Raw genomic sequence first — 144,179 nt, forward strand, 5'->3', positions numbered from 1 at the left:
TGAAGAATAATCTCTGACTTCGGATTTCAAAATCTGAATAACCTCTTAGGTTATTGTGGTTTAGAATATTTGTTTCATAAGAAATGCATTGTTCTAAATCAGAATGAGAGAAAATTTCAGCATGTTACAATTTCTTATTCAAAACTAATTACAATTTTCAGCTGACTCTGAATGGTGAGATTAGTAGAGGTAAGAATCTAGTATCACGGAATCATGGAATCACAGAATCATAGAATGTTTTGGGCTGGAAGGGATCTTAAAGCTCATACAGTTCCAGCCCACCACCATGGGCAGGGACACCTTCCACTAGACCAGGTTGCTCCAAGTCCCATCCAACCTGGCCTTGAACACTTCCAGGGATGAGGCAGCCACAGCTTCTCTAGACAACCTGTGCCAATGTCTCATCACTCTCACAAGAAAGAGCATCTTCCTAATATCTAATCTTAATCTACCCTGTCTTAATTTAAAGCCATTATCCCTTGTCTTATCCCTACATGCCCTTGTAATAAGTCCTTCTATTTTTCTTGTAGGTCTTTTTTTGTTGCCCTTGATGTCCTTGACCATATTTAATTTTATCAGAACTTTAGGTTTCCTAACTTTGATCCCTGAATGCTGGGATAATTTCTCTGTATTCCTCCCCAGCTACACATCCCTGGTTCCACCCTCTGTAGACTTGTATTTCAAGACCTGTGTTTCAGTACAAAACCTGTGTTTGAAGGCCTGTATTTCAAGCTGAAAGGTTGTTATCTTGCTTGATATTAATAGAACTCATAAGAGGAAATATTCTGAACTTTCACTGAGCTCTGTGGATACAATTCACTACAGAAGTGGAAAGTGCTATTAGAAAGAAAAACAGTGATTTCAGGTTCTGAGCCAAAATGAGCCAGGATATGGAAAGAGCCTGATCCAAAGCACTCTGGAGTCAATCAAAGTCTTTCCGTTGCTTGCTGTGGAACTTGATTCAAACTGTGAATTTCTCGTGGTGACATCTGTGTGTCCTTCATTGATGGATGCGGTGAAACAGCACTGGAGACGATCACAGATAAATGCCATTGCTTCAAAATGACAATTTCCTGGCTTTGTGTAGCATTTCTTCAGCTTTTCATGCCATTCTTTGAATGTCATCATTCATCTGTTTCCCATGGCTCTTTTCTGTTTCCTACTTTGATTTATTTCTCTTTCCCTTTTTTCTTTTTTTTTTTTTCATAAGATAAAGTAATAACATATACAATCAGATGTAAAACATTATTTGAACTATGATCAGTCAGACTTTATACTGTTATACTTTGTAGTGTTTTGTTTCTTTGCAACTATTGGTATTGCCTTTTTCATTCTGTACAATACAACACAGGTAAGAAGGATGGAAATGAAATACAGTATTGCACTTGTGACAACCTGAAGAATAACACCCTCCTTCCTTTCCCATGAGGTTAAATTATGAGTCAGATCTTTCCCTGCCACTCATCCATATGTAAATTCTGCAGCTATCTTACATTAGGAATATGCAGGGAAAATGAAAGTGCGGTTGTCTCCTTACTTTTCACCTCATAGGAAAACACTTTAATAGGATTTTGTCCCATTGCTTTGGGAGCAAGGGAGAGTTAGGTCCAGCTGGAGCCTACCAAACACGAGCAATATTGCACAAAATCAATCTGCGTAAAGCTTGCATGAGTACTATCGAGCCTGACTACTGGTCCTCAGTGCATGTATTGTTCTGAAGTATAATTGTCCAGCTCATAGCCAGCCCAAAGGGACTAAGGAAGAATGTAGTACACACCTGGAAAACAGTAAGCTGCCAATATGTCCCTGGAACATTATCCTCGCTTTAATCTACACAATGGGAGAGCAGGAACAATTCGGGTTTTTTGCAGTGTGGATGTGTAGATTTAGAAAGGATCTCTAGATTCCGGAAACACCATGGTATGGTACACTTTTGAGAGGTGATTTCACTCAGCTAAATCAGTAAGACAAAGAGAGTAGAGATTTAGTCTGTTGACTTCCCAAGTAAGTCTAGCTTGGCAAACAGCACTAACTGCTATTTCTTTACCTTCATAAAAAGCTTTCCTTAAACACTGCAGCTGATAACTGCAAAGACATCAAGTCTTGCCTCCAACGAGAGAACTATTCTGTTCGGTTTTAAATCTAGACAAAGTGGCACAGCTGGTGTGCCAAACCGTCCCACTATTCAGTTACCAAAAAGAGAGCAAGGTTATTGAGTGTGTCTACACCAGAACTTACTTTCTGGACAAATAAACTTGGCTGCTATTGCAGATTTGGCATAGGTCTTTGAAACAAGGCTTTCACTTACCAGTGTTTTCACCTAAATAGCCTTTTCTCAGAGTTGCTTTGTCTCTCGAGCTCTCTTCACTCCCAAGCTTTCATTGTAACTATTTCAAAGCCAGATATTTTTCCCCCTTATGATCTTTTCTCAAAGCCATTGTAAAACTGAACCCATTGCACAAGGTGTCTGTCTTTTCATTTTTGGTGTTTTTATTGTGAGCTGTTATAAGGGCAAGGAAAGGCTTCTTCTATTTATTAAACAAGACTTTACCTCTTTTGTTCACAAACAGCCACTTAATAACGATACAAATACCTACAACCCTGTAGTCATGTGAAGCAGCTGCTGGGACAGACTCAGACTGTTTCCTGCATATACTATATTAAGTATTTGCTACCAGGGAGTGAGGTTTTGGGAACCTTCTTATATTATAAATGCCCTAGGGGCCATAATGTCTTGCCCAAGTGTACAAACACATCTGAACTTTTCTGAAGGCTTGGCACAGGTGTTACTTGAATGGTTATTGGTAACACAAGGTCCCAGCATAGATTTAGAGTTCTTTGATAGCAGAGCTCGGAGATGTTTCAGGAGGTCCCAGTCCATCACCAGAACACACTTCCTATGAAATATTTGTTCAATCTATTATTAAAACCTCTAATACTGGGAAACCCCCAAATCCTTACCTTGTTCTGGGGCTTCACTAACTTAGCCATTAGTATATCTTTGTTTTTAGCTTCATTTTCCTATTTTTCAGGCCACTGTTTACCCATCCACTACAGACAGAACATGCCTCAGCCATCCAACATTTTGCTTCGATGAAAACAAAGCAGCTCAAGCATTGCAGGACACCATGCTACAGCGGGAAAAGGCAATAGTAAAAAAAAAAAAACACAAAACCCTGTCAGGAGAATTTTGGGATAATCTTTGATTTAGGCATAGAAATGATCTATTTTCAAGTGATTCCATGACTCCTAGTTCATCACTCAATAAATTGCAATTTAGGTTTCCAAGGGCTGAATGCCTGCAGATGCAAGCAATTGGCTGGTGGGGTGACCAGTTTTCAGTGGAAACCCAACACCTATCAGGCTGTTACAAGTACTGTTCAAACTGAAGAGAGCTGAAGAAATCCCTTGCTTTTGTCATACAGCCAACATAGTCCCCCTCCTGTGCAGCTGGGATTACAGGCTACAGCCCACCCAACAGCTGTGAGCTGAGACATCCTCTTGAGACATCTTCTCATTTGCTTAACTCAGCTTCTGGGTGGGACAGTTGCAATAACCTTCCTAAATGCCATATATACTTCTACAGCATTGTGAACTACTAATTGGAGAATCCCCAAAACATTCAAGTGACTGAAAAACAAACTACCTGTATTTTCATTCTCTTCCCCAGTACAGTTTCACTTGGAGTTGAAAGGGACTGAGAGTATAAAATAAAAAAAAGAACAGATGTTTCATCTCAGGTCTAGCCACTCCAGAAATAATATTATTGGTGATGGCCTTCAGATTCAGGAGATTCACTTTAAAAAAGAAAAAAAAAAAAAACCACAAAAAGTGAACCTAAATTGTAAGTGTGAGCCTTGAATTTAGCCAAACTACATTAGCAAAGATAAAACTTCCCAATACTGGCATATCAAACTGCTCAGAAATGGATAAATACTTACTTTAAGCAAGTCTTAGAAAGTTACATCATATGAAAAATTATTATTTAGCACATTTTTGAATAAGAAAAGATCAAAGCACTCATCCTTCATTGGGATTTTTGAATGTAACACACCCATCTATTTTTAAACTGATGAATAGCTCTAAAAACAAAGATCAGTCAGAATAAATAAACCAAAGGGGACTGCAGACTACTTATAAATATTCAAAGTGAAGATATATGGCTTCTGGCATCAGCATTCTGTGGTTATCCTGGAAGAGAGACTCGGGAACTAGAAGAGAATGGAAAGAAAGAAAATTACCCAAAAAATTATCTAAAATGATACTGAGTTAAACTGAGAATGCCCTGATATGGATCTCTTTATATATGGTCTACAACTGGATATATGAAATTGTGAACTGTTAGCTGTGAAAAACACACCTGTGCACCTGATGGGTATAAACAACAATAAACAGAAAAGTGGCAAAGCTGGCCCCATGTGTTCTAGGAAAGCTTAGGCAAGTCTGCTGCACAGAGAGCTCAGCTGTCTGTTTCTAATCAGAGTTCAGAACAGAAGACACAAAAGTTCAACTATTTGCCATTTTTACTCTTAGTCAAATTCACATTGCATTTCTATGTATGGCTGTATCAAGTTCATTGTTTCCACTTTCTTCAGTATCAGGTGCTTCCCTCAGGAATTCAACTGCTAAAACACAGAATGTGCAACACTCATTTCCCAAAAGGGTTTCTAGACTCTTATTATTATTTTTTCTTTCTTTCTTTCTTACTTTCCCTCTTTCTCCACAGAAATAACACTTAAAAACAATGAGTGTATCCTGCCAGCTCAGAAACCAGAATGGGAACCAACTTCTGTAGCAAACAGTCAGGAACAGAACCCTTATAACCCTCTAACCATTCCCAGAAAAGCAAACACACAAAACAGAAATAAAGTTAGGCAAGAACTTTAAGCAACTAAAAGTTACTACTCTCAGACTGCAACTTTACAGTGACTTCAGCGATTCTCCTGATAGCCTGCTAATTGAGCATGTGGAAAAGTATTCCACAAGCTCCAGTGTTAGTTCTTGGGAAGGAAAGAACCAAGTCACTTTTAGAGGTGAGGCCTGTACCAGCCTTCAGACGGTCTGGCTTGCGTCATACGAAACCAACCCCATGCTTCTTCAACACCGATGGACTGAAACAGTAAGCAGCTCATCTCAACCTTCTTAGACACCAAACCTAGAGACAAGTCTAAATCTTGTGATTTAGTTGTGAGGTAAGCCCCCTCTGGAGGTAACTGTTCCTTTCCATTACATGTGAGACTTTGCTGTTTAGCTATCTAATTTGTAGACATCCAGTTTGTGCGAAATAAAAATCTGCAAGAGTCAGAATGAGGAATTCAGCTTTGGGTTCCTAACTTCAGCTTTGTGAAAGGCATGAAGAATAACTTTGCAGAGCAATAGAAATGAAGCACACTAAGTGTACATATGGGAATTTGTATATATGTACGTAAAAGGAAGAGAAGGAGAAACATTTTGAAGGAATAGGGCTGCCTTGTAAATCTCCATTTCTTTTAGACACATCTTCACTGTTGTTACCTCTATCCCAGTCCCCACACACTGAAATGGCTAAGGTGGTACACAGACATATTTTATTGGAAAGACATCAGGCTCTGTCAGCAGGGCCAGCACAGTCTGAGATCTGTAAGTCCAGTTTCTTATGAGATGCAGCAGTTCCCAACCTTGTCTCCTAAGGGGTTTGAACCCCTCAACAATGGCATGTTTGGCTGAGAAGCAGTGCGTCTGGCTCCTGTCAGCTTCCTAACAGCATGCTTAACCTTTAACTTAGGCAGGAAAAATACTGACTGGCACAACACCCTTGAAAGGGTGCCAGTCCCTGATTTTAGTCCACCTTTTGCCAAGGCCAAATTCTTCTCAGTTTCCAGACTCAGTTTTATCCCCTGTGGTTGAAAAGCATTTCCCATGGACACCCCTGGAACTGCTCCATCATTCTTCAACTTTTAATAAATGTTAAGATATGAGATTATAAAATTACAGCGTTGCAGGTTTCATTCTTGAACTTGCCCTGTATGAAGTGCTCTCTCTTCCCTGACCCTGGCTGGAGTGCTGAATGAAGGCAACCCCATTTGTGCTCAGCCAGGTAGGAAAGCTGCTGCCAATGAGGGAAAGCATTCTGCCAGCAGTTCTAGCTTGAGTACATTTGTAAAGAGGGTGCAAAGTAACACTAATATGAACTTTTCTACACAGGTAGTTTATCAAACACAGTAAGTCTTTTACACAGGTATTCTATGAAATAAAGTATAGTTTTTCACAGAAGCATGTTATACTTGCTTAATTTGCATTTGGTGGGGTTTTTTATAATTTCACTTGTATTTGCATGGTTGTGCCTTTTTTAATTGCACTGCTCTGTGTTTCCCTTTTTTATTAAATACAGTGTCCTCTTGTACTCTACTGGATGCCTCTTTCCTAGCTCTTTGAGCTTTTCTCCTTGCCCCCACTATGAATTTGCCAAGCTCTGCCAAGTTTTCAGCTGACATAACATTGCTCGTATCCAGGAAGCTACTGAGCTCCTACTGCTTTCCTGCTCCTGGTTAACTATGGATTAAACACACAGTCTCTCTTCAGCTGCTTCCGAGGCCTCACTGTTTTTCTAGCTGGGACCACATTTTTCAAAAGTGACAATATAGGAGCATGCTTCTGGGAGAGAGGGGTTATTGGTAAACGTCAATGCTCTTGATCACTGCTTGCTTGACAGTCCATATGGAAAAAGCCTGGGTCTCATTATCTCTGCACATAAAAGAAACATAGTCACTTAAAATCATATCCAAAGTAAATGGCAATAGTCATTGGTGATCTATCTGAAAACACACTAGAGCAATTCAGATGCTATAAATCCTCTTGTATCATCTGTGGCTATAAACAGTGCTGGTTACAGGCAGTACAGATACAAAACATGGAAAGAGCCACAGCTAAAGCACTACTGCTCAGAGTAATTGCAGATTACTAAATCTGATTGCTTCCTTGTCCCTTACCCTTGTCCCTGATTGCTACCCTTGTCCCTTCAGCCTCTTAGGTTGCTTCAGAAAGCTGATCCTAAAGTGTTATCACACACCAGAACATCTCCATCCTGCATCTTGGAGAAGATATTTCTGTTGAACTGAGTAACTTTCTTTCCTCAAAAAAATGTGGTTAAGAGTCTTTGTTATCTTTCTGATGCTGCTCCATATGTGGAGACAAGAAGAATCGGGAAAGGTGCCTGGGCTTCTCTCACACATTTGGTAGGTGGATCAATTCTCCAACACTCTGCCTGCAGGACATGTGCAGTTCAGTGTTTGTTGCTACTTTTCCCACATGTTCTTCCTCAGTTGTTGCAATGAGTAGCTGTTGTTCTGACATAGAAATTAGTCACGATACTGAAAGATCAGTTATGAACTAATACCACCAGTCTCTGATGCCGAAGTGTGGATTGGCATTATCTTCTGGAAATTCCACTGTCATCAGTACATCTTGTGCAAAAACTCCTAGAAATTGTGTTGAGATCAGAGGCAAATAAGGGTGGAGAGATTTACAAAGTGCCCTCTGAATACCTTTGACCGCTTGTAAAGTCTTGAACGACAGTGATGTTCACAAGCCTCCAGGACTGTCTAGTGTTTCAACCCTGAAAGATTATCAGCTTAGCTCAAGGTCTTCCCTTTCATTCTTCTCTTAGTCAAGAACTAAAAGCACAGTAAAACCTGAACATAGCATTTTTATTTTTTTTTCCCAGATGGATACAGCTTTCCATTCTAATAAAAATTAGCATTTCTCCTTCTGTTTAAGAAGAAATAGACTATCCTGTTTAGCCAATGGTAGGTTCTTTGTGGCTACCTGGCATCTCGAGCGTGTATTTCAGGACTGACTTGGCCCAAAGGAAAAAAGCTGCATGTAAAATATCATACAAACAAAAGAACAAAAAAAGAAACACCTGTTGGATTTATTATTTATTTAGAAACTCTACTTTTGGATCTTGTGCTGAATCTCAGGTTTGGTTTTGGTATGGCTTGTGGGTTTTTTTAAATTAATGAATGAAATATTGCAGATATGGATGCTTACAATCCAAAAGCCAATAGATGGACATAAAGACTGCAGAACTTCCTTTCTCTTTATAATTTAGGCCTTTACACTTCTCATGATTTCTGGGAAGCTGACTCATAAATGGGATGCTTGCTCATCATATGGGGAGTTCTTTCTTTGTTGCACAGAATAGAGGCTGCGGAAATCTACTGCAGGGAAATCTCAGCCTTTGCAAGTCTTCATGCCAGCTGTGGTTCCTTCACAGGGTGCACAGTTCATCTATAGATTGAACTGCAAAATAGCCTTGCTGGTACAGATTTTCAGAGATGGTATTCTGGCTGTAAGAAGCTACTTAATAGTTAAAAACTTGAATTTATTTCTTTCTATTGGAAAATGCATAAATTCATGACTCTAGCAACGCAGAGCAGAAAGAAAAATGAAGAATTTGGGACTTTGTTTTTGAATGAGCAAATGAAATTAGGCTGGAAAGCCTAATTGAATTCTCACTGAGTTATTTTTGTGTACCATCAAAGTGTCTTTAACCTTAAAGGCTTATCATATCAAGGCAGGCACTGAACTTTTCAGACGAAACACATTCTCATACCTGATTACTAAGCACATAAGTCTTTTTAGAGAAATTGTTAGCAGCAATGTTCATTGAACTGTTGCTATTAAGAAGAACATTCTCTGTTTCACTCATAGAGTTTACTAAAGTTTAACAAGATCTGTTTCCTTCAATCTCTTACTACCTTTTTTCTGCTATTCCTTTTGAATCTTGTCTCATATTTTATGTTAATCCAAAGTCATAATGTTCAGTGGTAGCTTGCCACACATTCAAATTAGTCACCACAAGATTTATTTACCAAAGAAAGAAAAACCGTTAGCAGCAAAGAGCACTCTGGATGCTATGGCAAAAAGCAAGTCACAAGGCCAGGCTAAACCTAACATAAAAAGTAGAGGCCATCTTGCCTGAATTAGAATTAATTTTGAATTCTTCCTGTTGCCATGACACCACACATGAAAAGAAATAAGCCAGGCATTGTGCAGCATTCAAGAGCTTGTTGGAATTTTGAGTTTTGTTTCTTATGTTCAAAATAACAAGAAAATTCCATTTTAGTGAAACAAAAGTCAGTAGTAACTGACAGAGAGACCTTTCCTTCTGTAGAGTGGGAGAGAGATGGATGCCAGGTATCTTCTGGAATGTTGCTTGTTAATGGAAATAACAATGAATCAGAGATGCTTCTACTCCTGGCAAATCAAGTGATTATCACATTTCCTAATCTTTGTGGACTACCCTCATTTAATATTCCTCCATGGCCGCCCCCTCCCAGCTGCTTCAGGGGCAGCAATTAGCCGGAGCTCAGCACACAGCCCACACATCCATCACACAAACCTTATGTTGAGTCTTCAGGAGCTCTTCAGAGATGCTAGGAGCAGGTGAGTTCTTCAGGGTGGAAATACCTATTTTACACTAAGGACATACAAGAGAGAGTAATGGAAATCTTCTTAGACCTCTTGTTCTGACTACCTTTATGGTTTTAAAGAGATTGTGATATTTTCCTGTAAACAGAAAGGTTTTCCTTCCCCCACCAACATGTGGAGTGCTCCCTGTAACCAGAAGCTTTTACAGTTTGCAGTGTTTCACATGTGGTTGTTGAATACTCACAAAAATAAAGTGCCATAAGGGCCAACATTAATTGTTTTATTGGCAAATCCCACTCGATTCAGCCTCCCAGCTGAGACCAATAACTGCTGGTTGAAGCAAGACATCAGAAACACCACAGTCATCTCTGTAGGGCTGCTGGAGATATGACTGATATTTGGAGATGATTATCTATGAGCAGAGACAATCATGAACGTTTCTACTGAGTGCTTCATGGTGCTGAGAGCTGCAGCAAAGGGGCAGGCAGGCAGGCAGCTCCCAGCTGCCTTGCTGGCACTGAAGAGCCAACTAGAGCTTCTCTGCAAACTTCATATTCAAGTTGGAATAAGAAAAGTCAGAGTCCACCCAGCCAAAAGAAGTGTTATAACCTTCTAGAGCTGTGCTGACAGGCTATACATTTGAGGTTGCAATCAAGAAGTTTAAAGACTGTAAGTACTGACTGTCCTGAAGGGTCATTAAGGTATCCTGTGATTTAAAGCAGATGTTGCTGGAACCTCAGACATTTCTCAGTTCCCTTTTCCTTGCAGCCACAGCCTCTGGCCAGACCCTGTGGCTCAGAAGGGGTTTTCTGAGGCACAATGGTAAAAGCCATCAAAACAAAATGGTTGAACCCCACAGAACTTGGAGTTTCAAGGGACCCCTGGGTTTTCTCTAAAAGGGCCAAGGATACTGCTTGCAGGTACTGTAACTTTTCGTGTTCAGTTTGTTTCCACATACAAATGGCAGAGAAAATGCCTGGGTTAGTTGCCTCAGTTTTACTGCAAAGGAAAAGCTGACTCAGCTTTCACATAAGGCTTTCACATTTTAACCGTTACAACACCCCTTCTGCCTCTGTTACCAAGTCTTACTTGTAAAGAGATGCCAGTATTTGGCTGCAGAACCTGCAATGCTGCACTTTCTAAGATCATAAGTGAAAAGATAAAAATTGCTGGTAAAGGTGATGGCAGTAACCAGATTTACATTCCTGTCTCACTGCAAAGGTAGAGCTGCTCTTTTCTAGCACCTCTCCCTTCTGCTGCTCTGGGTATCTCTGCTCTTAGTTTCGTACTGTGGGAAGCAGGGAGACAGCTCCTGTAGGCTTGCATCTTCCGCGGGCCATTCTTCAACACACAATGCTGCTCTGCACCCAGAACCATACCCTCCTCCTAGGAAGACAGAAGAGTTGCAAGCAGCACTGATAGGCTGGAGGCATCCTACACTGAGAAGTTCCTCAGTCTGTAGCTGCCTGACCAATGCTGAAGGCTGGGGCAATATGCTGAATGCAATGCAGTGTGTATGGTGGGAGCGAATTATTAGCAGTCTGGTAAGACACACTGTGCACCATTTTGCATAAGATAATTGCAAAGTCCTGGACAGGAAAAATTGATCCAGCTGAAACACATGCTCCAAACACATCCCTAACAGGCTGCAACTGGCATGAACCAGAAGTTTCCCAGGAGTCCCTGGAAGTTTGGCGAGGACATGGTGGCAGCCAGAATGGCACATTATATTTTCTTTAAAAGTTAGTTTATGTTAGTGTTGGCAGGATCCTGAAACGTAACTCTAGGCCACAAAAACCACAAGAAACTAACTTTTCACTTAGCTTTAGTCAGATACGCTTGGAGGGGGGAAAGGAAGACACATGAACATTGGAACATATATAAACAGAGTGAGGTAAAGGCAGAGGGACTCACAGCAACCCCCATCAGCTTGCCTCCCCTGCCAAACATCTTGACTTTGGTTAGAGTTATTGTTTGGACAGTTGCATTGTTCCTGCTGAACATCTGTATTGAGGAACATAGATACAACAGCAGGCGTGGGTAGGAAGGGAGAAAGAATAATTTGGCTCAGTTACAACATCCGTCAATTATAAAATATCAAGAAGATGCAATGTTATTAGCCAATACTTAAACTGTTTTGAGCCAACTGATGTGTAGTGTTCCCTTTCTCTCAGTGTGGTTAGTCAGTGCTCTCTGAACATGGCATTTTGAAAGAGACTTCTGGTTTGCACCTCTCATTTTACATTTGCAGATTGAGGCATCTCTATGTGTATATCAATTTTCTGGAGGTTCAAATACTTTGGCTTTTTCACTTTCAGAAAAGATTCACATACTCTCAGAGAACAGAAGCAATAATATGTTAATTTTCAGAGACTAGAACAGCCCCAGCAGAGTGTGCAGGCCCATCATAACATCGTTATTTTTAGCCATGATATCATTACAATTAACTCTGTGAAGGTTTGGAAGCACAGACTTTAAAAGCTTGAGATAGAAACCTTGTTAAAAGGGATTTCTCCAAGCAAGCCAGCGCTTGCTGCCCGCGATGGCGTTCCGAGGCTGCACCCTGCTGGCTCACAGCACCACCGCTCCCTGCAAGGGCTTAAAATACACTCTCCACCACCTTTTCTAGTACACCAAGAAAAGTTTATCCATATTACATCCCGGGCATCCCTCACTTTACCTATACCCATCATAGAACTCACATGCAGCTTCAAAGAGTACACTATTAATTACTGAGGCATGAAAATAAAGAAAGGAATGCTGCATTCTGCTCATCTGCCAAGACAGTTTTTAAATGAAATCTTGCACAATCCCATGCATTTCTCCTGTGGTTAATCCCACAAAATGACAGTGCCATTCTGAAAATATAATGAAACCTCAGGATTTTGAGGCAGCTCAAGCATTTCTGCCACCCACCAAAATCCAAAACATCATCTCAATGGAGTAAAGAGAAAAAAAACGTGTTTGTTTGTAATCATTCTCAAGAATAAATCACAGCAGTGTAGATCTCAAGAACGGCTGAGCCTGCAGACTTTAATTTAGACTGGTATGAGCAGGTCAGGCCTACAGAACCCGCTATATTAGTGCATAATGTTCACTCTCTTTTAATCTTACAGAGCTTTCTACTCTTATAGGTCCACACTGAAATCAGTCTCTTGTATTCTGTCACACAAAACAGATCATGTCAATTGAAGTGAATCACTGGCAGCGAAAACCCTGTCAGAAACCCACAGCTCTCTGTCACAGTGAGCTCTTACGCAGAAAGATGAGCTCATTGCTCACCTAAAATGCAAAACCAAACTCACTAGAAAGTAATGGAAAGACTAATCGATTTTAATGGGCCCTGAGCATCCAATTAATAGCATATGTGGAGTCCCACTTTACTCAATGTATAGACATTTGTTTTTACTTTTCCAGCTCCAGCTACCTGGAGAAAAAAAGGCAGTGTTTTGAATGAGGAAGTGATTTAGCTCTTTTCTTAATACACTTTATTCCATGTAAAGCTACAAAAAATATCCCAGAACCTTCATACATCTATTTAATACGGACAATCAGCATAGATCAGATTTCCTGCTCTATAAAATTGCATAGTAGAATTTCTTCTCCCTGTAGCCATATATAACCTACACTGACTAGAATCCACATTTGACCTTTAAGGACACGCTGTGCATAAAAACAAAGTACTACATATCAGCAAGACACACATATTTACATTCAGATTTTAGAAAATGGCATTGTGGACATTAGAATTTACTCCCAGGGGCTCTCTCCCTTGAGAGCTAGGTTTAAATTTAGAGTTTATGCACTGATTGTGGTATTCATTTGGGGTTTTTTTATTAAAAAAAAAAGAAAAAAGTGACCAAGGAACACCAGGAATAAATTACCTGTTAGCACATATAGCTTGACATTGTTCTCCCCTGTGCACAAACACCACAAAAGAACTGGACTATCCAGTCTCTGAAGTGCTCTTCCATTGCTTGCATGAGTTGGTTTGTATGATTTACAGCATCTAAACAGTTTGTATATGTGCCACATATGCATTCAGTTATAGTCATCATACACACATTACACACATTTATCTGGAAACACTGTATGGGAGCAGAGTAACGTGGTTCTAATTTATAACAAGTTCTGCTCTGGTATCTGAAAGCAGTACTTACAGTAGGCACTCTATGACTGTGTCATTCGGTTTTAGTCATGTAAAAGTTTTATGCCTGGACAAAGACAGCTGCATAGACTTCTTCTGTCATCAAAGTGGGTGGGGAAAATAAACACCAGAGAAGCATCTTGAGACACTGAGAAAGCTAAGCTGTCTAAACAGCTATCTCAGTAAGCATCATATGGTAAGCAAAATGTCCCATAGACCCAGGATATGTGTCTTTGCACTGACTACCAGTCAGCCAGACACCTGAATGTTATGACGAACCTCATAATGACATGGGGTCGGATTCAAGGCTGAATCTGGGTTCCCAGAGTGCAGTCTGCAAATGCTTCCTTGTACAAAACAGCCTTTTCATTTTCAGAATCAGCAAAAGTTCCATCAGTGTCTTTATATCCTGCATAAATACACTTGTTATAGATACACTGCTTAACAGGCAAGTAGCCACAGCACAAAATCTCTTACGAGAAACATCCTAGATGATCTCCAACAGACACCACAACTGCAGTGGATGCATTGTGCTTGCAGGTTGGCAGTAGCAATCTTTAGCACTACACCCATACCTGTGTGTGTACCTGATTCAATTTCTACAGCCACATCTCTATTAGTACCATTTTAACTAGCAGAATGCTAGAACTAGCACAGTGTTTTTTGTGCTGTGGGATTCAATTGTCTCAATGGATCTGTTCTTAGAGGACAGTTAAATGGCATGATTTTGACCTGAACTCTCCCATCCAGAGCCCATACATAGTTCAGGAGTTATTCTGGGGCTCGGGTCCCTCCTAGCCGAACTTATTATGATAAATGTGGGTTACCTCTGGTAACTAGATGATCACGGACACTATTTACCAGAACATTTGCCATTTAAGTTTAAAGTTTGCCATTTAAAAATTCAACTTAAATGTTTTAATTTTATACAGTTGAGGCCCTGAAGTTTGTTACTCAGAGTTTCTGCAGTGCTTGATTCTGTAATCAGAATTACAGACTGGTGCTGCAGAAACCCACTCACGCAGCTGAAGGCACTGGTAAGAAAATCCTTCTCTGGCAAGGTACTCTGAACCTAGAAGAAACATCCAGGAGCTCAACATTATTAAACTAATAATTGCAATTGACTGAGAAATGATCCTTTTCTCTAAAAGAAAACTGCAAAGCAAAACATACCTAATTGGAAGCAATAGACTATGGGAGCAGAGGAAGAAAGCAGAAAGATTGCTTTGTTAATAACTTTTCCTAGCATAGGTCAAACCCCTTGTGGCATTTATAGACTATTTTCTGCCGAATTAATTGAACAAAATGTCTCAACTGATCTTTCCCTACGGAGAAAAAATCATTATGCTCCATATAAGCAAAAGAAGGAATGACTGAGCAGCAGCTATTATATGGCCCTGATTTTTCTTAAATTGCCAAGTATAAAGCACATAGAGGCATAATACCATCTTTGAAGAAATTGTGCCTGTGCTTTTTTTACGGGTACAGGCAATTATCCTAACAAGTGAAAAAACTCTGGGAGCTGAAGGAATCCTCAGATGCAGTTCAGGCAAAATGCAAAGAACGAATTAATGGAGTCAAGAACATGAGAGCCAATTCCCACTGCCAAAGAGTTAAGTATGCTCTCTTGGTCAGGAGACTGGGCTTTGTTTTTAAAAGCTGTGCTTCCACAAGACCAGACAAAAGGGAATACAAGCTGCTCACAGCCACTTCCACCAGGCTTAAACCTGTGATGCAAGAATATACACCCATCTCAGAGTGATCCCCGAAGCAGCACATCCACCCAGCTGGAGTGTGTATCAGTGGACTGTAACAGGAGTTGGACCAAAGACCCAGCTGTGGCTCAAATTAGCTCTGAAGGTACTCAGATTCACTCTTTTGGCTAAGCTGGAAGATGATGAATCGGAAACCACAGTGATGCTCAGAGGGGGGCAGGAAGTCTCTAGTTGACAGGCTGTGCTTGCTCTGAAGGACTGAGAGGCAGACAAGCACAGAGTCCTATCATAACAAAAGCACTTTTCTTTAGTGAACATAAAACACTGAAATATCACTATGAAGAATCACAGGAGACACATTCATTTAAAATATCTATTGAAATTACAAATTAAACTCTTCAATATGATTCAAAGTACAAAACACAACATTAAAAGTCATTCAACAGTTCTTTTATACATCACAGTGTTAGTGGCACAAAATGTACTTACATTTCAAATACATCAACAGAACTAGTTTTACACTGGTCAGATACATTATCTATACATATGCATGACTCCTTCATGCTTATACCTATACAAGTTTAAAATACATCCATGATAAAATGAACAAGAAAGGTTCAGTTATGTACCACACACCTGTACCTAATGTTCCTGGAATCCTTTATAAGAGATACACAAATCAAAGCAATAATGGAGACCACAGGGCCATAAACACAAACAGCATGCCTTACTTAGTATAAGTGCATTAGCAATTAAGCGCTGATGCAGGCTTTTTTGATGTCTTTAATATCACTGTCATCAACAACTGTATTCTAACTGTTTTCCTCAGGATTTTAGATTATGTGAAATGTACAAACTTTGGTTTTAAAAAAAACAACCCTGCATAAAGCTTTATGCATGCTCTACCTCACTGGGATGAAAACAGCCTGTATTAAATATATTAATTCCTACACAGTAAAAGGCCTACAGATGAAATGCACAAAACTTCATTTTTATTTTCCTGCCCATAACAATTTTAAATCAAAAGCACTTCATCTTTTTCTGATCTATGAATATTTTATCACGTCAGCTCCATAAACAAGAGAGCTTTTCACTACTTCTGATTGTGTTTCCTGCATGTCAGAAGATCAACAGTATGATGAAAGTTGATCCAGTCAGCTCTTATTTGGGATTTTGCCTAATTCATAAGCCAGAGTATTTGAGGAAAGATCACGCTGCTTGGTATGTGGGGGAAAGCATCCTAAACTCTTGGCATGCTGAAGTCAGTAGTAGGAGGTTTCAGGATGAATGCCAACATGAATAAAATTGAAATATTAACATAAAACTGCTGTAAGAATTTATATATAAACTTTCATCACAGAATCTTGAAGAGACTCAAAAACCAATGAATTTGCCCTCACAGCCTTCCTGTGAGATAAGCAAACACTGGCCCATCAATTTAAAAGATGGTTAAACTGAGGTAAAAGGAGATAAGTGACTTGTCCAATATCACATGGGCAAAACTCAATGCTACGGCTGCTGAAGTTTGTGCAGGCTGCGCTACTGATCTCTCTCAGGTCTGACTTCAGCCCAGCTAATGAAAGGCAACTCTGGAGCCTGGACTCCACACTTGCGCACCAGATATGACACTGCTTCACCCCAACAGAACATGCAAACGATGTACTGTTACAAACTCCATTAAAAACAACATTTAAGAAATGCAAAAAACCTAAATAACAGTTTAACCATAAAACTGCAACAGAATCATGCAGTGAATCTTATTTTTCCAGTGAAAATCTAAAAAGCCAAAGCTGATGCAACAGAATTTCATGTGAAAAGCAGCAGAGACATATATTTGCTTTTCCATGGCAGGGGTTTAAATGTCAGAGTTTAAGTATTTACAGTTCAGTTTCAGGGTATTAAATGCCACACTATCAACATAAGCTGCAACATAAAACCACCCTGAACTCAATACATCATCACCAGAAGTTGCTACTTTGGAAACAAATCAGCATTACAAAAGTAACATAACAAAATAAAATCCCCGAGAAGAATACAGATGGAATGACATTTAGCAAACCTGAAATTATTAGGTATTTGGTACATATATGTAGGCATATAGTCTATCCCAACAGCCAGGGTGTGAAACAAGTGATATGTCATAAAAATCTCCAGTAGCAATTCAAGTATGTTAAGCTCAGAGACAGAGATATACTGACAGAATTACATAGTTTTCTGATTATATATGTTACCTGTGAGCACTGATTATAAACTGTTATTTAAAAAGTCTGTATTTATAAAGGCCTTTTTTTTTTCTTCTTTTTTAAATCTAGAAATGCATTAATTTTGACATTGATTATTAACTGGCCACACAGTACCATGGAAAACTCAAGTTTTGCTGTATTGCTATATAAAGGCTGTCTCTAAGAAAGGCAAAGAGAAAATAAACCTCATACCAGGACACTCCAGTACAGCTAACAGGCCACTGTGCCTCTGCGGTTTACTATCATCCCAGTAGTAGAAGCAGTCATTAGAACCACTGCCACATACAGGCAAATCCCTCGGTGCTCCCAATTAGAAAACCAACAACCCATGAAATTTTTATGTCCTGTTGTCTATTTTGTTTTTCTCCAGTTAAACAGAATTACAGGGCCAAGGCTGAAAGGCCATAGTTGAAGCTTACCTGCAGGAAGCTGTCCTTCGCAGAAGGGTTTCCATTGTTTCTGCACATTGACGCTATGACTCAGGACAACCCAGGTGCTCGGCTTAGGGTATCTCTGGAGCATGTACTGAGGTGCTGCCAGAGTCAGATAACCACTTTACTGCCCACTGACCTCAGCAGTGCGTCACACACTCCTTTGGGGCTGCCAAACAGAGATAGAATGCACTACCCAGACCTCCTACACATATTTTGAGCAACTGAGCAATTTTTAATAACAAAGATAGCTAAAATCCTAAAAACATCCTGATAACAGAAGGTCTGAACTGTGCATTGCCATGAACAATCTGAAGATATCACAAGGAGTTCAGACTTGCTGGAAACCAGCTATCCTTTTTCTTCAGTCATTAAAATCAAGCCAAAGGAGTAATCTGCAGATAACCTTCAGCTCCTGGAGCTAAAATCTGTGGTTAGATACAGTCTGAATTTGGATACTATTAAACTTGCCAGAAGGGGGAGGAGAAGAAATTCTAGAGTAGCTTTATAAAAAGACAGTGGCCCTTTCCAAAACTGTACCCTGCAGTCTTTTTATTTAACGGACAGACAGTACAAAACAGAAGATAATAAAGAAAGGAGTCATTTCCTTAAGATGTGAAAACATATTCCCAGCCTGTGGCAGCAGCCATCAGCAGTTGCATTTAAGGGCCTTAATATATTTTCAGTGCAAATTTATCGTGGCTATTTATCCATCTCAGTACATCAATAATGCACAGAAATAAATAATGATGAAAAATACACAGTCAAACTTCAGTCCATGAGCCATTCAGAAGAATGTTTTCCTTCAGTACTACACACAGACATACACATTCAGGTGCTTCATATTTCATGGCAAGAAGTTATTAGTCAAATCCTTGTAGGCTTTTGAAATCAGACAAAAATGGTTTTCAACAAAATATTTCTAAAGAGAAACAATGATGATTAATATGATGCTGACTAGCACACTTTACCACCCTGGAAACACAGCACTGAGAATGCTGCAAAACTATCAAATCAAGTGATTACTTTTCAAATAAAAACTGTTTCATCACAGTACTGTTATTAACGGCACACACCATACATCATACAATGTTAACTCTGAAAACGGGCTAAATAGTTTAAAGGGAAAAGTACAACTCCCACAAACATCCCAGGCATTTTTATTATTAACTACAGGGACAACCCTGCTACATTTTTATACTTAAAAAGAAAGGTTCATTGATAAGCCAAGAGTCTAAATAGTAAAGTTAGTCCTGTATTTTTTTAATAATTACCCTAAAGACAGAAGCAAGCTATCTTGAACTTCCAAAATATTTCAATAGCACAGCTATTTACACATTTGGTTTAAATAGGATTATATATATATCTCTCTCTATATAAAAAGATTAAGATACCTGGATTAGAAGTTATGTAGCCCTATAAGTGTAGCAGAACCCTAAACAACAGCAAAAAATAACAGTTCAGAAAAACGCTAGTGGTCCAGCGGTAATCAATACCATCAATGCATTTTTAAAAGAACTGTGATTAGACAGTAGGTTTGTGTCACCACTCAACCTTACTGCTTCATCAATTCATTTTTAAAATGTAGCTTTCAATCTAACAAATTTCTTATAAGACTTCATAAAATTTCTGGAAGGCAACAGGACCAACCTTGTCCTTCTAACCCTCCCCAAATTTGAAGAAAGGCATAGGATGGCCTATATGCACCTTACTGATTTTGTTATACTTGAAAAAATAGGTACTAAAAAGGACATTGTCATGGCTTTAACAAAAACAGATGTGTAGTAAACATAGTAAAAGTCACAATAAGTTGACTGATTTACATGATCGGCAACTTAAATATATACAGGAATAAGACACCAAATTCGGAAGCGAACAGATATGCAGAAAGTTAGATTTGTATGCATTTTCAGCTTGTTTTGCTGATACCATTCAGTACATTTCCCAGTCCACCACAGGGCAGCAGAAACTTTTTGCATTATTTTTAGCATTATTACCTCTTAATTTCAGATAACTACCCAGGTCCATGGTCTCCCTTTAGCACCAATTTTGCCTTCCATTATCCTCCTTGTCTATTATTGATTGATCTATGCAACAGTAGTAACAACAGTTCCTGGAACCAAGACTATGTGTCAATGAAAAGCAGAATGGGGCAAGTAAGGCTACAGAAATATAAGTGCAAGAGGGAAACATCAACAGCAACAATAAGATCAAAACACATGTTGTGATGAGTCCAGTCTTCTCAGTCTAGGTAGGTAGAGGGTCATCATCTCCTTTATTACATTTGCACTTGCAGCACAGAACAAATGGTGTAGCAAGGAGAAGGAAAGGGGAGGCCACCAAAAGTAGAAGACCAAATCCTGCAAAAATTCCTACCACCTGCAAGAGAAAGGAATAGCACTGTGTTAGGGATAGCAGTTGTCTAAATTCTGTTGACATCATGTCAGCATTAGTGCTCTTCAAAAAGATCTGAGCAAATGCCATTGACCTTACCAGAGCCAGGACTTTGCCCCAGTTGTACACTAGTCAGCTCCTGTGATCAGTAACCATGAATGATATCAGAGAGTGAACGGTCATGTTTCTTTGCTTCAGTCAGAACCATGCTGCACAACTCAGTCCCATCACACAAAGTGATGCAGATGGTTATTTGCCTTTTTGAGTTTTGCTATATCTCAAACAACTAATGAAGCAACCAACAAGATACTTTCTTCTTGATCAAACCTAAATATTAAATATCAGGATCAAGACTACAAGTGAATTTGAGACTCTCATTTCAAGGTGTTCCCTTTTTTACTGGTGAAAGCTCCAAAGGTTTTCATGCTGTTCACAGAGATCCGTGAGTACTCTCACAAGTTTCCCACCAGCAGGAAAACAAGCTTGGGAATCTCAGCCACCAGTTACAAACTCTATAGGACTCTGCATATGCAATGGCTTTTTGCAGTCAGACCTGAGCTCATCCAGCTGCTTCAGAGGATATGACCTAACTCTATCTAAAAGCACCTTTTTTCACTGACATTCATTGATCACCCATTTCCCAGCACAGGCATAGGACCACAGACCCATCCACCCTGTCAGTGCCAAACTCTATTAGTTTCCACAGTGTTTAAATTTGGGAAATTATTTTAAAAAAATAAGGTTGAGGTTCATTGCCTGAGGAAGTTTCCCATATGTCACAGGCAACTGTAACAGTAATGCTGCAACAGTATGCCCACAAATTGTTTGAAAAAATAATTTAGATTTATTCACATGAGAATGCCTGTGAATAATTTGGAATAAAGAAGGCAGGGGGGGAATGCTAATCTGCCAGCAAAACCTCACAAGAGAAGGCAAAATGAAGAGTGCAGTACTCATTAAGAATTCTTCCAGCCAGGGCTAGATATGCTGCTTCAATTAACTGGCAAATATTTAATTAGCTATGGTATAGATGGAATGATTTACTAGTATTTTTGTCGGCCACGGACAATTTCTTGTTCTGATTACTTTCTATTTCTTTTTTCAATTCCACTATTCAGGGACTTTCGGACAAGGGCTTGAAAGGAAAGGCCGGTTGCGGGAGATGGCGCTGTGGGACAGCAGTCACTGCTACCTCCTCCTAGCCAAATTCTTTCGATCTTGGCTTTTTGCTGTCCAGGGATAAGGAGCTCAAACTTCCTTGCCCTAAAAGTGTTTTTTCTTGCCAAGAGCAATTTCTTTTTCAGCTTCAGAGGTGTGCACGTTTCCTCGTGCATTCTTTTTATCAGAGGCGCTGACAATCTGATGCAACTTCCATTTTAATCTCTGCATTTACTTACTGCAGGCATAAATCAGAGCTAAATTCTCATCTCCTTTGCAAGCTGTGAGCTGCAACTACTGCCATACTGCTTTTTGGAGACAGCATGCTCTTGCCTAACTCTTTGCAGCCTGGGCTAAGAGTGCACTGGTCAGACAGAGCCAAGCTGGAAGTTAGCAATCAAGTGGACCAAACTGACTACTGGTAATTTTTGAGATACCTATTTACACCTTCCTTCCAGCCTCAATACAACATCAAAGAATTAATTAAGTTTCATTTTATTTGTGTTTATTTATTTAGTTAGTTGGGGGGGGTGGGGGGTGCATTTTTTTATTTCTTTTTTAAACAAAACTGCTTGCTGAGTATTACTTACTCATGTTCTACTTGGTTTTGTTGCTTCTGAAGAAGTTGCTGCCCTACTCAGCATCAAGCCATCCCCTCTGGCCAAAACAAATATTTTTTTTAAATCCACAAACAACAAACCAAATACTCACTTCAGTTTACCTTGGATAAATACTCAAAAGAGACTTAACATAAGGAAACAATTGCAAAGTTGATTTAGTTTTAGTGGATTTAGCAGAATTACATCCTGATTGGTAAATTGTCACTTTCTTTCTTAACAATGACCAAAACATCAAGCATACTGTCTATCAAACATATCTGCACCAAATTCTGTAGCTAAGAACAAATTCCAAGTATCAGATTAATCACCTCATATTACAGATATATCAAGAAAGCTTATGTATCCATAGACTTTCTAAGATACCATTGAGTAAGCCAAGCAAAACCCAGTCCATTGCTCAGCGCCAAGGGGCATATGCAGAGGGAGAGGAATGAAATCCTCCACCTTTTATTTCTGTTTAGCTGCCTGTCCAGGCTTGGAGTTTATTCTCTAGACTTGGTGTATACAGTCAAATGGAAAGAAATCTGTACTTCAAGCAAAGCACTTCATCTCAAGCTAAGGTAGTGTTTTACTAGCATACAGTTAATTTAGGAAGAGACGACTCAGATACCCAGATGTTCCTGTATCTCTGAAATGACTACGAAGGCACTAGATTGGACCAAGTCACACACTAGCATTTACATTATATGCATAGAAAGTAATGCAGAGAGCTTTTTCATTACTAGCATTCATGCTGGGTCCAGCAAAACTGGATCCAGACAACAAGAAGTATCCCCATACTCTTTGTCAGCTTGAATCTGTGTTTGCAACTACTGATAAACTCAGAGGGTTACCTTCTATCCAACTTACATGAATGGGTCAACTGGAGTACATAACAAGATACCTAGCATACTTGGGCTAATTCATTTCCAGTTCTGGATCTGAAGCTAAAGATCCCTTCCATGATGAGCTTCCTGTTAATAATATGGATGGTGTCAACCTAGTTCATCCTCCAGGTTTACTGAGAACATATCTGGATTGGCACTTAACTAGCTCTGCAAACATACCCCTTCTAGTTCTCAGTGGCTTTCTGTCAAGGACTGTCCTCTCTGGGATAGCTAACCTCTCTAAGCTATTGCCCTCTAGAGCTGCTATGAAAATCAGTTACCATTTGGCACAAGAAATTTATCCTAAGGTATTAAAATGAGTACGGCAAAGGAAGGCACTATGACAGTAATAGACCTGTAAAGAGCTTTTAAAGATCTGAGCTTTACCTGCGTTCTGTGCCAAATAACTGATGCCCTGGAGTGGCCCAGCTTGTTTCGACAAGGTCCTTTGTCATAATGTATAAGGAGAAAATCATCCTACAAAATATTAAATGAAAAAGTAGGCAATAAACAGAAGTACAAACTCTTCTTCAAGTTATAAAGTACTATTTCCTGAGAACTTATAACCAGGAATTCCACAGGAAGATAAAAGCTCAGTAAAGTGGATATGGTCAAGTCCAACCTTTCCAAAGGGCTTTGTTTACAGTTAAAGTGTCTTCACAAAAAGGTTTATTTAGCAAATGTTATATATCTATAATGAATTCTTCTCTCAAAGACTCTCAAGCTGCGTATTTAAATGCTAGCATGGAGTTTAGCAAGAGGATCCAAGAAGATAAGCTGACAACTGCATATATCTTGAACACACACAGAAAGAACAAAGGAAAAGGAATACTTGTATCACAGACTGCCCAAAGTTGGTTCCTTTTACTAGCTGAAGAAGAAAAGGATAATATAGAATTTTGATAAATGATGTCCCTATCTGACCTTTTACAAACCAGACAAGATAGCAGGCCTAGTACCAACAGAACACCGTTTTTTAACTGAGCACATAAGAAGACTGAGACTTAAGGACCGTAAAGCATTCAAATGGGACAACCACTGAATCTGAATAGCTTTCGGGAGTCTAAAACATTTCCTTTGCTATTGTTAACAATGTTATAAAATAAAACAGATGGCACGGAAACAGATGTTGCATATTATATATACTCTGATCCTTGGGCATGATAACAGGCTGATTTTTAAAATAACATAAACATATGACAGCAGCAGGTTATAGACTGACAAATTCCTAATGCTAGGAGAACACTGTATTCTTTTTCATATGTCAGATCTATTTCTTGTCTCACAGAATACAATGAACAGTAAACAAATCTGACTGCTAGTCTCCTGCATGGTGACGCACCAAATCTAGAGTTTGTCTGTTAAACTTCCACAGACTAAGAACATTGTTATAATCATCCGGTAACTCCTTCAAGGAGGGGGACACTGGAAAGTCAGTATTAAGTGAAGTATTATAAAGCAAAAAAACAAACAAACAAACAAAAAAGACCTCTCCCATGTGTTAGTTTCATTGTAAAGATTTCAAACAGAATATTTTCATAAAATTTTACTTCTTCATAATTATTTACTGACTCACATAGGCAAAATGCTGAAATCACACAGGTCAGACAAGTAAAACAGAGCATAGAAATCCTATCAGATTACCAGAATCAGCTCTGGTTGGCTGCCAGTTGGGCAGAAGCTACTGAACTACTATTTAATTGATTAACAAGATAGCTGGATGGAAAAGCAATGAAGCTTCTGAGAACCAGAGTGCATGGCATGTACTCACATCAAGAGATTCCAGGCAGTACCAGCAAAAAGCATGTTTGCAGTTCTTACACATCATTTGGGCACAGCCTTCATCTCGTTCAATGTAAACTTTACACTTTGGACAGCGTTTGATTGGGGCATCATCTTCTTCCATTTTAAAAACTGAACTGTGGGACGGAATGAGGAATTAGTAAAATGTGTGGCTGTGTCAGTTTAGGAAGAACCATACTAAGAAGGTAAGCCTACTTTTTCACTTAAAAAAAAATAATACTAGAGATCCAGGTATTGAATTCACTTTCACTAATCAGATATTTTAGCTATACTCCATTTTTCAAACATATCTCAATGAAAAAAAAAATGTTTAATGACTACAGTGCCTATGTAAGATTCAGGACATTTTCTTTACCACATAAGTTGCCAACCATAAGTTGCCAACTGTTTTTGTTATCTATTGATAGTAATAGATATTAGATAGTTTTCTCCTGTTCACACCTAAATGCTTTGTATGTCTAGATCATTTTCCTCCCTTCTTCCTCAGAAGAGGAAGCAATCCCTGAATGACACAAGAAGCCCAGACCACATTCCTTCAGACTGGGGCACCAGGGATAGATTGCTTGCCTCCTTAAGGATCCTCCTTAGGAATTTCCCTCCATATGGGGAACCATGAGGTTTGGAGAGCATCCTGTTCTTTCAGAGTTGATCTCTTCATCTCTAGCACTATCCTAACCAGCCACTGGTCATGAGTTAGGGTAAGCACCACTTCTCATCTTGCATGACTGCAAAACCACAGGATGTTCTTTTATACAGTGGGCACAATGCAGAGGAATGTGGAAACACTGGAAGAACATTTATTTCCCTTGAGTATCTTTCTACCATATGCAGATTTTTGCACACTAACAACCAAATTGTACTTTAACAAATGACACTTCCAGCAGCTACTGCCAGTGGGAGATACAAGAATGACTGATGGGGAAGCAACAATTTGCTGAAAACAGGACTGACCCTTGATCAATTGCTTTGCCCAGTGGCAGGATAAAAGGATACACACTTGTTGGTTACACTACAAGCAACCGTATTACAGAAAAATGCTTTGAAACCTTAAACTGTATATGAAACTCAAAACACACAGTAGCTAATGGCACAATATGCTCTAAAATAATGGTAGAATAGACTTCAATGGAGTAAAAAATGAAGCATGAAATAAAACCTAAAAGCAACCAAAACACTAAGGAAAATAGATAAAGTTTTTTACCTTGCCATGAAGTCTAGTAAGCTGCAGTTCTGATCAAGCACACACAAAAAGCATGTGCAAAAATTACTACATTTGACCAAGAACACATCATGACATCATCATAGTTAGTCATCTGTTACAGCAAAGCATGAAAGAAGAAGGCAAGTTATGAATAGGTAGGTCCAAGGCTGCAGACATTATGTGGTCCACATGCACGATGACCTTTCTTATTCACTGGCTTCAGTATGCCACTGGAAATGGCTTGAAACGGGTCTTAAAATCGTTAGCCAAATATGCAGCAGTTAGGATGACTGACAAGGTATCAAAAAAAATAATAAATAAATCACTGTCTGGCATGATGTTACCAACCTTCATGCTGTCCAGAATAGCAGCAGCAATATTTTCTCTGAAGGGAAGCTCATGAGCTACCTGGAAGTTGTATTTTTTCCACTGGGGTGAACAGGCAAAGGCTAAAGTAACTACTTGGTGCTTTGCTGGGATTGGTGGCAAGGAGTGAGGCTGTCAGCTACCCAGTTTTGGAATACAGCATTAAAAGAATAGGAATGACTAAGTGAAGGAAAGCTGCTTTAACACAAAGTATCAGGGAAATGCCTCTTCGCTATTCACATTCTGGTTTGTTCAAAGATGGAGTGTTTAATTTCTAAATAATTGATCTTTTGCAATACTTCACCTTGTTTCTCCCGGAAGAAAAGAGATTGGCATGTTCTCTTGACAGCCTTGACCTGGATGCCAATTAGATCTGCAAGCAGAGCAGAACTCAATGTCGCAGGCTTTGCACTGGACCAGCTGGGGGTCCTGTGGGCTTGATTCCTGGAGCTGGCAAACTGCCTGGCAAGTAGAGGATGGACACCAAGTCCGACACGGATCCAAAAGCACTTCTGCAAAGGTACACAAAAGACCAAATTCAATGGTGGTTACAAGACCGGCCTTCTGTAACAATATATTCCAGCTGAGGTTGACTGGCAGGGCACTTGAAGACACACATTTTCAAAAGAAGCCCTTAAATTTATGCTACCCATTGAAGACATAAATCTGGCCTACTTTGCAAACAGGCACCAAACTCAAGTGGGTTTCCCAAGTTTGAATTGCCCCCTTTCATTAACTGAACTAAACTTGCTCTGAGAATGAGATGTTGCATTTTTCTCCAGTTGTATTTCAAGTTAAATAGAGCATATACTATGCAGGTATAACCCATCAGAAAGTGTTTTTACAGTGCCTTGCCTATTACGACTCTATTTCAAGTTGGCCTCTGCCCTAATGTAACCATATGATTAACAATAGCAAAAGACTGTTACAATTTCAGCCCTTTCTTGGAGGCTACTTTCCGGCAAGTCATTGCATGTTTCAAAGCCCGCTGATGTCAATAAAAGCTTCCCAATGATTTCAGTGGTTTCTAGGCTGGGTGTTGCCCTCAGCAAACCTTACTGTAAGTTCTCAACAGCCACACAGTTCCACATCTCCATAGGGACACAGTCAGCTTATATCCTCATAAAAATTAACAAGGTTCATTTTATACACACAGACGTGCTTAGCAATTCTGCACCAGGTGGCATCACAGGATATAATGGTGGCTCCATAGAAGGGGTCAGTCTACTTCCCCAGCCCCTGGAGTACTGGTAGTCAAATAGCAAAACTAGAAAAAGTCATTCCTCCTCCTATAGAGCAACATAATACATAGACATTTTCTTTCCTTAGTTCATTTCCAGAATGCTGCAGTTCTGGGAATCATCCAGTCAAGAACAGAATCAATTTTAGGGTTTTTTTTGTTGTGGTTGTGGTTTTTTTTCACTGTTTTGGTGGTGGTGGTTTGTTTTGTGATGACAAATGATTAACGCATAATGCTACTTAATGCGCATGGGCACAGCTAGATTCTGATTTATGGGATCGTTCTGGAGTGATACAACTCCCACAGCCTTGCAGTGGGTAGTGTTACATGCGTTACCTCTTTCAAACTGCAGCTTCTTATACCTTTGCATGATTTCTGATGCAACCATGCACTCAATCTGTTGAAGGAAAAGACAAATTTCGAATTAGGAACAGCAATAATCTAAGGCATTTTCAACAAACAGAGACAAAATATGTGACATTTAGAGGGCATTAAAAATGTCTGTTGGCAACAATGGCAGCTGTAACACTTGCAGTATGAGCATACCTCATTTTCTTGCAGATGACCTCGCTTTGGGCAGGCAGCATCAGGGCAACTGATTGCTGTTTCTAGACCTTCTTTGATCAAAAGCTCCACATACTGTTTTAGGCACTGTAAGAAAGTCAAAGACTGAGTTGACAGTCCTACCAAGAATAAACCAGTCACTATTTTAACCACTTTCATTTGAAATGGGAATTCTTTGAAAATACAAATACTACTGTCCCCCTTTCACAGCTATGGGCCATGCTCACAGCTTTTGCCACAGTTATGCCTTTAAATAGCAAACAGCAAGTTCATTTCCACATCAAATAACTCTTCCTCCATTTAAGACACGCAGCAAGCTAAAAAATAACAGTAATGGGGAAAAGGATAAATCAAACAAGGAGCTAGGAGGGGAAAAAATAATAAAACACCACCACGATAAAATTAGATTAACCACACTCAAAAAATCTTTATGTGACTGGAAACCACAACACAGCTTAGTAAGCAGTAACTATCCATAGACAGACATCTGTCAAGCATAACAGAAAGCAAAAAGGAGTGGTGCATCTTGCCTTCTATTTCTAGAAGATAACTATCTGAACTTCATGGTTAAAGACGTATCTTTTCCATAGGAAAGAAAAATGTGAGAATTAGGACTTCCAGAGAACTACAGTTTCCATGGGGACTGAATAATAAATATTGGTAATACTAACACTTTTCTCCCCTAGCAACCACAGGAATTTACTCAAGTCATAACTGCAAATGTAGCATCTAACAGTAGTGCACTGCAGGTCCATCAACAAAATGGAGAATAAAGGTGGAAATTTTAGACTAAGTGCAAATTAATACCAAACCTCATTATTCTTATAGAGCAACCACCCCCTTCCACATCCACATTTCCCACATCATGGTGAGAGCTGATGCATAAGTGTCTGTTGGGGAAGCAAAGATGAGGAGACCAGCCTGATGCTACATAGAAAGAGCAATTGAGCATTTGCTTTCCAGCAGATGGGTCACCCTGTAGCACTGTTACCTTGCCTGTCAGTTCAGCTAACTGTGACAAACTGGAGACAACTACAGAAAGTAAGCCCCTAACTCTCTGTTACCAGATATGTGAATAAAGTGTGACGCTAGACCAACAGCAGAGTGATTTGAAGATACAAAACCAGCTCAGGATACAGCTGGGTGGGAGGTGAGAAGGATTACACACTCTGCACCAAGCTGGCAAACCAGGAACTTCAATTACCATTTTCAAACAGAACTTGCAAAAGGTATGCAGCTGCTGACTCACCGTCATAGAATCATAGAATAGTTAGGGTTGGAAAGGACCTAAGATCTTCAGCCTGAGTAGGCAAAGAGCTACATTAACCTTGCCAAGTGCAGCGTGCCTGACTGCAGGTCAGAGCACAAAGCCGCTTCTTCCTTCCAACCACACCATCGAACAGGCACATCAATGAGCACATCTCCAGCCCAACCCTTTGCATGTGGCTTGTGGCTGTAAGGTCCAGACTTTCAGTCTGCTCATTCAGCCTCTTCTCTTTCTGTTCTGCCTCTTGGATGTCTATTCTTCTCCTTTCAGAGCCCCTATTACCTGTATTAATGCTTTATTCTAGATTTTTACCTTTTGCAGCTACCTGTACTTATGTTTTATTCTAGATTTTTACCTTTTGCAGCTTGACTGCAGCAAAAACTTCACTTCCTACCCACACGTTTTCTGGTCCTCTAGTATACAGCTTTTCTGGTGGCAACATGCCACCACCTTAAAGGCACAACAAATCATGTCTGTCGGAGTCCCCTTCCCTGTGTCTCCTATTCAACTGAGACAGCAGACCTATTTTTTATTTTTTTTTTTAGGAAAACAGATATCTGATAATGGATATCTTAAAAAGCATTACCTGTGTGAAAAATCCACGTGACAGATAACAGTCTTCCTTTTTATCAGTAGGGATTCAATGAAGAGAACTGTTCACTTAGATTTTTGACTTGCAGGTTTCCAAGGGTCATTTATAGCTCTGCAGGGCAGGCAGTAGAGCAATTCAAGAGGACCACTAGCAGCAGCAACTACAGCAGACTAAGCTCTGCAAGAACCAGAGCCTAGGTCTCATGCCTTGGCAAACTGTGATTTCAGATGCAGAGAGGCATTAGTGTTGCTATAATGACAGTATTGGCTTTCCCTTTTCCCCTCCATTTGCAGACGCCAAGTGTGGATTAAAAGGAAAACGCATACATTTTTAATGCCAGCACTTAGCACTTACAGAAAGTACTTTTCAAGCTGAATGAGCTTTGTCATCATTAATCATTAACGTGGTAAATTCTCCTTTTCAACCTGTTTGCGACCAGACCACTTCCGGAACCTATTTGACTTGTTTCCCTTTCCTCACATCTTCCAAGGAATGACAAAGTTAATCCCTGCTATAAGCACTATCTAAGGCCTTCCCCATCCCCATATGTGGCACTGGCCCCTACTTCCTCAAAACCAGCATGGCCAAAGTGAACTTCTTATGTTACACCTTCTGGGAACGCAGATGCTATCTCAAGGGCAAGAATTATTACTCTAAATTAGGCAGAGGAAAAAAACATCCTGTCCACTTAAGACTCTCACTCCAGAGAATTCTTGGGTGAAGAAGGAGCAACCCAAAGTGGTTGAGGGAGAACCTGAAGCACAGGGTACCTGTGGCTTCTCTCGGGAGCAGACACAAAATGTGCCACTTGTGCCAGTAAATTTTAAACTGGCTACAGTACTGTAAATGCACCAGCATGCAAGTAAAAATATAGTAGGATCAGGTACTCAGTTATACACTATGAAAAATTCATTTCAAAACAGCTACAAAAAGATGACAAACGAATTGTTGCTTATTTTCTATGCAGCTTATAGTTGATCCCATCCTAGAAGAAAATATCTTTATACCCCTTCCATTAAGGAAATAAAGCAGTATACAGGATGAACAAAAAATGTGAGACTGTAAGACACTCCAAACAACTTTCAAAATGAACTGTGTGACATGGGTTTTTTTCAGAGAAAACAGGAGCTGAAATTAGGTACCTAAGGTCTGAAGTAGGAATAAGGTCACAAGATAATTGACCCTTTATAAAACCATTATGCTGGGGAGCATATTTAGACTTCCTTTAAAGGACCTGTGTCAACAGAAAGTTGCTTTTATTTGAAGCAATACTTTTGCTAAATTCCACTTCTTCCTTTCTTAAAAAACACCTACATAACCTCACTGTATTTCAGTAACTAAATAAGTAAATGATATTTAAATTAAGTCACACTTGGATATACTCTAAACCTGTCAAAAACTGATGGTGGTTATTCTGTACATTTCCACTTCTGTGTTTAGTCTGACATGATGAAACCAGGGTAAGAATTTAGCAGTGCACAAAAAAAGTAACTCTTTGGTGAATGAAGTAGTTCATAAGAGGAAGAAGCATTTCCTTTGCACTCAGTTTTATACTTCATTTCTGTACTCTAACAATCTTCACTTGGAACAGTGAAGACCTGTCTAAAGGGATGGAGCATCTCTCCTCTGGGGAAAGGCTAAGAGAGTTTGGACTGTTCAGCCTGGAGAAGAGAACACTCCAGGAAGACCTTATTGTGGCCTTTCAGTTCTAAAAGAGCTTTATAAGAAAGATGTCATTTTATAACAACTGTTAGGCAATTACTCTGGTTTATGTTGCAGCTGCAATAAGTGAACAGGTAATGGCAGTAGTTTCAGCATACCAAATGACTGAAGGTAGCAGAAGAACAATTATCATATGATGAAACCCTAGGACTACCAAAATTGTTTGGTTCCTTAACTATACAGATCTATACACCAACATCAATTTTACAACTTCATATATTTTTAAATTAAAAGGATATGGCAACATACCATCGTATATGAAGGTTATACAGGGAATCCCATAAAAACTGCCATATAGCTTATAATTTTCTGTAGACAAAGGAAAGCAAAGCACTGCACAATATATGTTACATATAAGCTATATTAAGACTATACAAACTATATTTTAAACTTAATATAAGATTACATAAACTGCAATTCAAAATGTAACACAAGCTCAAACTACTGCTACGATCAGCCTGAAGAGACTGGTTAGCTCCTCTGAGCATTACACCTGTATTTTTCCCTGCATATGCACACTGTGTGCATGCCTGCCCTGTTCTCCTCCAGCACATCACTATTGTCTTTTCTGGTGTCTGGATGACTTTTTCTTTCACCTTGTAATCCAAGAATCCTCCTGTCCTTTGCTATCCCCATGACAAAGCTCAGGAGTACATCCACTTTGAGAAGTTTTGGCCCAGATCAACTGAGATCCCAACTCAGCAGCAGTTTTACTATCAGCTACCTATATACATTGGGAACATCCAAGTTTTTTTTTGCTATGGCCTCATAGATAGATGGCTAATAAAGGAATGATTTCCTTTCTGAAGCTGCCAACCATAGCCTAATACTTAAAGCTCTGCAAGATGTGTTGTACTTCAAACCTCTGTACACCAAGGATTGTGCCACACAGAAAGGTATATTCAATGACCATTGATGATGGGCTGTTGCTTTAGAGCTGCACATCATTTTGCATATCACTATAAAAATCAAAATACCCTGTGAAAATCAAAATAGTTATTTTTTCATAACTTCCAAACTATAACTCATAATGTTACTCTGCCACATTCACAGTATCACAGTATGTTGGAGATTGGAAGGGACCTCAAAAGATCATCTAGTCCAATCCCCCTGCCGGAACAGGAACACCTAGATAAGGTTACACAGGAACGTGTCCAGGCGTGTTTTGAATGTCTCCAGAGAGAGACATTCAAATCTGCATAGGCCACAGAAAAATCTCAATATAAACAATTAAAATGACTGGCTTTTAATTTTCTGTTAGGACAATTTGACCAACAATTATGCCTATTTCTGATGATGGTGCTTTGACTTATTTCTCCTGACACCCAAAACCAAATAAAAACCATCATAATTCATACAAAGGAATTTGACTTTCATTGTTTCCACATGAGGCAGTATTTATCTACCATCTACTTTGACAGAAAAATGTGTTCACTTGGTGCTTAAGGTAATTTTACAATACAGAATGCCCATAATTAAAAACACTTGAAGATATTTTTAATCAACATCTCCCTTTTTTAACTATAAGAGTATAACTTTTTGAAAAGTTACAACAAATTTACTTTTAAGACCATGTTATTGCCATTATTGCAGGAGACAAGGAATGGCTTTTCAAGATATCATCTTTTATTTGAGAGTTAGGAAGGCAAAAAATAGTCCTCTATTATTTTCTTAACTGCTTCTAGGTGGATTTTGTCAAAATGCAGATTTCTGACTGCACTAGTACTGCAGATGCTAGTGCCAAGTCATATGGGAAATTTTATAAATAAGTCAATGGGTTTGGAAAGGCCAAAAAAGCATGACAGGACTGCAGAGCCAAGAATATCATCACCATATCGTTTGATTTCTTCCTTAAAAATTAAAGTGTATTTTAGTGCTGGCACTAGGCCATAGCCATTCCAAAACAGAATGTGCACTACACACAAAATCATCACATGCTGGTATTGGTGAAACATTTAAAAAAAACCCAAACACCTACTGATAAAATTGAAAAGGAAAAAAAGAAATAAAAGGAAAGGAATCTGACATTTACCAAGTTCTGAAAAGAAAAGGAATGATTATTTTTTTTGCAAAGCATTTGGTAAAGGTGAATGTTATATGTAGATTGACAAATATTGACCAGATAAATAACCCTTCACCTCGGACTGACAGTCACTAAGAGATTTGCACCATACTTCAGGAACACAAGGAAAGGCTGACGTGCTTTTTCAACACGAAAGATTGTTCTTCTTAACATTTTTGAACCCCAAAATCTGATTCTAAAATTAATGAGCCTAAGTCTCAATGCATAGAGGGAAAATGGAAAACAATACTGGGAAGAAAGCTCAAACTGAGTAAGATGTTGCCAAGTATGAGGACTATTAACATGTAGACTAAATTGCTGGTCTTATAAATTCTGCATCATCTGCAAACCAGATTAGAAAAACTTCCAAAAATATATATATAGATATATATACACATGTATTTTTCTAAACTTGAATTCATCACATGAAGTGTCAGGAAACGCTGGTTGTTCTTTTATGATTCATACTACAAATGACATAAGGGTAGATGAACGTAAAGATTCCTTTTGGCCTCATATTCTAGGAAATAATATGAAAAATATGAAAGGCTATTGAGTGAAAACTTATTTAACAGTGTTTTGTAGCTATGCTTTGGCAGTTCGGTCTGTTTGTAGGTTTTGTGCTAAAAGGATAACAAGTCAAAACTCAAAAATGATGTGATGTTACCTAGGTAAGAACAACTACTGCAACTAATTTTAATTGAATTTTTTAGTATTTTCATGTTCTGCAGGTATTTTTCACTACAGGACTTAAAAATGAATATTGAGAAAGTAGTACCTTTCTTGCCCTAAGACAGCGTAATACCAAGGTTATTCTACTGCTCTGTGCTAAATCCACTATGCTAATTCTGCAGGCAGTCTGGTGAACAGGTAATTCTACTGATGGAGACATCGTCTGCATTCTTTCAGGTAAAGTGATGTAACGCCCATTTTTAGATCCAGATTAGAACAGTACATAGTGATGTAATATGCAATTCTCACTAGGGCAGAGGGAGAGAATGTGTGTGAGATCAAATGCATCCACTGCAAAAAAAAAAAAATGGAGATATTAATTTGGGTGTTGATGTCTCAGGTGGAAGTTAATACTCTGGGACTTACAGATCCCTTCCCTTTTGTACAAACAGCAAATTCACTCTGGATTAGAGAGCTTTTCACTGACAAAAGCAATATAACACTTCGTAGAAAGACTTTCCATTTTAGGCAAAGCTTAACAAGAGAAAAAACCCTAATATAAGCAGCCTACAGCTGGAGTCTTCTTTGAAGAGGAGGGAAGAATGACAGCAGAATTTGAGCCTGAATCTTCTCTATTCCTGAAAAGCACAGATTCCTGTAGACATATATTGTATGCTTTTTTCTTTTTTGTTTGTGTTTTTTTGTTTTTTTGGGGTTTTTTTTATATTTTGGAGGATATACGTAAAAGCAACAGGGATGCTCATCTAGCAATTACAGAATGGATCAGATTGGAAGCAACTTTAAAGACGACCCAGTTTGAACACTCCTGCCATGGGCAGGGATACCTTCCACTAGATCAGGTTGCTCTAAGCCCCGTCCAGCCTGGCCTTGAACACTGCCAGGGATGGGGCAGCCACAGCTTCTGTCGGCAACCTATGCCAGTGCCTCGCCACCCTCACAGAAAAAAAAACTTCCTGGTACCTAATCTAAATCTAACCCCTTTCAGTTTAAAGCCTTTCTCTCTCGTCTTATCCCTACATGCCCTTGTAAATTGTCTCTCCTCCATCCTTCTTGTAGGTTCCATTTAGGCACTGGAAGGCTGTTCTAAGGTTTCCCCAAAGCCTTCTCTTTGACGGGCTCAACATCCTCAGCTCTCTCAGTTTATCATCACAGGAGAGATGATTCAGACCTCTGATCGTCTTCATGGACCTCCTCTGGACTTGCTCCAACAGATACACATCATTCTTACATTGGAGACCACAGAGCTGAATACAATAACCAAGGTGAGGTGCCCTGCTGTGTTGCTACTCCAACAATATCAGTGTGGTCGAAGTCACCCATGAAGATCTGGGCTTGTGAGCATGAGGTTGCTTCTGTCTATAGAGGGCCTCATGCACTCAGTCTTCCCAGTTGGGTGGCCTGTACCAGACTCCTACTATAAGGTCAGCTGTCTCTGCTCTTCCTTTAATCCTGACTCCATAATCTCTCAGTCAGCTCCTCATCCAGCCCCAGGCAGAGCACCATGCAATTGAGTTGGGTATTGACATAGAGGCTGTCACCCCCTCCTCTCCTCTGCCTGCTCTTCCTGTAGAGTCTGTTTCCTTTCACTCTGACACTCCAGTCATAGAAGCCATCCCACATTTAATCTGTGTTTCATAGAAAAAACAAAACTACTTTCATCCAACTTTGTGGTATGCTTAGAGCAAGCAAGAAAAGAAAAAAAAAAAAGGTAGGGTCCTTGGAGACCTTTTAAGGTTCCTTCAAACTTACTACATGGCCTTTTTGTGTAAAGTAGTAGATTTAATCCTGCCTCAAATATATTCTTATTTAATCACAGGCTTAACTTTGAAATAATATTGCACTGCTGCTACAGCATGCACAATTCTCCACATCAGATCTACAATCTGTTTTTTTAGTATCACCCTAATCTTAATTTGGTTAACAAGTGATTTACTGGAAAATACCTATGCACTTAGTCACAGAGATCAGTCTGAGGCATATACATGACCATGGGAGTGATTTTTACTTTTTCTTTGCTATTACATATCATCATCATCATCATGGCTTGACTTCGTGAACGAAGATTTGGGAAGGGCTTTACCCACGCTTACTAGAAGCATGCTGATGACTAAAAAGGCCAATGCAAGATAGGCAAATCCGGCTGCAAAAAGCACAGCAAAAGGTCTCCTTTGGTGATATAAGCGGGGCACAATTCTTTCTACATTGTCTTTTCTCCTTGAGACTAGTTCTGCATGAATTATCAAAGGAGTCAATGGCATTGTGTATGGTGGACCAGTGATGGTAGTCAATATGGCCAAGGCTAAGGTATTGTTTCAGGGAGTCCTTATACATCGTCTTTGGGGCACTTCTCTTGCGGCTACCGGTGGCAAGTTCACCGTAAAACACGATCTTGGGGAGGCAGTGATCCTTCATCCTAGAGACATGCCCTGCCCAGCGCAGCTGCAATTTCAGCAATATGGCCTCGATACAGGTGTTCCCTGCCTGTTTAAGGGCAGTAACATTTGACACAGTCAGTCCAATTGATGTTTAGAATTGTACAGAGGCAGCGCTGATGAAAGCATTCCAGGAGTCGCAGGTGGTGACGGTAGATGACCCATGATTCAGACCCATATAAAAGAGTAGACAGTACAATGGCTCTACAGACACCGATCCTGTACTATTCTTCAGGTGTTTATTGCACCAGACTCTTTTATGGAGTTTTCCCGAAGTCTCTATATGCCTTTGGTATTCTGTTGTCTATCTCTTTGTTGATCATGGCATCTGAGGAAATGATGCTTCCCAGATAGCTGAACTGCTAAACTGACTTGCCAATGATAACGTAGGGATGGTGATAATCTTCTTGCGGTGCAGGTTGGTAGAGAACTACTGTCTTCCTCAAGCAGATTTCCAGCCCAAAAACCTCAGCCGCCTCCACAAAGCAAGATGTTAAACACTGCAGAGCTGCTTCTGTGTGGGCAACAATGGCGGCATCATCAGCAAAAAGCAGTTCACAGACAATATGATTTAGGGTCTTAGTGTGGGCCTTCAGTCGCCTTAGATTGAATAGGCTACCATCAGTACGATATCAAATATAAATGCCGTTTTGTTTGTCAGGGTCTGCTGTAGCCCTTTGGAGCATCATGCTGAAGAAGACTGTGAATAGAGTTGGTGCGAGAACGCAACCTTGTTTCACATCACTGGTTATTGGGAAGGGCTCAGAGAGTGCATTGCCATATCTGACTTGGCCTTGCTGATCCTCATGTAACAGAATAATCATTTTGAGGAAATTGGGGGGGACAACCTAATTGTTCCAAGATCAGCCACAGGCCTTTTCTGCTCACGGTGTCAAAAGCTTTGGTTAGGTCAACAAAAGTTACATAGAGCCCCTTACTCTCTTCTCTTTTCTTGCAGTTGTCTGAGAACAAATACCATTTACCATTACATATACTGTCAACTACCCTGACCAAATACAAGAGCACAAACTAAATTCAACCTCACAAACCACCCAGAGCTCAGGCAGCTGTACATTAGATGTTTAAGTTTTGTGATACTACTTTGAACTTTAATAGATCATTTCCACTTTTACAGGCATTTTCTCAGACACATTAATCTACTTTCAAAGAAATCTTCATTACCAACATCCCAATTTTTATTAACCCTGCAGCTGATTCATCATTCTTAATAATAAATCACAGGAAGAACACTGAACATGTCACTTATCTTGACATATAATACTTCAAATCTACAAATGTGAAAGCATCAATAGGAACGTTTGCCCTTTGTATCCTTTGTTTTGTTGTAGAGGCAAAAATTATACTGCACAAGCATACAAAACCTTGATTCCAAGGCAAGCACCTGCAAGGCACTCCAGAGCTCTGCAATAGGGAAATATCCATCTAGTGACCAAATTTGGCCTTGTGTGCTATGAAGGTACACTCCAAGAGAGGGAGATGGGACAGGATCAGAGATAGATAACATGGCAGGTGATAAACATTTTCCCCAAAGTGGCAAGTCATTTGAAAACAGCTCTGTTGGCAGGCTTCCTGCCTCTACCTGCCCAGCACTCTGCCTCTTTTCAAAGATTCATTTTTGCTCAAAAATGCCAAGGGTAAATGCTTTTTCCTCCCCTCTGTGCTGTCAGTTTTTAAAAACTGAACCAGCTCTTCTATAGCCCTTCTACAGCATCTATTGTCAGACTAAATCTAGTAACATCACCTCCCTTTAGATGATGATGAAAGAGTGTCTTGGCTGGGTAAGATAAACACTTCCATGTCTCAGGATAAAGCATCTGAGTGTCCTACGCACTGGTCTTGTCCAGAAGCACTTGTGCTCCCATCAGCTGGTGGAATTTGAGGATGGGAAATGGCCAGCAGCTTGCCAGGAGCAGGGATTCACTCTTTGCAAAATGCCACTGCGGTTAGTGCAGAGACATCTGCTGATTTATCCCGTGGACAGCACCACACAGGTTTTGCTGCTTTGCTCAATCCCCACCCAACTACTTTTGACAAATATCACAGCAGTCTCTGATACACACTTCTTAACTAATGCAAACAACTCACAGACTAAGTTACCTTAAGGTCCTTTTCAACTCAATCATTCTATGATATGATTCTCTGACATGATATTCACATTAGGGATGACATGCCACACCACTTCTGAGTGCAGCCTCCAAGCCTTCTGCGTTGGAGTAATTGTGCCAATTTGAGTATAGAGAAGTGTCAGCATCAGGCCGTCAGTCAACAAATGATGAATGTGAGGGCAAGAAAAAAAAATTTATGTATAAGCAAGGATGCAGAAAGAGGAGCCCTGATGGCTTCTTCAGTTTGAAAAATATTAGAACATGGTGAATACCCTTTGAGACACAGCAATCAATGGCTGTGGAAATTCAAGCAGGACCAAGCAAAAGGAACTAAATGAAACTGAAAAAACATGAGTGTGTTTCCAGTTGAATGTCTTAATAGATAAGGGGAAAGCAATGAAGACATTATGTCTATCCTTTAAAATAGTGGGTTGTTGGTTTTTTTTTTGTGGGACTTTATAGGCACAAGTGTGCACTGTAAAATATATAGAAGATGAAAAATTTTTCTTCAGAGAAATCTTTCACATCCGTAGATAGAAGGAAATGGCCAAATGAGACAATGATAATATCTTGCAGTTAGTGCATACCTTCATCTTAGAACAGATCTTTCAAGTGGATGTACATGTAAACATGTTTTCATGTTGGATTTTTACCCCTCCATTAGCTTGCATAAGCTGTTCATTCTCACTTATTCAGGGCTGCTATTGGTAGAAATACACAGAATAAACTTTAGAGAAAGAAATTTGTTTTCAAATGCCAACATATGCAGGATGCAACTCAAATATTCAGGAGGGATAAAACAACAACAAAAATCAGTCTTCCCTTATATGGCTGTTTGAGAAACATTTATTCTATTTCAGAACAGAATTAATATTTGAGTGGGAGGACAATGCACCTGCACACAAAGAACCTTTCATTTTCAAATACAAAACATTATGCAAACAAAAAATGAACTAGTTTTCCCAACACCCAAATGAAAACGGGTAAATGTTAATCTCATTTAGTAACATCCCAGGAGAGGGAAGAGCTGAAGGCTCTGGATCAAGTTTAGATTTCACTTGGGGTTCTGCAGTTCCCAACTGTACATTAATTACTCTGTAAATAAGTGAGCTTATGATTTAAGCAGGGACTTTTGTCATCACAGCACCCACAAGACAAGCCAGAGCCCAGTTAACCATATGTTGTGCGATAATAACTTCACTAACCATGAAGCCCCTACCACACATCACATGTCAAGATTAGCATCAGTTCTCTGCTAAGGTTCCTTACTAGGAAGGTGTCCCTGCCCATGGCAGGGGGGGTGGAACTAGATGACCTTAGGGTCCTTTCCAACCCTAACTGTTCTATGATTCTAAGTGGCAAGTGGTATGCTTTGCCAGCAGCTGGTGGGAAACAGAAAAACACTACAGCTACTAAGAAGTACCTAGAGCTCTAAAAAAATCCCACAAGCCATTAGATTTCCCCCTCCCTGCTGTTCCAAAGCAAGCAGAGCATCTCCTCTCAGAGATGGGGGACAGCCTCTCCTAAGCTTGATGCTATCCTGCTGAGGCAGGTTCTCCCTGGTAAGCAGGGACAAACCAAGTGGGATAGAGAACGCAGCCAAGCCCACCTGCTCCAATCCATGTTGCTTTTGGTGTCTGCTTTGCCCAAGGGCAAGGAGAAACTGCCATTGTCTCTGTCTTATTTGGAGTGAGGGATAACATTAAGTAAATCATACTTTTTCCTGTGATTCAGCTCAGAGGCCAACAAAGCTCTGTGTTTCCAGTCAAGCATGACAACAGGGGAGAAAAAATAATAAATAAAAAAAAAAGATGCGTGCTGCCAGTTACAGGCAGGATATTTTCCTTGCTGATCACAGGGTCTTCCTTTCAGGTCTCCAGCCTATGAGGAAGCTCAGCTAGAGGAATGACTAGAATAGACACATATGAAAAATCGTTATTAACCAGGATTGCTGTATTTGCCTAAAGGGGGCTACTGAGAGCAGGAGAGTCTATCACCATCCTACTGTTATGCTACTTGAGAGAGAATACACTTAGAGAACTAAATCACAGTTCTACCAAACTCAGAGGGACAACGAGATGTCCAGGGAAGATTAACCAGCTGTCTCAAGGGCTTAATGTAGAGCTTGGGGGTAAGAATCAGAGTATAACTATCTACTAAACAGATACAGAATTGGCATAGCAGTATTAGTTTCAAACACCACAAAGCTGATCTACATGTCCACAGCTGGCCAACAACAAATCACAAGCAGCAGAAGGTAGGTTAGTTTGGTTATCTTCTTTCTGATTGTAGAACCTCTCCCTCGCTCATTTCTAAATAGTCTTTTCTTCAATTGGTAACAAGGGGGTTGCAGATTAGAAATCAAAATAATTTTTTCCAATTAAAGACAAGTTCTTTCTCAGGCTTCATACTTCTAAATATTTGCTTGCCTGGACTGCCCTACTTGACTGATTTTAAATTTGAGAAAGGTAAGCAACAAAGCATCCAGTACCAGAATGATCAGCACCACATAACATCCTGAAAAGAACTGAACAACCTAATGTGAAGAGAAGCTTAGCCTGTCTTCAGTAAATGTGGCATTAGAATCATAGAATAGTTAGGGTTGGAAAGGCCCTTAAGATCATCTAGTTCCAACCCCCCTGCCGTGGGCAGGGACACCTCACACTAAACCACGCTACCCAAGGCTCTGTCCAACCTGGCCTTGAACACCACCAGGGATGGAGCACTGTACTGCAACACATTATTTGACACTTCTATGCATCTATTTATATATAAATTATGTAATAGATATGTACACATATACATCTAATCCTGAATCAGAACAGATTTAACCAACTATGTGGTTGATTTCCACACAAGAACATAAATCTGTTCTAATTTTAGTACATATAAAACTGGTAACACATCAAGAAAACATCCTGTCCCTTAAGACACATGAGCATTTCATTGTAGAATGCAAAGTGGTCAGAATTTCAGGCAGAAATTAGACTAGAATTGCTCTCTCCCCATCTCCTTCCCTCACCCCCCCCAAAAAAAAGCAAAGACATAATAACTGGAAAATTGAAATGACTGAAATAACTGAAAAATTTTGGTGCTTTAATTATTGCAAAACAAACAAAAAGGAAAAGTGATGCTCTGTTTCACTTTCCTTTTCTTCTGGAGGAGATAAAAGTTTCATAACAAAAGCTTTTTGAAGAAAACACAAAATCAACTACTTCTGGTAAGGCAAGCAACTGATAAGTGATGATCTTGAAATGTAGGGTTACTAGCTATGTACTGTGTGCTATTTAAGTAGGGAAAAGTGAATTAATAAAAGCAAGACCTTTAAGCATTTTGGTCCAAAATTTGTAGAGCATAGTTAAGATTTATGTTATTGCTAACAGGATTCCAGAAGAAACGAGATACTAGCTTGCTGCTTGACAATACCTGGAAAAAACAAACAAAAAGCTAGCAGCAGATAGCTTGCTTCCTTTTCTACTCCCTAGACTTTTGTTCTTCTGGTACCTCAAGCAATCCAACAACGGATACATTCCTAATGGATGAGATACACAAAACTTGAGACCTCAACAGCATTGTGTGCACATTAACGATCATAACGATAAAAATCATAATGGACTATTGTACTAATAGCCACAACTGGCAAAGTAATACGATGGGAAATTGTAGCATTTATGCCTTATCAGCAGAGGAGTGGTGGTCTGCTCTATTCAATCCATGTGCAGCTCTGCCAGAGAGCAAGAGGAAACAGTGTCCCCATTCTATCTTTCTGAATAGCAATGTTATGTTACTGAGTAAGTGTCAGGAAGAGACAATCCTTCATGAGATCTCTGCCACAGCACTTCTATGGTTATAAGCAGTGAAGACTTGCAAACAAAAATACTATAGGACTGAGAAATCTGCATGTTGACCTAAATTCTGCCTACATACCAATAGCGCTGCACTTGAAAAATATCTTTGTAATACATATTCTTTCTCAGCTTGCTGTGATTTAGGCAGAAGGGCTAGAATTAGGAGCAAGAGCTGCAGCAAAAGGTTTTCACACTTGTAATGGATGTATCCCTTTTTCTTATTTGCTCATGTCACTGCAGAAGCCATTAGTTACCTCAGATCACTTACATAAAAGCATGAAGCTGGGACAAAATTGTATATAGGTCAATCAAGAACAAAACAGAGATGGTTAAATATTTCTCCAATTATATTTCCACTTATCCTAGCATAAGGTACTGGATCTACTGTACACAGACTCCATCCAAATCTTGAGTGAAGAGCATTTTTTTTTTTCCTGTTGCTTTTTAGTAACTTTTCATTTGGCTGTTTACAAAACGCAGTTCGTATTGAGGATTGCAATGGTGATACCCAGAAACAGCAAGTTTCTGAAAATCGTGACTGAAGGAACATCAGTGCATAGTTGCCACACTCAACCACTGCCTGATTCTTTGTGGAAGTATTTTCTTACACAATTTAATAAGTAGAAGGCTGTCCACAAGGTAGAAATAGAAGCCATGGGTTTCAGTCATGCTGAATTCCTGGGCTGGAACAGATTTATAGCTATTGCCGCTTGCAGTTATCAGGACTGATTCTTACGTCTTCCCCCCCACCATCAATGAAAGCAAGAGTAATACTACTTCTTATTAATTCACAGGAAACCTCTAAGGTAAATAATTTTTTCAGGGCACTCAGATGTCACTGTAGTGAAGCCCATACAAACAGTAGACAAGAGGGCTTATAAGGATGCTGGGGAGGGACTCTTCCTCTCCACTGTTAGGGTGGTGAGGCACTGGAATGGGTTGCCCAGGGAAGTTGTGAATGCTCCATCCATGTTGGTGTTCAAGGCCAGGTTGGACAGAGCCTTGGGTGACATGGTTTAGTGTGAGGTGTTCCTATCCATGGCAAGGCGGGTTGGAATTGATGATCTTAAGGTCCTTTCCAACGCTAACTATTCTATGATCCTACGGTTCTGAGGTACGCCGATTGACTTAAACATGCCAAAGCTGAATGAATCATTCAAGACAATTAAATACAAGTGGTAAAAATGGACTGATGATTCCACCTGAATAGAATTCAACACAAACAAACAACATCACCACAGTAAATTTACTTATGTCACATACTAAGAACATGTTATTGGCAAATAATATCTATAACAGGTTATACCTTTCAAAACAGCAGTAGGAGTCAGTAAACCTATTCTACCAAGAAAAATAATGGAAGATCAGTGATGGCAGCAAACATAAGGATGAACAAAGTAGAGAAGAAAAGGCATATCTGGTAACCCAGCTTTTCTGCTGCCACTTAAATGTTACTGAAAAATAAAATTAAAATTTTCCCTGCATCCAGGCAACAGGGAGAGACAAGAAAAGCTCAGCTGTAAATAGTCAAACAGTAGAGAACAGTTTTCATGAAACCTATTATTCTGTTCTCCATGAAGCCTATTATTTTATATACTTTTGCATGCTTGAACAAACACTCCTTTCAAAGTACATAATGAAGCGATATGTACTTTTTAGTTGGACAGGCACAGTGTCTGCAACAGACTGTTTACCTGCCTGCGTGCTCGCTTTCTCTTTTCCCAAGGAACATCAACTTTAAAGTTGGTTGTGACAACTTGGAGTTTTCAGAATATTACATGTATTCGAAACTGAGCTGTTTTCATTGTTTTTTTGCCGTTTTGTAACACCCCCCATGTCTTCTGAATAATCATAAAAAAATTATCTATTATTTAAAACATTTCACAAAACTGGTGAAAAGGCTGGAAGTCATGTCCCGTGAGGAGAGGCTATGGACCTTGGGTTTGTCAGGTTTGGAGCAAAGCAGGCTGAGGGGTGACCCCTTTGCTCTACACAGCTTCCTGAAGAGGGGATGTGAAAAGGGAGGTGCTGATCTGTCTCCCTGGTATTCAGTAACAGAACACATGAGAATGGTTCGAAGCTGCTGCAGGGTAGGTTTACACTGGACATTAGGAAGCATTTCTTTACAGACAGGGTGGTCAAACACTGGAACAGGCTTCCTAGAGAGGTGGTCTATGCCCCATGCCTCACTCTTTTAGAGGCATTTGGACAATGCCCTTAACAACATGCTTTAACTTCTGGTCAGCCCTGAGGTGGCCAGGCAGTTGGACCAGATGAATGTTTTGGGTCCCCTCCCACTGAAAGGATTCTATTCTAGTCTAGTTTAAAGGGAGAAAAACCCAAAACAAACTAAATCCAAGCCACTAATAAATAAAAAAAAAAAAAAAAGAGTGTGAATAACCTTGCTGAGGAGGTAACTGTATACAGCAGTTTACTGAAGCACTGAATAATATTTTTTCCTTTTTAAACAGGAAAACTGAAAAAAGTTTACCTGCTAGCATTTGTGCCAAGTATGCAGCAACAGTATTTATTTCCACTGCAGCATCAGTACTTCAGGGTGAAACCCACTCAACAGAAATGCACATGATTTCTGCAGTTAAAAATCATGCATTGGTTTTTATGCCAAATAAAAAAAAAAACCACACCAAAAACCAAAACCAAACCAAACTCACCAGGGTACAGAAGATGCATTGGCATTGTGCTATTGTTGTCATCTGCTCCACAGGATATTCACCAAGGCAGAGCTTGCAGGACACTAATGGGTCAAGTACCAAGTCCCACGTAGGCCTATATCTTGCTGTAGTCATTGCAGAAGAGTCTGAAAAGCAGCACAAAAGTAAAGATACTCCATCATTTCCTTATATTGATATAGTCCATTTATGCCACTAGAAATCTCATTATCAGCTGATGCCTTTTGGGGAAAAAAAAAAAAACAAACTATAAACAGCAGTGGGCAGTGTCAGCACTTGCAGTAGGCTATATATCCCCTCTCTGGTAGAACATGCATATCAAAAGCAAAAATAGGAAAAAAAGCCCACACAATACACTGACAAAATATGATAGCAAGCAGGTTATAACCTCGGGTCACAGACTTTTGTCTGACATAATATATACCAAAAACTCATTCCCAATTTCAGTCATTCTTACTAGTAGTTATAATTACATTATAACTAATAGCACTGATTGCCCATCACTTAAAACACATTCCTTAGCTCCCACTACTCCAGCTACCCAGATACACTCACAAGGTCTTTCACAAACCAAGAATCTATTATGCCCTTTTTCCAGCCTGACGATATTGCAACTCACAGAGCCAGATATTTTTGTTTCCAGGAGCATGACAGATCGATCAGTTTGCTAAGTTAATTTTAGAAACAATGAACATTCTGAGTACACTCAGAGTTTTAGCCTGCATTTTTCCTCCAGCTTTGCAATATGCCAAAAGCACAACTTCGTTGTAGCAACAATCAACTGGGGCAAATATGAACACAAAGTGAGCTATAAAAAGAGGCTTTAATGCCTATATATCACCCTCCAGACAGCAATAGGATAGGATCACGCAAAGCATCTTTATCCTAGGCTTTAGGGCCCAGATAGAGTTGTCAACTGACTAACCAGAAAGAAAATAATCTCGCACAGAACAAATGTATTCCCACAAAAAGGAAAGCTAATTTACAAGTTACACTGGGTGGGGGGAGCTAAACAAAACAAGAAACCAAACGCTCCTGCAAATATTTTAAGTAGCTTATGTTATCTTAACACCATATCTACTAGTACTGTTTTGTCATTGTGACACTGACTTTCCAAGTGTGGGAAAATTCACATCCTGAGGTTACTGGGTGGACCACAAAAATTTCACTTCCCTCATTCTCAAAATCGGCCAGTTCCTTACCTTACCCACACCAGCAGTTCCACCACTGCCATCATGATCCCAGGTTTTTCAGTGGGTAGGTTGCTTTTTCTTTTTTCCTTTTTCTTTATTTCCCCTTTCATTAGCACTTGCAGGAACTGCTTATATCTAAGTCTTATTACCCCATCTTGTAACTAGATGAACTCCAGAACTACAATGAATTGATGTTTATTAGACTAGGTCTAGGCATATGTTTAAGAAAAATGTGCTCTCCCCCCTGAAATCACATGGACAGTTCAAAGGCATGTTTGTGAAGTCTAAGACTTTGATAATCTATTAATCATGGACACGATTCCAGCAACATCTCCAAATTTTCCAAAACAAAGTGAAGATTTTACACCTGCCCTCCATTCAGTTTAATTCATCAGAAGATGCCCTTTATAAGGCACCTAAAGGACACCAAAAGAGCAGAGCCTAGTCATACTTATTTCTAGTGCAGCCATCAGGGAGGAGAAAGGGAGGTTAGAAAGACTAAACATCCCATTTTCAGGGATGCTCTGTATCACTTCCTCTGAAAGCCCACCCACAAACTCCAAACTGTTTCAAAGGGAAAAGATGAAACCGCCCTGCAGAACAGTACATGAACAATGGCTTCACAGGAAGCGTGCTGGGCAGTCTTTTCTGAGACATGAGAGTCTGATATGGTGATATGAATGAAACCCCAAGATTTTTAAGGCTATTAGACTGCTGCTTTACTGTCAATTGCTACTACTTTTTCATTTAACACAAAAATAACAACAAAACCAGTTTTCTAGGTTTATCTGACTAGAGGTAGACTCATGAAGCATTTAAGAAGCAGCAATCAAACACACCTGAACTGTTTGTTTAGTTTGAGTGTCCTTTGCTTGCTCTGCCCAGTTTATTGCACATCTGTTGCTTATAGCAGCAAACACGAAACTAGAAGATAAACAATGAAGGGGGATAAATTTAAGGATGCATACATTTGGCAGACCAAAATCCTAGTGGTTTTTATGGTGAAGATGTGAATAAAGGGGAAAATAACCCCTATGCTCCAAGGCTTACACTTGTTCCCTAGGACTTTCAACAGTCTTACTGTGAGAATTACTGGCAATTCCTCTTTTGCAGTACAACTATAATGCAGGAACACCTCATTTAGAAATATTTCCCCTCTTTGTCTTCTCCTGCAAAACAAAAGTGAATCAAAGTGAAATTTCTTTCAAGCTAGCATCCAGTAGGCAGGCAGAAATTGGCTTTCCCATACAGTTAGCATGTAGTCCATGAGGAACTCAGCCATGGTTATAACAAAGTAAAACCTAAATGCAGCCTCAAATGACAGCAGAGTCATGCCTGCTCAGCCCTCCCTGCCAAACTCCTTTTAATAATGAGATCTTGCGTTCACAATGGGGCAGGAGGGTGAAGTATGTATTGTAACTAGAGGCATTAAAGCAAACATCAAGAAATTTGCCACCTAGACTTGGAAAATACATAAAGTTATCACATCCCAGTGGAAAATCTCTGCTGGATATCCCTATGAAGGAACAGAGAATAAAGCTTTCCAAAGCACAAACTAGATCTTGCTTCACAACCACCTGGTACACTACTGCAACTAAATAATAAGCTTTTGTGCTTACAGCATGATGCTTAAGAAAGCTTTTTTTAAAGCCAAACCAAAACTAAACAACAAACAAAAGAGCAGAGGAAATAAATGCACCCTCTATCAAAACCAGATTAAGACTCCTACTGTTCCATAGCTGTGGTCTTTTGTGGTTTCAGATTGTATTCTCACACTTTCCAGATACGTGCAATAATTTAGTGACAACGAAAAGTAACAGCAGGAAGTAGAAGAGGCAACTGAAAGGAGCTCTAGAACAACGTATTGAAAAAATATGTATTGGTGTGCCCTCATGCTGAAGACCACCAGTTATAGCCTACTGCAGTCAAGGTTAGTCTCAATTACATATTTTTGAAGACTGTAGTTTATATCTGGTAATCACAGTATCACAGTATCACAGTATGTTAGCGATTGGAAGGGACCTCAAAAGATCATCTAGTCCAATCCCCCTGCCGGAGCAGGAACACCTAGATAAGGTTACACAGGAACGTGTCCAGGCGGGTTTTGAATGTCTCCAGAGAAGGAGACTCCACAACCTCTCTGTGCAGCCTGTTCCAGTGTTCTGTCACCCTCACTCTTCTCAAGTTTAAGTGGAACCTCTTGTGTTCCACTTTGTACCCATTGCCCCTTGTCCTATCATTGTTTGCCACTGAGAAGAGCCTGGCTCCATCCTCGTGACACTCCCCCTTTATATATTTATATACACTAATAAGGTCACCCCTCAATCTCCTCTTCTCCAAACTATAGAGACCCAGCTCCTTCAGTCTTTCCTCATAAGGGAGATGCTCCACTCCCTTAATCATCTTAGTTGCCCTGCGCTGGACTCTCTCGAGCAGGTCCCTGTCCTTCTTAAACTGAGGGGCCCAGAACTGGTAATACTGAATTTGTAAAAAATGTAGCACATCATTTTCTAGGGCAGCATCCCAAAATGAGCTGGGAGTATGAAGCATAGAAAATTGCTTTATTAATATTTTTTTCAGAGCAGGCTTTTCATAAATAATCAGCAACTGACTAATGACTACTTAATTCTGCAACCATGCGCATGTCCACACAAAAGAAGAACCACTGCATAAATACAGAGAAGTGACTGAAGTTTTGTCACTGTACCAACACTTTAACATATTTTAAACATTATTGTTGTGTGTTCAGGAAGATGGATATGTAAAGGAAAGGGAACTTTATTTCTGCACAACAATAATTCATTAAGTGAATACAAATTGGATTTCTGAACAGTAATCCCTTACTACTTTTTGGTCCACCTACACAGATTACATTTTCAAGTGAAAACAAATGGCAGACTTGATCTCTGCTAAGTCAAGAATAGAACAATTCTTTCTTTCCAGGCATCAAGAAACTGAAGAAAACAGTGAAACAGAAATACTGGGAAAACTGTAAAAAAACTCTGAAAACAGGAAATAATGCAACTTTCTTCTACATGAGTCATTTAAGAAATCATAGAACAGCACTATTTTTCTTACTGCACTGTAGTCAAATATTTCATGGCACTGCACAGTCAAGCTACAGCTACACTGTCAGCACTTAACAGATACGTGACGAGCTATGTCAGAATAAAGTGACTAGAAAATATGGTTGAATAAAAGTCATACACAGAATGCTGGCTCTTTTTCATCCAGCAAAACTTAAAATAGAGCTTTCAACAGAATCTAGATTTCACCTTTAGATCAGGGATGAGTTTAATTTCTAAATTAAGGCTTCAGTCCCTCTTGCAGCAGACAGCAATTGAATCAGGTACACTTAAGTTATCTGCCTTACAGAGTTATCTTAATCTGAATTTACTTACATGATGGAAAACGTATCTTTCAGAAGTCAGATTTAAATAGGATTTAAAACCGATTCTCATCCCTGTTGTGCCTCTTCATCAAAATAACTTCAGTTAAAATAATCCAGGCTACTATATGATATCAAACACATCTGCTATACTACACTTTTAGTTTTGTATAATATATTTATACATATAAATAAGTGCATGTGTGTATATAACGTAATCCAGGCTACACTTCTCCCTGCATGAAGTTAAACACATCTGTCACAATATAATTTTATATATTTAATATAGAAAGTATGTTTGTATTTATTTATACATTTTTATAAATATATCAAAATATAAATCTGTAAAAGTTTTTCCAGATTTTTTACTTATGCAGAAAAAAAATGCACATTTCTGAGGTGGAGTCACCTGCAGAAAGGCCACTATACTACACGCTGGAACTGGCAGTGCCTGCCACGTATATTAAGAGAATATTTTTACTCTGGCCTAAACAATAATGAGCCTTGCTGTGTAGCCACAGCTGTAGCTCACTGCATGCTATTCAACAGCTATCTCCAAGACCCCCAGGTCAACAGGGACTAGTTTACATGATCAGGGTTGGTGGCTGAGGGTGTTCAGCAACAGTCCTGCAGTTCTGGATTATTTGCTAATGCTCTGTCAGAGTTTGAACCTGGATGCCATTTTTCTGTTCTTATGTTCTTCCAAGAATCCTTAGAAAGTTTATAAGGGTAGGGAAATATCAAAGAAGCCTGCATGAGATAACTGACCAGTTAGCAACTATATTTTGTTGGTATTATCGGTTTTATTACAAAACTGTACCACAGACTGATAAGGTCATTTAAAGTACCTCTATAAAAGAAATTAATGAATGAATTCACCCACTAGGTAGATTTTATAGTTAAAGAAGTTGGCAGGCTTAGTATCTCTTACTTATCAATCCCAGATAGGTACTAGCATCTGTCACCTACATTAACTGTTTCCAAGTCTTCATCCTCACAGAACTGCTTGGGAGGTTAAGCAGACTAACTCTCTGCTAGATATAAGGCAAACTAACACACGTAAGACTGGATTTGCATAAATGCTTAGGTATTTAAAGACGACTAACTTACAGATGAAGGCCTGCCTGCCTTCAGCTCTCAAATCCTCCCAAATACCTAACTAACTCTTAACGATCACGCATAAATCTGATGAACAACCAACTGCATGAGCCCAGCAGATCTGTCATCCTTTAAATTCCAGACAGCTCCAACCAGTAAAGCCATTTCTGTCTTCCAGCAGTATAATAGGCTGCATAACTCTTTTCAACACATAGGAAACTTCAGCTTGTACAGAAATCTGCAGAAAGTCATGTTAACACACAGCCTGTCATGAACTATTCAGACCTGGTCTTTAAGTCCTTACAGTGGTTAACCATCAAACCCAAACTCACTACCTCTGTTCTTATTTTAAGACTATTCCAGGGCCCAAGCCCAGAAGAGATAAAAGACTCTGTAGAAGCTTAGAGCACTGTCAGCAACTTCCATCTCCTGGCCAATACAGCATGAAGGAAACAGGCCCTTTCTTGAGTTGAAACAGTTATTCCAGGGACTTCAGTTCACCCCATGAATAGCCGCTATGCTTCTTTGCTTTATCTTCCTGACTAATAAAAATCCACCATGTTTTAAATATACATATCTAATATGCAAATGCACATGTATGTATAATATAAAAACATGCATAGAGATTACATTCCAAGGAAAAAAAAAAACAAACCAACAAACAGAAAAACCCTGAAAATCTACACAGTCTAGTCTCATTACAGGCCAGACCACAAAAGATTTTAATTAGAAGGATAATGGACAGCTTCTAGATCTATGAATATATATGACAATACTGCTTATCAAATACACAGGAGGAAAAGATACTACTGAGACAAAGAAGACAAATAATTCTTAAAGCTCCAACATCTAAATAATACTAAAAATAGACATGCCACAGGCTCATCTTCTTTCCACGCAGCAGTACCTCAGATGGCAAGATCCTTTCATGTATTCCCAAAAATATTGGCCAGAAAATGTGAGAGAGCCAAAGACTTTTCTGACCTTGCATCTTCCCTATGTTTGTCACCAGCTCTGGTGCCACTGTGGCTTCCTGAAGCACTGCCAAACAGCAGCAACCTGAAATAAACTGGGTGTGACTGTTATTCAGACCCCACAGGCATGGGTAAAAACATTTCAAAGGAAAATAAAAATCACTTTACTCCATATGACAGAAACTGCAGTCAGGCAGAAGGGAAAGAACTGGAAGATTCAGAGGTATGGAGATAAAAACAAAACCAAACAAAAAAACTAACCCACAAACCCACTGTAATTCAATTAAAAAAAAAAAAAAAAGGATGAGAAGACAGGTAATAGACAACATAGGAAAGACAGGGGAGAAGTGAGGAGAAAATAGGGGAAAATAGCTTCCTGGTTCTCCTCAGAAGTATATTTTTGTGCAGAATACAGTAACTCAGGTGGAATTCCAATGCATTATGCCCCAAACATTTAATATCCTCAAAAGATTATATGAACAAAAGGACAGAGATGTGGTAATATTAATGAACAATGCTTGTAATTCACACGTCTAAAAATGATTGCTATCCAGAAGATTATATGAGTCCTGGAACAGCAGAGTACCTCAGGCAAGAGAGTTGGGGAGTGCTTGCACCATTCCATTTCCCAGCACTGCAGTCCCAGATCCTCTGCACACCTCTGGGCACTGTCAACAGCCAGAGACAAGGCCTCAAGATAATCTGAAATAGCTAGACCAAGATAATAAGCATTTTAAAAGCATCCTCCTCCATGCTGAGTGGGAAAAATCCACCTGCATTATACTGGGGAAAAGCCTAGACATTGTATCACTTGGATCTGAAACCAGCATGAATGCAACACATTTTGGCATGGGGAGAATGACTGCCCATCTAATTTGCTTGTTTTAAGAGGCATGAGCCTGTTAGAACCTCACTAAAACCTCCCACAGGCTTTAATGCAATGAACCACTGCCTTTGAATACGAGGGACAAGACCAAGATACCATCTATGAATTATTGTGGCAACTGCTAAGCCAGTGAAAAAGTGTGGAAGACCACAGATTACATCATTAACAATTGAAATGTTTAAACTAAGTATTTGAGAGACAAAAAAGTCAGCTGCAGAATCTAGGAAACAAAGACTTTTTTTTCCATATTAAGAATAATGCTCTGTGCTCTATTGTTCCTCTTCTCCCCAAGTTCCAAACCAGAACCAAGACTATGACTGAAGTAGCAGTGAGATCAAGCAGATTAAAACAACCCCTTTGCATCCTAACCAAAGGAACAAGAGTTCAAGGAAAAAGAAAAATCACAAGCCTTCTCTCTCCGCTGACAGCTGAATACACTAAAAGCAGTGTAACCTTTCTGGAAAGGAGCTGTGATATGCATAACCATTTCAGCAGGTGCTGAATAGCCAGGAGACTTTCAGAGTCAAAGAACAACATCCTATTGACTTGTCTGTTTTGGTTATGAAAAGACAAAATCAGGAATGGTCAAACTCATTTTCTTGGCTGAATGTTTTCAGATTTTGCTTCTACTGCAAAAAAGCAGATGATTACTAAGTTTTCAAATTTACTGAGTATTCTGAACCTTGTAGTCACCACTTTTGTTAATAGAATTTATGCTCAAAACCACAGGTACACCAAGGGCTACACAGCTAGCATTCATTGGCCAAAGTAGGCAGCTCAGAACACAGGAAAGTCTTACTCCAAATTAACATGGCCAAGAAAATACTTTTTGCTTCCCATGTATGAGCTCCCATTATACTTGTGGGCTGGAAGTAGCTACTTTAGGGTGTGTTGACAATTCCGGCAGTTCTGCTGGCCAGACTAACTACAGTTCTCCTACTAGCTATAGGTAGTAGCCACCTGCACTTAAACTACCTTAAACTTTAGGCTGATTTCCACCTATACGTCTTGCCCTTTTGCTGATCCCAACTCCCCCACAACGAAAGTAGCCCAGGGTAAAGCAGACACATTCAACATTTGTAAAAGGTCTTAAAGTGAGGTAACATGAAGCCAACCTAAAAGAGACTGGTTTTAACCAAAGCCAGTTGTAACCTGACCACACAACTTGCAGCTGCAACAATCTCTGAAGACTATCTGGCAGTGAGAAGTCACTCATGACTGAATTATGTTCTAGCTTAAGAAAGCCACAGTAATAATAAGGGCACAGACGATGCCACTGATTAGGGTAATGTCTTATTTTACTATTTTCCAGAAACTTGCAAATCACCTATACAAAAACAACTGCTTTGCTATGCCTTTCCTCCCACCCCCTACATTTTCTTATGTTTTTTCTTTTCCCCAACTCTTTCCCCCTCCACCCCTTTCCTTGCTTCCTCCTATTCTTTCCCTCCTCTCTGCTTACAAAGAACTGATGAACTAGTGCACTCTGAACTGTTTCCACAATAGCAATAAATCACTAAGGAGAAGTTAGAAACTTCAACACAGCACAAAGTTCTTCCTTCTCCTGTCTCAGAAAAGTAAGAGCTATGTTTACACAAAGTCCAAACAAACAACACCAAGTTAGAGCTCTGTGGGTTTCTAACTGGAGGCTGGGGGGTGGGGGGGAAGGGGAGCTGAGGAGAAAAGCCTCGAAAGCTTAAAGCTAGAAATTACATTTAACACTATGCAAAATTGTGTGAATATCAGCAAGTGGAGTTGTGGCCTAGTTCTGACTAAGACACTTAGAGACACTAGCTGAGCAATTCTTTCATTTCCACCACTCAAAAGGAAATAAGAATTGTCTTTTTCCTTGCAACTATGGCAAAATGCATGCTTGATGCACTGCCCAGTGCTGTACTTCCACTGATCATTACACGTCTCAGATGAAGGAACAAAGTACATGGAACTGAAAAAAAACTACCACACTGACACCTGTATGCTGATGATGAAGCTCAGGTTTTAACAACAGCTCACATCCTACTTATAAGGCAACACACATGCAAGCACCATCCCTTCATGTGCTACACTTGAACTGCAAATCAGGTATGCTGGTAGCTGAAAAACACATTCAGAATGGGGTTAAGTCTGGTTAACTTATCCACAGTTCCCCTTGTTCCTGTAACTCAGTAACCACCACCAAATTCCAGACAGATATTTGTAAGAGACAGCATTTTTCACAACTCTCAGTGTGAACAGCGAGTTCCTGGTCTCACATCCCAGATCTGCCCCTCAGAGATTAGCATAGAATTCTCCCTTTTTCTGAAGAATTATCTTCCACTAACAATTTTAAGATGGAGAACCACCAACAGAGCATATATAGTCAATAGGAGTGACAAGAAAATACTGCTGAAGTACAAGAGAAAGACTCTTTGTAGAAAGAGTAAAACTTCATAGAAGTGTTCTGTACAGTAATTACACCCATCTGAAAAACTGCTTTTACTTTTTCCAAAACTAGGCCTAAAACCAGCAACTCTAGCTAGAATCTGGACAGCTTCTCTGCAGAAGTAACAGCTCCTATTATACTATATCACATTGTACATCAGCTATGACCCAGAACCACCCTTCTAAACTTCAAAGGACAGAAAGATATATTGGGTTTAAATTAGATGTCATGGTATACAAACTCATTCTCCATGTTGGTGTGATACATCAGGCTAAGCATAAGAAAGAACTTACGACAGGATTTAGAGTACTTAGTCACCCTATTGCTGAAACCTAAAGAAGCAGATTTTTTAAGATAACTGCCTGCACTACCTACTCAATGAGAGGAAGGAAAGTGATTTTGAAGGCCTTCAGAGGGAGGTTCTCTGTCTAATACTAGGCACCTCAGCCAAAGAAACAAACACTCAAACAAAACCCAACAACATTAAAAAAATCAAAACACAAAAAAAACCCACAAGACAACCCACCACATCTTTCTGGAAAAATTCCATCTCCTGACAACAAATCCAGTGGCTTGAGATGTGCAATGGGCTGAATTATAGATCAGTAAAATGATTTTCCCCACCTCAAACATTGAGACAACTCTGATACAGCCAGCTCTGTACATCCCACAAACAGGATCTAGGCTCATCAACAGTACTAGCTACTCACTGTTTCTCTTAATAGCAGCACTGAATTTAAAAACAGGTAACAGAATAGATTTGAGAATACCTGCATCTAACACAAAATAGTCAACCCCTCATACCACCTGATGCTTCACATGATAAAAGATACACCTATCATCTAAGACATTTTACAACAAACTTTTGGCCTGACAAGCTTGATGACTGTGAATTCAAATCCCCCCATGCAGGCTGCTGAAATACCATTATTTCCCTGCATCCTCCTAAAAGATTTATTTCTTCATCTCTGTATCCTTTCCTATATAATACTATTGCTCTGCTTTCCTCCTGCCCTCTTCTCATCACACCTTCTGCATCACAATCCAGCACTTCAGTCTCACTTCCACTGCACAGTATCCAAGTGAGGATAGCCTAGGTCAGCCAAACAGGAGAGCTCAGGCTGTCCTACCAGGAAACTGGCTTGGAACAAATCTTCCTCTTCACTCTGGGAGAGGAGCAGTTTGACATTTTAAGCACAATGTTACAAAGTTTAATTTTATTATAATCTATGTTAACATCCCAGCCATGCTAGCTAGCACTGCTTGCTCCCATGTTCCCTTTGCACTTTACAGAATTATACATTACAACCACATTTCTTCATGTCCTGATACCAACTAGCAATGCCTGGGCCCAGACTTGACACTCCCATGGGCTAAGGAACTTATAGATTCCTAATATGCAGTAACACTTTGCTGAGGGACAGATATTTAATTTGGTCTGGGTTCTTCCTCCATTCTTATCAATGGTCCAGTCAAGTCATTTAGCAAAGGCCTTGGAAGACTTTCAAACAAACACATTTAAGACAAAGCTCTTACGTGAACTGCTAAGATTGCACATACACACAAAAAAGGGGTGATCTAGTGATTAGAACATCACCCAAGTCATAAGAAACAACTAATAACCTCTTCTGCTTCAAACTGACGGCATAACTGAGCAGCTCACACAGCTCAGTCGTGAGTCAGACACATGAGCTGGTACCTACCACACCACATAGGCTGGTGGATGAATGAGCGATGAATTAGCAGCCCTAGGGCATATTTTCCTTCTCTCTCTGCAGACTGACAATCAGCATTTGCAGTATTTTCAGAGGCATACTGTAGTAGCCTCAACACCAATCCCTCACAGTAATATTACTATTGCATAGCAATGTTTCCTCAGTTGTTTGTAATCCCCTCTCCCCACATTTGACCTTTGCAGTATAAACACGCATCTATAACACACATACCTGTCTAGTGCAGAAAGCAGCAGCACTGTAGCATCCCAGCTGCACATGGCAGAGATCATGCACAACGCCTCTGCCACAGCTAAGTCAGAAAGATCGAACCCACAGGCTGAAGCGCTAAGGGCATGTAGAGACAGCGGAAAGCAAAGAAAGGAAAGAGCACAGTTGACCGCAGTGGAAACACTCCCTTCACGGCTCCCCATGCTACAGTTGTCTACATAACAAGTACAGATAAGTTACAGACCTTTGATTCAGGGAACACATGCAGAGGAATGCTATTAGGATTTTCTCTGCACTGCTTTGTACACTTAAGCACAGCTCTTAAAAATCAATAGCTGCTGGGCTTTGGTTTATTACTTCTAGTTTCCATTTAGATGTCTCCTCTTATTCATTGATTAATTGTAGTAAATTAAGATGCTTTTGCAGCTTGCACTACAGTTTTTCTTTCCTCATTTATAACAAAGCCTTAAAAACAAGCTACTGGCAGTTCTACATTTATAAATGCCCAATTAACTCGGTAAGTACAGTGTGGCGATGATAAAAAATTTGGGGGTTTTAACTTTTACTTTCATGGGAGAGACTTGGTTTTTGAGCTACCCAAAGAAAATACATTTTGAAAATTATGAAAGGAAAATATAAACTCATATAGAATAAGTGAAAATAATTTAAATAAAACTTTTCTCACATGGTATCAGCATAGTTTATTTCAATTGCAATAAAATATAAATAAAATTAAAATAAAAAAAAGGATTGTTACCTTAGATATCAGTGCATTGTTAAAAATTCAAACGAAGGTACTTAGGTCTGTCCCTTATACCTTCTACATACCCACATAATTCATCCTGCTAAAGAGGGAACACCTCAGGTAACAATGATACTATGCAAAAACACCCAGTGTTACCACAGTACTTGACTTTGCTATGGATTTGATATGTAGTAAAAGTCTACTCACGAGATAGTAATTGCCTGCTAACATTTTGCATTGCCTCTTAGTACTCCTAGACTGTATTAAACCCTTCCCCAAATCAACACACACTGCAGCAGGTACCCGGTTCTGGCGTGTTGGGTATATCCCACATTGATAGGGACAGCTTTGGTCTGTGGCTCTGTACATGCCACCTGCACTCTGTTCAATGTGTAACTGCTATCTGCTCTCGAGCATGGACAGGAAGGATACAGAAACACAGCCCTGGCTGCACACTTCTTGTGGGTCGCAGTGCCAACCTGCTTACTATCAGAAAGTATGCTGGGGTAGAAAACACCTACTTATTCTTCACAGTTTCCCAGGAGAGAAATCTGGCATGCAGCATAAAGTGAGGAAAATTTGCATAGACTTACTGGTGAGGAGGAACACATTGCTAGGCCAGCTTAAGTTTGTGGCCATCATTCTAGGATTTTATAAAGAATAATTTTAAAACTAAAACAGATAAAAGAAGAACTTTCACTGAGTATTGATGGGATTTAAAGGAAGTTCACATTACCAGAATTAAGTCATTCTGCTTCCTAAAGAAATAAACAAAATAAAGCAGCAACACTTACATTTAAAGCATTAATATACCAAATATATTCCCTAAGCTACTTCATAAAATGAGCTCCTTCCACAAGTCCAAATGATCAACTCATCTAAACATCTAAACATCTAAAAGGTGACTGAAGTTTGTCCCATAAAAACAAATAACCAGGAAACAACTAGCAGCTCTCTGAAGACTTGCTGCTGCTCCCTGTGTAAAACATCTGTGTCAAGCCTCTCCCCTTGGACATCAGTTATTTCTGAAACTTTTCAGGAGCTTGTCAGATGGTTGCTCTGCACAGTCATAGCCAGTTTATTAACAGGAATCAAACAAACTGCCTTAAAAACTAGGTCAGGTCTCGCTCTGTACTGTAACATACCCAGAACAGGGTCAGTATCACGCTCAGACTACGAACTCCTCATTAGGAAAAGCCTTCACCTTTTCTTTTATGTTTGTGCAGTGCACACTGCAGTGAACCACGGGTTTCAGAAGTTAATATCAATACAAAGTTATAAAATAATTCAACCAATATTAATAGCTTTGATACTAAACTCTCTGCTCAGAAAATGGATTGAGTAGCTGAATTTAGTGGGCAACCATTTTCCCTAGACCCATTTGGGTGCCAGAAAGTATCTTCAAATAGGGTTTGTCTGAGTATTTCTGACTCCTGGAGCTTTCTCCCTCCTTTTGTATGCAGCCTGAGAAAGCAGAAGCAATCACATCAACTATTTAACATTATTTTAGTGCTAAGAAAAGGAAGTGAAAAAGCCTTAGTAAACCAAAATTTTACTGAAAACAGCTATTAAAAAGAATGAATTAAAAAATGGTAGGTAAACATATTCTGCACTTTCCAGATGCCACAGCTGAACATTTCAGATAGTAGGAACCTTTCCAAGTTCAACTTGTGCTTTCCCAAATCAAACAAAACAAACCAAACCACAGAAGCTTGCCCTCTTTTCAGCTTCTGGGAAGATCACAGATGTGGTTGTTCATTATGGTCCCAGTAAAGTAACATGGTACACACACACACACACACCCCCACACCCAGCTCTTGAGACATACCCCCCTATTTAGAAGGAATCCACTGTACTAAGAAATTAACTCTTTTTTTGGTAAGTTCTGCAAACATTAGGTTTTCCTATTTACTTTAATGCTCACCATACTATTTTATATTAAGGACACTGTGAAAGAGCAGCCACAGTGGTCTGACATACCAGTTTAAAATAGAGATGTTTGGAAAGGAATTGCTCTGAGGCTCTAAATTAAAAAACACAGATTGCAACCCACTGCTTAAAATTAGCTTTTGTGGTTTGTTCCTAGTAACAGACTCAATCTGATTGTTCCCTCTTGGTTGACTTTATTGCACCTAGCAATCTAGGAGGCCAGTAATAGAAATCTCACTTAAAACATGGCTATTAATGCTCCTAAAGATAGCCTATTACATGAGTAAGCTGTGTCACAGGTCTTAAGTCATTGTCTAGATTTTTTTTTCCATAGAACAATAACTGCTTGGCTAGGAATTAAGAGCTCTACATGCTTTTAGGATGATATAGTTTGTCACTATTAAAACTAAACAGGAAGAAACCTTCCAAATGAAGGAACTGAACCCTGGCAGTTTGTTAATCCCTATGTTGTATTTAACGGAAAGAACCCTTCACCACAGAACAGGTGTTTAACCATCAAAGGTATCCCACATTTCTTTTCTGAAATACTTGGTTAACCTACATTGTCTATTAAGGCAGTATCTTGCCCTAGTTAATTGGCAACGGCAGCCCTTTAGTTTCTTTCCAGCAGGAAACCAATTAAATAGATTCAACAGCAAAGCAGGGCTACTTTAAAAACAAACAAGAAGGAGGGGCACAGTAGCTGACTGCTGTGCTCTTCCCCAAGACAGTTAGCATATCCATTTGTTTAAAAACTGGAGACACAAAGGCAGTGCATCTCCTTTACATCAGTCAGCACAAATGGGAGCAAGAACATTTCAACTGGAACAAAAATGCTTGGTGTGCTTCAGAACTCATTTAGTTGTGAAAGGACAGAGATGAGCAGTATAGGAAGACCTCACAATGCTACAGAAGATGGGAAATTCAGATTTTTTCATCCATACCATATTTGTTCTAAATGGAGATTAGGCAGGTTTCTTCACCAGACATTACAACCAACTAAGGCAATACTACATAAGCTTTAAGCCTCTGAAGTCTAATAGCGGCAGTCACACAGCTGTGTTAATGGGGAGTTTGGGAAACAAAGCAACTAGGTCAGTAACTACCAACACATTTGTAGTCTATACATACTTTACAAAAACCCAAAAACCCAAAAACCCAATAATGAAGGTCTACAGAAAACAGTGAAAATGATAAGGACATGCAGACCAGGAAACATCCAAATACAAGGTTTAAAAATACATAAAGCATAAGCTGACCACATGGGGTTCCTATGTGGTTGTTAGCAAATGAACAAAAGTAACTCAGCATTTGTAAAAATGCCTGATAAAGACAACAGAAAAAAAAAATCAGTAGGAAAAATACATTCACAAAGCAATATAAAAGGAACCTGTTATTGCTACAGAAAAACGGCACTAGATCAATAATTCAGGCAGCTGAGCAGACCTCTTTCCCCAGGAACTGGTCAGCAATACAGTCGCTTGCACTCGGGCATAACACTTTCATACTAAGTGACAAACAGGCTTAAATTCTAAGCAAATTTTTGAATCACCCAAGTTGGTTGAGGAAGATGCATCAATACCTCCCACTGACCTGAAATAACCAGGGTTCCTGCAGTGGTCAGAGACTTGGCAGATGGAAAAAGAAAAGTGGTATGTAGTGTATAAGGCAATATAATTATCCTGTGTCACAGACAGTTTGTACTCACTCCTGCCTTCTCTACTAATATATGAAATGAAATGTTTTCTTCTGAGGAGACTGGCTTTACGTTTTGGTTAAAGAAAGTGTGGTTGAAAAGTGGGTGTTGTGCTTGGAACAGCAAGCAGTGAGGTTTGAGAGGGCTCCAAGTTCCTGGAGAAGTTCCCTACACATCCTCTGTGAAAACTACTTCGCCTGTGTAGCTCAGCTTGTGCCTGTGACAGACCAGCCACCAACCTGCCTCCTCCTCCTCCCTCGGTTCTAGTCTTTACAGAAATGCAAAACAGCACCTTAAAATTATGGCAGATATGTTAAGAGAACTACTGATTAGTAAGCCTTTACCATGGTGGCAAAGGAAAAGGATGAAGCTGACAGGTTCCCCCTTAGAGATGCAGAGCTCTTTGGCAGCTTCATTCTCACTGGCAGTTCTTACCCTGCAGCATGATTTCAAGCCAACCTGCAAATTTTATAGGAAAATGAAACTTGATTCAGATAAGGAGAAAGCAAGCCAGAACTGAAGAAAAAAAGAAAGAAGAGCTGAATTTCTACCTATCGGGGATGGGAGGAAGACTTAGTAACACTGAGGTGACAGCAAACACAGAAAGAACTATCAATCCCTTTTGGAATCACTTTACTAAAAGGAAAATGGAAAAGTGATCAGAAATAAAATTCAAGACCCACTCTAATGTCTGAACCTACAAAGGATCAAGAAAATTTCTCAAATACCCGTGTAATGAAGTTCTGTAAACTGAATTCAAAAGAAACAGAAAAAGTAGAAGTTTTGCTTGTGAAAACTCAGGAACTGCCTTTGTTAAACAGCAACAAGACCTTTTTTCATAAGGCAGATGATTGCTACAAGGACTGGTATGCTGCGATTGCCTAACTCTTCTCTATGAAGGTCAAAATGCACAACAGCAGACAAGTGTCTTGACTTGTGCCTCTTTCCCTACTTCATACATTGCCAGGACATTCCAGCACATGTAAGTACTGGAATTCAATTGCTTTTCCCTGTTGCTCTGTGCATCTGCAGTAGTCAGTGTCCTCTAGTGAGAGCTCACTGAACAGAAGGGGAAAAAAGAAATTATTAAAAAAAAAAAAACCAAAACAAACGAACATAAAACCCTTATCCTAAAACACTCAAACAAACAAACCCCCCCCAAAAAATAAGACCAACTTTACTGACTCTTGCAATCCCCTTTTAACAGGAAAGCAACTTATAGAACCTGGAACAAACTACTGAGAAAATCAATATCACATATACATAGAACATGTTCAAAAAGTAGCCATCTGCAGCCAGATTTTAGTTCTACAGACTGCAAAAGAAGGGGAGGAATAACTCCCACTCAGCTTTTGGTGTTTCGAAAAAAACAAACAACAAAACAAATAAAAAGATAAATCCCCCTCCAGTATTTGAAATAAAGCCTCAGAAATGCAACCCACAATTATTTACTCTTAAGTCCCTCTGTAATAACAGAGACATTAAGAACAAAATTTAAAACCTTGAAGACTGAAAAGCCTTTGCCTGGTTAGACCCACTCCATGTTGCTCTGATCAAACCATGAACCCTACACATATTAACCACCAGGCAAACAAAGGAATGCAGAAGGCTCTAGAATGAACTGGCCTAGTTTACTTTTTAAAAATTTGCTCACACACACACAAAAAAAGAACAAGAAAAAAAAAAAAAGAACAAAACCCCAAACCAAACATTTCCTACCTTCAAACCTTTCCTATTGGGGGAAATTTTTTTTGGACTAAAGCAAACAAATAGGTTTAAACTCACATCCTGTTTCATGAGCTATAATCAAAAACAAACTCTGCTTGTGGCTGTCACCACAGAATGAGTTTGTCACCTCTGCAGTGCAGTTCTTGTCACAGGCTGAAAAAAAAAAATCCAAACCACTACCTGACTGATGTAGGCAGTTTTTATTTACATCTTCATTAAATTTCATTTTAGCTAGCCAAGTCTTTATGCTGGACTGGGCCAAGCTGTGCCTCTGGCTACTGCTACAAGGCATAACATCATCATCATAACACAACTTATGAATGCATCATCATCATAGATCATCCACACTTGTCACCAAATTACATTACACTGATTTAGTTATAGAGGTCTCAGCTGTCATTAGGGTTACAGACAGCTATTTACAAAACATTACCTTTGTCTGTAGCAAAGCCAAAATATTTTGATTGCTTCCCTTCACAGTGAAATGAAACATTATAACTATTTTAATTTTATAAACAATGAAACAGAAATGAACAACTCCGTAAGAAAGCTCCACAAATTCAAGCCCACACTAGATCATTAGAGAAGAATTTTGCCTTTTACTGGCAAACTCTGATTTTGCCCATCTGCTCCCTTCTCTTCCTGCTAATGAGCAGGAGCAAGCTACATCTATGAAAGCATCTCTGAAGATGATGAGACACACAAGTTTTTCTCCAGACCCTTAAAAAAGATCAATGAATTCTGCCACTATGTTCACAATCACATTGACAGAAGTGGCAGGCTCTTGCCTCACAGAAGAGGAAATTCAGAGGGCAAAATTCCTTTGCTTTGTATTAACAGTCTGAACTACGCATCGTATGTTCTTGTTTGTTACACAAATACCTCATGATCATCCGTATGCCACAAATATTTTCCAGTACAGACTTCTGCCAGGATATGCTCCATTTCAATGATCTTTTAGAGACATTTCAGTGAAATAAGGTTGGTGGGCAGCAAAAAGATTCAAAGGAAACAAGTCACGTTTCAGCTAATTATATGCACAGTATGTCAGAGCTGCTCTCACATTGATCATAGAAGTCCATAGTTGTTTCACATTTGCCAAAGCAAATACACTAACTGAGATTTCTCCTTCAAGAAAAGGAAAAAAGAATGACCAGCTGCACATACTTTTCCAAGAGACTAGGTCCTCAGAGTACCTTATGCACACTTTTCCCCTCGTGCTTAGAAAAACAGATGTTTTCTGAAGAGGTTTCAGGATCTTCAAAAACACCTCAGCAGAAAACTAAACAGGGAGGAGAACAAGCTGCACTGCTGATGGTGGGAAATGGGCACAGAGGTAGATCACTATGCCTGAAGGCCTTGGGACCCTCAGGGAGAGGGATGGAGAGCTGATCTTAGCAAAGGAGGTTAAGGGACATGGAGATCAATAAAAAAGATATGGTCACTCCCTGAAAGCACAAGATGCAGGGTAATATACATCACACAATGGGAGAGAAATTCTTTAAGCTAAAAAGACATCACTGACCACAATGACAGACATATAAATTTGCCATTGTCCATTTATTACATAGAAATTTTCTTCAAGTTCTTAAGAGTCAGCGATGCATTATATGTTTCCATTACAGCTTTCTAAAAGTAGGGGGAGGAGAAATACCGATTATTTGAAAGCTGAAAACTTATTAAAGGAATTATACTAACTACAGTCCAAAGTATGAGGGATCCCAGAAATCCTTTCCATTCCCTAAATTTTAAATCAACTAGTCAAAATTAAAAGAAAGCAATGAAACTGTAAATTTTTTTTGAACCTTGCTTTTTAAACAAGAGATATGGAAAACAATATTGGATATTTTGGTACTAAATTTCCTCTCTTCCTTTTCTCCCCATTTTGTGTTTCTCCCAGCAAAAAAAGGTGTGACAAAAAAAAAAAGTCAGTGCTAAAAAAGTAAGCAGGAAAAAAAACCCATGAAAAAATATTTCAACAAGCTTTACAATTAAACAGTACTTCTTTACAGTAAGGCTTGTTACTGAAGCTGAGCATACAGCTTCTTACATTAAAATCTCAATGCTGAAATTCAAGCCAATGAGGGCATGATTATGTTTTGTTCACAAGAGGTTTTTCATGTGATCAGAAAAAGTCAAGCAAAATCATTACACTTTGATAATTAAGCCAAGAACACGAGCTGCATTTAAGATTTAAAAAGATTAAAAAAAAAAAAAATAAAAGGAATCTGCCAGTCTGTGTTTTCATTACTATTTCCAGAAGAAGCTTGCACGCAAAAGTGGCACTGGTTGGGAAAATGGAAAGCAACCAACAGGAAACTATGAGCTGAAGCAAATGAAGAACCTAAAGATGTCATCATTTCTGAATATAGCTATGTATTAGCGTAAGCATAATGCAGCACTTCCAGCTCTAGTAATATCTACAAGATGATCTTTTCTAAACCACAAATAGAAAAGCTGATGGGACTTTAATTATTTAAGCAGAAATTTTACTGCCTTCTAGAAAACAAGATAAATATGTACTAATTGTTTTTGATTGATTGGAAATGCAACTATCAAATATATCAACAATTAGCTATAGAGTACATATAGATATGTAGCCATCTCAAAAAGGAAATAACCTTTTTATTATCTCCCTTATCTGAAGTAAGAATTTACTGCTGTTTAAAATTGCAAATTGTGGGACATTATACTATTAAACCAAGGACCATATATGAAAGCAAAACAGGCCCTGTTATAGAGATACAAAGATACATGTTATATAAAGATACAAAAGTACATATTACATATTTATTTTATATAAAGATATAAAAATAAAAGCCTTGTGAACCAATTTTAGGTAGTACTATAAAACTGTGCTTTGAAGACAGTAACTAAACTAACAAAACCAAACAAGTCTTTCTCTCTGTGCCTTGGATTTCACTAAAAAGTTAACTAGAATGCACATTCTGGGTTTCTTCCTGCATTTAATTGGTAAATAAACCAATCCTTTTCATTCTAGAGCTCCATAATTAAAAGCAAACTCTGACAAATTCCCTCCTCTGTAGTAACTTGGGCTATGTGGTTTAAATTTTTATGGGGTAACGCAACAGCAATTCCAAAGACTATAAAAGCCATCTCTCAGGCACTTTCTTTTTTCTCCACAGCTCCTGTTTGCATAAGAGCCCTACAAAAAAGTGGCTGCGTTGGAAACTACATCTGTTTGTGCCCAGGCCAAGTGTTGCTAAGACAGTCAAGGCAAACTCCTACCACAACAATCTCTCTTTTGTCAGTCACAGGGATCCCATGAGAAACCACCAACCAGTCTAGGAATTTGGCTCAAGGTAGTGTTAGACAAGCCTGAAAGACAAAAAATAAGGGTCAGACTTTATTTAGATTGACTGTTTAAAACCGGAACTAACAGCTCCATTCTGCCAACAAGCTTTTAAAGTTGCATGATGCGACAACTGGTCTTAGTGAAGACAGGCAAAATTTGTCTCTTAACCCTTTCTACTCTCTGCATTTACTGGCTCAATTTGAATTTACCATCTTAGGAAAATTAATCCCATTGCACAAGAGGTGTTTTTTTTTGTTTGTTTGTTTTTTTTGGGGGGGTGGTGCTTGTTTTGGGGTTTTTTGGTTGTTTTTGGTTGGTTGGTTTGTGAGTTTTAGTGGGGTTTTTTTGTTTTGCCTTTTTTTAAAAAAATATTATCTTTTAATGCAGTGCATTTCCAAGCCTGAAAAAAAAAAAAATATAAAATCAGAAGGGCCAAAGCCCAACTAGAAATTAGTCTGGCTACTGACATAGCAGACAATAATGTTTCTATAAATACATTAATGACAAAGAGAGGGCTAAGAACAACCTCTATCCCTTACTGGATGTCAGGGGAAACAGTGACAAAGGATGAGTAAAAGGCTGAGGTGCTCAATGCCACCTTTACCTCAGTCTTAAGACCAGTAGTTCTCTGGGTACCTCGCCCCTGAGCTAGAAGACAGCAATTGGGGGAAGAATGAAGCCCTCATAATCCAAGGGGAAGGGATTACCAATCTGCTACACCACTTAGAGGAATACAAGTTCATGTGTCCAGATAGGATCCACCCAAGGATAGTGAGGGAGCTGGCAGAAGTACCCACTGAGCCACTTTCCATCATTTATCAGCAGTCCTGTCTAACTGGGAAGGTCCCAGCTGACTAGAGGCTAGCAAGAGCCAACAGGAGAATCTGGGGAAACACAGACCTATCAATCTGATCTCAGTGCCAGGGAAGGTTATGAAGCATATTATTTTGACTGCCATAAAGCAGCATGCACAGGACAACCAGGTGATCAGGCCCAGTCAGCACAGGTTTATGAAAGGCAGGTCCTGCTTGACTAACCTGATCTCCTCCTATGACAGTGACCCACTTAGTGGATGAGGGAAAGGCTGCAGATGTTACCTGTCTAGATGTCAGTAAAGCCTCTGACACCACTTCCAACAGCATTCTCCTGGAGAAACTGGCTGCTCATGGCTTAAGACTGGTGCACTGTTCACAGGGTAAAAACTGACTGGAAAGCCGCTAGTGGGAAAGGACATGGGAATGCTGACTGATGGCAGCTGAACACGACCCAGCTTGTGCCAGGCAGCCAAGAAAGCCAACAGCATCCTGGCTTGTATCAGAAATAGCACAGCCAGCAGGGCCAGGGCAGTGATCATCCCCCTGTACTCGGCACTGTTGAGGTCCCACCTTGAATCCTGTGTTCAGTTTTGGGCCCCCCACTACAAGAAAGACATTGAGGTGCTGGAATGGGTCCCGAGAAGAGCAACGAAGCTGGTGAAGGGTCTAGAGCACAAGTTTTATGAGGCATGTCTAAGGGAACTGGGGCTGTTTAGTCTGGAGAAAAGGAAGCTCAGGGGGACCCTTACTGTTCTCTACATCTATCTGAACAGAGGTTGTAGTGAAGTTTTAGTCTCTTCTCCCAAATAACAAGCGACAGGACAAGATGAAGTGACCTCAAGTGCCACCAGGGGAGGTTTAGACTGGATATTAGGAAAAAACTCTTCAACAAAAAGGTTGTCATTGGAACAGGCTGCCCAGGGAAATGATTAAGCCACCATCCCTGGAGGTGATGTAGACATGGAACTTGGGGATAGTAGTGTACTTGGCAGTGTTAATGATTGGACTCTATGATCTTAAAGATCTTTTCCAACTGAAGCAATTCCATGATTCTATGAATTCAGAACAACAATTGGCAAGAGTTCTACTTTGACTTCAAGCTGTTTTCCATTTTCAGATTAATCCGACAGTGTTATTTCTGAGAGAAAAAATCATCAGCTCAGTTCCTTTCCAGTGAGTACTCAGAAAACCTGTATCCTCAAACGGAGTATGTAAATTTTTAACATAATACCTGCCCTTCATTACCAAACCTAAACAAATGCATCTTGAGATTAGTTTCTAGACAAACACACAAGATTCTGGTCTTCCTTATTCACCCTAAGTTTTCAACAACATGCTACTTAAAAAGACTTGTAATTATTGAAGCATGCCTTAACCTTTAGAATTTTTAAAAATTATCATTTAATTCCTGAAATATGCTCATTCTCCACTCTCCGATATTCACTTAGAGATGGATGTGATAAGGAAATAAATACCTACCATGCTTCGAGAAAAAAAAAACCAACAGAAAACAGCAGTTACTCAGGCAACCTTTACTTGAACAAGCTCAGACATACATACAATGTAACATTCTCAGCTACAGATCAACCAGCCTTCTGTCACCAGAAAGAGGTTCCCTCCTCTTGCACATCTTGCTCACTTTTAACCTTACCCTCCTACTTGGCTCTTTGCCACAAATCCTGCTTGAAAAATCAGGAAATGTGGCAAAATGTTACTCTTGCCCGCTTCCCACATTCTCTCGACACTTTACAAGGGAAAAAAACTAACCAACAAAATCTATTTTCATTATGGTGTATCTGCTTGTAAAATAAGAAAACAGCTTTCTGGTGCTTAGGATCAGAAGGGACATTGGATGCAATAGGTTGCTAACCTGAACACCACAAATTACTACCCATCTCCCAAGTACCCTGAAAGCAAGACAAGTAACTTGCACATGGCTAACAAATACTGCCTGGGCACATTGCCTGCCTTAGGCTCAACACCAAGAGATTCACCGCTTTCTCTAATGGTGAGAAGGGCAATTCACTGGTTTGAAGAGCTACAGCCATTCAGCCAGTGGCTCCAGTTATGCCTCTCTAAATAGGAGAAAGAAGAAAATAAATGAAAAGGAAAGTAAAAGAGAGTTTAGTCCTAGAGAGTATCTTGTGAAGACAGCTAAGATGCTGAGCGTTGGAGTATGAGTTTGTGTTTAAGCTGCCTGCAAAGTCCTTTCCTACAGCTCTGCCACAAATGTTTTCCAGCTCTTCTGCCAGCCCTTCTTCCTTAGCATGAAACTTGTCCTGGCTAGTGCTTCAAGGTTATTGCATCAGCTCCATCCGACTCCAGCATCTCCTGAGCTCTTTCTTCCTCTTAAAAATCTTGCCCTTGCCAGCACTTCACTGAGCACTTCACTAACTGCTCCACCAATACTGCCTTCCTGAGGCCCTCTCTCCCACTTGTATCTTTCAAGGCAGGAGGGATCTTGTGGAAATAATGCCGGTTTTATCAGCAGCATTTGTCTCTCCTATTTACTCTTGGGCAATCTCTTCAAGCCACAAAAATCCAGTTATCCTCACTACAAAGGCACCTCACAGATTGATCACCTGTTCCACGCCTCTCTCTCTTTACCCAAACTGGAAATTTCAATCCTCTTTGACATTTCCTTGGAGATACCCAGCTCCTAGGTTAAGCAATACAGAACCAGACAAACCTCTTATCTCCTCTCCCACACAAGGCTTTCCCAAGGGGCTCTTCCCTGATTAGCCAGCATCCTGCCAGCCTGCAGACTGACCATTATATTCAACAAGAACCTGTACATTTAAGTTCCGTAGAACAAACACATAATATACATAAAAGGCAGTCTTTTCCTTCTGATCTGTCAGACAGCTAAAATGCTTATCCAGACGCTCAAGTTCTTCCTCCTTTCCTTGGGCTTCAACAAAGAAAGTTTGATAAGTATTTCTGAAGGGGCAGAAGCAATGATCATCTCTCATGCTGCCTTGCCATTTTAACCTCTTTTTTTACTGCAGGAAAAAGCTAAACAAAAATTCCTCCCCATAATTTTAATAATCTCCTCAGCCTGTTTTCTCTTGACTATTTTCTACCAGTGTTTGAGACAGCTGCCTACTTGAAATCAGCTTGTGACTTTGTCCTCCATCACCAACAGAACAATCTATCTCAGAGATGTACCTGAAAGATCAATCCATCTGACCTATTTTAGACATGTGTCTTTGGATGAGATTGAGTCTGTCCTAAAATTATTTGGACAAGTATCCAACAATAACAAACAAAACAAATGCAGAAAAAAAAAAATCTGCTCACACCCCACCCTTTCCACATTAAATCACTACCAGAAATTTTTCACCATTAATAACTCTTGTGGCTCTATTTTTATACCTCCTGCAGGTTTTCAAAAAAACCTTTTAAAGGCATGAAAGCTAGAATTTGGGTATTACTGTCATTAATGCTGTGCAAAATGTTTCTTTTATAAATCCTGTCAGCAAAGGATTAAATTAGCCCTCTCTTCTCCCTTCAAAAGTGCACTTTTAACTTAAAGTTCTGTATTTAGCCTGATCCCTAGTATTTATGAAGGGTTGCTGCTTTCCAGAATGAAAAATCTCCCATCCTAGGGATGTCTAGAAAACTTGTCACTGAGAATTCTGTCTGCATTCAGCCACTCCCTGCACACCTACCTTTGATTTTACTCATCAAAACAAAAGAAATTCTCTATGACTGCTTACTTATTAAAATCTGGGAACGACAGACTGGTAAACAGCATAATCAGCTTTATTTTTCTTTCAAGCTTCCATCATACAAATGAACCTGCTACATGGTGTCTTGTCCAGACCCAGTCCTGGAGCATCTTGATTCCCAGTTTATTTCTGACAGGCATCTACTTGTTTATATTTCGCAGTCAGCTGCTACTCCATTCACCTGGCATGCTTTTGCTGATGTGCTGTAATCATTTTCCAACAATAAAGCTCTATTGTAGAGAGCCACAAGCTGACAGGCAGAATTAGCAAACCTGTGTCAAGCTTAGCACAGCACCAGTGACAGATGCTGAAGGAAAGGCTGTGGGATCTGCTCTATATTTGTGTGACAGCCCATGGTTCATCTGCTTTTTGTGTCAGCCAAGAGTAGCTAGAAGGCATGAATGGCCGTGAAACTCACCTCTCGGCTTCATCCTGTCAGAGCCGATGATTCAGCTCACAGCCAGATAGCCACAGGGTCCAAAAACAAAAGCTAAAGGACACACAGGGACAAGGATGAAGTTTGACAGGTTGTACGCCTAAAAAGGAATTTCAGCTTTAGAGTCTCACCTTTACTTATGGTGGTGACAATGTGATTATGCAAAACATCATCTCCTCACCAGCCTCCTTACCCTTGTCAGAGGGTTGCACCTCATACAGTCCCACACCATCACCTCTACAGAAAGAGGAACTGCAGGGTGAAAGATGAAATCCTTCAGCAGTGACAGCTCTCTCAGAAGCCAAGGACACAATGTACTCAAAGGAAAATTCTGCTGTGCAAGGTATTTACATGCCACAACCAAACCGAAGTCCTGTGATCCCTGTGCCAGGGAGGTTACATCCTGAAACACTTAAGCAGAACTCAAGTGTGCCATTTAGTGAAAAGAGAGGCACAATACAAGCTCTGGGCAAAGATCCTTGCTGTTCACTGCCAGTCTAACTCTGCAGCCATTCAAGTCAGGAGGTGAAATTCCAATGGACTCCCTGGAGCAGAGTCTGAAGCTACCCACCAGCCACAGTCCTTCCCCATGGTTTACATATCCCACACCGTTTTCTCTTGGCAAGCGTTACTTAGGCTACCACAGCTGAATGGCTATTTATCTGCCTGGTTCATGACAATAAGTTTTGTTTTGTTTTTGTTTTTTTTATATATCAGATCAGATGTGGGAAGTTCTTTAAAGGCTTTTTACATCAAGCAGCTACATAGTTTCATGAAAACAGAAAGGCTCAAAGCATAGTGATAAAAGGTAGTTTAATATATCTACTCATACTAATAGAGGAGATACTGTTTGCTGAAAACAGGAAAATATATGGTAGGCCAGAAGATTAAATTATGAGCTTTGCTTTGAACCTGACAGCTATTACTACTCTACTAACTCCTAGATGCACTTTCAGAAGAAGTCTTGTCATTCTGGATTTGTAAGAAGAGGTGGTCTTATCTTGGGTTTAACTAGCAGGTATACTATAATGCATGCAATAGAAAAGTACACAATTAAGCCTTCGTGAGAAGGAAGCTCCCCATACACACGCATAGCTCATTAAAAAGCTGGAATGGAAAATGTCTTCCCTGTATTTATTTTTCCTTCCAATGAATAACAAACATTTAAAACCTACTGTTAACATAATGAAATCAGCATTTCATATTTATCTTACTGAAGAAGGTTCTGTAATCCTTCCAGATGATCTTCAAATGCAGTAGACAAAATATTGTACGATTCTTATAAAAAGGGAGATGTAGGCATATCTCACTACTTTAAACCATCTTAATACTGAATAGGGAAAAAATGCTTTTTCCATATGGCTTGCTAGTCTAGTTTTTTTAAGGAGAAATATCAAAATAATTTGACTATGATTTGGATAGAAGTCCCAAGCAATGTAAGTCTGAATTTTGGAAAATTTCTATCAATTCCTCAGACATGTATGAGAACATAAATCCATTCCTTCACTGGCAAATATTTTAAGCTATATGCTCACTCGAGGTACTACAGAAATTAAACAAGAGTCCAATGGCAGGTTTAGCATGACCTAGAATTCCACACAGATTTAACCTGACCTCATTTTAACAGTCAATCACAAGAAGTCCAGAGAAGTTGCTGCTCATCTCAGATACTTTGAAATACACAAAGTATTTCACTGGAGAAAAGGTGGTTGATTTCAGTTTGTCATAAAGGGTTTTTTGTGTTTCTTGGGTTTTGTTGGTTTTTTGAGGGCTTTTTTTCCCCTTTTGGTTTAGTGTGTGGGTTTGGGTTTGTTTGTTGGGTTTTGGTTTGGTTTGGGTTTTGGTTTGTTGTTGGGTTTTTTTTGGTTGGTTTATTAAAATTTCATATTTATTAAGGAAATTTTAATTTTAAATGTCCCAGGTTTACATTCTTGCAGTCCCAAAGAACCTACATTTGCCCTTGACACTTGAGCACACAGAAGACTCACCAGGTGAAGAGAAACACATAGAGCAACTCCTTTCAGGCCACAAAATGTCCACACAACTTGCAACAGAGGTACACAGGATGGCAGAGTTACAAATGCATTTTGTGTAGTCTACAGCCAGATGGACAGATTTGGCAATGGTTTGATGACTGCTGACTGGCAGTGAGCTACACAGCCAAAACAAAGGTAAATAGGAGGCAAGAAGCAATTGATATAATGGCATTATCCCAAAGCATACACTCGCTGTAGTCCCCAGTCTTTACGGAAGTACTCTCCCTATGCCTGTTAGATTAGAGTTGTATGGTGACTGTTAATGCTCTTCCCATGTCTTGTGTTGTATCAGCACATTTACCAAAGGTATTGTATGTGTTAAGAGAGGACTACAGTCCTTTGATAGAAAAGGGAATTAAAATATGTGAGCTATCTTCAGTTTTCTGCCTCAAGTTTCCAATGTAGCTTTAAAACCAAGCCATCCAACCAACGCTCCCCAACACACACAGAATAGAGGGATAGCATGGAAAAGATATGAATGATCCAAACAAGAATTATCCAGAGGAAAAATACAGCTCTGTATGGAGGGTACACAGCCCGTTCTCTTTGTACTTACTTATATCATGGATTGCAATGCCATAATACCACAGTAGTCAAAGGCCCCCATTCAGCATGGCTGCCTCCATGGCTAACACTAGGCAACCTTCTAAGAAGGTTAGAATTATAGAATAGTTAGGGTTGGAAAGGACCTTAAGATCATCACGTTCCAACCCCCCTGCCATGGGCAGGGACACCTCACACTAAACCATATCACCCAAGGCCTCATCCAACCTGGTCTTGAACACTGCCAGGGATGGAGCATTCACAACCTTCCTGGGCAACCCATTCCAGTGCCTTGCCACCCTAACAGGAAAGAACTTCCTCCTTATGTCCAATCTAAAGTTCCCCTGTTTAAGTTTTAACCTGTCACCCCTTGTCCTGTCACTACAGTCCCTAATGAAGAGTCCCACCCCAGCATCCCTATAGGCCTTCAGATACTGGAAGGCTGCTATGAGGTCTCCACGCAGCCTTCTCTTCTCCAGGCTGAACAGCCCCAACTTTCTCAGCCTATCTTCATAGGTTCTGAAATAACTCGCATCTTTCCCATCATACAGTACTGCTCACTCAGTTACAGACACACCATGTCTTTACATTCTAAGAGGTCATACACATTTTAAGATGTACCATCAGATGCCCAATGCTCTGGCTCATTTTGGGACAGATTACCCTGAAGTCACTTTTTTCATTTGCATGTTTTTTTCATATGTGGTGAATAGGTGACAGAGTCTTTCTGAGGAATTCAAATCTTGTTTTCTTTGCAGATCCATTACAGTACTTAACTTTTAAAATCATAGGAAATATCAATATTCAAAAGCAGCACATAATTTTTGAAATAATTTATACAAAGCATCCCCATTTAAAAACATCACTATTCCCTTGTTTCAGTGTACTAAACCACTGCTGAGTAGGAATTAAAGAAAAAAAATGGAGGGTTTTTTCTATTATTGTGAAAAAATAATAGTTGTTTTAGAGAAATGAGAATTGTATATTCAGAAAAAAGTTCTCAGGCAAATCAGAAAATCTCTTCTGATCCCTGCAGATTTCCCATCACTGTAGGCATATATTAGTTTTAAATGTCAGGACCCACCTCAATCAAAGAGAAAGTCAATTTGGCACTCAGACTCTGTAACCATATAATGATGCAACGCAGAAGATACTGTTATCGTGAAGCCCTCTTGAGCTTTTATAAATGCATCAAAGCAGTATGGGCTTATATCTGAAGTATTCAAAAATAAGACTTCTATACCAAACACAAACACAAGTCTTTCAAATTATTTCTTATTGTCATGTTACAGCACTTACCATTTTCAAGTACCAAGTTATACATAATTTCACTGAATGAAAATAATCAGAGCTCTGATGAATATCTGAGAGGGATCTCAGGGAGGAACCTCTGATTTCCTCCCACTCAAGCACTGGGATATTTGGACAGCAGGCACAAAGACTTTCCGTAACACAAAACACCTAACCTCAGGTCTACAGCTTCCATTAAGACCATTTCCCCCACATTTCTTCAAAGACCTATTTGCTGATGTTCAGATACTAACCTCCTACAGACTTTCAGCAACTTCCAAGAGCACAGACCATTCCTGTCTTCCAAATCACCATCTCCAAATACCTGTTTAGAAGCAGGCTGCTCACTTTTAGCTTCAGGTAGTTATCAATACGTTTTTTTAAGCTGCTCTGTTCCCTCAAACACTGACCTCCCTCCAATCTTACTCTGTGCCGGTTTTCCCCTTTCCCTCCCAAAGGGGGAACAGCCTACATGAAGAAAAGGGCCATTTTGACTTGCTAGCAGTTTTACACAGTCCTTGCCATAATGCAGGCACCTACACAGGGTAAAAATAGGGCTGCTGTTGCTGTCTCTGAAGCAATAAAGTTGTACTTTACTTACAGGTCATTTTCATTGTTTGCTTTAGACTCACACACCACCAATTAACTTCTCCGCTTAAGGAAACATTAAAGAAACAAGCCGAAGTCCATAAAGCATTTATCAGAAGTCTCTAAACTAGAAAAGATCTAGACCTTACCATAACCTGACAGATTTCTACTGTCTTTCATTTAAGACTACTCTCCTTAAATTTCTTTGACCATAAAGATTTTTTCCCCTTTTTTCTTTTCTTCATATCAAACTGCAGATACTCTGAATTCTCTAAAACCTCAATAACCAGCAGGGCTGGCCAATTCCCATGTCACACATGTTCCTGGAACCATACGAAAGATCCCTTGGTATTGAGAAAAGTGGATTTTCATGTTAGTTGAGGTGACTTTGATAGGACATTCTGACATGCCTTCCCATGGATTGTTTTACCCTGGCATTCTTCAAGTTGTAGTTTTAGTAACACTCTGTCCAAGGTAGCACAAAGACTGGTTGTTTTGTAGGGGTTTTTTGTTTGTTTGATGGTTGTTTTTTGGGGGGAGTCGGGGAATTGTGAAGAGTTTCTGTTGTCTTCCAAAAAATAGCACCATCTTCATACTTATTCCACAGCTTGAGATCCAAATTAGTTGGTATCAGACTGAGAAATACAGTTATTTCAATGAAAATAATGTTTCAGTCTCAAGGGGTGAGAAATTAGGCTGCATGAGAAAAGATACTAAGGTGAGAGGAAAAAAAAACAAGATCCTGAATGACCCTACTGCCCTTCCAGTGATCCCTCCTGAAGTGCCACTAACAGCAGTATTGCCTGCCAGAAAAATGGTACATTGCTATTATTAGCACAATGAGGAGACATGATGGTTTGACTCTTCCTTGTACTGGCAGCCATGTTGCTTCATTCCATTCAAAAGCAACAATTCCCACTAATGAAAGTGACAGGGATAGGCCTGGAGACCAGTACAGTAGAACTGTGAAGCAAAGGAAAACAAAACCCATGCAGACCTTTCAGGCAAAAGAAAACAAAAGGGTGATTTTCCCAAGGAAGAGCAGCCCCTGAACACACGTTTACTATAATGTCACTATAATAAAGTTTCATAGCAGTAGTTTAATTTGAAAGGTGGGGAACACATCCATAAACATATTTCATTCAAATCTGTGATCTTCAGCTGTTTAAAGAGCTAATGGAAATGTGAAGTGACTGGTGAAAATATTTAGCTGTAACTGACAGTTTGCTAAAAAGACTATCACACTCTTTGGATTTATGAGTCTTTTAAGGATTTGCATAACTTGACTTTAAGCTCAATATCTAACGTGAACTGAAGTTAGAACTATATTGCCGCTCCCTCTGAAGTGAGATTCTTTTCCAAGGTAATGTCAACCTGGAACAAAGTATAGGAGAAGTAGTGTATCACCCTTGTAATGTCTCCTTGCTGATGCAAAGGGGACAATAAAAGAAGCAAGAACTTTTAAGTTTCACCTTCAGTAGCAGTCACTGGTAAAAGACGTGAGAATTTTCAGACACAAATCCACACAAAGCATGTGGCTGATGCTGCTGCTTCAGTGGGACATCACATCATGGAAAAAAGGAGGCAAATATGAAAGGTTACATATTCTGACCACCACTGATGCCCAGTGTAGGCAGCAATTTGATGCAAGCCAAGGTCCAGTGGCATTTGCTCAGGAAGGAAGCAGAGGTGAGAAACTGCAGCAGAGAGGAGGATTAACTCACACTGAGGAGACTGGCGCCTTCAGAGCCACAGCGAAGCAAAGTACAGGGCACAAGCAACCCGACATACTGAGCCAACAACAGCATGGACAGGTGCCAGGGTCTGCAACAGAGGTTAGCACAAGCCTTGCACAGTACAAATGCTCCTAACATAATCTTTCCCAGGGCTGGGGACTGTCACATCACAAAATAAAGAAAAACAAACTACCTTGGAGCCTTGAGAAAAAGCTTATATTCTGCAGGTGTGTATGAATGGATGAAAATCCATGAACTTAAGGCTTTAACTGCCTTCAGAGCTGCAAATGAGACAATACACACTGCACCCTTAGGAACTGGCTGGCATCAACGCATATGGCAACTACAAAGTTCACCACCATGTTGTGCTTCACAGCCTTTACAGATTTCATCTCTCAGTGATTAACAGGAAGAGTTGCCTGGACTGCTTTAATGCAGCTTACCCAAGGCACAAAGGCTATGACCCCAGGTCTTAAGCGCAAGCCCAAAGCCCAACTGGCCCTGAGGATCAGCTGAAACTAAACCTCAAGATGCAATATGCACCAATAGCTACTCAGAGCTGGCACATGCCTTCTACAGCCATCACCATGGTTATCCTACCCTTTCAGCTTTATAACTACAGTTAGTGAAACCTAGTGGATGTTGTCACTACATCTGTGCTACACACACAACTAGCAAAGAATAACTGACACAAGCATAACCTAGTAATTTAAAGTAGAGAGAAATATCAACTGCAAACCTTCCAGAAGCCCAAGATGTAAACGTATATCAGAAGTACAAAGAGCATCAGGAAAAAACTGAAAGCCTTAAAATGGGGGGTTTGGGTTTCCTTTTTTTTTTATTTAAATATGGATCGCCTCTGCACAAATTCAACACATCTTACACATATCTTCAATGTGTACATGAGGTCAGCATTTTTTCCACAAAAGTAAAAATGGACAGTACACAAAGTTAAAAGTAATGCAAAATTAATCTAAAGTAGGTGTAGGTATTTTTCCTCTAGGCTCCAAATGCATGACAACATATATATTAAGCATGAAGAAAGATGACAGAACAATATGAATCAAATCAGCATGAAGAAGCAAATAGAAGAACATAAGACATATTCAACAGATATCAGTGTGCAAAACTGATCAGCTAATTGAAAGGCTTGCACAGTATATGTTTATGTAAAACAAAGGAAAAATATGAAAGTAAGGCAGAACTGTTTCAGTTTATGCCCTATAAAGTCATATGATCCATTTGGGGAACCACCTTTGTACAAGACAACTACAAGAACCCTAAAAGTTTCTGGGAGTCTAAAGAATTGCTATTAGAAGACAAAAGAAGAAAAATAAAAATAATTTTAAGAAAGGAGTTATATAATTATTTTAACAAAAGGAAATTCACATAATCAGAACATTTAAATGCTGTATGAAGAACTGTATTAGAATATAACATTTAAAAATCGAATGAGCCTTTCTCATCAAGCAATTTCTGCAGTATTACAAAGCTATTTGAGGCTGAAGACTAAACATTTTCTCTTCCTGTATATTCAAATTTTTTTTACAAAAATAGCGAAAGAGGAAGTAACAGTCTAATTTGAAACAGGGTCAAAAATATGAGCACAATATAAGCTGATTCATAAACAACTGAGCCAGTAAAATCCAGTTTCCTAGCAATGTGTGTCAAAGTTGTAGGAAAAGTTCAGATTGCAACCTCTCCTTCAGCAGGCATCTTTCCATCTGCCTAGGCTGCCTAATGCCAGAAAACTTGTAGGTTTACTGGAATAAGCTTCGACCCCACTCACAAATGCAACTTGAATTGGTCAAGAGGTTTAGAAGTTACTAAGAGCAAGAGGAAAAGGCAGACATTCAGAGAAAACTGCACATAATCTATTTTCTCAGAAAAACAAGCTAAAAATATATATACACAAACTGCTGATAGTTTGAATTTGCGCTGTTACAAGACTGCACTGGAGACATAAGCTTGACCACACAAGTCACAGAGCATTGCCCACATTCTGTCTGGATGAATGTATTTCTTAAAACAGGCATAGTGATGAAGGGAAAATTATTTATTTAAGTAGCAACATAAAAAATTAAAAAAAAAAAAAAACCACGAAAAATCGGAGTAAAACAACATGCATTTTCCTCCTAAGAAGATATTAGCATTGTCTAAAGCCCTAGGGAGGAGATATTTGGGCAGGGAGCGGGCTTTGCTCACCCACACTATGCTGCAAGTCACTGTGGGCAGGCAGCCCTGCCTGAAAACTGTTGGAATTCACCAGAATGGTTTGGAAGGGGACCTTCAAAGATCATCTATTTTGACCCCCATGCCATTGGAAATGTTCAAGGTCAGGCTATATGGGGCTTTGATCTGAAAGATGTCCTCGCCCGTGGCATGGGGGTTGGACTAGATGATCTTTGAAGGTCTTTTCCAACCCAAACCATTCTGTGACTCTATGATGAGTGATAACCTCGCTTCCTCACCACTTCGCTACCCTACCACAAACAGGCTGCACAGGTCTGACAGAGCTTGTGAATACAAACTACCTGCAACAGCAGGAGGCTACTCAAGAGTCTGCACTGCTTGACAAAATTAAAGCTTTGTTATCAACATACCCAAATCTGGAAAGGATGCTCAAGGGCGATGTACTCAGAAAAGACAAGACACCAAAAATCATAACTGCTTCAGGAAAGCCAGTGTGGGTGGGACAGCACGTGTTCACTCTTGACAATTCTGCTGCATCTCCCCCCAGCAGGCATTGCTTACAGAGAAATTTAAGGGTAAAAAGGTTTTATCTATATATTAAATATATAATATAAATTAGAATATATTATATATAAAATATGTTTAATACATATATTCACACACATATATAACTATACACAAAGGAGATTAATATCTGCAAGATGAAGAAATCCACACATGGTCTCTGTCTGGATCCTCACCGGCAATAAAACAAGAAGCAGACTGCATGGTAAACAACAACAGCAGAGATAATAAGCATAGGCATAAGCTGATCACATAACAGATTATGGCGGGCCAATAATAGATTGTTGCCTTAGTGTATTTTCTTAAGTTCATCTTCATGTTTCCTCACTAGCTTCATATAAGAGTCCTTCACAAGGACAGGATGGGTACAACAGTTGCAGGTATTATCCAATTCCTATGCTGCATATGACCTATTTACTAGAGGCTGGAGCTGGGATGAAGGCAGATCAGCTGGAACTTTTTCCAAGAACCAGTGATAGCTTTCACAGACTGCAGTTCTGTGTGGAGTTTTACGATAACAGGAAATAACCCCAATACTCCAGAAACAAAACAGACAGTAAAATTTCCAATTGGAAGAGTATAAAAATTCCAAAGCTTTGGAACCTTGCTGCTCACAAGCAAAGCAGTGACCAGTGCAAACCAAGTTGAGCATTCATATGTAGTAAAAAAAAAAAAGTTATGCCAAAAACTGTTAAGTTAGAATCTGTAATTATCAGGACAACTTGCAAGACTCACATCACTCACAAGTATTTCAGATGATCCTTTGGCTATCACCAGTAGAAAAGCTTATATTAAATAAACTTTAGTCCATTTCTTCAGTCGTAAGTCACTTCTACTAAACAAAAAGGATGTAGTTGCAAACTGCCACAGTGATACCTGGAATATAACAGCAAAGTACTGTAATGCAACAGTCACCACTCACTTGCTACTCTTTGAATAAAAAAATGAAAATGTTATAAGAGGGAAATAACATTGTCTTGCCAAGACTGGAATGATCTGATGATAATTTTTTCTTCTCAATAAGTAAGACTACTACACACTGGTTCACTTTCGCTTTTCAGCATTTTCCTTCAGCCTCTAAGAAAGGACATTGATGGTGTTACTGCCATAAATGGCACCATCAGCAAACAATCAAGCTCTTTGAAAACCCATTTTGTACTAGCACTGCCAACTCCAGTATTCACTGCCTGCATACACAGAAGAGCTGTAAGCACTTCTGATCCGATTATGAAATAGAAAAATCATTCCCATCACTTTGAAGCAGGCAGCCAAAGGAACAAGTGTATTTTCAACAATTCCTCCCAGCTATCAGAAGTGAAAAATAGAAATTATCATTATGATCTTTTTGTCTGATCTCCTTCAAAAGGTCATGGGAAGATTAATATTATGAGCTCATTTCTGCAAAGCAAAGAAAAGGATCCTGTCTGATAAAAATAACAGCTGATCTAAGTTAGACACAGCAGAACTGCTAAACCAGTCAAACTGAGTGGTAGGTTGGTTTTTTATTGTTTTCCATTTCCTTTTTGTAACTCAAGATACAAATAAGAATACATTTAAAAGCAAATCTCCTTATCAAACCATAAACTAACTCAACTGCCCAACTATTAACACTACTCCACAGGAAACATGGTGGTAAATATAACAGGTTCCAATTCTCCTGCTATATCAGGTCCTTAGGAGGGAAAAGGTCTACATGCACACATCAAGCTGCGGGATGATCAGAGTTGTTATTTTACCCTGAATCAGCACTGGGAAGGCAAACAACAGTTTTCTGCCAGCCTATGAGAGCATTCTTGTAAATACAGCGGATACACTGCAGCCATTCATACCCCCAGTGTGGTACTGCAGCCAAAACTCATGGTTGAGACAGCAGCCTTGTCCTTGTCCATTGGCTTAACTGAAAGGAAAGTTGTAAAAAGTTATTAAAAAAAAAAACCCACACAGAAAATGTGACAAAGACTTGGAATGTAGTACTGAAAAAAGTTACAAGTAAAAGCAGTTAAGCAAATATATAGGTTGGGTTTTTATTATTACAGAAATTATTGCATTTGAATACTGAAATATGCAAAGTCCAGGTTTTAAGTGAAGGTAACATACTTAAAGGGCAAAAATATACAATAACTGCTTGCAGATGGTAAACATGTGATTTGATCTAGCAGCTCCCAGAATAGGAATAAGGGTGATTTAGAAAGGAGGGGAAATCAACCCTTTGTTTTATCTAAAGCATGTCTCATTCAGAGTAGCTTTATCAGATTGAAACATCCGTCATTGTGCCACTATTTCAATCACAGATGGTTTCTCCCTCTCATAATATACAGATTGCACAAGAGGATAATGAAACACGATGGCCAGGGAAGAGTGGTGGAGGAATGAAACTTCATTGGGGCCAGGGGAAATCCTGCCTTTTTCAAATAGCTCCTAAGCAAAAGCAAAGATTTAACCACAACCATCACTCTTATCTCACTTGATCTTGCTTCAGTTAGGTATTTAATAAACCTTGTCAGGTCACTTTGCCCTGGCATTACCAGGATACAGCAATTTAAATTCTCCCACACTGAAAAGTCCAATGTAAGCATAAACAGAGTAGTTGCCCCTCAGCACAGAACATATCCACAGCTTCTTCTCCCACCCCCCACTCCCCCTCCCCCCCAGTGCATCTCAGGTCTGTAAGAGGAGCACACAGGCAAAGTCCAGCAACCAGGAGTTTACAGTACCAATGTAATCTCTCCAGTAGTACTCTGCCCAAGAACACTAACTTCAGCTGTGGCCGCTCCTGGGTCAGCACTGATAAGCTGATGTAAAATGAAGCAATCCATTTCACAATGCGAACAGTTGTTTGGCTACACAGGGAACAATATAAACAAATGGATCTATATATAAATCATCATTCATGCTTCTTGTAAAACACAGACTAAGTTCCAGGACAAAAACTACAGTATTTCCAAGAACACAATGGACACTCAAGCAGCTTCTATATTATTCCACCAGCCTGCCCCACTGACACTCCCTATTCCAGCTCTACAGAAGCAACAAAAATAAGGCGATCCTAGGACCTCAGTTTTCAGGGACAAGCTACCCTTGCTTTAAAAAGGGCACTGGAGATCCAGGGAGTAGGAGAACCACATTATCATACAGATGCCTTTTTCCAACACATAAAAAAAAGTAAACGGTAGCATCTCTTCAGCGCAGTGAAGGAAGGAAAAACAACCACAAAAAAAAAAAATTAAAAAACGAACCCAAACGAGTCCTACCCCTACCTTTCCCACGCCTGCAACCGAAGCAAACCAGTCTATCCTCAAACTGCACACACCACTTGCATCTGACCGCAGCGGCTGTAGATGTCAATCCACACCCCCCTTTCTCTTCACCCTCTCCAAGAGCGGCTGTTGAACTCCAAGGCACTAGACCGTTTGACGAGGCTTTAGCTCATTTATGGCAATCACAGTGCATAAAACACACGAGTCCAAGCGACCGTTTTCACTTCGTGTCCGGCAACACCCGCTGCAGGCAAGCATCTCCGGCAGCACCCTTCCTGGCCAGGTACCACTCCCAACACCGGCACCCCCGCCCCGCATGGAAGTACCACCTCGCCGGCAAAGGGGCACGGCAGAGCGGGAACCGCGCTGCTTCTGCCCTCACAGCACGCCTCGGGGGAGGCCCGCAGCCCGCCGATAGGCATGTGTGCGGCAAGCGGCAGGCAGAGCCCTTTACGTAAGGGGATGCGGCTACCCCACCGCCGCGGCAGAGACACTGCCACCCCTCAGGGCTCAGCGAGGCGGAAGGAGGTGCCCCCACCTCCCGGCCGCTCCCCTCCGGTAGCGCTCGGCTACCCCTCACAGCCCGCTCACTGCCCGGGTCGCCTTACCCTGCGGCTGCAGCTCCAGCCGAAGCGGGGCGGAGCGGCCCGCGGAAGGTGCGAGCGACACCCCGCGCTATCCCGCTGCCCCACGCATGGTGTGCCCCGCTGCGGGGTCGCAGTGTGCGCGGCGGGTGCCGCTCCCGGGCTTTTCTCCGGCGGCGACGCAGGAGGTGTGGTGAGGGCGGGCGGGGGCGGGCTCGCCCGCAGCTGGGCGGGCGCCTCTTTGAAGCAGCCGCCCCGCTCCAGCGCGTCAGGCACTGCGGCGCCCCCTGGCGGCGGCGGGAGCGCCCCGCGGGCCGGTGGGCGCTGAGATCGCGGGATTTCCCTCTTGGCAGCGCCCGGCTTGTTCCCTGTGTGTTCCGAGCAGCGATCTCCCTGGGTGGGCCCAGCCGTGCAGAGCCGCGCAGCGCCGCCGGTTTTCCCATGTTGCTTTGATTTATTCCAAGGACTCGCATCTCCGGTTGCCCTAGTGTGACCCACCCCCCCAGGCCCAGCACATCTTTCAGCGGCAGGAGAGAAACAATGGGAGATTGATTTTACGAAGGAGGGCAGAAGGGTTTGCCTCCCTGGCAAGAACAGGAAGGAGGTAGACATAAGGAAACCGTGATGGGCATGGCTGTTTTGCAAGCAGTGCTCAGCAAAACCAGCTGCTTTCCCGTTGTTGGTTGATGTATAGAGCAACCACCGGCTTTCTTCTGTAACACGCGGTGACACAAAAGGAAGAACCCTGAGATGGGGAGATGAGTAAGGAGCTGTCTGGTTGGTTTACGCCCTTGCCTGACCCATCGCAGGGGTGAAGGCACGCAGCAGCCTCCGGGGAGCACTATGGTCAGGGGATCGCAAAAGGCGTAGCGCATCTGGCAGCAGCTCTGCTCCTGCATACCCTCACTCCACTACAATACCCAGAGGAAAAGATGTCAAAAGCAAGAGGGAATGAAAAGCTAAGCTTCCCATCACACGCAACCAATTACCGTGAAAAGCTCAATTTCAGGTTGCCTAGTACAAGAGTTGATATTGCAGCCTGGAGACTGATGAGCTTTAAAGTCTTTATGCCACTAAACTGACTAGCCCTTCTCTCTTACTTACCATAGCAGATCATCTATTTTTTTTCCTCAGATATTTATGGATAGCTGTGGCTTTTGTAACACCTGTCATCCAAACAGCACAAGGTGTTTTAACTATCTTCTCCCAGCACAGCCCAGTCCACTGAAGCTTGTAACAAATGCTGCTCATCACAAGGAGAATCACCGCTATTGTTCTCCCCTTCAGCCTAAATGCCCTTGGCACCCTGCAAGCAGCCCCTTGTGCTAACTACAGACTGCACCCAGAATTACAGCTCTCTTGTATATGCAGTCACACATTCTGCTAGTATGGTTCTGGGTTATATCAAAAAAATATAGTAATAATATGGACAAACTTAAGAAAATAGATATATTTATTGAAATGTGCAATGTATTAGCACTAATTATGTGACAACAACATTTAATATTTCCATCATTTGTGACATTGAAATATATTTCATGTTGAAAAAGAGGGCATCTTAAAATGCATCTTAAATGACAGTTTTGCTCATTACCCAAGATATATTCATAATTGTAACTGAGGTCATTCTCCCAAACAGTCATTCATAACAAATTTTACAAAGGAACAGCTGTATAATGTTAGCAAAATACAGTAAAAGTTCCTTCCCACTTCAGCATCTTTAGCAAGCGCTTGGCTGCGGTACCAGGAGATTACACATGAAAATGCAATTAAGCGTATCTGTTTACAGGACTTAAATTCAAATCATGACTCTTAAGGGTCACAATGTACATGTAATCTCTAAGCCTGGGAGTAGTTGTACTAAATTCAGTATTAATTTTCTAGTCCTATGCTGAAAGTTAGGCCTCACTGCAGACTGAAAGCCTAAAGTCCATTTTTGGTACAATGTGAACTATGTTTATAGATTTAAAAATACAATAAAATAAAATAAAATAGGTTAACCAAGCTGTAACCAAAAACATTTTTGAGATTTTACACAAAAAATTAATTCTGTATATTAAAAAAAAAGATAGCTATTCATTAACTATGGTGATTGCCTGTCAAAACATATTATGCAAGTTCTTAATTTCCAATGTATAAGACTGCCATTTCATTTGGAAAAGAGTATCACACAGAGCAGCAACTTTATCTTAATTCTGTTTGGTAACAAGAGGCAATGTAAAATCCTTAAGATTTTAAGAAGAGAAGGACTTAGAACATTCTGATAAAAGCCATCTTCAATGTCTTTACATTATTTACTGGATTATCACATTTTCAGCTCCAGTTTGTTTACTCTACAGCTTCCTCCATAGGCACAGAGGATCTCTTGCACCAAAAGAATAGCCGTTTGCAGAGTAAATGCAAAGCAAAGAATGGCAGGATTTCTGGTTCTGAATGGGAGTTTGTGTGCCTTGCATCTGTGTGCTGTGATACAGCTGGCATTTTCTGCAGAAGTGGCAAGCTGGTGGATTTACTGGTACATTGATGCACTAAATCTTTTGCTATGCTGGGACTGAGCCAGTAGCAAAGGAAAATGCTTCTTTTCTATCATGCAGTGTAGATGCTGAGAAAGAGGCTGGGTTTAACATTTGAGCAATGGGAATGCAGAGGAAATCAAACCCCAGTTACATAAATTTGTGCTGCCCATACTCGCTACTCAGGCTGAACTCCAACTGAGGTCAGTGAAAGAGCTGCCAAAAGACTGTGGGGTTAATGTGTGTGGGCCACATTTTAAATGTCACTTAGTATTAATGCAAGAAAAAAAATACTGAACTGTAAGTGCTTAGGAAGTGTTGTGATTGCAAAATGCAAAATACAAAGAGACAAAAGAGCACCAGAGACAGTATATATAGTTAGGATAGTATAAATAGAAACTGAAGGAATTATAAATGGAAAAAAATTCACAGTGCATTCAGAGATGCACCTTGCTTTACTCAGAAGTAGCAGCTCCTACTTAAGCACCTTCCCCTACATTCAGGTGAATGCAAAACATTCCTCTCAAAAATATCTGAAAAAAAATAACTAGCACTATCAGAAAAATTAAAGAAAATGTATTTTTCTCTACATGGTATATTTAATGCATTCTGGCTCCCAGCTGCTGCAAACATTTACGAGACAGTCCATGCATTGAGTGCAATGGACAGGACGAATAAGTAGTGCCAGCTCACTTCTGCTTTGTGCAGTGCTTATCCCCATACCCTTCATACAGAGCGTGGGGAGGGGGGAACTAATTAAGTCTGGAAAACTGTCATTATAAAGCCCTAACAATTGCCCGAAAACCAAGAACGAGGGCGGTTTCCTAAGGACTGCCAGCTGGCTGGCTCTCTTGTGATCTAGCGAGGAACTGCAATCCACTTTTCCATATGAACGAAGTAGACTAAGGTTCCTCGTTAGTAAATTCCACTTATCCATTCTTAAAACTGTTTGTAATGAATTAGACATTAGGGTGTGTTTTGGTTTCTTTTATGGCATGCATACTTACGTATTATCTTAAAATTGTTTTCTGTGTGATATTATGTTAATGGTTTGCCCTTAAGTTCTTCATACAATGGACTAGAAAGTTGATTTCAGAGATCTGTTTATATGAAAGCTCTCAAGCTACTTGGTAATGTTCAACCAAACAATGGAGAAGAATATAGTTTACATTCTAAAATATTTAGCACATTCACATACAGAACTATACTGTGTATGCAATATGTGCCATACACCTAGTGTAGTTAAAAGCATTAGATACATATATACACATGTATATATATATATATATATACACACCCATTTTCTTTACATAATGCACCTGCCCTAACTCAGTAGATTGAGTTACCAGTCCAGTTTCATGTCTGCTTTACTCCACACATACTTTCCTCCTCTTTTTAGGAACATCTTCTCATCAAATCCACTGAATTTTATAGCGGCTTCTACACCAACATCTAGGATAGACTTGGAAGGCTCTTTCCGTCCATTTCTACAGTTCAGAAAACGCATCTGGAACATCAATAGATAAGATGTTAGAAAATCAGTTTGTAAAAGCTTAATTTTTCTACAGACTTAAACAAGTTGCTCTTTAATCCCACGAAAGACTGCATAAATGCATGAACAATTTCACTTAGTCCCTAGAAAGCTCAGAAGCTCTCAGATACATCAACACATCTCAGCAGGAATAAAGCCTTAGCATAATTCCTAAAGATTAAAAGTTTCCTCTTCAGTTATATGCAAACTAAGCAGGTTCCTTGAAATTTAACTTATAGGATGAGTTCTGTATTTTTAAATTAAAGAAAAACAGCAAAGACATCCTACAAAGACAGATATCTACACTTTAAGGTTTGTGATGCAACGATTATGTATAAACCTGATGGCAATTTCTGCTTAGGTCATACTTCTATTAAGTTCTTAATATGTTTGATGGGAAGATATTACATCTGTTCCTTGTACTAGATGGTGAGTTATTTTATAGAATGCACAGTAAATTGATTTGGTTATCACTGTTTTATAGATATACATATTAGCAGACAAATACCAAGTATCAAACAAAAACTTACATATTCATCCAGAATGAGGTACGAATCCCTCATCTGTAATAGACCAAAAGAAAAAAAAAAACAACAAAAACTAATGTACAAACCAAAATTCAATTCTCGTGAAGCATCAAGGACAATACAAACAATCATTCGAAACAGGTAGTGTCTCACCACTATTTCAGTGAGCTTCTATCAAGTTTATAGAAATAAACTACAGGATTGCTAGCATGATTTAATTCATGAATAAACCAGTAACTCTTGGAATATTACCTCTCAAGTGTCTAATTGAAATGTGGGTGCACAACTGGATAAGTGTTTTAAATAATACCCAAATTTTCTGCTTTTATACCAGCAGACTTACAGCGTTTTGCATACAGGAATGATTATATAATATTCCAAACAAATAAAGTGACCTTAAATGGTGCTGGGGTGCTTAATTATTACCCAGCAGACAAAGGTAATCTCCCAGATCACAAAATGCCTCAAATGCTAGATTGCACAGTCCCACTTGTATGTCTTACATAGTAGAGGCAACTCAGCCTCCTCACATGACTTCTCCATACATTAAGAAGTAAACTGTAAATGGAGAATCATAATCTTTGGGGATGAAAAGGAACATCTCTCCCATCTCAATGGGAGATTTAAGAATTCCTCTGCTTGGGTCAATTTAGTAATTCCTCACTCAGTTCATAAACTTTCTTAACAGTGAGTTTTAGCTCTCCCCATGTATAGGGTCATCTTACAAAATATCATGAGTTCCACCCTTAGGCACTGATGTCCTTTATTGCAGCTAATGTAAGCTTGATGGCAGCTCATCAAATTAACTGCTGGGCTCTGTAATAGCAACAGAAGTCTCCTTCTGAACGGAGCCTGAAAGTGTAGTCCAAAGGTGTTCAGATAGACAATTTTAAAAGGTGATTTTATTGTGGGAGGGAGTACCCAGTAAGATGTATCAGGCAAAAACACTAGTTCTTGTTCCTCAGTACCCAATATAATGCTGACTGAGATATCTTAGTTCATGCAGGTCAGAGATGCTGTCATAGCATAACATCATGGTGAATCTCTATTAGGAAACTATGCTTGGAATATAAAATGCATTTACATTAACATTCAACTTTTTCAGGACCTTGTGCCCTGGTGTGGAAGAATTGTTCAATTCCAAAGGGCTTAAGTACTGTTCAGAGTTCATCTCTGAGCTGTGGAAAACACAGTTTCTCCAGTTTTGGTGTGTACATCTACGTCACTGAGAAGAGGCCCACACAATACTGTGAGAGGACTCCCACTAGCCTACTCAGGACTGAGATCAATGAGGTTTTACTCCTCTATTAATAACTTCGTGCTTATTAAAAATCCTTAAAGAAAATTGAAAAACTCAGCTTCCACCATAACAAATCCACTTGCTGACAAAGTTGGACCATGCATCTTTGAAGCCAACACTAATGGGGAAAGCGTTAACTGCCATGAAAGTTTCTAGTTCCTTTCCATCTTTCCAACTTTATTTGAAAATAAAGTTACAAAGGACAGTTTCAATTTTACCTTCTGATTAGACTCAGGTACCAAACAGGAGACATATTTGTGGCGATCCAGGAATTGTTCAAATTCTTCATCACTAATAACAAATCTCTCTGCTTCTCTCAGGGCATCCTCACCACTGTTCTCCCCTTCAATGAGCAGGCACTGGAATACCTGAAAATAGAAGGCACATGGTTAAGATTTTATTTCCACTTGCCTTGAGGATAAGAGACTGTCATCTTGGCAAAAACCTCAGTTGTCTCAGTAGCAATGTCTTTAATTTTTCTGTCAGTGGAGCCACACTCTCAGAAACTGTTATAAGTGAATACTACACGAAGGGTACAGTGAAGATCTGTTTGTAGCAAATTAACATTACATAGTCCCAAAGGCAATTACACAGTCATGGTTCCTGATCAGGTTTCCACAGAAATCTTAACTGCTCTGGTCTTAATAAGGGCACAGATAACCAAAGCTCAAATAAACTTCTGATTGAACCTCAAATAGTATGGCTATATTATAAATGCCGGTAAGTACTATGTACAGTGCAGACTATCAACTCAATCTTTATTCTTCAAGATTTTAACCTGATTGGTGACTGAAAGTTCAATGAGCTTCAGATGGTAATAGGAAAGATAGGGATGACTCTCCAGAAACAAAATATAACAGTTTGTCTACTTAACAGCCTCCTTCTAAAAGTCAAGTCCTCCAATAGGAATTTCAAACTGATAACATAATGTATTTTATACACATCGAGTAGGAAATATAATCACAGAACGGTTGAGGCTGGAAGGGACCACTGGAGATCATCTAGTCCAACCTCCCTGCTCAAGCAGGATCACCTCAAGTACATTACTCAGGATTGTGTCCAGATGGGTCTTAAAGATCTCCAGGGAAGGAGACTCCACAACATCTCTGGGCAACTTATTCCAGTGCTCAGTCACCCTCATAGTAAATATGTTCTTCAATCAGGTGGAACTTCCTTTGTTTTAGTTTATGCCTGTTGGCTCCCAGGTGCAGGACCCTGCACTTACCTTTGTTGAACTTCAGAAAGTTCTTTTCTGCCCATCTCTCCAGCCTGTCTAGGTCCTTCTGAATGGAAGTGTGTACAGCACTCTGGGGTATCAGTCACCCCAGTTACGGAGGAGTTGTAATATATGCACACCAACCACTAATACTCTAATACAGAACATTAATGTCGAATGTACAGTTATATATTACTAATGATGTTTTAACTCTAATGTATCATTGTACACTTCTCCTCATTTTCTCTGCACCATGACATATTTTCAAATGTTAAATACCTTCTATCTTATTTTTAGTATCATAAAACCCCTTAGATCTACATACACTGAAATAGTAATTTCCAGCATAGGAAAATTAAAACAAAAAATATTATTGACATACCAGGCTCCATTTACCTGCAGAAAGAGACAGAACTTGTCTCAACACCATATAACACAGAGAAGAAATCCACTAACGCAGACCAAGCTGGAATTGGAGACCTGCCTGAGGTCATTTGAGGTTCAGACAAGTCCAGGACTTCATAATTATTTTTCTCTGAACATGAAACCTATGGTATACACTGCTTTCTTACCTTCCAGCGCACGGGGTTGAGTGCCTTGATCTGCTCGTTCATATCTTCCTGAACATTAAATCTGTTGATCACAGAATTTATTTTGAAAGCAACAGCATATTCTCGGCACCATTGTCTCAGCTTATGCAGATTTTCCACATGGTTCTTCTTTCCTTGACCACGGCCAATTAAAATGTTGACATTCTCATCAAAACTATCACATGAAATTGCCAGAATGTCTAAATATTCACCTGAAAATAAGTTTAAAAAATTGATTAATATTCAGTCCCTCATAAGCTGTCAGGTCTCTGCCCATTTTCACTTCCTTGCAATGTCACAAAGCACCTGAAAATAAAATTCTGTGAAGTCACCACCTGAACCACAAAATCCACAGCTGCAGCACCAAAACAGACATTTTGTGTGTGTGTGTCCATGTCCTCTGCTATGAAGATGGTCTGAGCTATTACTTTATTATACTATTATACCAAAGAGGCAATAGTACAAACTCCTTGTGTTGAAAATGTACATTCAACAATATTTCACCAGTATTTAAGTTTGGTTTGCATTTACTATAAATTAATCTATAAATGAACGAAACCATTTACTATATATGAACTAAACCGTCTCCCACTTGCATCAAAACGCATCTTTTGTTGAGGCTGCCCAAAGGAACTCTCAAACCCTGAGGAGCTCCCAAACCCCACCAGTGCTTCTCTGCACAGCAGCTTTTCCCTTACCATACTTCTTGAACCACTGTTCTCTAATCAGACTGCCGTTGCTGACAATGCTGACGCTTGGTAGCTTCAAGTCCTGCTTGCAAAACTGGACCAGTTTGCCTACAAATTCCCCTCTGTCCTGAAGAAACGGTTCTCCTCCCGAGAAGTTTATTTTCTCCATTCCTAGAAAAGGACCAAAGAAAGATGCTATGAACCTCAGCCTACCTGTTGCTCGTTCCTTCCACTCGATCTCTGTACGCGATCGCAGCGGTATGAAGAGGGGCACACCCAGGGATAACTTTTTCCACGCCATTTGGGGCTGCCGCTCATCACCCCGCCGAACTCACCTGCTTCCTTGAGCATCACCAGCCCCCTCTTGGCCTCCTCCAGGGGCAGCACGAAGGAGGTCTTGGCAGTGTGGAAGCAGAAGCCGCACTTGTAGTTGCACTGCCGGGTGAAGTGGTAATTGACGCTGGTGGGCGTCAGGGACGCGGCGTCGTCGTCGTCCCGCTCCTGTCGGGGTCCCGCCGGGGACACGGGGCTGAAGGCCGAGACCAGCCGCCATCTGTGTAGGGGCAGGGAGAGGGGCCGAGAGAGGGGGGCCAGGCTCCAGCACAACGCGCACAGACGCCCGCGCAGTGCCGCCAGCACCGCCCGGGCTACCGCCAGCGGCAGGCGGTATAGCACACCCAGCTGCATGTCTCGGCTCGGCTTGGCTCCGCTCCTCTCCGCGCTGCGCTGCGCTTTACTTGGACCCGCCTGGGCTCGGCTCGACTCGACTCGACTAGGCTTGCTTTGGCTTGGTTCGGCTCTGTTAGGCTCGACCCGGCTCGGCTTGCAAGCTGCAGCGGAGCCCCAGTCGCTCAGAGATTAAAAAGCGTCGGCCCCCTCTCCTCCCTCCCCATCCCGCCGTTCTGGGGCGTGGGGAAGCAACCGGTTTCGTTTTCCTTTCTCGCGGAAGGGAAACTTGGCCAGGAATCGATGTTTTCGTTCTCTCGCTGTGCTACACCCACATTCCCACCCTCCCTTTTCTGCCCCAGACCCTTACCTCTTCTGCTGAGTGCCATCACGAAACCCCGCGGGTGCTCAGGCTGGTGGCTAGTTTTATCACATCGAGCATCTAAGTACCCCTTTTAATGTGTGTGGACTGCGTGGCTTCAGTTCTTCTGGTCAAAACCGGTGTGACTCGTGAAGCAGGGGGAAAGCTGAACTTGTGGAACTGTGCTTCATGTTTCTCAGAGATAGCCAGAAGCTCTTCTAAGTTTAAAAAGGTTTGCATTGCAGAGCACTCCAGGCTAGGGAGCCTGATGACTTCAGATTCATGAACAGAAAATACATGAAGGTTCTTTAATTCTTGGTCTCCAATACTGCCTAAAGCACCTCAAGCAAAGCTACTGCACCAAACTGAAAATAGGTTTAGACTTAAAAGCAGGAAAAGTTTGCACCTCTGTGAGGGGACATGTTGGTGGGGCAGACGGCTGCCCCTCATGGTAACACCAGGAGAAACTGAGACTAAGCTGCCAGTTCCCATCTTCTTCATTTCCTCAGTGGTAGGGCAGCCGTTGCTGGAGAAAGAGCATGTCCCTTATAGCACAAGTTGCTATCAGCACTCCCAGTGGGTCTAGACACACCCAGAGGTCCTCCACAGCTTTTCAGCCTCACACTGCCTTCAGCCAGTCTGCCCTCTTTTTTGCATGGGCAGTTTAGTGTTTCTATTGCTGCCATACTCAAATATCAACACCAACTGCATGTTGGCTATGGCAGGCTTAAAGAGGAGCTTCACTCACTTCCATTGGCCTGCAGAACTGCTAATGTAGCAGGATAGTCTTGTCCTCATGTTGACTTATTTTTTTTTTTTTTTCCTTTGAAAAAGGGGTATCAGAGCTAGCTTCATCCTGTTCACAAACTTTAATGGAAACAAAATCTGCTTGTGAATAAAAACTGTTTCTTTTATTAGTGCTGTCGTTTGCTATTCTTAAATTCCCATCACCTTCACTTTCCTGGAGATCATCTACTGGTTCAAATAATGTCTGGGTCAGTGAATAATGAGGATTTGTTTTTTTCCCTTCAGCCATTTTATACTGTTATCTCTCCCAGCTGTTTCTTACTGGAATGCATTCATGTTGTAGGGTGGGATGGGAGGCTTTTTGCTGTGTCTAACCCCGGTAATGCCACCTTGCAAATGTATAATGATGCAACGTGGTGGGAAACATCTCGGTTCCTGAGGCTTTCCAGAATTGTCTTAGAGCTTGTTGGCAGTGAGTAACCATAGGAGGGATTATCTATGTGCCCTTCAAGTTCCTGAGACTAAAACCTGACTTTGAAGTTGCTTCTTGGTTGTTTCAGTGTTTCAATTAATTTGGCAAAGACTGCTATGCTCCATTTCCCCCTCACTCCATACATCCCTTCTGCTCTATGTTAGGAACTCTATCCCATTTCATACCTTCTTGGCCCAAATTCAGATTCCTTTCTCACCTCATTTCTAACTTTTGTCCATATGAAATTGAGCCAATGCAGATGTAGGGATTACAGCCTTTCTCCATCCTATGAGCTGGAAAACTTTTCCTAGGAATACTTCTGATAAGGGTAAGAACCTAAAAGACAATCTCAACACTGCAAATATTGGATCTCAAAAAATACTGTGTTGTGACTGAGTATATACATGTGTGTATATATGCACATATATGTATGCCACCACATTCATGAGCACTGCATATAGCTTTGTATAGAAATCTTACTGCAGGTAACACATTTTCCTCTGGCTTACCCTGTCTCAGAAACTTTCCTGACATTCTGAAAGGCTGGGAATTGCAGAAGATCCACTGGGGCTGGCAGTGACCTAGACCTAATGAAGCCTCAGCCCTGATCTCCTTGCACAGTGCCTCAGCTGATAGGGAAAGCAAATTCCTGACATGAGCCAGTAATACAAATAAGGTTAACGGAGGAGCCATTATCACATCACCTTTGACGAACACAGATGGTTCAAGGACAACCAGGGAAGTCATGCAATGGCAGATGTAGTTTTTAGCATTTGATTAATATATTATTTCTTGATCTGCTCCCATCTGGAAATGATGTCTTCCCCGTTAGCACCTGCAGCACCATAAATGGGATTCTGTCAAGGACCTTGTACTTGCAGTGACTCACATCTCCTTGGGATGCAATCCAAGGAAAATTACCAAACACAAAGTTAAAACCCACATGCAAATTACGTTTTGAAACACACAATATAAATACACAGATTAGGCACATTTGAAAGAAGCCCACCATAGGCCCTTAGTGGTGTATATGTGATCTCCAGCTCAGGGAGTATATAAAGAGATGAGTCCTAGAATCTGGGCCAAGATCATAGAATCATAGACTTGGAAGGGACTTCAGGGACCATCTGGTCTGACCTCTCTTAGCAGAAAAGATGTTGTGAGAAGGATCCTTCTGGGTTTGTTCCATACTCTTCTCCAAACATCTGGCAGTAGCCACCAACAGTGGGCAGAAGAAGGTGTCTTGGCCTATCATGATATTAGCTTCTGTGTTCTTATGATTCTACCCCAGACCTTTTTCCTTACTGGAAGGCTCTTTACTGGTGTTTTTGAAAGCTTGTTGTGCATGAAAACAGCTATGCTCTATTTGTGTCTGTTTTATGTACCTATGCATTTAATGGGCCTTCAAACATAAGTAATGCCTGCCTGTGTCTCAGCTGTTTATCTACATTACAGGGCTATGCACTTAGATATATTTTTAAATGACAGGTTGATTAATTTGGGACTTTTTTTTCTCTTTTTCCACTTTGGGTTGATCAAAAACGTTTTCAGTGGTCATATGGCTCTTCCCTGTAACTATGTCCAAGCACAGCGAACGTTCAGAGAGGTGAAGAGGCTCCAGAACAGTGTTTTTCACATAATTTGCACATTTGCTCTTCAGCATCATTTCATACTATGGAGAAGACAAAATTATAAAAGCCCTTGTGAAGAAACTGAAAAATGCTTCCCATTAGTTAATTTCAAGACATTCATACTCCCTACACTGATTTAAAAAAGGCAGCTCTCTTCTCCTGTATTTTTGCCTGAACTGTTTGTGTATAATCTGATAGGAAAGACCTAAAAACTTGCAAGAAGATACTTTTAAGTAATTAGCCAGGAGGACAGGCATCACATGTCTGTTATAAATGATCTCATAAGCATATTATAAATAAGTAAAAAAGCACCACTGACTTGTCTCATGAATGCTTGTAAACAACATTGTATCAAGGCAGTGGGAGGGGGAAATAGAAAATGAAAGTCAGTTCTTTCCATTTAGACAGCAGGGAGGGGAAAGACAACAGTGGCATCAGGAAAACATTTGAAACAAAAAGCAAGGGATGAGACAGGTCAGTGAGGAACACAGACAGCTTTTAAATGCTTTTGCAAAGAAACTTGACTGCAAGTCAATTGGACCTCAGAAAAGGAATAAACAGAAAAGCTGCAGATAAGCTTCAGTGTAGAGAAAGGCAAGCCGATGCACATAGGAAAGAATAATTGAAACCAGTTGTTCCCCTCTCCCTGCAGAAACTCTAAGCAAAAGATATTTGTTTGAGCTGGCCAGAGGAAGACATCAAGTTCCTGAGGAATTTCTTGCAGAATGTACTTGTTTGTAGAGTATATTCTTTTAGAATATGCATCAGAATTTTAACTTTAGATATCTCTAAGTGGCAGTTTCTGAACTACTGAAATGCAGAAATAGGATTCTGCAAGAGGTGCAGGTTCTCCTACGTTTCAAGTTACATATTTTTGAAACTCAAAATCCACATTTTGGGCAACATTATTCGTAGTAGTTGACATGAAACTAAATAAGTGTTATGGCTATTGGCAGGTCCTTCCAGCTCCTGTCCCTGAGCAGACAGAAGCTGAAACTGGCCATCACAAAGTTATGAAAACACCACAGGCTTGTAAAAGTATATTTTACTTCCAAAACTGTTTGAGTCCGTTGGTCTTGCTATTAAGGTGCTGATTGAGTGAGAGAATAATGGGTTTTAGTTAGGAATAATGTCTCCTCACAGCTCAGTGCCACTTGGGCACTGCAACACAGCAAAACAGTTCCATTGAGTTCATGACCTGCTTGTCCCTTCAGGCCAGACTGAAGGAGTGTATTTGTGCTTTTTAAAATTACTATTTTAATGTATTTTATTGTTTATTTGTTTTATTTTGGAGACCCCATGGTTCAGCCACTGCAGACCGTGGGAATGTGACCTTTTTTTTGGTCGGGAGGGGGATGAGGGGTGGGACGGCTCAGATCCCGAAGCTAAGACTTACACTTTCCACTTTCAGTTATGCATGCACAGAGCTTTTTCTCACGGGGACCGAGCCCGTTCACTCCAGTAAAGCGGGAGGGTGCCGCAGAAATCCCGCCCCTCCGAGGGCCAGCTCTTGCCTGCCGGCGTCTGCAGCCGCTTTCCCCGCCAGCCGGGGCAGTTTCGATTCCCGGCCGCGCGGCCGCCGCCCGCCCCTCCCGTCCCGCTCTCGGCGGCGATGCTGCGGCTCTGCGCCCCGGGCTCGCCGGGCCCGCACCCTCTCCGCCGCTTCCTGCCGCCCGCAGTCTCCGCCGTCCGCGACCGCCTGCAGGAGGTGAGCCCCCGCCGGTGCCGTGGTTCGGGGATGCCCGCTGCCTGGGGCGGCGCGACGGCAGGGGCGTGAAGGATCGCGTTTCTTTCCCTGCAGTGCGCGGCGCGGATCCCTGAGGCCGGAGAGCTACTCGACCTGCTGGAGGAATGCCCTGCGCACCAGCAGAAGGGAAGCTTTCCCGTTGTGGTTTTCGAGGGGCTGGACGCCACAGGTAGGAGCAACGTGTGGTTGAAATACCGCAGGTGGGAAATTGTTGGAAAGAGCGACCGCTGTGGCTTTCAGCCAGGCATAGGGTTTAGCAATTCAGAAAATCCTGGAAACCTGTGACAGATCTGACGGAGTTACTAATTAAAGTTAAATTAAAAGAATTACTAAAGACTAGCCTGTCTTCTTTTACTCGTGAGAGATCAAACAGTCTATGCTAATTCTTATTCAGAGCATGAATTCCTTATCGATGTAAATGAAAGAATACAAAGAGTGGAGTATAGGAAATCAGACTTCTTGTGCAAACGATGAAACATACTTTTACCTGAGAGATTTTTAAATAAATGAAGTAAAATATTGGTAGTCTGGGAAGCTGGCAGCAGTTTGTCTCAGGCAGGGATTTTTGTTGCCTTTGAATAACTGTTTTCTGACTTTTCAGTTAAAGAAAGCTGAAAGTCCTCTCTAAGAAGAAAGTGTTGGCTGACAGGGTGGCAACATCCCCATGAACTGTGAGCTAGAAAAATGTTGTAAATGGGTATATGGAGAAATAGATGGATATATAGAGAAGTGCCCATGCATGTAGTGCGTTTAAGGGTGCGAAGACCAAAAGGTGATAAGAGGGAGGGGTGGAAGGCCTGGGAGGAGGAAGTGGAGTTATTCCTGCAACCAAACTCATGATCATTTCCCACTGAAAACCTCATCACAAGATACTCAGGTTACATAATCGGGTGTCAGAACATGTGCTTCAAGTGAACAGATAGGAGCATTTCTCAGTTTTTAAAGCATATACAGTTGCATCTGATGTGTAACATAACAAATGTTCCCTTCTGTAAATGAAATGCAGGCAAAACCACTGTAACCCAGTCTGTTAAGGACACCCTGAATGGCTTTCTGCTGAGGTCCCCACCAGCTTGCATCAGCCAGTGGAGGGCAGTATTTGATGATGAGCCAGCACCCATTAAAAGGGCATTTTATGCGGCGGGCAACTACATTCTTGCTTCAGAAATAGCAAAAGCGTCCACTCAGGCACCTGTGATCGTGGACAGGTTTGTATATTTAATAAGTCCTCTTATATCAGTGCATCATACAGTTGTTCAGTACTACAGGTGGAAGGTGTTAATGGCAGTCTTTGGTTTTCCTTTCTTTTTCTCTTTTTTTTTGGGGGGGTGGGGGTGCAGGGATGCTACTTTGCATATACGTAAATATTAAATCTTCTAAAGATTAATACTTGTGATAACAGTCAGAATGGGACTTCCATCAGTGTAATACTCATAACTGGCTTTAGGACACAATGAAAAGTGTTGCATCCTCAGTTAGGAATAGTGAAGGTATGGGATGTGCAGCCTGAGCCAAACCAGGGCCGCGTGACAAGCCCAAGAAGGATGAGGGCTCCTGATCAATGCTAACTCTTAAGATGCACGTGAGATACAGGTAGGATAGAATTATGGAGTTTTAGGTAGACTTACTCTTTGAGGTTGTAAAGCCAGAAATATGCTTCCTATTTTTTTGGTTTTGTTTATGTTATTTCTTGTTTTCACTAACTGTGTAGGCAGCTGTGACGTTGCTCTTAATACATGAAGTCTGCACGCACTTTGCATTCCTGGTTTGTTTCAGTAAATGTACTGCAGTGTGCCTCCACAGCACATGTACATAGAAGTTATTTGCATCTGTGTGCGAGCTGTTTTTAACCAAAATTTTGGTTAAATTTCAGTGTGTTTTATTAAAAAAATGTATAAATATTTATAGGTAAATATATAAATAAACATATGAAATATAGGGCCGCATTGCGGTGGGAATGTTAAATGCAAGTGAAATGCATAGCCATTAATAAATTCTGTCTTCATTCACATGGAGCTGAAGACTGAATGTTCTCTGCCAAATCTGTTGCATGAAGTAGGATGGAAACCACAAAAAGGGGACTCAGGGTATTAAATTTTGACACATAACTCTTGACCTCTCATTATACAAGAAGATTTTTTTTTTGATAGGAGCATCTGGAACACTCTCTGCAAAAAGTGTAGCTTCTGCCATAGGTTTTACTTAATAATTCACATTAATTGCCTTGAGGATTATCACTCATTATCCATTAATTAATTAAGAAATAATGGATAGTACAGAACTATTCTTTACATTTTCCTTCAAAATCACAGTGTCACCTATGTCATCATTATTGCAGTTGTTATAGTAACACCTGTCTCATATATTGCTGAAGAATTAGTGTCCTGTCTATAATTTCTCCTTCCATTCTGTATTTTCCTGACAGGTACTGGCACAGCACAGCTGCCTACACAATTGCCACTGAAATAAATGGGAAAGTCCAGGATCTTCCACCAGCTCATGATGAGGTGTACCAGTGGCCTGGCGATCTGCTTAAACCTGATCTCGTTCTTCTCCTGACTGTTGACCCAGAGGAGCGAGTCCGGAGACTTCAGCGTCGGGGCCTGGAGAAAACAAAGGAGGAAGCTGAACTGGAAGCTAACACCTTGTTTCGCCAAAGGTACACTTTAAAGAGAAATAGAGGCAATGGAGGCAATCTTGGCTCCTGTGGGATGAGTACTACATGTCCCACTCATATTACTGGGACAAGGACTTCCAATGTGTAAGTTTTTGGATTGGGTTTGGGGTTTTTTTGCAAAGGATTCATGGATGCCGAGAAGGTAAATTCTATCACTTCTGATTAGAAGTGTTTTAAAGCTGCAGGTGAAGAACTACATTTTTCCTGCAAAAGAGCTTTGAGTTAAAATACTTGTATTTTGCCACTTGCTGCTTTAATTGCAGCACCTTTTGTACTGAGGTCACGAAGGAGAGTAACCTAAAACTTCCAGAACTGTGGGGTGAGAAGTTGAAGCATATAACTTCCCCAAAAAAGTCTGGAATTGAGCATCATATTAAAAGAATAAAGTTTAGATCTCCTCCTGTAGATGTCTTCAGTTGTGCTAAGTGTCCCAGGTCCCAGTATAGTTAATACATTCAATGGAGCCTTTAAAGTGATTCAGCTTACCACCCGCTTGGAGTTCAGAGGTTTAAGCATAAGTATCTAGAGCCATTTGATATGACTTGAGATGTTTTTGGAGCCCAGTGGTCTAAGCATAACTATCTAGAGCCATTTTGTAAGATCTGAGACATCTGCATGAGGCTGGCAGATGTGATAATGAACCTGTGAACAGTTTTTGGACCAGCAACTGCAAGCTGAATGTGGTAGTCCAGAGCATCTCAAGCAGTATTGGACACATTTGCCTAAGCAACTGAATTGCACTCTATATTTCCTACTTCAGGGTGGGCTGAATTGCTGTCTAGGCTCTGCCAAATTCATTGATTAGATCATCATTGTTTGCAGTGGAAACTTAAATACCTAGTGCTCAGTATATACATCTGAATGTCAGTGTCCATATCTGCAAGTAACGAAGCTGAAATCTGCCTGTGGGATTTTAAAATTTCAGGTGATGATGTACCTTAAAAATATCCATTGCTTAATTCTGACAGAAACTCTGTGAGGACACATGGTTTATATCATGGGATCTGAAGAGGGATAGGTGAACTAGGAAACATGCTGCCATTTAAGAATATTTCATATTCTAATTCTGCTACTTCTTATTCTCACCAGAAAGCCCTTGATTATTTCTATTAGTTAATTATGTCAGTCTGAGGGTAAGAACATCCAGAATCTTGCTTGATTCGTCTTATGACTTGTAGCCTGAATATTTGGCATTATTAATTGTGTGAACACAGAAAATTATATTCACATCCTCATAGGCTATTTAGCCTATGGGAGAGTTCTGCATTATGAGAATAGCCTAAGTAAGGAGGTTTTCATCCTGTATTTCATCCTGGTATTCATCCAGTTAACAAAGTTGATCAGAGGAATGTTGTGCCGGCTCTGTAATGCAGTGACTCATATCTGAAATCAGTCATTGAACACACTCACATAATGCCATGCCATATAGTTAAGAGAGGGGAGTCTGAGTGGGCTCTGAATAAATGGATGCAGGTGTTAGAAGCAGACTATCCACTGTACTGCTAGACCAGAGTCTCATCTATATGTACAGCAGTGTTAAGCTGTAAAGAAACAAATTCTTCAGTGCCATGCCGTGTGAATAGGAGTAGAGCTCTGGGAATCAGCATCAAGGAAATTATGTGCTTTGAGGTTTGCATTGTAATAGTTACTAATGATTTATTGCTCTTTGAAGTAGATTTCAATCTTAGTTCCATGTTAGATTTTGTTTCACTTTCCTCTGCATTGCAAACACTTTCTTCTGAGGCTGATGACTAATGCCATTTCATATCCCTGCAATTTGAAGTTTTGTTTCTCTTGTTTTGTTTTTAAATAGAGTTGAAGAGTCATACAGAAGGATGGTGAATCCTTCATGCCAAGAGGTAGATGCCAGTCCTTCCAAAGAAGAGGTTCTCAACACAGTGCTACAGCTAATTAAGAAACACTGTGCTTTGTGAAAGCAAGTTCTGCATAATAGCACTTAAAACATAACTCTTTATTGCACTTCAGAGATACTTTTTATTACCTCTTTGGGTTTGGTACCTGAAAATGCACTGTGCTGTGCTTTATCTCACAGAAAAATCTCTTCTGTCAACAACAATCTGTACGGATTATCTTTTTCACTATTTCCTACTATACTTTTCTGTAAAAGGCAAAATATTACTCACATGTTATTCAGCATTTTTAGTAAAGCCACAGACATACTAGGTTTATGTACGAAGTGCCTCAGAGTGCTCTCTAACACTGTCGCATATCAAGAATCTATCATGTTGCATCTTCATCACCAGGAAAACCTGTTCCTGCATCCATTGTGTACCAGGATTCACTGGACTGGAGCAGGAGCATTAGGTGCCCAAGGAGAAGCTGAAATGTCATCCATCAATAAACAATAAAATGAACATAACACTTAGAAACAATCCCGTGGCCCAATGTTGTTTGATGGAATAAAGGATGAGCAGCTGTTGCTATGATGGGCATACAGGAAAAAATGTGCCTTAAGTGAGGGCCAGTAAGCATCTAGGCCTCTAAGTTGTAAAGTCCAAGCCTGTCAACACATGCAACTGAAATATCAGTTTATGTCAGAGGGAAATGTATGCTGGCATATTAGAAACAGAGGCCTGAGAAGAACCTGAAATTAATTAAAAAAAAAAAAAAGATTATAAATGGTTGCTGAATTATTTTCCTAAGAAATATTTTATTTATCCTATTAACATTTGTTAATGTCAATTTGTGTTATTTTGAGAGAATATGAAATGAAAATCTGCAGAGAATGCAGGAGAGGGGGAATGATTGTACCTTTTCACCTTTTCCTTCTTGGGTGGGTTTTTATGCATGCTGAACGTGAAAGCAGGCTACTGTCACAACTTCAGCTCTACAAAGGCTCATTTTTATGTGCATTATTTTCACTATTGTTACTCCTAAGTGTAAAATTAAACATATGGATAAGCCTTTCTGGGGTCATAAATTAGGTGCAGATCTGGAAAGAACATAAATAAAAGGTAAATTTTATTAAAAACATTATTTTTGCTTACTTTCCTATGTTAAACAAGTGCAATTATCAGTGAGTCAGTCCTGTAAATAAAAGCCAGTACTGCAGTTCCTATATCCAATCTGTAGATCCAAGGTGACAGAAAGAAAAACCTCTAAAAATATGTTTTATTCATGCACTGCTTAATGTTTATGATTATATACTATTAATAGAATACTTTTATACATACTAGTAATGTATGCTGTTGTATTTCTTATATTATTTGTATAATAATTATCTTTGGGATTTGCCATACATGTAGACTGAAAGTACATAGTTGGAGATGCTCCACTTATTTTAGAAATTAGGAAGCATTCAGGTGTTCAGTCCTTGATATAGGGAATTCACATATAGACGGCATCACTGCACATGGACAATGAGGATACAGTGTGCCTACCCTGAACACTGTGCCCTAAACACATCTTTTTTTGATGAGAGATCAGTTGGCCTGAGAAATGCCACTAAATGCCTTTTTTCTTTATGCAAACTTGAACATGAAGACACACTACCTGTTTGTTTTTTGTTTTGTTTTGTTTTGTTTTGTTTTGTTTTGGATGCTGAGTTCTTAAAAGTCTAGTTTTATGTTTAAAATAGTGCTGATGATGTATATGCAAGTTGCATCAGACACTATTAATTACTATTAAACAGGCAGTATGTATTCAGTTCCTGTTTTTCTTTAATCCAAAGCTACTTAGTCAGACTATCAGAACGACAAAACAAGGCAGACCAAAACAATGTTCCTTATCTCATGTCTCTGTAAGAATTAAAGGTCTGCAATAGGTTGTGCATCACAGGCAGGATGTTAATGTGCATAATCACTCCCTTACTTCCCTTTTCTGTGGCATTTCTGCCCCATTTTTGTCCACAGCATCTAAAAAGACTGCACTTACATTATTTTACATTTGTAGCAAATGTGAGGTTTGTCACTGGCTGCTGAAACGCAGGCAGGTCTGGGGAGGGAGCAGCAGGAATACATGAACGCTGGCCTTTGCACACCCAGCAAGAGCATCGCCTGCTTCGTATGCTCGTTAGAAAGCGTTTTGCTGGGCAGTTTGATGGCCACAAGAGGTCAGGATTTTGGTTTCAGCACTTAGAAGACATGAAGCTCCAAATATTTCCACGTGGATTCAGAAACAGGCTATTTCTAGGTAGCTTTAACTGAGGCTTTGGAGAGTGACTGTTGTGGAAGACCGGGAGGTTAGCCTGTGACACAGTGCTGGCTGGTGGCCACCAGCCTCTGCCACACGGTCCTGAGCATGGCCAGCCCCTAGAGCATCCATCCCTGCTCACCTGCGGGCAGCCCCTTCTGAAGGCCAGGCATTTGCTAGCACAGATGAAGGCAGCTATCCGTCAGTCATCCTCAGGGCAGAGGACATGCCAAAGCCTGTTTCTTTTATTATGACCCCAGCAAATTTAGTAATTTGATAACTTACTGATTTATGAGTACAAACTTAGCTTCAGGACATGATCCTGTAAAGATCCTGATGCTATAGTCCTCAGAGCATCTGGGGTGTTAGACTAGTAAAGTACACACACAGAAACTTAATTCTGAGCTTCTTATTGATGAATTCAGTGAATCCAGCCCTCACTGAACAATAAATGGTGTTTGTAAAGTTCAGGTGTTTCTTGAAGCACTAATTAGGCTTTGTGTATATTTTAGTTATTAAAAAAAAAGTCTTCAAGGATTTTAGAGACACTTCTACAATAATTTTATTTTATTTTAATTTTATTTTATTTTTTATTTTATTTTATTTTATTTTACTTACCATTGTATTTCAAGCACCTTACTTATAATTTCTAACCTCATTTGCTTCTATTGTTTTTGGTCTAGAAGGGGATAGATATTTCATTAAATGGTATTCAGTTGCCTAAACATAGACACCCACAGCCAGTTTGTGTCCCTAAGGTATCTGAGATGTCTGCATGGGGCTGCCAGATATGACATGAGACATTTGGTTAAGCTGTTGATCTGCAGAGTGGCAGCTGGAGGCCTGCAGGGATACCATATGGTACCTAAAATGGCACTATTCACCCATTTAAGCAGTGAGAAGGTTAGAAAGCAGCAGTGCAGCCTCTTTGGGCTGTGCATACATTAGCAGGTGGCCTGGAACAAGTAGGACAAATCTGCTGCACAGAGGAGCTGGCGCAGGGGACCCAGTGTGCCCTCTGTGTATTTCAGAGATTTACTTCAGACCAGCTCTAATCTGATCACATTGACTGCTCTCATGTTAGCGTCTGTAGTGCAGTAAGTGTGATGCTACACCAGATCTTTTGGGTTAGCTTTGTCTGGATGGAGTCCAGTTCCCAGATGTCAGGACAGTTTCATAACTTGAAGCAAAGGGTGGTGAGGAAGGGTGGTCAGGAGGAATGCTCCAAAAGTGCATTGCTAATCCAAGCTGAAATGCTAATGAGGATGTATTACATAGGTGTACTGCAGTAGCAATATGTACCTCTTGGAAACAACCCAGCTCCCTCAGTGTCCTGATGGAGGGCTAACCTGGAGTGTGCTACAGCTCCTTCTGGTGAATATTCCCACATTGCCTGCAGGGATTAACCCCAGGAAAGGAGCCAGGAAGAGTGGATTTTAGTGTGTGCTTGGGCTTATCCTTCTGTAGTATGGGGTGTAGCCATGGTGTTCACCCAGAGTTCGAGTAGTAAGTGCTGCTGTCAGCTGGAGAGGCGAGGAAACCACTTGTAAGCAAACACCAAACTTCAGTAGTGAAACATAAGGCTGGTGTTCAGCCTTTCCTCTCCTAGAATTAAAAGTTTGCAAAACAAAGACTAATTCCTCTAAGTCAGATGCTCGGAGGTGACATGCAGGCGCTTTCAGAAGACAGGAAATGTCTATCTCCATTACAGATACAGTTTCATAGTAATGATTTTTACCTTTACTTTCAGTAGAGATAGCAAGCAACTTTATATGCAAACTGGTGTTCACTGCGCAGAGTGCCTGGAACTAACACATGATAACTAGAGAGGCCAGGTCTTCACCAGTTTTCTTCACTGTTGTCTTCCCCATAGCATTTACCAGCTTCTAGAAATTTGCCAAAAAATGTTCATGCTGCCTCCACTGTCAATTCCTGACAGTTTCAGAGGCAGGAGAGTAAGGAAACTCCATGAGATTATGATACTTTGGTGGAAGGAAAAATATCTCTCTCATCAAGACCAGGCCAGCATAAACAAAGGCCCCAAAGCGGTTTTATTTTTATTTTATTTATTTTATTTTTTTTTTTTTTAGGAATGAGTAACTGCTGCTTGTCTATTAAAATTCATTAGCTTTCTGAGTCCCAGTTCCCCTATTTTCTTCATGTGAATATTTGAAGAAACACATAAGACTGAATTGTTGCTGCAGGGGGCTGCGCTGACTTTGATCTTTTAAATGGAAAGCTATGTTCAATAAAATTAAATCAGCTCTTTTGCAAAGACAAAGATCATCACCCTCTGGCTTAATTTAACTAAACAGATGTAGGGTTTATGTAAATATGCAGTTATTGCAATGTGAAACAAAAGCTAGAATACCCTTTCATTAGTGTAAAAATGCATTCTGTGCTACCAGCTGGTCAGTCATGACCTTTTATTCAACCGTAGAGACTGCGCATATCATGTGTTCTAAAGCAAGGGAAATATGACCAAAAATGCCATGTGTACAAATCGATTACTTGTGTAAAAAGCTAGCCAGATAAAGCGCTGCTTTAAGCATGTAGCAGGTATGGAATGAGCTTCAGTGGGGTAATTTACTGTCTCTGCTGCTCTCCCCATCCCTGGGGCTACCTGTACGGGTGAAAGGTTAGTGCAGTCTGTGTACTTACTTGGGCTTCCAGTTTTTTTTTGCAAAAGATGCTGTAATCCACCAGGGACATCTTTTCTTGAGAGGATGGAAGACACAGCTTCTGCAGAGGACCTAGACCACATCCCACACCTGTCTTCTGGGACAGTGCCTCTGAGGCTTTTGTTGGTGATACGGGCACTCTTGTAGAGGATCCTCCTTGACTTTAGTGATATTGGTCAGATTTGCATGAGGTTGGGGAGGTAAGTAACAATGCACCATGCTAAGGAATCAGACAGGCCAATGCAAGCAGATTTCAGTGTACTGACGCATAGAAGATACTGTGCTGCTGCTGTTTCTGAAGCTTGGTCTGTATCCAGTTGCATGTATTCCTTGTTCCCAGCCTGTAAGCTTTTGGGGTCAATGCTTCAGTTCATGACTGCAGCTCTCAGAAGCTTCCCTTTCCCTCCTGAATTCTAAAGTGCTGGCAACACAGTCTTCAGACAACCTTGATACCCATTTTGTCCCTCCAAGAAAATAAATCACTAAACAACTTAAAACTGTTTTTAGTTTTCACTCTAAAATAGGATGCAATGTTTCTGTTGGGTTGGCAAAAGTGTCTCTATGATAATATTTTCATTTGATCTTTCTCACTCTACAACAGTATTTTATTGGAGCTGACTACCAAAGTGTGCCTGTTCTCGAATGAGTTATATAGACATTCCTTACTAATGCAGTTTTGGTGTTATTTTTGTGTACTATATATGTGTATTGCCCAAGCAACATGGCTTTTGCTCTGCTTTTCCCTTTTCCACAAGAGATTGTTTTGGCAAATGGAATATGGACTATTCTAAAGAAGGGAAAGCACTTACAGTTAGCTTTTATTTAGCAGTTCCCAGCTTCTGAACTGTGTTTCAGTTTAGCTGTGGTATTTGGGATCAGAAGCCTTTAACTGGGTCTGACTCTGCTTCCCTGTAACAGCACAGCTCCTCAGGTCCCAGCAGCATTCCTGTATGACTCTCCTAACACAGCAAAGGGTTCAGCAATAGAGTTCATCTGCTTTACAATTACAGCTGCCTCCCTTGGAGGATAGATGCATCATCTGTGCAACAAATTGCTCTCAAGGTACCATAAAAAGCATCTCCTTTTTCTGTGTGGGAGTTTCACTGAGCAGACAGCTCGGAAATCATCTGAATGTGGGCTCTGCATAGGAAATTAAAACGTATTTATCTGCAAATGCAATTCAAAGGAAGCACCTTTATGTAACATTGCCAGCATTTGCCAAAAATAGATTCACTTTCTCAAAGTGTTTGATCTTAGGAAGAAATTGCTGGCATTTTACAGTGGTTTTCCTGAATCTGTAGGGACAAAACCTGTTGCTCGTGTTAAGCCTGCAGAGATGCTTGATCTACAGGGTAGTTTTTCAGGATGATTTCATAATACTCAGAAGGGACAGGGGTTTCTTCCCTCATGTTCTCTTCCAAGGAAGTTCTTTGGGCAGGTCTTTTCAGGGCAAAACAAAAGAGCAGCTGCAGAACTGTCCCGGAGAAGGGGAACAGAATGGTCTGCAGCCACTTGTACATGCAAATTCACCAGGCAGAACAGTCCTTGATCACAGAGCCTTGAGACACTGCCTGTGCCCCAGAAACTTAATCAAAGAAAATTGCAGGAGGCTGAAGAAAGCCCCTTCAAAGGGCAAAAGGAAAGCAGGAAAAGTCTTCCAACACAAACAAAACAACCTGGGAGCTGCTCCAAGTTTTCAGCCCACTGGGCAGAGGGGAGATCTGAGTCAGGGGAATCAGTGGGCTGTGCTCAGCTCATGCTGTAATAAAGAACGAGATAGGAAAAAATGGGGGATGTTGAAATAAAAGGCAGGCTCAGAGGAACACGCATTTCCCTCCTGAAAGGTTGTGCCACAAAAAGTACAGCAAATATTCTATACAAAATCAGTAATGGGAAAAAAATCGCAAAAAATGCAAAAGGTAGAGGTGTTTCTGTTTGAAAATTAATCATCTATGATACAATCACACTAATGCATGATGTCAAGATTGCAAAGATGCAAGGATGCAAGGATGCTGGACTCAATGCATACCATCCTGAACTATGCATGTGTGTGTATGTGTGCATATCCATGCAGCAGGAAAGCGTAGGGAATTAAATCTGGCTCTGAATACAGGGGCTTAGTTATATGACAGGATTAGATTATTTTATTTTTTTTTTCAGATGCTGGAAGTTTCATGTGCATCCCTAAGGAATGGTAACCTTGAGTCAGTGGACCCCAGAAGTTCACCCGGGCTGTTTCTATAGGCTCAGCACTGGGAGAAATGACCCATGCATAATCTGACACATGTAAGGGACACTTCAGTGGGGGTGGAACAATGCCCCACATAGGTTGGTTTGCATCCCTAGATGTGAATGCCTTTTAGCACAGTTCTAACCCCACTACATACAGTACTCAGTCTGCACTGTGCTTCCTTAGTAGAGCAACTTCTCTCACAAATGCAAGATAAGGGTGGTGATTTCCTAATCTTTGCCCCACAGAGCTACAGGAGCAAGAACACTCTTATTCCCAAAGGTATTTTAGCCTGACTCTTACCAAAGTAAAGAGACAAGGGATTGAACCTCTGAAGGCAGAGCAAGGATCTGACCTATGGTTATGTTTTCCTGCAATGTATTTTGTTGTATAAAGGAAGAGCATTTCTGTCCCTGTGCTCTCAAAGTCAGCGGTAAGCCCTGGTCGGTCTTTTCACAGGAAAGGTACCACCAAGGTGAGGTTGCAGTGCTGGGCAGGCATGAGTAATGCATCTCACAAGGAGGAGGATTCAATATGGACTTTCTGCTCAGCCTTTCCTCTTTGGTACTTTTGGAGACCTTTAAGCTGTGTGTTACTGTTGTAATGAGTTCCTTGATCAAAGTCTACAGTCTGCATGTAAAATGCAGGTACCTCATTCAGATTCTGACTTCATCTTTGGCAGATAGCAAAAAAATATGTTGATCAATTTTTAGAAAACATGAGCAGTAGGGGTGAGAGGAGTGTTTTGGTCATGATTATAACTCTTAAACCAAACCTACCAGCCCAAGAAACTGCTGGTAGCTTCTGAAGCTTAACTTCTCTGACACATATACCTCCCCCTGACTTCATGCAAGACTAGAAATGCTGAAGCAGTGAGAAATCCTGCTCTCAGAAGGGTCTGAATCAATAAACCCCGAGCAGGATTGAAAGCTTTGCGGGAGGCTAGTTCTCACCATTGTTTCACCTCTCTATTTGAGGGCTTTATTTTGTTTTTTCCTCTTCCTCAGCAGCTGTACTCACAGAGAGACAAATGAATATATTGTAGACGGTGTTGGTTCATATCCATCAGGAAAAATTAGAGATGTGAGTGATTTTAGCATTTCCCATTGCCAGGTTAAGGAGCAGAAAACAGAAACAGAACTGGAGGTATTGACATAAGATGACCAGTGGGAAAGGCTTGAAAAGATTTCTGTAATCAAGCTTATTGTTCTAGTTCCCACCCTACAGAGAAATAGCTTTTTAGTAAATATCAGACCTTGCTTTACCTTGATTTACAGTATTGGGGAAAAAATAGGCAGGAACATACTAGCACACTGAAGCAGAGAAGCAAATCGTGCCCCTTGCTTCCAGCCATGACAGTGCTATTGCCAGTTTTGGTAGGGAAACTCCTGAATCCAGTTTCAATATATCAAGCACAGCTGAGGCATCAACAAGTCTGTGGTTTGCTTTTGTCTCCTGGGATTTGGGTTGTGTTAATGTTGCACACAGAGCCTTTGGAGCTGGGGTAAATCCCAGAAGTCTGGATCTGGGTCTGAGCTCCTTCAGAGGTCATGGCTGCTTTGGCTGGGGATTTTGAGTTAGGCCCATTATGGATTATCACTATGGGCTCTGATATTCTTTCTCAGTGTGGAATTAACAGGATCCACATGGTGGATTTGGAATCTAACATTCAGATGTGAAGAGCCCTGGGCACTAAGCCCCTGGTCTTTAACAGGAGCTGTGTACATGCTGGGGCTCAGGCTGGTGGGTCCCGTGTGTTGGTCAGGGGTGAGAAAGTGTCTCGCCCTGTTTCAGGCAGTGGAAAAGGGTTACATCCTCAAGATACACTCATTTTCAAGTGCTTCAATAAGAAAAATCAAATATTTGAAGCAAGAGAGATGTATGGGAAATATTTAAAAGGATTTCAAAAGGCCTCCCTGTCCCCATAATGTGTTTTATAGCATGAAAGGGCACGGAAGGAATACAATTTCTTTTAGACAAATATCTCTTATTTCTTTTGTCAGACATTTTCTTCTGTAAGGGTTGTCTGCCCAGCCCATACAGAAGCAGGTATCTCAGATTGCATGCTTTTTCTATCACCAGCTGTCTGAGCACATGCCCTATTGTTGTTCCTGGTGAATCTATGCAGAGACTCTGCAGAAAGGAGCACTGCCTCTTGACACTAAGATCCTCTTTTTTGACCTCCAGAAAAAGGATTTTTAGTGTGAATTTTGGAAGTGAATTTTGCCTGAGGCATGCTCCTCTACTGTGAAATCCTCCCCTTGCAAGACCATGGGGGCCTGAAGGGAGATGAAGGAGGCCAGGTTCCCCTCCACAAAGGACTGGGGAGGGAGGGCAGAACCTCAGCAACCCAGGGGGCGTGACTCCGGGTTTTGGCAGGTTCCCTCAGAGATCTACAGATTTTGGGGCTTTATCAGCAGGGTGGCCATCATCTGACAAAACAGTCTGCTGGAAGCCTCACAGCCTTTCCTGTGCTTGCCCAGATTTTCTCACACAGGGATTAGATCTGGCACGGCTGGTGTGAGCATTTTGAGTTTAAAATGGACCGTGCCATAAATTCCATCAAAAGGGGAAGCAGTGCAGATCAAACCCACCTGCCTCACTCCATTTGCTTTCCTGAATCTGTTGGGATGCCAGTTGCTTTTCTTTTAAGTTTGTTTTCTTTTACTCCTTCTATTAATCTAGTGTATCAAGCACACTTGTACATAAAGGGAAATCTGCAGCACAGTAGATTAACATTTTCTCTTCTGAAGTTGCTCGTTTGCAATTCTGCAAGCCATCCTTTAGAGTCGCTGTATAGATAATATAAAGCCACAAGAGGGAGTGAGAGCACTGAATAAGGCAGTTTGGGGTTTAAGAGGGGGGTTATACCTTTGGATAAGCACGTTCAGCTTTAGAGTGATAGAAACGCATAAAACATGAAGAGCTAGAAGAACGGGTGGAGGGTAGGGCTGTTGGCTCAGAAGGCATGGGGTTGTATTAGAAGGTGGAAAACCAAAAGATAGTTTAAAGCCATTTTGAGGCGTTTTAGGTGTTTGTGGTTTTTTTGTTTGTTTGTTTGTTTTTTTTTGTTTGGTTTTTGTTTGGTTTTTTTTATTCTTTATCTCCTTTTTATAGACAACACTGGCTAAGGTGCTAAGCTGCCAAATGGCATAAAGATGCAGCTTTTACAAGTACCTTTGTACTGCCCTTCTAAGAGAAAAGTGGAATATTAAATAAGGTGATTAATACGACCTTCAATTGCACAGAATTTAAACACAATGCTCTATCTTTAAAACAGCACTACTAAAGCAAGGTTTGTCTTTTCTGTCACTGCTCTCTTTTGTGGTTGTGAGCAAATCACCCAACCCCAGCTCCTCAGGGACAATTAGGTAACCAATACTCAGAAAAACTGCAGGACTGAAGTACCTAAATAATACTGTAGTCCTACTTCTTCCCTTATGCCCCATTTGCTCTTTATGTCTGAAATTAATGCATTGTAACTTCTTCCCCTCACAGAGAAACTGAACATGCACAATATGCTAGAGTGCAAGAGGATCATATGTTGCAGGTAGCTGGGGCTCAGCAGCTTTGATTCTTAGCAAGCATAAAATAACCGGATCTTTTCTTTTTTTTAATGGTGCTGGTTTTTGTTCAAGTGCATCCTGGGCTGGTTTTCCATGCAGCTAGCAGAAGGCATGCTGCTGAGGCTAGAAGCCATGTTTTCTGATTAAAAAGCCAAGATCCCCAGAGCTCTGCAGCAAGGCACACACAGCATTGCTCCGGCTTCCTATTACAGACCTGTCTTTTGTGTCTCCCGAGTTTTATCAGTTTGCTTTATTGTAATGGCTTCGTTCAGGCTGCAATAATTAAGGGTGTGTCAGATTTTCCATCATATGATCTTATTTTTCAATGAGCTATAAAATTTCTCTCTTGGCTGCAACTTGACATATGTAGTTGAGAACCTGCTGCTTTTAAAGCATTTTTGAATGCCTTGAAGCATTCTTTGAACCAAATTGGGTCATTAAGAAAAAGGGGACTGCACTCCGTAATATGCTGGTTCTAAAAACCTCTTTCAAGTCAGTAGGAATTCCTCCCCCTCCTTCTCCTGATATCTTTCAGGCCACAAATAATGGCAGGAGTCGTGAATTACTGGTGTTAAAGATATCACAAAAATTCATTGTGGAGGTAAAGTGTTAGCTCCACAGCTGTGGTTGTATTGAGTTTTGATTTTAAAGCAGGAGAGTATTTATTGCTGAAAAATTAATTGTGGTGCCTCAAAAATCACTTGTACTCTGCAAGTCCATGCCTCTTCTAAACAGTGTAAGTAGTGGCATTTATGGTGAAAGCTGCCTGAAACATGTCCTTTTAAGACCCCATTTTTAGTTTCTCATAACTTTCAGAGAAAAGTTGAAATAACCCCTGCAGCATGCTTACCCTGGTGTGAATACTTTTGAAAAAGTGCTAGCAAAACAGTCAGGAAAACCATTGTGAAAATGATGCACTGATTCCCCAGCATGGCGTGCAGGAAAACACAAGCTGCTTCACCCATTTTAGAAAGTTTCAGCCACCATCTTATGAAAGACTCCAGCATTTCCACAGTTTGCACTGCATTTGAAACCTGAGTTGTGGGGCTACTCCTGACTAGGTTGCAGGAAAGTGTAGCATTCACCAGAAAGAAAGCTATCAACATCTAACCTGGTCATAAGCCTCTGCAGGCTTTCAGTTCAGCTCAGAGGAAGTTTGTTAAGGAGATCTGATGCTCCCATTGGTGAACATGGTCTGACGGGGCTGAGCAGGGCTCTTCCCACAGCCTCGCCACCTGCATCCAGCATTGGGCAGTGGGCACAATGGCACAGGGCTCTCTCTGCCAACTCTCCCAGCTTGCTTCTGGGGCTGCTGGGCAGTTAGAAGTATAGGATAAAAAAAGGATAAAAAAATTGGGATGAGCCAAAAGCAAGGAGCTACACACTCAAATGTGCACAACAGAGGACCACTCTCCGTATGGAGCCAAGGGGTAGGGGTCATCGTCATTTGAAGCTCAAACTGCTGGTGAATGAGATGGGACTCACCAGATTTAGTCTGACAAAATGTTTTCTTTTATATGTCCACCTCACACATTATGTGGGATAGATGGGATTCAGGAAATGGATCAAAGACTAGTTAAAAAAGACTTTAGCCTCACTATAAAAATGGAAAGCAGTGAAGAGTTTGCAGCCATAGGAAGGCTGGATGAAATGTTAAAACAGTGTGATACCCAGTCCTGCCCTCTGACTGTGAAGCCCTGTGCAATCCTCAACAAGGAATAACAATTTTCTCCCCAGCCCCCCCTAAAGGAACAGTTTGACAGCAGATCCAGTGTGGGGATGATTTTTTTTAAGTTGATATCAAATTCAGAGCACTCTGCCTGGACAATGCTTAGTCCCCAGAGCTGTCCCTTGAGAAGACATCTCCTTCCTGTAACACACAGCTTGTCCCCTGCCAGTCTTCCTCCATTCTTCCCTTTGCACATGCAGATGTGGTAAGGCTGCAGCAGGTCCAGCTGAACCCCAGGGCTCTTGCAGGGTCAGGCCACCCTACATCCCTGGGCAAGTGGCATAAATCCTTTTTCTTACCATAGGAAGTAACTACAAGTGTGTGTTCCTCACTGTATTGCCTACCAGAGGACATGAGGTGTCTGGTCTGCAAATGAATTATGCTTGGAGTAAATAAAGTGGCCTACAAAAAATAAAGTGCCGTAAAATATTGGCTGAAAAACCTGGGGCTGGGCATTTCAAATCAGGATTTAATAAATGAATTGGAGGTTTTGGTGTGAATATTTGTGCTTTTTACCTCATCCATAGCAGAAGGGTGAGGGCTATTCATTTCGTAAGAATGATCTCAGGACAAACACATTTGGGAAGCGTTTGCATAATATTCTGATGGAGCCGTAGACAAAATTTGTCATGAAATGACTAATTAGTTTCCTACAGCTGAAGCTTTCTGCAGGGATATTCCACTGAAGTTTTATTTAAGAAAAAAAAAAAAAAGCAATAGGAGTAAAACTTTTTCAATATTTTTTAGCGTAAGTATACATTTATTTCCCCTACAAACTGAAAAAAATGAAATAAGGTTTTCATTTGTTCTGAAATAGCAGCTTGGCTTTACCCAGGATTCTTTTTACTCAGAATTCTTTAAATACAGTTTTGGTTCAGTTTGGGTGGAACAGTCGGAAATGTTATGAGCTTTGCCTAATTAGAAAAAAACCCCACCCAAACACAAAAACTCAAAAAAAGCAAAACCTGAATAATTCTCTAAGAGATCTATTATTCTGAGAAAGATCTAGGAGCTCTTCTTGTCAATGGCCGCCTTCAGATGACTTCAGTAGTGCTAGAATTTTGATCTTGGAAATGCACCCATAGTATCAAAATGTGTGAGGTCTTTAGTAACGGCATTTCTGCTTTCAGATTTGCATAAATCCAGGAAAGAGTGTAGCATTAGAGCTCAGTGTCAAAGATTAACAAGGTACCATGTTTAAGCATAGTGTGATTACTGCTGACCAAAGTGGATAAAGGAATACATGTGAATAAATCAAAGGAATATAAATATTAATAGTTATAAAAATAAGGCATAATTCTGACAGCTGCTGAGGAATGAGGATCTCTGATTCTGCTTGAGATGAAAATTGGGATTAAGTCAAATAAATTAAAATGGTATGGATGACAAGGCCATCAGACCCAGGTTTTTCCAGGCAGACAAGAAGCAGCTTGTAGCAGGTTTCATTTCAGTCAATACTTCAAAATGGTGCAACAAAATTGAGTAAATTCATATATGAAACATAAATGTGAATCTAGGCAGCAATGAAAACACAGTTCAGAATGGACAGCAGTTTGGACAGGGTGAATTTCTTCAGGTGTCTTGCTCTGGCATATGTTGTTATTTTATTCAAAAGAATACACATGGTTTGAAATCATTGTCTTTCACTAAAGACAGATCAGGCAAAACTCCTTATAAAAATATTTCATACATTTTCTAAATGCTTTACTGCGGCCAGAATTGGCAAGGGTGCATTATCTAGAGTGCAATCAAATGTCATGTTAGAAAAGCACTAAGGCCTTTTTAATTAAAAACGTCATAAAGGCTTAAGTAAAATTATAACTGCTGGTTACTGTAATCTTCTCAGAGGGACACTCGTGTGTGTATGTGTGCCTGTGCCTGTGTGAGCAGGGGTATGCGAGTGTGCTGTAGTGCAGTAGAAAATGAACCCTGTACAAACAGCAAAGCACAATGTCTGCAAGGGTTCATCTGGACTTGCAGCTGTGCATACGCTCCAGCCAGACCCTTAACCCTTTCTTGCTCCCTGGGTGCCGTGGTTGACAGAGGAAAGGGAAGATGTGGCACTCTGAAGTCAGTGGAGCTCCCAGTGTTTGTGACAGCTGAAATCTGAGGCAGGACATCACAAGGCAGGGTCAGAACAAGGAGCTGCCCTGGGACAGGCTATTCCACCTTATATACTCCCCATCTCCAGCCTCTGCGCAGGAGTTTATGGGACAGCCACTACTTCAAGCAGTACTGCTTCCACCCAGACAAAACTGCTGACCCTCTTCCCATCCCAGCAGTAGCTGAAAAGGAAAGCATTTCCATCTATAGCTTTCTGCTGCTTTTACTTTCTGCCACACTCCCTCCTTCAACACCCTCTTACCTAAGCTCCCTTCACTGAAATTTTTTCCTCCTTCAGCCATCCCATCCCCTTTTCTACTTCCTCCCCTCCCGCAGCCCCAACACAAGACTCTGCTACCAACAGTAACACTGAATTTTGCCTTGAAAAACCTCATCAAGTTATGAACACCCTGCTGTGATATTCAGAATTCCCACTTTACATTATATATGTATTATATAGATGTATATATTTATTATATATAATAACCATTAACCAGCAACACCATGTAACTTCCAAAACTAACCATTGACATGGACCACTGACAATGCCTGACAATTCAGGCATAATACAACGATGGAGATTTATTCTTTAAAGGTCAAACTGTGGCTTTGCTGCGAGACCCATGAAAAAGGCTTCATTCTGTTACGTTGCCTCAGCAGCAGACTGCAAGTCAAGCCAAGTCACCAAGGGCCCTGCTCTAGCAGCCACTCACAGTACAGTTTTTTATGGGGTATTTTAGTCTTGCTGTTCTCCTGTGTGGCTCTGGGAGTTGCATCACAACTTGGCCCCAGGGAAGTTTATGTATTTTGAGAACCAAATTGCTGGTGTGCCCTGTCCTTTTATTGCAAATTCATTGAAACACACACTTTGATGTGTCAGTACTCAACTAACCACACAGAGCCTGGTACTCTTTGGTGTGTGTGTATTCTGGAACCAGGGAGAAAGAAAAAGTGCACCTTCTCATCCTTCTGCTCTTTCACTTCTATAACCTTTTACTTTTCTCATTTAAGAGATGTTGGGCAGGTTGACCATCCTAGCGCCTCACTGGCATGCTCCCCACAGTGCATTCTTTGCCTGCATTGTTAGATGTTCAGTGTAAAAGATTCAATAAGTAAGTAAATAAATAAAAATGGTCTTTTCCCAACTGTACATTCTACTGCTCCATCAGAAAACCAACTGATGACCAAAATAAGTGAATGAGACAGATTTCACTTACTACTGTGAGGCAAATACTGTTTCTTAAGCAGCAGTATCTTCTCTTCTAGAGTCCACCAGCTCTTGTTGTGCCACCAAAGTAATTTTAAATAATTTTGATTTGTTAAGGTTAGAATATAATGGACATAAAAACTCCTTGGCACTTATGTTAGGATTTTTCACCCATTACAGGTCTGTTTCTTTGCAATTCATGAATTTAGAATTATGAACTCCTCACACTAAACACTTGTAATGAAGCTCTTGCTTCATTTTTTCTTGTCTTATGAAGGGAAGCACAAGATACCATCATGTTTGGGTTAAATGAATGGACTAGCAACATTTGAATAGCTCTTATGGAGCATTATAGTGCTAAGATTCGTAGTCAAACTAGGAAAATTGTGTGTCAGTAATCAGCAGAAGATTTGGCAGTGTTTCTTCAGGAGGAACTTTGCACAAGAAAATCTGTGATATCCCAGCTGATTCAGCCCAGCTTGCAGAGAACACATGCAAACGCTGGAGGAACTGAGGCAGAAATTGCATCCAACTCACAATGGTCGAAAGATCTGTCTGTAGTTAGTATTAGTTCAAAAAACCAGTCACAGTTTAGGGACCTTTGCAAAGCCCCAGAATTTTGGATTGAAAATGTCAAATATTGGTTTCCACAGTGGTAAATGGTGACGAATAACAGCTGGAAGGTGGTGTTTGTGCAGCTTCTTGAGTCATCTGTTCTTGTCCTGGGAGCAGAGATATATCTCTACCAGTTCATTAAACAGTCTCATGACTGTGCTAACAATTTAATAGTACAGGTGACCCAGCACCAGTGTTCAGCTGAACATGCAGATGTTGCTGAGATGTGTAGCTTATTCTGGAGCAGTAGTCTCTGCTAGAGCTGAATTCAGCATTTTGGGACAGAAAGGCTCTGCCAGTCAAACTAAGAATGTGCTTTGGATTGTCTCAAGTGATACAAATTACCTAAATTAAAATCCAGATTTATAAACCTCACCTCGCTGTCAGGTCTTTCAACTAATGAAAGCACCCTTGAATTCTATAGGAAGTAGAGGGGAACTAGAATTAAAACCTGTATTTTTTTTCCAAACATGATTAAATTAAAACATCTATGCAATCTCCGTCAACAGAGATACGTGACTAGGAAGTCCTAGTTACTGAAGTACTGAGACCCAGCCCAATTCCAGAGACTAAAAGCAAATGCCTGATATAGATCCAGTTACCTAATTAAAGAATCATTTTAAGGAATTAGCTCTACTTAAAGTCTTCATCTTAATAAATGAAGATAGTTTCTGGTTTCTTCTCCAGTGAGACCACAGCCCATATTGCACTGTTTCATTACAGTAAACCATCACAGCATCATAAATAAAACAACAAACCTTCAGCATATGGAAAACACTTCTCGGTTTGACAAAACTGTAACAACATCACTGTTGCAGGTAGTTCCCCCCAGAGACAAACACATCCTCAGGCTGCTTTGGCTGATGTGTTTAGAAGAGCAGTATCGTCTCTATACCTCTGCCAGTGGATGGACTTCCTCACTTGCCAGCTGTCTCCCTGGAAATATCATGGCAGCAAGTGAAGCTTACATGCTGGTTGTAGACTAGACATATCCTGAACACCTGAATCATCTCCAAACAGTTTACCCAGGCCTTGGATTTTGCTGACGGCAGCTGATGTGATGCAGACGCCTACCTTGGCACAGTCTCTGTGCATTTTTTAAAAGCCTTTTCTGGGGAAAGATTGGGTTTTGTTGTACAAAGACTTTTGAGGAGCTGGCCCAGCAGAATCATACAGTAGTAAATACAAAGGTGACATTCGGTACCTGCTGTTGAAATGGAGGCACGAACATACGATAAAGGGGTTGGCTGATAGATGGGGACATGTTGGGTGCACTATAGTGATAAATTATTTCCCTGTTATGCCTAGGAGACAGAAGTGACGCACATACGGCATAATGGCATAATGTCACTTTTGTATTTCCACTGTAGTAGAAATCTGTGACCATAACAAATATTCTTAATTGATTATACCAGCTCTGGTCAATATTAAAATGACCAATGGTCAATATTAAAGTATTAAAATTAAAGCCAGAAGGAATGCCTTTTCTCTCAATTATTGGTGACTTTTATACAGGGCCTGGTTTCATATTATGACAATGTCCCTTTGTACCAGCTTAAAACTTTCTAGTCATAGATAACTCAGAATGACTTTCTAGGCATTATATGTACTAAAAATACATAGCTGATTAGAAACTAGTACTGCAGGGAGCTTGCAGGCAAATGCAACAGACATTTTATAAGAAGAACTTGCAAGTTTTAAGTTTGCCTATGCTGAAAGAGTAAAATGCCCCTTCCATCCTACATGAAGCAGGTATCAGCATCCAAGGCTATGAGGTGGGTAGGACTGCATTTGACTGCCTCTAACTTCACACCAAATGGTTCACACACAATGCACACTGAATCACAATGTATCATTGGATTAGTCTTTAATGTGAGACTCAGAATACACTGTATCATCATTACTTTCTCCTCTGTGTCATTACAGAATATTAATAATATTCATTTTTATATGATAATTCAGCAGAGAGCATGGATGATTTTTTCTATAAGTAATTATGTGTTCAGAAGCTGCCTTCCAGTTACATGATTAGACTACAATCAGTAGTACTATCTATACTTAATCAATATCCCATTGCCTGATTGCCGAACAAATACCTGTGATTCCCAGAGTAAAAAACAATGTCACTGCCTCCCTGCTTGGTGCTGACTCATCAGCCAAGATGTATTATTACTCCTGTACCATAACTCACCTCTGTGCTTCACACTACTAATAAAAAAGATCTGGTTCTTCATATACCTTCTGAATGAAATAATGATGTTTCTTCCTCCCTCTCCCCTCTCACACATTCCAGTGCAATATCAATGAGGCAGAAATATTCAGCATATTTCTTATGCCAGGCTTTTTATTTTTTATTTTAATTTTTGTGCAGCATGCACAACACTAGGCAGGTGTTTTGAAATGTAAATAAAAAACAATGTGGTGTGGGACACACTACACAAACTGCTGCAGAAGGCTCCGGCACAATGAGAAGTGCAACATTTATCTGTTTAATAGGGTGGCAGGCTTGTGTAATGAGCAGAAACCGCTCATTTAAAATCTTTACTACAGCTCTCCAACTAAAATATAAAACACATTCTGAGAAGGCAGGAGGTGGAATAGCAGAGTTCCAGCATAATGTGGAGGGTAGTGCATAGCAGCTCAGTTAAGCCCCCTCTGTAATGTAGAAAGGATATGACAAGCCTCTTAAGCAAGGCAGGAGCAGTGTTTGCTCTAACAGGCGTGATGCCGAGCAGCCAAAAAGCTGTGCATGTGTTGTAAATGCGTGTGCTCTGAGCAGGTTCCTAAGTTATCCATTTCCAGCATTATGTGCCTGTGGTTAAAGGATTAGCTAGTGGTAATCCAGTTCTGGAGGAGATTAACTCTCAAAAATAAGGGAAAACTTCTGCAGTGGACACATTTTTGGCTCTTCTGCCTTGGGTGGAGTGTTAGGCTGGGTGGGGGAGGGGGAAGGAAGAATAACCTCCACCCTCTGTTTATCTCCCCACTAGAGGCCTCTACACAACTGTCAAAAAAAGCTTTTGTTGTCAGCATATTTTTAGGCCACTTAAGATGACAAAGTGCAGGAACCAGTTAGGCAGCCTTCTATGGAAGGCAAAGCCCCATGCAGACAGAGCTCAAGGCACAAAATTGCCCCTTAGGTAATGAGGATTTCCACCACTGTCTGATAGCTACCTTAGAATTAGCAATATACTTATATTTAAAGCTTGATCATGACTTCACATCAGATGGGTTTATGCAACATGATCCCACTGCCTTTAGTGGTGTTATTTTAGTTGATACTGGTGCTAGCAAGGTGAAAGCAAAGAGAAAAGCAAGGAGGTACCATGTTATAACAAATAATGCAAACAGCATATTCAACTTCTTTGTATATTGTTACCCTACTTTCAGAAGCTGCTTTCCAGTGCTTCAGTCTTTTCAGGCAGAAGCATCACTGATGCTAATGACATCAGCATTGATGTCTATCCCACAGACCATAGCAGGGTTCTAATTCCATCAAGAGGAAGACTTCAGGGGTTGGCTAATGTCGCCAGAAACCCTCAATGGAATTATAGCCACAATTGTGAGGGTCTGGAGTATTTCACTTGCTGCAGTACAGGGCAGAAATACTCTGCCAATGCATAGTCTTATTGAATTGTCCTGAGCAGTGTGGAGAGATTAGGAAGAGGTTATGTCTTTTCCCCTCTCTGTCACTATAGGGTTCTCCTGGAGTTTTCTAGCCCACGTGAATTAGACCTGCAGCCTGGGCAAGGTGTGGTTTGGTTGAGAAGGTCTGGCTTCCAGAAACCACAGAGAGTTATTTTTAGAGGAACTTTGCTCTAGGAATGGTGGGTTGAATTAATTGTATTGCCTTGGATGTTGGGTTTAACCCTGTATGTGCCCACTTTATATTGTCCATATATTGCAAATATATTTTAAGACTTCTTGCAGCTGAGGTTGCCTTTTGCCTGTTTTATCCTCTTGCTCTCTATAAATGAACTTACTTTTCTCTCCCCATCTCATAGCATGAATTTTCTGTGCACTAATTTTAAGACGGCTAAAAACTTTAGTTTTTAGTCACAAGCACCCTTCTCCTGCTTTTTTTCTCCTTGGAGGCTAGAAAACTTATTTCATATGAAAACAGAACATCTGTGTGTGTACACATGCTTTGCCTTGTAACAGCTGCAGCTATACCACCTATACATCCGCTGCAAAAACCATAAGGAAACAGAAAAATCCCAAACCCAGAAACAAGAAAAAAAAAACCACCAAAGAAGACAGTGGGTTTTAAAAAAAAGCATCAATGTTATGCACTTTCATTAAACTCAGAATACAAAAACATATGGGCAGCACCTGGGTTTGTAGCTGTGATTCCACTCCCCCCCCCCCCCCGGAACATACAGCTTTCTCTTACTGCTGTAGGCAGACGCCGGCAGTGATAATATTCTGCTTACGTGTTTCTGAAGGTCACCTTCATATAAACCCTGCCTTCTGCCTCCAGATTCTCAACACACATTCCCCAAAACTTTCTTAACAATGTTAGCTTTTGAGGAGCATTGTAATACCTCCTCTGGTCTCCTCCCACCCCTCTAACACCCCCTGCATCACCCAGTCCCAGATAGACTGGCAGAGATGTTATCACACACGCTCTCTTCTTCTTTCACTGTATGTTCTTGCAGAAATTACTCTTCAAGGCTCCTTAAAATATAGATTTTTGAAACAAACTGAAATCTAATAACACTAATGAACAGAGAGCTTTTATCTTGCTTTTTTGCCTAGTTCAAGTATTATGGCTCAAGCCTTCATAATTACCCCATCATTTTATCTGTGATTTCTTAGTGTGATGATTTCATGAGCTTTTCTGGGGAAGAGGTAATCTAGCCAAGGAACATTTTCAGCCTATCTGGCAGCCTTTCTTTTCAAAAGATGGATTGTTCCTATTGGAGTTTGCTCTACTATTTAATCCAATTCATCTTGACATTTTGCTGCTTGCATGGTGAGCTCTTAAGGAAAAAGATGGTTTAGTCTTCGTCCTCTTTATCTCTACCCTCATCTTGTTTGTTGTTAGCCTTGAAAGCAGAAGCAATGGCTATCTATATGCCAGAAGAAAAGACAACTGACTTCCGTCTAGGTTTATCTGGCCTGCTTCAAGCTAATTTAAAGAAGTAGTTTTGGCAGGCCATATAAATGAGGATATAAATGCTCATAACCTGTCTAGGGAGATTTTTAAATGCACCTAGCAGATTTAAAAGCACATATCTAATTGTGCCTAAATTGCTTATGTTCTTTTATAAAATTCCTTATCTTTTGCGCTCTCCTGCAATGAAACAGAGAGGGTTGCATAGACAAAAGGAGAGAGAGGGGTCTAGGACTCTGGGACTGGTGAATTTCTTCTAGGGTTCGATTCAAGGGAAAGGAAAATTAAGTTTTGAAAAAGGAAGGTATCTCTAACAAAGAAAATAAAAGTATCTTTAGTCATAAGGTTGGTCTCTCCTGGGCTGTCTGTTATGTTTTATTTTTCCCTGGCAGAATCTTTTTCTTGCAAACAAAGCATAAATTTTGAGGTTAATATGTCTTTTCCAAAGTGATCGTATGCATGACTTTAATAAAATATACAGAAAATATTATATTCCCATGAGAAGCTTTCCCATCTGGAAAACTCTTGTGACTAGCCTTGAGAAGATGGAACTGTTTTCCCATGGATTTTTTTTTTTTTTGTAATCAACTTATGCCAAAATAAAATGGAAATTTTGAATTTTATGACAAACTGAATCTCTCTATTTAGTTATGTCCCTAAGTTTGGAAACATCAGAACATTTATTGCATTTTGTTTCAAAAATGTCAAGATGTTTCAGTTCAGTAATGCTAAAGGATTTCATTTAGACCATGGCAAATCACAGTATAAAATATTAAATACTTTGATATGTTATATAGAGAGTAGCATAAATATTTAATCCTTAGGTCAGAGGAAAATGCATGAAAACAATAAAGTCAAATCAATTTATTTTTATGCTAGTGAAGATCTTTTTATGTTATTTAAACAAAACAAAACTGTATTATTAATTTTGTCTTTCTTTTATTGAAAGTGAAAGAAAGGTCCAGCTTTGCCAGAAATGCTATCTTTAATCTTGCATATTACCTGCAGTCATGTCTCTCTGTCTCAAAAAGGATATTGTAGAGCTGGTAACAGCACAGAGAAGGTCAAAGAAACTCAAAGATGCAGAGTAGCTGCACAATCAAATACAGGTCTGGCGGCTCAAAGAGGTGGATGAGAGGAGATCTGGCACCATGATGGTTGGAATAGATTATTCATTTCCTCTTCCGGGAGAAAGGACTGGTGGTGGAGTCAAAACAGACAAGGGAAGCTGTTCCCTTGCTCATGTATATATAAGTACAAGGCTTCTTGGATGTGGAAGGAACGCAGTTTTAAGGAGCAACTGGGCAAACTACAGGGATCTGTGGGCGAACTGCATAGAGATCTATGACAGGTTGCTGAACATGGAGGTGCTACCTCTGGTTTGGCAAGCCCCTGGGCTGCAAATGCCAAAGGCCAAGGGAGTTTAACAAAGTGTCTCTAGCACCTCGAGGACCAACTCTCCTGGCCCTCCTTGGGCTAGCTGGATTCCTGAGTAGTTTTTTTAAACGGCTTCCTAGAGTCAAATCCTACAAACATCTGTTGAAATTACCCTGACCGCAAATTTGTAAGAACTGCAAATTCTCCTTGTTTGCATCATCCTGAAATGAAATGGTTGTTTGTTGCACCCCATCTCCAAAAGGCTGAGAGGCTCCTCATGATCCTGTTCTCCTTTCCCAGTGCTGATGCTGCAGAAAGCCATTCTATTACCTGAAATATTGCTTAAAGATGTGATGCAGAGGGCGAGCTGTTCATGCCAGCTCATTTTCAAGCTGTTGTCTCTCAAGTAACACGGCAAGCTTGGGATGCACGCTGGAAAATTTGGAGGGAAGAAAAGTGTGCGGCTAGCCAAATAACCACTGGATGACACTGTTGTTCCACAGAGCTACAACTGAAAGACTTCATCTGGCAGTGAAAATGTGCCTTGTAAAATAAAAGTGCAGATGTGGGGGTTTAAGTGTTTAGTGTATTCTGTGTCTTAGTGCAAGGGGCAAATTCATTGCATTTGCCTTTGCATATGTCTTCACAATTAAATGCTGGCTTTCATTCCTTGGCATTTAGGTTAAACAGCCTGATTCAATCTGGGTTTAGCCACTACTGCCTGAGTTCTCCAGATCCATAGCAATGAAGAAAATAGTAACTTCATATGTCACACAGGGCGGCTTTACTTACAACATCACTAAGAAGATTAAAAATAAATTGAAGCATATGTCACTTCAAAGGGGGCAAAAAAAGGACATCTGCATTATTTGATGCATTAATGAGAAAGTTCTGCCGAGTCTTGATTTGAACTGTATGGGAAATGATGTGATTGGTAAGCTTGCAAGTTAAATGTATTTCAAATGAAATTGTTTCTGAAATTTGTATTTAAGCTAGGTTAAGGGATGCTTGTGTTTTATACTTCGCCTTCTGACATCTTGTTCGTAAATTGAGCTTTACCCTTTTAACTTGAGTTTACAATAAAAAAAAAATCAAAGCAATTTAGCTACAAATATCTAAGGCTGCATTTCAGTAGAATAAGCAAGAACAGCTCTCCTGCCTGAGGCAAATCTTATCATCCATGACCATCTGTACAGCTACAAACTAACTAGCTCCGGCACTGCATGATTCTGTAGACATTGGGCTATGGACTAGCAAACTAACATCCATCCATCCTGATTCCCAATCCCAGCTCCAAATACTCCTCCCTGGTATCCTCAATTACTTTTAAAGAGAAAAGAAGCATCTTTGTTTATGCATCAAATATACACAAAAATGCGGAGGCCCAGATAACTTCTACCTTTTCCGTCTTTACCACGTGGATGAGAATAAGTAAAGGTCAGTAAAGCACATCTGGATATTAGAGATGCATGGGCAGAAACGCTCATTAAAAATTCACAACAGTAAGAGTTTCTCCATGCCATGTTGGTGCTTCTGGTTTGTACAGCCAGACTGAGGAAGGTTTCTTTCCTTCTGAAGGAAATACAACTTCCAGGAGGCTAATGTTCTGTGTTTAATGCATTAGCTTTTCCCCCTGGGGCTCAGAAATGCAGCTCAGGCCAAATTGATGAAATATCAGTTAATATGTAAGTCTGACAGCTTGGAAAGGACACAGCTGTGGTGAGCTAGGACAGTCTCGGGGTGATAGAGAAAATCTAAATATATGAAGGCCAGTATTTGCATATGTGGGTCTTTTAGAGGAAGGTATCAATAGCTTATTAATGAAACTAAGTGTAATCAGTCTGTCTGCCAGAGATAATTTCTCTGGTCTTTATCCTACGGAGGAATTTGGCATAGTAAAAAAAAACCCTAGGCCTAGTCCATTTGTTTTATTATTAGTATGACATTTGTGCTGCATAAAGACTTCAGATATGTCAACTTTTTCAGCATATGTGTATCATGACTTTGTGAAAAATTGGAGTCTGGAAGCTTGCCAGAGCTTAAATAAAATGCCTTCCATTTGCTTTACCCTGAAGCCATAGGGGTTGTTCCAGCAGAATGGAAGAAGGTCCAGTTTCAAATAATTTCTCACATAGCTATGTTCACAAACGTATTTTAAACTCATGTGAAGAAGCCAACAAAAATTTGTCTTTATGTATGGAATAGCCAATGCAGGTGGCTAAACAACACATGCAATTGGATTCAAAAATGTTTCCAAACTTTGTTCTTAAAAATGCATACAATCAGCTGACATTGTGGATGTCTGTGAGATCCTAGGCGAGGTCTTATCACCAGCCCATGAAATGGTGGCAGGAGCAGAGACGTTATGTGAGTTATACTGGTCCCCTACTTCTACAGGTTATTAGCATGGTCATTTGCTGCAGTTGCCACATTGCTCCTTCCCCCCTGAGGGAAACAGTAACTGTGGGGACATCGCATCCATGGGAAGAGCCTGGCACTGAAAGGCATCCTTCAAGGAACCTGCTGTGCCAGGAACTGCTGTGCCTATGTATGCCATGGGAGGCAAGGTACGGATAAATATTCCTCACTGATAACCTGGTGTGCTCGTATATGTCTCTATCAAGTTATGTGTTGGCCGAGAAAACAGCTATATATAACATGTTTTGAAGTTACACTCTGCAGATGGAAGCGTTTAGCTCTTTGTAGCCTGAATATGCACCACAGGGACTAAGAGAAGCTAGGAAGAGAAAATCCCTTAGACTTGGAAACTGCCAGTGTCCCTTTGGAGAGGTGAGAAATTCAGAAATGTGCTCTCTCCTGTCAGTGTTTCACAGATATTATATAGTGGTATATTAATTAATTAATGAAGTATTAAAGAAAATTCAAATGCACTCAGGTTCCAGAGTGGAACTTCCAAAGTTAGTTTTTTTTTTCACAGAGGTTGTGATGAAATGAAACAAGAATAGGTGGAAAAAGAGAGGCTGGAAAGAGACTTATATAGAGATTTAAATCTATGTCGTCTTTCAGGTAAGTGGAGAAAAGCAAGAAAAAGTCCACAGATAAACTTGTAAATGTTTATAAATACCTAGATGTTTTAGTTTTTTTATGGTTTTTTGTGATTTATTTTTATGTTTTTTATGTTTTTAGTTTTTAGTGATTTATGTCTGAAATGACTTACACAGTTAACGTTTTTAGATTCAAACATCTTGCTAAACAATTTTTCCCCTGATTTCCCTCATGTTTACAGATACCTTAAAATGACTGGTTAAGCCGCCAGCACTAAGGAACCCTGGCTCTTTATAAACTGCCCCAAACAGCTATTAGAAATTGCAAGCAAGATGGTAATGGTGAGATGAAAGAAAAGGAAGTATTTATGGAACAAGCCATTTGATGAGAAGAAAATTAAAACATGAACCCAAACAATAGGGTTTATAAAGTCAGGCTAATTGTGTTTAACTTTCCTAAAGCCCTAGAGAAGTTAGCAATTATTTGTTATTCGATGAAAAAACCTTCTCCAACTGTCTCTGTCTTTCAAAAGTAAATGTTTTGAAGGGAAGGTTTCCATAAAACATCTTCAAACAAAGGGAGTTCTAAGGTCAGAGTTGCTAGAAAACACAGGCCAGGCCTTCAGGCAATGTAAAGGGGTATCCTCTGAAGCCAGCTGAAAGGAGCACAATTTGTACCAGCTGAGAAGCAAACCCTCTGTACCACAGCAGAGCTGCTCTCTTTAACAGTAACACATTTTCCTTTCTCATCTCCAGGTTTTGTTTCCCTTTAAAAGTTTAAGCTTCTGCCTGAAAGCTGAGTATTAGAATATTAATGGGAAGGAAAATAGTTCCTTGGGATCAGATCATGCTCTCAGAACAACCAGTAACTTTTCAAGAATTTGTTTTCACTACAATCCTGTAAAATAAATTTTGGTTTCCCATTGTGTATAGAGGGATACTGAAGGGTTAGGTGGCTTTTTCATGGACAGTGAACAAACCACTGTTAAAATCACCCCGGTCCTCAGGAGACAGTGTTTGCCTTGGTTGGTGAGTCCGAGTAAGACTAAATCAGAAGCTTACACTTTAGAAATGAAAGTTTGCATTTTAATCCCTATCTGAAGAGACATAAATCATTGCTGTAGATTATATATTATATTCCATTTGCCTTGAAATAGAAGAAATCAGTTTATGCTACAGTACAAAACCACATTTGAGCAATGGGTACATACCTGCAAATGATCCTTAAAGCACTGTTTCACTTGTGTCAAAAAAGAGGCTCAGTGCCAATATTTTGAATTCTCTCTCAGTTTTGTTATTTCATGTCCCCATTTCATTCTGCACACAGAAAGGAGCAAGAGAGTTACTTTGTGCTTTTGCTAGATGGTGCCAGAGTACACTCCTATTCTGCCCAGCTCTCAAGACTGGCTGAAGCAGAAAATCTTGCTTTTATTAGAAAATCCTGTACTAATGTGTAAGCTGTATGGTGCACCAATGACTGAGGATAGGAAAATGCAAAAGCTTAGTTATGTGGAGGAGAGAGATTTGTTTCTATAGTGAGCTGAGAGTGAATAGAGCTACTTCTTTACATTTGAAATCTGGAAGAAAAAAGGTGTACAATATAAATTTGATCCATTATTTAAACATATAAAACTAGCAATCTAATAAAGCAAATATATGTAAAAAAATGTAAGCAACATCTATATATCTATAAATTGATATATATGTAGCACACTACTAATGTTAAGTCATTTCCACCAGGGACTCATAACTTGACAGGGTTGTTTTGTCTTCTCCCTCTCTATTGCCTTTTCCACAGGTCTGCAAGCAATTAGCATGGGTGAATAATCGCCAGAATACAGTTTTTTTCTTGCTGTGCACATGCTGCTGCCATAATATTACTGGAAATGTAATAATTTAAATGGTGAAACTAATTGCCTAGAAAGCGACAGCACTGAATGTGCTCTTTCATGGACGGTTCATTGTTGACAGTCACCCATTAGATATGATATTATGTCACTTACAGTAGCTCAACAAGAGAAACAGCATCATTATTACTGCTCTGCATTATGAAAAATCATTCCTCGCAGCTGTGAGTGCTGAACCTGTTATTGAAAGGTAAACACAGTGGGCAAAATACGGATCTTGGTTATACGCTACATTGCTATACTGGCACACATTAGCATTGATGAAGCAGAATGAAACACTTCTTTTTGTCCAAATAAGAATAATGAGAGAGGAACACCTGTTCTGAAAATACTGTTAATCTGGACCAGCACCCTTCTTTGAAGCGTGCTTGGCGCAATTTGGAAACAGAGTACAAAAGAAGCTTTCATGGGATTGCTTCTTTTTTTGTACTCTGTGAAGGTGCTACTAAGATTTTCAAAGCAATTGGAGAAAGTGCCTTCTTTCTCATGGCCTTGTCAACCTTGGAGGGAGGGGATAGAGCTGGAAGGATTAAGTTCTCTTAGACGCCATAACAAAATCCACAAGCAGGAAGATGACCCCTACATTCTCAGATACTATGTGCATGATTTACACAGAGAGATGGATGAAGAGTGAACACAACACACCTTGGAACTGGAGCCTGAACTAAAACAGTTAATGAGCTGCACAAAGGGACGCAAACCAGGAAGGCACTGTGTACAGGGCTAATACATTCTTACTGCATTATAAATATTTGTATTTATGAAGATTAATGGACTGAAATATTTTAGAATTAAGTCTGTTGTTTATCCATGAGCTGCAAACACCAGAGATAGCTGCAGTGTGAGTTTCCCCACACCATCCTGTTAATGACCTCAACTCTGACACTGGAAGTCCTCTTGAGGGAAAGCGGGAAATTTAGTCCAGATCATTTATGGCTGTTTCCTGTGTAGAGCAGTGCAAGATACTCATGGCTAACATTGCAATGTGAACTACTAGGAACTGTATGATTACAAAGTTTTTAGTGTTTGAAACCTTAGATATACTAGGAACTGCAAAATTAAAAGCCCAGAAGCTTTCAAACTAAATGCTAACCCTTGCAGTAGTACAAGTACTGGTCATCAATAAAGATCTGCTAGATAGCTTAACCCAAACTGTATTAACATTTGACTGTGCCTGTATGTGTAACTCTGCTGCAGTGGTTTGTTTCCTTATCTTAAACATTCTGTCATGAATTCCTGCTAAGGTGTAGTCCAAAGCAAGATGTATAGTTCACAGAAAGCAAGAGCAATGGGAGAAGCTTAAGTCTAGTCTGCTGAAGGGAGATGCCAAAGAAGGGGGTTGGTTATTGATTGTAGTTTGTGACTTGTAGTCTGTCCACAGGGGAAGACTAAATACAAACAAACCAAATCAGTACTTTTCATTGCTACCTGAATATGTGTGAAAACCCAGCCTGCCTCACTCAGAAGTGAAACGCATCTACTTTATTCCCTTTATGGCTTATTTTTTTAATTTTGGTAAATACAGTCAGGTACCCTGACTTGGCCAGCAAGCAATAGTTCATTAAGTGGTGGTAATTTAATTGATTTTCCTCACTAATGCATCTCTTAAGATAGACTACCATCACAAGAAAGTTTCAGGAGGTGGTTGATCCCCATTAAAACCATGTGACTATGCTTCCAGTTTTGAAGTTTTACAGCCTGACCCCAGCCTGCTGGATTCAGTCGTGGTGAGCCAGCATATGTTATGCAAACATGAGGAAAGGCTGAGGGAAGTGGGGTTGTTTAGCCTCTAGAAAAGGAGGCTCAGGGGAGACCTTATCACTCTCTACAACTACCTGAAAGGAGTGAGGTGGGGGTTGGCCTCTTCTCCCAAGTAACAAGCGATAAGAGGTAATGGCCTCAAGCTGTATCAGGGGAGGTTTAGACTGGATATCAGGACAAATTTCTTCACAGAGAGGGTGATCAGGCATTGGAACAGGCTGCCCAGGGAAGTGGTGGAATCACTGCCCCTGGAAGTGTTCAGAAACTGTGTAGATGAGGCCCTCAGTGATATGGTTTAGTGGTGGCCTTGGCAGTCTTTGGGTAATGGTTTGACTTGGTGATCTTAAAGGTCTTTTCCAACTTAGTTGCTTGTATGAGTCTATAATTCTAAAGTTACTTTAGTTTTATGATTTACAGTATGTAAAGCACTAATGAAAAAGACTGTGTATTTGTATGACTCATTTTAATTTAAATAATATCCAAAGTACAAAAATAGTACTATACGTGCAACTATGCATGAACACATACTTGCACTTTATTTAATAATTTTTGAGACAATTGTTTATTTCAACAGAAATAAGTTTTCAAGCAGAGATTCATATATACATATAAGTTTTGCTCTATGAGTAAACATAATCATGTAGAGAGTACATACAGACATTTCTGGTAATGGTGGCTAGTACTGTTTTGGTGGGCAGAGGGGATAGGGCACAGTTGCAGAGGTATGTCTATTGTAGCCTTCCTGTGTAGTCCCCCTAACCAGGTTTATTTTTTTCCTGTTATTGCTATAAAGACTGATCCTAGTACATCTTGATTTACCCGATCTTATTTGACAGGATGGGGGTAAACCACACTACCTGTAGATAAGAAGCATATGCATCCAACTCTTCAAATGTCAAAGGGGGAAATACATTCTGTAAAGAAGCAGTTCCTTGGTTTCCTCCTTCTCACTTTAGAAGATATGTGATGTTACAAAGATCATTCCATCAATAACAGATGGGTTTTCTGTCAGGACCAATAAATGGATACAAAGAAATCATTAATCTTGCCATTAGTTTTAGGGTATAGTTAAATACATTGGTAAAAATAGTAATCTTATAACTTAAATAACAAATTCAGACAAAAAAAACCGAACCAAATATTTCCTTACCAGTCTTTTAGCTGTGAGCTTGATCAAGTGAAATGTTGAATGTTTTGGAGGGACTGCAATGAGGGTTGGAGGGTTGGTCAGGTCAGGGCAAAAGATTTAATTTTTTTTATTATTTCAATATTTAGGGAATGTTTTTAAACTGCACTGCTCCTGACTTGATATATAAATGGCTAAAAAAAAATAAAAATACTTTCCTCCTCTTGCCATGAAACATTCTTCCTGACTCTGAAATACTAAGTGTTTATAGAGCAAGAAAAAGGAAGCAGCAGAAGAAAGGAAATGAGTAGGGGAAAAGAAATAAGGAATGAAATTCATCAGTGAATATTTCTTTGGGCAGGTTTGGTAGGGGATTTTAGTGTTTACTTCTAGCTCCTTTTTTTCCTGAATAAGAGGGTGAATTTATTAGACACATGCTTGTATCTCTGAAAAAAAATCTGGTTTATTGTTAAGTTAGAACAGGTTTTCAGTTCTTTAATATTTATACATGTAGTAAATAACATACCCTTTTATTTCAGTGCCACAAAATTGTTCTGCACTGTGGATTTTACAATACCAGATTTCCTAACCTCTTCAATAAAGCGTGGCCTTTTGTATAAAAAGAAGAATCCCATGGTATTTAAAATATCTTTCTTCTGACCTTTCTTGAGGGTACATCCGATTTGCAGCACTGTATAATGTGTTAGCAGCAGGCAAGACTACATCTTGAAAATCGTTCAGAACTGATAACGGGTCCCTATGCACATGATCCTCATACATGATTCCTCTTTTCAAAGGAAGCTGTTAGGAATCCGAGTTTGCCATTTTAAAACTGAAAATAGTGGTGCTGTTTGGGCTTTTTATTTTGTTCTCAGGCTTTTTAAAGGTTTCAGTGCTCAAAGTATTTATAAAATAACAAATTAAGAAGATAATACTGCCATAGGCTACACAGAACAATGCAGGGACCAATGCTGCCAAAGCATAAAAGATTCCCTAATCTGTATATCTGAGCCTACTGCCTCTGTGACTTTATCTGATAGGCAGTATACACTGCCTCCCCTTTTCCTTTCTTTTTTAAAGAATTTCAATACTCTCTTAAGCTTTCATATGAAAAAATGCAGAAGCAGGGTATGTATCAAGATGAAAGGATACGGTTGAAAAAAGACACCTTTCCATTTTTATTGCTAGCATTTCTTTCTTCCTTTGTAAACTTTCTCTGTCACAGGCAGTTATGTGAATATACTGGCAGTCCACTTCTTTTCAACAGCATTCATTTGAACTGATCCATGATAGATTTATATGGTCGTAGAATCTTCATGCTGAATTTATTCTTTATATTTCTATAAATTAATGCCACTGCTATCAGAGACGGTTCCTGACAATAGGCTTCCCTGTTCAGAACCAGCATTTAATGTTTTGTATGTACTAGTGAATTCCCCATAAAAGAACTCCACTCTATACAATATAAAAGCTCAATACAATACTAAGTTTTCTTCTTTAAAAAAATCACTAGAAGGAACAATTCATGATAGAAAAATGACTAGCTTAACAGCACATAAGATTGTTTTATGAAAACATTTTAGCACTGATAACCACATCTTAGATGCAATCCACAGCTGATGGCAAGCCATCCCTGTATCTGTTCCCACTGCATGTAATTAGCTTCTAACACATATCCACATCACGCATTTTAAATCTTCCTTTCATCTTTTTACTGGAGTACTGATGTCTTCAACAACGGATTCTTAAGCAAGCATTTTATGACAGATGCTCTACATAGTCATTTTATATCTGTGGCATCAATAAAGCAATAAAACTTAATTGGTTGCTTCAGCACGAAGAAGCTTATTTCTGACACCTCGAAGCTGCAGCCTGACAGGCAGGTTCACTGAGGGGAAGAGGAGGGAAGAGAAGGTCACAGGCAATATTGCTTTATGAATTATGCCTTAGGTTGTTGGCTTGGTAATCACTTTGATGCTAGATGAGTCTTGACCCACACTGGTGGTGCTGGCCTGGGTGTGAAGTGCCCAGCCAGACCAGCACAGCTGAGCAGAGTTGGATCAGAGGTTCAGAGATTTAGGTTATGGTTATCTTTGGCCAGTCATAGAGTCTCAGCACATTAAAAAACTTGCTAATATAAATGAGTCAGCAGGACTTCTCTCCTAAGTACAATAACCTGTAGGCGATGGTAAGCTGCCGGTTAATTTCATGGTTGATCCTAAGTCCCAAAACCCCTTGAATCTGACTTTTGTTTAAGCTAAGAACCTTCTGCAGCTCTCTAAAAAGGGCCTGTGTTCTTTCACATGATGCTTGTGTTGATACGGAGGAGCAGTCCTGGCTGTTAAAACAAAAAGAAGAAAGACGGTTACATGCAAAAATAACATTTAGAGGCATGCTCTGAACTCCAGATCACAGAATGCAGCATTGCTGTTTATACTTTTGTAACACTTGAAAAAGCTTTCTTCCATAATTCTTAAAAGGGCAGTACAGGTGTTGTATCTATATGATACTGAAGTAAAAGTCTTGCTGTAATTTTGCAACTATCCATAGCATGGTCTCTGATTGAAACCAAACCAAAGTAAACCAAACCAAGCCCAGGAAATTTATTTTCTGAATCATGGAAGGAAATGATTCTTTTAGTGAATATATATCATCACATCCTCAACTTTTGTTCTTATATTAATAAATTGCCAGGATTTTATAATTTCCTGTTCATTTCTTAAGAAAGAAGATGAAAAAGAAAATGTGGACAGAAGCAGGCTGATTTAAGGATAGTGACTGGAAATTTCAATACACATGACCTATGACTACAGTTTATGGCTATTTCTTATCTCCATTAATCTGTTAATTTAAGTCACATATTATGCAGCAGTGTTATTTGGGTTATGATGGGCTTCTGCAGAGGTTGAGGTTGGTAAGTTAATACATATCACACTGCTGCTGAATCCAGATTTATTTTTTTTGCAAACTGTGCAGCTGTGAAAATTGCTCTCAGTCCTGAACTTAAAATCATAGAATCATAGAATAGTTTGGGTTGGAAAGGACCTTAAGATCATCTAGTTCCAACCCCCCTGCCATGGGCAGGGACACCTCACACTAAACTTCTATGATGCTTAATCCATCTCTGACCTCAAGTGTCATCTGTTTTCATGACCTTCCCACTACTTTGCATTCAGTGTGCTTGAGCAATGCCAGAGTGATTGAGCTCTGGCCAAGAAGATCCAAAAGGAAACAACTGTCGTCTCTACACTGTCAGTTTAGCAGGAGCTGGAAGTCCAATAACTCACTTCCCTCCTGCTTGTGTGAGCTATGGGAACTGCAGGGGAACAACATACACTCAGAAGCTTAATCACTGCTGTGGCCAACCTGATTGTCTTCCTCATTTAAGTCCCTCATGCCTTTCCCTAGCCCTTCCTCCAACCAGCCCAGGCTACCTGTTGCTCTGCAATAGGGAGTTAGATGATAAAGCAAACCCTCAACTACTGCTGGAGCTGCTGCAAGCAGCTGCTCTGGCTCTACTGGTGGACCTAGGATCATAGAATCATAGAATAGTTCAACAGATGTTGCCAGTACCATGGACTTCCTGTAGGCCCTGGATGGGAACAGATGGTAGCATCTGGCTTGATGCCCATTCTTTACAGCAATGACTTGCAGCAGCTAACATTTTTGTACATGCCCATGTGATGCTCAGTGAAATGATGCTGATAGATGGTGTCTATTGCCCTATAAACCTCTGAAAAGAAAGAGCTTTCCAAGACTTGCTGGTGGAAAAGGCACATACATGAGAAAGGATTAAAAAGCAGGTAGATCTCTATGCAAATCTTGCAATAAGAAACACAGAAATGTTTTGATCAATAGGTTGTGAAAGTCTGTATTGTTATCCTGATCCTCAGCACTCCAAAACAGGTGTTCTCTTCAGCTCTGCAGTTCTTCCAAAGCAAAACCTTTAAAAATAAGAAAGCACAGGCCAGGGCTTGATTTCATTACTGTGAGCAGGACCAGAGGCTGTGATGTTATTCACCAACCATCTGAATAACTAGATAAAATTGATGGTTTCCTTACTGTTTGATTAGATTTTGTGTCAGTTCTTACAGTGACAGATTTAGAGAAAAGTAATAAAAAGACAATGTAATTTAAAAATCAATAATGTGGAGGGTAGAGAATGCAGACTGGGAAGTTTTGCATAGCAGGTAACACTGTATTGCAATGTCTAGTTTTTTCTTTTATTCCTTTTTATTTATTAACATTTAAACAGATTTCTAGGGATTTTTATCTTTTGTAATGACTAAAGCCCTTTTGCTGAGCTCATTTCCATTACACAATGTTATTTCAGCTGCTAGGCAAGGAGATAATGTGCCCTTCATTAAAAATAGCTAGGAAGAGGAGAGTAGCATACACACACACACACACACACACACACACACACACTCCAGCCCTTAACAAGCATTTCTTGCCCCTTATCTTTTTTTTTCTCTCTCTATTCCCCCCCCCCCCCGCCTTAACATGCTACTCAGATCTTTCGTCTGTGGAGAAGTTTGATTATGCCTTAATCCAAATGGCCGGTTCAATCTATTTTAATCCAATTAACCGATTCAAACTATGCTGGGTGTCATAATCCATTTCTTAATCCAATTAGCTGTTGTGGTTCTGACTGTGGGTGAGGACTTTGCAGAGCAGAGGCTGTTGTTTGTTTTCAATTTCAGAATGCAACATGATGTTGCAAGCTAGTTTAGACTGTGTCCCTGGTAGCCCAAAGAAGGAATGAAAGCAAAACATGTCAGTGCTTGCATCCTACCTGGGTTTGATCTATTTTATCAATAATTGAAGTTAGTAGGACTTGATGCTCATGATCAAATTGGATTTGTCTCTTTTATATTTTTTATTTTCTTTTTTTCATGAAATTCAATTTAAATATGCCACTAAAGTGATTTATAAATTTATCTGGTTTAGCTTGAGGTGCTCAGCTTGAGGTAGTTCAAGGCTTCTCTGTATTTTCTGAAAATCAGACCCCTTTTAAGGAAATGCAAAGTGACTCCCTCAGTTCCATAATCAGTAGTGAAAATCTTGCCCTTTTTATTTTCTCCTTTCAAGCTAGAAGGTTGAGCAGTTCATACAGCGAAATGCAAGCCTGGATCTCATTGAAACATTTCAATTACTTTCCTGCCTGACTCAGCTTAGAATATTTATGAATGTATCTTGTAATTTCAACATTATAATCAATTCTCAGCATTGAATACTAAGTTTCCAAGTAATATTGTTTAATTTTTGCTTTTACACAACGTGGAAAAAATGCCGAGGTTTTCAGAGTTCACATTTGATGGACCTCACAGAGACACTTGCTTCATTCCCTAATGAATGTTTCTAGGAAGATGCTACTGACTCCATGATCTATCTATAGCGAAAGATATAGTGGACACACAGTCTTTCCAGGGCTTCTTGCTTTGTTAATATTATACTAACCTTTAAGGCAACTACACTTTCCAGTTTGATTTTCCTTTAGACAAGTCATACAATCTAATCTGAAAAGGACTTGAAGTCCTTTCCTTTTCTTATGAAAAATCAGAGGAAGAATTAAGTTGCTGTTAAAAACTTCACCACAGACTGAATTTATGGTGTGAATCTGTATTTGAAACATGAATCAAAAACTGTGTGAAGTGTACACCTCAGCAATGCATGCTTCTTTTACAAGCATTTCCCTGATTCTGGCATTTCAGAATATATGCCTTAACTTTGCTACAATGAGATTTTAAAAATAAATTTGAATCTTCTTGTTTTGTTTTTTTTTTCTCCCACAGCATAAGAAGCATAATATTTTCTATATAAATTTTATGTACTCCAAAGTAAAAAAACCACAAAAAAAACGACCCAACAAAAAATCTTTAGCAAAAAAAAAAAAAAAGGGATCACTGTAAGCAAACAAAACAAAAGTTCACTCTCAGAACTTCAAAAGAGACTGCTTTTCTATCTTATTGTTATACTTCCTATAGATGTGACATTGGTATTTTTTTCATCATAAATCTAAGTCATGTAAGAGGGCTAGAGACGTGGAATATTTAATCACACAAAGCTGTCCATGAGGCTGGTGAGATGCATCAACACAGGAGAAAACATCACATGAAATCATCAACCTGCAAATAAAACCAGGCTGTTTCATCAAAATTGTCCTGATGTTAATATAGAAATTATTTGGTTCTGGTGTCTAAATCAGGAGTTCTCCAAGGAGCTGAAGACAGTAACGTGTCAAGCACCCCCATGGGTCCTGAACAGTGCTCATGTTTCTTGAGAGTCATACCCTTAGTCTACAGAGACACTGGAGACTTGCCAGGGTGATAAAGGGTGGAGTTAAGATCCAGATTAAGACTCATTAATTAGGTTATCTGCCCAGATATCTATGGGCTATGGACCTGCCTCTGCCTGTAAGGGAGGCTTTGACACATACAGCAGAGATGATCAAAAAGACTGTTAGACATAACCATAACATGCGAGTCAGAAGTTGAAGCCCATGCAGGGAATGTGCCTTTTGGCCACTGCTTTGCAGTGATGTTTGCGTGAAGTTCCTCCATTTCCTTCAGATCACACAGTATCCTTCTGCACTGTTGAAGCTCCATAAACAAGTTATTTTCAAAAAGAATGTACAAGGACACAGTAATGGAGGTTAGCTGCAGCTATGAATTTTATGAACAGTTTGATGGAAATCACATTAAATGGCAACATAAGCCCACAAATCAGCTTTGCAATGCTCTTACTCCAATCTGGTGTTGAGGGTGATTCACTGTGAATTTGCTTTTCATGGCCACCATTTCATGCAGTGTCATTTATCAGCATACCAGCCACTTGTGCTGCAAAAACCTCTGGCATTACATTTTAGCAGTGTTAACAACTAGCATTTTTACAATGCTGCTCATGTTAACAAAGTAAGTACTGTAAATAATATCACAAAGCCTGCAGTAATTGCCCTTTTTGTAATGTGCCTGTTCACCGTGCTATCACCCAAGTCATAAAGCTGTCACATCTTGACTCACCATGCATTGCATCTTAGAACAGTAATACAGTATCTACTCAGACCAAAATGGGTCAAAATGCAGCCTAAAGGTGATCCACAAACAAAGCGCTGGATGGTACACGGAGAAAGAGTGTCCTTATTCAAGGAAAACGAGTCCTCTCTAAAGAATTATGCCTGAGAAAGGTATATGAGGAAAAACAGAGGAAAAACAGAGGCAAGCTGTTAAAATATAATTTATTAGCTATCATGAAACAGAGAGCTTTGGGGTTTTTTCTCATTTTGCCAAAGTAGTACTATCCCAGTATCCTGTGGCTCCTTTGAATGAATGTCATCCTTTTCAAGTCTTTGGCTGTCCCCTGGCTTGAAGTTCCCCCACTCAAAGGCTGGGTCTGAAATAGCGTTGGACCCTATGGTTCCCATTTCCCTTTGGCCACGCAAAGGTAATATATGGGACCTATAACCTTCTAGAAGTGTAATTTATTTAGAAGGAAATAATAAAAAAACAATCTTTTAATCCACTAAATGCAGCATATAGTCATATGAAGCTTTTCCCTAGAGCTTGCTACACCCTTGTTATGGAGAGACAACAGTATCTTAGGCTCTTTCTATACAATGGGCTTCTTTCTGCCTCTCCCTCTGTTTAACCATTTAGTCTGTTTCCCTAGCCATATTCTGAGAAGCATCCCATCCCTTCTTCTCAAGAGACTTTTAACTACTCATTAACCTTTGCATTTTCAAATTTGGAGCTTGGAAAAATAAACATGTATCTTATTAGCAGACAGGATGACGTGTCCTTGAGGTTAATAATTTTGCCTATTATCTTTGAAAAGCTGGCCTAAGTATTTGTTCTGGGAAGCCAAGTGTTGCTTTCTAATTAGTTTTCTAGGCATTTCACTGTAATTTAAATCAATATACTTACAAAGAAAATTCTCTAACTGAGTAGAACTTCACTGACTGGTCATATAAAGCATTGAGAATAATACTCCTGAAGTAGTCACATATTTCTTTTGATTCTCTAAAATGAGATCAAAATAAGTGCACTTCAGCAGAAAACAGTGAACCTTTTTATTTATTTTTTTTAACTTTTAAAGGCAGCACTGTAGCCCTCTTTTGTGCAGAGAGAAGCTGATGACCTTGCTACAGTCCCTTGTTGTGGAATAGGGCCCCTTTTCACTGTCAGTAGAAATATGTGTGTTTGGATCCAGAGGTTCCACGTTTAGCTCTTACTGTTGATAATTTATCTTTGCTTGCAGTGGTACAGCTTACTGCTTCCATGCTTCAAGATGCATGTAGGGAGAATCTTTTATGCTTCAAAGCAAACAAAACTGAACAACATTTGGTTTTAAATTTTTAATTCTTATGAAATCCATAGAAATTACAGGATATTTTTAGTGGAAGAGCAAGATCTATATGATAAGAATAGCACTGGAAAGAACCACATACTTCACCAGTTCACATACAGAAGCATACTAAATGTCCAGATTAGAAAAATCTACAAAACATCTACTAGAATACCACCACAAGATATTTGGTAGGCATTTAGACTACAAAACTCCCCTGAAACTCAACATGTTACCTAAATGGAAAGACCAAACCCTGTAACTATAAAGTATCCAAGAGACAGTGCAAAAGATAGGAGGAAAATCTTTAAAATCAACAGTTAAAATTATTTAGTTCTTGGAATGTTCATTCTTTATATGATTTTTAGAAGGTCTGAGGTTGGTGGAAAGAAGTCTGTCAAATTGCTGTTTAATGAGTATTTTTAACATAAGTATTATCCAGAAGAGTTATATTCCTGTATTACAACACTTTGAGCATGATTAAGGAGCCTAAACAAAAATGCCTAAGCTTTTTAAGAAGCCTTGGGATACAGAAGACACCTATGGGCACTGCAAATATGGCAGAAAACTAGAGGAAACTAGGAAAACCATTCTGAACTGGCAGCTGGGTCATATGTAGGACACATCAAATAACATATAATAGATATTAATATACATCTAGGATATATATGCTCTCATGCATAGGATACTAGGTATAACTGAAAAATATAACTTAGTCTTTTATGTCCAGCTGCACCTGCTATTAAATAAGGGAAACACAAGATTATGCAGAATGTTAAAAAAATAGATATCCTGACAGACTTATTGCTGGAACAAGTGGAATGACTTCCTCAGATTTCAAAAGGAACTAAACCAGGCTCCAACACAGCTAGAGAAGAGTTGGACTCTTCATTAGGGACTGTAGTGATAGGACAAGGGGTAACGGATTAAAACTTAAACAGGGGAAGTTTAGATTGGATGTAAGGAGGAAATTCTTTCCTGTTAGGGTGGTGAGGCACTGGAATAGGTTGTTCAGGGAGGTTGTGAATGCTTCATCCCTGGCAGTGTTCAAGGCCAGGTTGGATGAGGCCTTGGGTAATATGGTTTAAAGCGAGGTGTCCCTGCCCATGGCAGGGGGGTTGGAGCTTGATCTTGAGGTCCTTTCCAACCCTAACTATTCTATGATTCTATGATTCTATAGTTGAAGGAATAAGTAGCATGAGTGATTCACTGTCCCTTTTGAGCCATGCGCAATGTCCAGATAAGAACTGTTTTTCCACATTTATCTCCAATAAAATAAAAAAAAAAAAAGTACCATGCATTTAGTTAACCAATTAAATATGGTTTGGGGATTGCCACTGTATTGTGTGACACTGATGCTTGATATTCAGAATTCAGTACGCTCTTGATGTTGGTGAGCACTCCATGTTGGATGACTCCATGTTATAGATAGATAGGAACAGCTTCACGCTCGCAGGCACTTGTTCTCATGGGGGACTTCAACCACACTGATATCTGTTGGAGGGATGGTACAGCCCGGCAGAAGCAATCCAAAAGGTTTCTCAATTGTGTGGAAGACAACTTCCTTCTGCAAGCAATAGAGGAGACAACAACGAGAGATGCCGTGCTTGACCTTGTGCTCACCAACAGGGAAGGGCTGGTTGGAAATGTGATGCTCCAGGGCAGCCTTGGATGCAGCGATCATGAGATGGTCGAATTTGAGATCCTCAGGACAGTGAGAAGAGCATGCAGCAAGCTCACTGCCCTGGACTTCAAGGGAGCAGACTTTGGCCTCTTCAGGAACCTGCTTAGTAAGGTTCCATGGGATATAGCCCTAGAGGGAAGGGGAGCCCAAGACTGTTGGTTAGTATTCAAGGATCAGCTACTACAAGCTCAGGAGTGTTGCATCCCAACTAGAAGGAAGTGCAGCAGG

At 40.1% G+C, this 144,179-nt stretch overlaps 3 protein-coding genes across 3 annotated transcripts; 1 reads left to right on the forward strand and 2 right to left on the reverse strand.

Annotated features, from left to right (window-relative positions):
* Positions 1-15,632: 15,632 nt before the first annotated feature.
* RNF144A (ring finger protein 144A) lies at positions 15,633-84,794 on the reverse strand. The gene is made up of 8 exons (XM_061354707.1): positions 84,672-84,794; positions 45,574-45,719; positions 28,142-28,246; positions 27,932-27,992; positions 26,660-26,867; positions 24,757-24,904; positions 23,373-23,462; positions 15,633-20,326 (listed from the first exon to the last, which is right to left on the reverse strand). Exons 2-8 carry the CDS (start codon positions 45,706-45,708, stop codon positions 20,195-20,197), a joined length of 879 nt encoding a protein of 292 aa, XP_061210691.1. The 5' UTR covers positions 45,709-45,719; positions 84,672-84,794; the 3' UTR covers positions 15,633-20,194.
* Positions 84,795-86,117: 1,323 nt separating this feature from the next.
* RSAD2 (radical S-adenosyl methionine domain containing 2) lies at positions 86,118-93,752 on the reverse strand. The gene is made up of 6 exons (XM_061354717.1): positions 93,384-93,752; positions 93,058-93,219; positions 92,342-92,571; positions 90,772-90,921; positions 89,257-89,289; positions 86,118-88,702 (listed from the first exon to the last, which is right to left on the reverse strand). The coding sequence occupies exons 1-6, from the start codon at positions 93,733-93,735 to the stop codon at positions 88,538-88,540; spliced, it is 1,092 nt and encodes a 363-aa protein (XP_061210701.1). The 5' UTR covers positions 93,736-93,752; the 3' UTR covers positions 86,118-88,537.
* Positions 93,753-98,399: 4,647 nt separating this feature from the next.
* Positions 98,400-103,742, forward strand: CMPK2 (cytidine/uridine monophosphate kinase 2). The gene is made up of 5 exons (XM_061354727.1): positions 98,400-98,633; positions 98,727-98,841; positions 99,679-99,880; positions 101,098-101,331; positions 103,163-103,742. The coding sequence occupies exons 1-5, from the start codon at positions 98,538-98,540 to the stop codon at positions 103,281-103,283; spliced, it is 768 nt and encodes a 255-aa protein (XP_061210711.1). The 5' UTR covers positions 98,400-98,537; the 3' UTR covers positions 103,284-103,742.
* Positions 103,743-144,179: the final 40,437 nt, after the last annotated feature.

This window comes from Neopsephotus bourkii, unplaced genomic scaffold (genome assembly GCF_033783945.1).
Source record: "Neopsephotus bourkii isolate Nb327-2 ecotype Australia unplaced genomic scaffold, CSIRO-AGI_Nbou_v1 NB_74, whole genome shotgun sequence".
NCBI classification, from domain to species: domain Eukaryota; kingdom Metazoa; phylum Chordata; class Aves; order Psittaciformes; family Psittacidae; genus Neopsephotus; species Neopsephotus bourkii.

What these genes read in the sequence shown, in the direction of transcription:
- RNF144A (XM_061354707.1), bottom strand. Translation starts at nt 45,708, where the DNA reads ATGACTACAGCAAGATATAGGCCTACGTGGGACTTGGTACTTGACCCA. An exon ending in AATGCATCTTCTGTACCCTG is followed by an intron (nt 28,247 to 45,573) that starts GTGAGTTTGGTT and finishes ACTTTCTTACAG; the next exon opens with TGCCTAAAACAGTATGTGGA. An exon ending in TTTCTTCCGGGAGAAACAAG is followed by an intron (nt 24,905 to 26,659) that starts GTGAAGTATTGC and finishes TCCGTCCCACAG; the next exon opens with TTCAGTTTTTAAAATGGAAG.
- RSAD2 (XM_061354717.1), bottom strand. Translation starts at nt 93,735, where the DNA reads ATGCAGCTGGGTGTGCTATACCGCCTGCCGCTGGCGGTAGCCCGGGCG. An exon ending in ACAGTGGTTCAAGAAGTATG is followed by an intron (nt 92,572 to 93,057) that starts GTAAGGGAAAAG and finishes ACTTATTTTCAG; the next exon opens with GTGAATATTTAGACATTCTG. An exon ending in TCAACCCCGTGCGCTGGAAG is followed by an intron (nt 90,922 to 92,341) that starts GTAAGAAAGCAG and finishes TTCTATTTTCAG; the next exon opens with GTATTCCAGTGCCTGCTCAT.
- CMPK2 (XM_061354727.1), top strand. Translation starts at nt 98,538, where the DNA reads ATGCTGCGGCTCTGCGCCCCGGGCTCGCCGGGCCCGCACCCTCTCCGC. An exon ending in GCACCTGTGATCGTGGACAG is followed by an intron (nt 99,881 to 101,097) that starts GTTTGTATATTT and finishes TTTTCCTGACAG; the next exon opens with GTACTGGCACAGCACAGCTG. An exon ending in AACACCTTGTTTCGCCAAAG is followed by an intron (nt 101,332 to 103,162) that starts GTACACTTTAAA and finishes GTTTTTAAATAG; the next exon opens with AGTTGAAGAGTCATACAGAA.